Here is a 129,747-nt window from a genome sequence, read left to right as displayed (position 1 = left end):
CCAAATTTATATGTTAGAAAAAAACATTAAATAACATTTTTAAAAACAGAAAAAATCAAGAGATATACAACTTTGTTGAAATGTTGTAGTTTGTCATTTTTTGCAACATTTAGCATGAATTTAAATGTATTATCTTTCCGTTTCTAAAGATGTTCTGTGACTAAAGTCTCATTTTAATAAACATATCCGTTTAATAAATCTGTTTTGTTCAAATGCAACAATATTTATTACCCATATTCACTGAGAAATGGATAAAAAGATTAATTTTCAAAATGGGGTGTACTCAATTGTACTGAGCACTGTATATATAAATGTTATTCTTGGAAAAGTCTAGACGTATTATGATATATATATTCAATGCGTTTGTCACAGTAAATTACAGTAAACAACATAATTGTAATGTACTGACAGAAACAATTCTTCTATGTTATTTTTAATCGCAGGCATGTTCGTGCGTTTGATTTCCAGCAGAACTAGTGACATTTGTGAAACTCCAAATAAACACAGAGAAACACCTACCACCAAGACGAGTCCACACTAGGAGTAAACATGAGCAGCAGTAAAATAAAGAGCAGGTAAATCCGCTGAGTTGCGCCTCTCCGTTCACGGCGTGACAGGAATCTTTCACGCGCGCGCTGTCTGTCCCTGCGCGCCGGCGACGCGCACCCAACTCCATCAAACTCTGGCATGTTTTACGCGGTCAGTTTATTTTTTTATGTAATCCAAAAAAGTCACTGGATCTTTACAGCTCTTAAGATAGATACTTTATTTCTAATAAAGTAACTCTAAATGAAAAAACAAGCATCCATGTAATATTTGTTACTCTCCAAATGTAGTTCCTTTTGTGAGTCCAACCGCTGAAGGAATTTGAAAATGTGTGTTAAAATAGCTGTCCCGGCTTTTAATTGCGTTCGGAGCGGTCCAGTGAGTGAGGTACAGTATCTGTCCAGCAGAATCAGATCTAATGGAATATCTCTGATTGGCGGAGGTGCGCGCGCGCGCTCATTGGCTAGAGTCAGCACGATGAGACGAGATGAATGAGCGCGCGCGCCATGATGCTGTCACAGCTCCAACACGCTGTCAGAGGCACTAGAAAGAAGCACACCACCTTTTTCTGGACACCACGATGGTAATATCACGATATTATTATAGTGTCTTGAATTAACAATAATATAATTGCATGTATGTATTAGTGAGGAAATCATTCAGAAGTTACCGTTGCCACGCGTTATGTCTTATAGGTCGTCCACAAATAAAAATGACTCGCCCTCAAGTGGTTCCAAACCTTCATGTTTACTTTTTCTGTTGAACATAAAATATGTTTTGAAATATGCTGGAAACTTTTAACTATTTCCCAAAGAAGAAAAAACAAATACCCTGAAACTCAATGATTACAATTGTTCAACAGAAAAAGGAAATCTAGTTTGTGAAAAGTGAATGGTGACCAAATGATGACAGAACTTTGAGTTTTGGGTTAACTATCCTTTAACAAATTATTTAACAATATATTTTAAAGACAGATAGCACAAGCACTCTTTTTAAGCAAAACAAAAACAACAAAAAATCTATCCTTGCAGCATCAGTATATAATTTAGACTGATATGAGACCAGACATACATGCCAGACTGTCTCATGTAAGTCTATTTATAACTCAATGAATATCTTCTCAGCAAAGATAGGAGCCATTGCTCATATATTTCTGGACGTGACATTGTCAATGTATAAAACGACCCCAGCTTGCACATAAAATACACACTGGTTTTAGATGGAGGGCAAATGCTGTAATGCAGAGTAAAAAACTAAGCTGCTACATTTGAACTCAGACTCTGTCTTTTACATTCCTGCCAAGTTCATTTAAGGAGGAAACTTACACATTATGAGATACTGGAAGTGTGTGTTACATCCATTTGGTTGCATGACATACAGTATATTAGCTTAATAATATATTTATTTCTATTATATGATATGATATAATTTCTAAATAGATTGCATTTTTAGTATTTATTCATTTTTATTTGGCTTAGTCCCTCTGTTTAACAGGGGTCGCCACAGTGGAATGAACTGCCAACTTATCCCGCATAACAGCAGATGCCCTTCCAGCTGCGACCCAGTACTGGAAAATGTTCATACACATTTATTCACACACAGACTACGGCCAATTTAGTTTATTCAATTCACCTATAGCGCATATCTTTCGACTGTGGGGGAAACCGAAGCACCCGGAGGAAACGCCAACACGGGGAGAACATGCAAAATCCACACAGAAATGCAAACTGGCCCAGCCAGGACTTGAACCAGCAACCTTCTTACTGTGAGGTGACAGTGCTAACCACTGAGCCACTGTGTCGCCCAATTTATTGACCTTATTCTTTAATGCGGAAGTGTGCGCGTTTTTGCAATTGTTTTAGAACTTCCGATTCAGCTGCCTATGAAAGAAATGACTAGGAATAATAAACGGCAGAAAACGGTCAAACTACTTACTCTACAAACAAGTGTTTGCATGACTATACAGACAAAGTAGAATAATAAAAAAAGAAAATATCAGTTTGCAACACCAAGCAGCAAAACGAGCTGTTTTTAACGTTTTAAAAATGAATGGAAGTGAATGAGACCGGAAGTGTTGAGCCAAAATTATTCAAATGGCTGCGCCCACTCGTACGCTGAGAATAAGGTGAATAGTATCTAATTACTAAATTAATATGTATTTGTTACGTGTATCATATGGGGCAATTACCAAAAGGGTTTTTTAAGCATAAAAACAAAACAGTGTAGCATTGCTTTAATTATTTCACATTCATTAGCATTAGTTCTGTTTAATTGAATTCTTTTGTAATAAATAACATTATCATACAGTACATTTTTCCATGAAGACACTCACTGAAAAGTGAGTGTAACAGTAGGTATACAATAGATATCATACCAATAAATACATTTCCTAGACTTATTCAGAACAACAATCATCAACAATCAAATTAATTATTATTTAAAGACTCTGGGGATTAGTGTGCGTTTTTTTAAATAATTTAAGAACATTTTGTATGTTTATGGCGGTATGGTGGCTCAGTGGTTAGCACTGTTGCTTCACAGCAAGAAGGTCGCTGGTTCGAGCCCGGCTGGGTCAGTTGGCATTTCTGTGTGGAGTTTGCAGGTTCTCCCCTTTGTTCATGTGGGCTTCTTCCGGGTGCTCCGGTTTCCCCCACAGTCCAAAGACATGCGATATAGGTGAATTAGATTAACTAAATTGGCTGTAGTGTATGAGTGTGTGTGTGTGTTAATGTGAGAGTGTATGGGTGTTTCCCAGTTCTGGGTTGTGGCTGGAAAGGCATCCGCTGCATAAGACATGTCAGAATAAAATAAAATAAGGGACTAAGCAGAAGAAAATACGATGAATATTTAATATACTAAATACTAAAAATATTTAAATGATTTATTTACACTACAGTTTGTAAAGTAATATTTTCTGTCTTTTAGTAGATATATTACATGAGAGTCTTGATTCGTTTACCAAATAAAGTGGATCTAATTTGATTTGCATTGTAAACATTAAATACAAGTTAAAAAGGTATTACTTTTTATATTATATATTAAGGTTTTAATTATAAAACTGAAAATAATTCCGCATAAATCCGCAGATTTTTCTCAAAGTTCTGTGCAGAAATAGCTGAAAATGTCCGCAGATTCTGTCTGGCCCTACATATAACCCATTTGTAAAACAACAACATCTCCATAAGCTTTGTGTAACTAAGAGTTTTAAACATAACATTACCTGTCTAAAAGAAATCCTTCAGCCATGGTGTCAATCTTCCTCCAGCATGCAAAAATAACTCCAGTATTGATTCAGGATTTGAAAAAGTTTTGATTCAGCAATTGTTTTTAGCACTGTCACTCGTGTCCACATAACCGAATGGGTGCGCAGTTGTTGAAATCTACATTTGTTGTCGGACAGTTTGGGCTACTTATCAGAATTATGGGAAATATCGGCCCGACAATATTTAATTGGATGAACATTTTTTTATCTTATGCCTTACCCAGATTATAATAATACATATTAATACATTTAGATCATTTACTTTAATCAGTACTATTGGAATGTGAAGAGACTTTCAACCTGCCCAACAAAAAATGTTTTTGAAGACACTCACCTACTGCACCTTTAAGCTTTACGTTTAATTTATTGCACAAACGCTAAGCATAGCATCATGATTAAACACACAACTTCCTCCCAAATGCGATGACTATTGAAGCTCATACAATGGAAACTATCATCTCTAATATTTTGTTGTCTCTAAACAGTATATGACAAGCACACTTAACCCTTCGGGCCCCAGGATGTGCGCCGATAATTAGTGACGTGTGGTTTCTGTAGCGAGAGGTCAGTGCTCTCGCCTCCCCTGATTATAGCAGTGTGTGGGAGACAGATTTCAGCAGGCCAGGCATGCGTCCCTGTCGGCCTCGCAACCTCGACCTACTGTCCCAAACAGGAATGTTAATTAGCAGCATCCACCATCCCCTGACACAGAGGACATCTACAGATAAACCAGTGGAGTCAGCATATAATGGCATATAAATAGCAGCGCTGATATTTTAAAGCGCATTAAACAGAAATAGTTTGCTTATAAGCTAATATACTTTATTTATGGTGTATCTACATGATGTTATTTTTAATGCTCATAATGCAGTCTGAATCTGTATTGCATTTGGAACCGAAGTATTGTCATGAATTATATATATAATGATATTTTTAATTAAAATCATATTTTATCTGCCACCTCTCACTGATGAGAGCTAAAAATCGTTGGGTTGTTTAAACCTGACGCTGGGACAAATATGGACAAACGCAACAGTTGGGTTCAAATATGTAATTGAAATTTAATGTAAAATATTAACCCATACCTATATTTGAGACATGGTTTACCGAGTTCTGTAATGTATTACACATAAAAAAGATTAGATATGAGATTAAAGGTAAACCAAAGAAATTCTCAAAGATTTGGAAGCTTTTTTTCGAATGTCTGGAGACTGACCAATGATAGTTGAGTGGTGTGAAAGATTTAATGATGCATAGCAATGTGTACAAAGTATACATTTTCATAATTGAGTATGTATTAGTATTCAACTTTTTTCCTTTTTTTTCTCTTTCTTTCTTTTCGTATTTTCCATTTATGATGTATATATTCATGTACAGTAGAAGTTAGAATTATTAGCCCCCCTAAATAATTAGCCCCCCTATTTATTTTTTCCCCCAATTTCGCCCAGGGAAGATTTTTTTTCAGCACATTTCTAAACATAATAGTTTTAATAACTCATCTATAATAACTGATTTATTTTATCTTTGCCATGATGACAGTAAATAATATTTGACTAGATATAGATACCTCCGCCACTGAGACTGCAGCTCTGCACAAAACGTTTGGCCAGCGGAGAAATTAAAATGATCGTGCCCAACTGAGCCTGGTTTCTCTCAAGGTTTTTTTTTCTTCACTTTTGCCATTTAGTGAAGTTTTTTCCCTCTCCGCTGTCGCCACTGGCTTGCATGGTTCGGGATCTATAGAGCTGCGCATCGTTGGATTTGCTCTTCAGTGTTTGGACTCTCAGTAGTGATTATTAAACCACACTGAACTGAGCTGAACTGAACTTAAACACTACAAACTGAACTACACTGTTCCTATTTACTGTGACCTTTTATGTGAAGCTGCTTTGACACAATCTACATTGTATAAGCGCTATACAAATAAAGGTGAATTGAATTGATTATTTTTTAAGACACTTCTATACAGCTTAAAGTGACATTTAAAGGCTTAACTAGGTTAATTAGGTTAACTAGGCAGGTTAGGGTAATTAGGTAAGTTATTGTATAACGATGGTTTGTTGTGTTGACAATTGAAAAAAGTTTGCTTAAAGGTGCTAATAATTTTGACCTTAAAATGGTTCATAAAAATTTTAAAACGACTTTTATTCTAGCTGAAATAAAACAAATAAGACTATCTCCAGGAGAAAAAATATTATCAGACATACTGTGAAAATTTCCTTGCTTAGTTAAACATCATTTAGGAAATATATATATATATAAAAAGACAATTAAAACGGGGGCTAATAATTCTGACAACTTATCCAGTATATGTTTTACACAGCAGATGCCCTTCCAGCTGCAACCCATCACTGGGAAACACCCATACACACTCATTCACACACATACACCACAGACAATTTAGCTTACCCAATTCACCTATAGCGCATGTCTTTGGACTGTGGAGGGAAGCCGGAGCACCCGAAGGAAACCCACATCAAAACGGGGAGAACATGCAAACTCCACACAGAAATGTCAACTGACCTAGCCGGGGCTCGAACCAGCGACCTTCTTGCTGTGAGGCGGCAGTGCTAACCACTGAGCCACCATGTCACCCTCGTCTGTTTATATACTTTTATGAAATCTTATTAAAACATTTCATTGTATAAGATTTCTAAAACAGTATTAACCCTTTTGAAAATCCTTAAAAATGCAGTTAACCATTTCTTAAAATGTTTTTATCAAACTTACATATTTTTTAACAAAATAACATAACTTTGAGTAGTTCACAAACAACAAAAAAGACTATTTTACTTCCACAAATGTTCACTTTCAAATAAAAAAAAAGATCAATGTTTCATGTTGCGATTTGTAAACAGACGTATACTAATATTTATTAACAAAATTTAGTCCCAAAGGTATACTGTAAAAAGTGATTCATTCATTCATTTTCTTTTAGCTTAGTCTCTGATTTATCAGAGGTCGCCACAGTGGAATGAACCGACAACTATTCCTAGCATGTTTTACTAAGAGGATGCCCTTCCAGCCACAACCCGGTACTGGGAAACACCCATACACTCTCACATTCTCACACACACATGCACTACGGCCAATTTAGTTAATCAAATTCACTTACAGCGCATGTCTTTGGACTGTGGGGTTACCAGAGCAAACCCACGCCAACACGGGGAGAACATGCAAACTCCACACAGAAATGCCAACTGGCCCAGCTGGGACTCGAACCAGTGACCTTCTTCCTGTAAGGCAACCACTGAGCCACTGTGCCGCCCTAAAAAGTGATTAGTTACTTTATTTAAAAAAGTGAGTAAATCCGTTGTAACTTGGCTTGACCTTTTTTATAATTATGCACATAATTAATTTACGTAATTAAAAGTTCACTTTTTAAAGTCAACTAATCACTTTAAAAGCAAAGGGTTTACTCACTTTAAGCAAAGCAAACTAATCACTTTTTACAGTGTATATGGGGAGAAATACATTTAAATACGCAATTATTTATCCTTATATACACTGTAAAACCCAAGTCAACTTTATCAAATGAAATGAGTGTAGTTAACTCAAAATTGACTGAAAGTTAATTCTACTCATTTGAAAAGAGAACTGTGTTAAAGTATTGAGTTAATTAAACGCCTCATTACTTCAACTAAATGGAGTAAGTTCACAGTACTCATATAGATTAGTTTTTTAACTCAAATGTTTTGTAGCAATCAGTTTCCTTAAACGGTTTGAGTTGCCTTAACCTATTAGGTTTTACAGTACTAGTTGGTTTGAGTTCTCTTCATTGATTAGGTTTTACTGTGCTCAAATTGCTTCGTTTACTCAAATGGATTAAGTTCACAGTACTCATTAGGATTAGTTATTGAACTTAAATGGTTTGTTGCAGTCGGATTTCCTCAAATGGTTTGAGTTACCTTAACCTTTTGGGTTTTACAGTGTGTATTTCTTATTACATTTCAATTATATAGTTGTTTTTTTCTCCAAGTTGTTGAATAAGCAGTATGTTTGCGCTTGATTGGAAACTGGTAAGCCCATTGTGACCAGGGGGCAGAGTGGCACATACTTCATGCGTGTTTGCCTCTCTGTTTCCCGGGCCACACACACTCACACACATATACACACACATAAAGAGGGGATTTAGGATTTAGGGAGAGGCTCCTGGCTGGTTAAACTGTGATCCCCGCTCCTGTTAGTCTCACATGGATGCTTGTGATGCACACACATTTTTCACACGCTTTGTATCTGCGCTTGAGACAGCAGATGCTGGAGGATCTAGGGGTCGCTTGTCCCTCTGTTATTATAACATTTACAATGTGAATCATACAATGACTAAGGCATGTAATATTGAACTTGAAGTGAGTGTTCCATATCATGAGTTCAGCATGACGCCACACATAGGGTAACACTTTATAAACATCTTCATTATTAGACTAATGGGAGACTTGGATTTTTGCTTAATGACTGGTGACTGTTGTCACTGTTAAAATGCAGGGTTCATGCTGTCCCAACACAAAGCTAAAGTAACAAATTAATGTGGATTGAATATTAAAAAATGTAGCTATCCGAAAACAATCTGAAGTATTGTCATTTTAAATAAGCAGCATTTTTAACGTGTAATACATTTTCTAATTAGCTGAGAAATATTATTTCTTCCTTTATTTTTTTCTTTCCAGTAGATATATACACTCACCGGCCACTTTATTAGGTACACCTGTCTAACTGTTAATGTTAATGCAAATTTCTAATCAGCCAATCACATGGCAGCAAGTCAATGCATTTAGGCATGTAGGCATGGTCAAGACGATCTGCTGCAGTTCAAACTGAGTATCAGAATGGGGGAGAAAGGTGATTTAAGTGACTTTGAACATTGCATGGTTGTTGGTGCCAGACGGGCTGGTCTGAGTATTCAGAAACTGCTGATCTCCTGGGATTTTTAAGCACAATCATCTCTAGGGTTTACAGAGAATGGTCAGAAAAAGAGAAAATATCCAGTGAGCGGCAGTTCTGTGGGCGCAAATGCCTTGTTGATGCCAGAGGTCAGAGGAAAATGGCCAGACTGATTCAGCTGATAGAAATGTAACAGTAACTCAAATAACCACTCGTTACAACTGAGGTATTCAGAAGAGCATCTCTGAACGCACAACATGTCCAACCTTGAGGCAGATGGGCTACAGCAGCAGAAGACCACACCGGGTGCCACTCCTGTCAGCTAAGAACAGGAAACTGAGGCCAAAATTCAAACAGGCTCACCAAAATTAGACAACAGAAGATTGGAAAAGCGTTGCCTGGTCTGATGAGTCTAAATTTCTGCTTTGCCATTCAGATGGTAGAATCAGAATTTGGCGTCAACAACATGAAAGCATGGATCCATCCTGTCTTATATCGACGGTTCAGGCTGGTGGTGGTGGTGTAATGGTACCAATTGAGCATCGTGTCAGTGCCACAGCCTAACTGAGTATTGTTGCTGACTCTGTCCATCCCTTTATGATCGCAGTGTACCCATCTTCTGATAGCTACTTTCAGCAGGATAATGCGCCATGTTATAGCGCGCGAATCAGCCTGGTTTCTTAAACGTGACAATGAGTTCACTGTACTCAAATGGCCTCCACAGTCACCAGTACTCAGTCCAATAGAGCACCTTTGGGATGTGGTGGAACGCGAGATTGGCATCATGCCACGAAGGATTAAGGCAGTTCTGAAGGCAAAAAGGGGTCCAACCCGATACTAGTAAGGTGTACCTAATAAAGTGGCCAGTGACTGCATAGACACATACAGTTAAAGGCAAAATTATTATTACAAATGAATAGAAATGTATGTTTAAAAGACAAAGGATTTTTTTAAACTGAAAAGTTATATAGTAGTAATTGTAAATATATATTTTTAATGTTACATTGTACTCCTTAAGATATTTTTAATTGGTTATTAAACAAACCACTGTTGTCCAATGACTTGCTTAAATAACCTACCTTGTTTGGTTAACCTAATTAAGTCTTTAAATTCCACTTTAAGCTGAATACTATAGTATGTTGCAAGCTAACTAGTAAAATATTATGTACTGTCATGGCAAAAGAAACTTGTTAGAAATGAGTTATTAAAACTATTGTTTGAAAAATGTGTTGTATATGAGAAATAGAATTAAAAAGTGATTAATTTTGCCTTCAACTCTATATGTAGACATGAAACAGTATACTTATTCTTATAAAAGTGATCATACTAAATTGTGTTATATTTTACATGATAAGAAATGAGGGAGCAACGGTGGCTCAGTGGTTCACACAACAAGAAGGTTGCTCGTTAGTTGGCATTTCTATGTGGAGTTTGCATGTCCTCCCCGTTTTGGCGTAGGTTTCCTCCGGGTGCTCCGGTTTCCCCCCATTTTCATTCGGCTTAGTCCCTTAATTCATCAGTCGTCGCCACAGCGGAATGAACTGCCAACTTATCCAGCATATGTTTTACTCAGCAGATGCCCTTCCAGCTGCAATGCTGTACTAGTAAATATCCATACACACTCATTCACACACATACACTACGACCAATTTAGTTTATTTAATTCACCTATAACGGATGTCTTTGGACTGTGGGAGAAACCGGAGCAGCTGGAGGAAACCCACACCAACACGGGGAGAACATGCAAACTCCACACAGAAATGCCAACTGACCCAACTGGGACTCGAACCAGTGACCTTCTTGCTGTGAGGGCACAGTGCTAACCACTGAGCCACCATGTCACCCCGTATAATAATCAGTTACATACTAAATGAAATACACAAAAATACACACAATATTTTGAAAGCCCCTTGTCACCACTGTTCTTTGATTTTAGCCTTTAAACGAATACTTTATATGCTGCGTGCCTGACTTGACCATCCATTTCTATTATTTTGATTACAGGCAGACTCTAAATAACACACTCATACACAGAATTGGATTAAATCTCAAAATAACTTTATTTCTCATACTATGTTTAAAAAAATATAAGAGAGTATATAGTGTATGCTGTGCAGTAAGCTAAGATTATTTTCCAAATATAGCTGAGGATGGGTGATAGTGTATCTTGACCACCCAGTGCCTCCTGCTGGCTGGCTTTAGGCAGTACATATATATATATATAAATGTTCCAGCTCATCTACAAGAGTAACGAAGAATCTAAAAATGATAACGGTTATAAAAATATCAATTATATCACAAAATGGATACAAACGTACAAGATAAACATAACAGAACATTATAAAGTGATATAAACTGCTGAGTGAGATGGGAATATTCAGGCTAAATATCCAATACCTTGAGATATACAAAAACAATGGAAAAAGTAAAGGACTGTTTGCACATGCTGTATGTTAAATATACTTCAGTGTATAAACTAGATGATGGAGAAGGATACAGTTTTCAGATATAAAATTATGTGCACAATTGCATTGTTTAATAATTTCTGAACATTTCTAAGGCTTAATTTGTTAATATTATACAAACCTAAGCAATTTCTTTCCATTTTAAATTATTTTAAAATGTAATTTGTGATTGTGGACAACAAAACCAGTCTTATGTTGTACGCGTCTATTTTTGGCAATAGTTTGGTCAAGTTGTTGTAATGGTCAAAATTATTAATTAAATTAAATCATTACAATATTAAGTAAATATCATGTTACTTGAAGATATTTTGCAAATTTCCCACTGTAAATATATCAAAACCCATTTTTTGATTAGTGTGTGATTTTAATTAATGCGATTTTCTTAGTATTTAGATTTTTTTTGAACCCTCAGTTTCCAGATTTTTAAATAGATGTTATCTCAGCCAAATATTGTCCTATCATAACAATGCATCTACCCTGTAAACAATTATATGATCAATTAGTCCTGACAGCATATATTTTAAGTCATTGTAACTTAATAAACTAAAAGTTAATCATGTTCTAACTTAATTTTATTAAAATTATGCGAGCTGTTTTAAGTCAGTTTAACATAATATAAGTTCAATGGACTCTAATTTGATTCAGCTTAAAAATTTAAGACAACCAGGATTTTTTTTTTACAGTGTACCAATGGAAAGCTTAACTATGAGAAAATAAATACATCTCATTTTCCAAAACTTGGCACTTTTGATTGGTTTTGTGGTCCTGGGTCACATTTATTACTGTCATCAAAGCTGAATTTTCAGCATCATTTTTCATATATATATATATATTTTTCATATTATAATGATCTCCTTCAGAAATCATTATAATATGCCAACATGGTGCTCAAAAGATATTTGATAATATTATTATTGATGTTGAAAACAGGTGTGCTGCTTGGAAACTGTAACACTTTTTTCAGAATTATTTACATTTAATTAAAATAGAAATCAATTTTGCAGCATTATATCAGATTTTTTTTTTAAAACTTAGTAAACTAAGTGACTTAGTGAACCCAAACGCTTTATTTGTAGTGTAAATATATATAAATATCTGGCAGAATAACAATATATAAAACTATCTACAGAAGCTGGTGATTGTCAGTAATAAAATGATGATTATTCTCATAATAAATGACTAAACACAATGTAATTATGCACATAATCAACATGCCTTGAACGAAATATACTAAAAGTACAGAGTTACATAAACATATGCTTCTAAAATATTTGGTAGCACTTTAGTTTGGGTCACAATTCATGCTATTAACTACCGGCTTATTACCTGCCTATTATTAAGATATGAACTGTTCATTAGTAGTTATAAAGTATGACCTTATTCTGCATCCTCAATCCTATCCAAAACCTAATCCCAATTTCTACCCTACTAACTATTAATAAACAGCTAATTACTAGTTTATTAAGATAGTAAAGTGTTACCAAATATTATTTCAAAACCTGGAAACGTCCCTTAAAAAATCAACAGTGTTTGACAGGATCGAGTTGTTCATTTGCGCTTGCTAGCCGCTAGATGACAGCATCAGATCTGGTTCTTTGCTGCTCTCTGAGTTGCTGTTGCGTCCACAACCGACAGTCATATGAGCAACATGAGCAGCTCGTAGGGTGGCAGGAGAAGGCGGCGTTTCGGCCAGGCCTGGTTTTTTGGGTGGGATTGGAGGCGGGATCCCTCTGTCCGCTCTGGGAATAGTCGGAGACCTGATAGTAGGAGACAACATCCCAGACTGGACCACGGCACGATAATCAGTGCCGAAAGGAGAACTGTTTGAGGATGTTGATTTGCTGGGACTTTGAGGAGTGCTAAAGCGACTTAGCATGGTGCCACGGGTGGCTTGTTTTGAAGAAATGATATCTGGTGAAGTTGGACAAGGCGAAATGTCATGTGGACTGTTTATAGGAGAAGAAATGGTGTTAGGATCTTGATCACTTGTGCCTTGAAACTTGTGACGGGCTGCGTGGAAGCGCTGGTGGATGCCGGCCTGATATGCAGCTTGTATATCTGGTGATTGAGAGGCTTGTGAATTGGTCCCATTGCTTAACAAACTCTGCTTCTCAACATCTTCCACCATAGAAACGTGGTGGCCATTGACTGAATCTGTTGTCTCTTTCCTCAACGTCTCTAGTTCTTCTTGTAGTGCGTTACAGCGTGCTTCCTCTTTTCGTAATCTCAGCCCGAGCTGTTCTCTTACAGTGTCGAACTCGGCCAGCAGCTCTTCTCGTCTCGCCTCCATCTGCATCGCCCTCTTCTTTTCCTCCTCAAGCTCCGCCCTCAGAGTGTGACTGGCAGCTCGCTCACGCTCGAGTCGCTGGCTGAGTTCGGTGGCACGATGGGACTCCTCGTGAGCGCGGGTGCCGGAGCGTTTGCACTCCCGACTCAGTGCCGTCATGAGCTGTTTATGCTGGACTCGCTGCTCCTCCAGCTGATCGTGCAGCCGCTTGTTTTCCCGCTCCATCCGGGACGTCTTCGACTTTTCAAACTCCAACTATACACATGTGTACAAAAATAAACAAATTAGTTGGAAATACGTCGACAGATTTACACATTTACAAGAAAACAAAAACTTAACAGTGATGTTAAAATTTTGGGGTCGGTTTATAATGATTTAAAAAATCTCTCTGCTCAACAAGGCTGTATTTGTTTTAAAAATGGAGTAAAAATTGCGAACTTATAGGTTGTTTTCAATCAGGTGAGGGGTCTGGATGCATACCTGGTGCAGTGCAATCTGAGCTGCATCCAATGCTTTTTAATGGGCTCACCTAACCCCAACCCTACCCCTCACAGTGACGTCACTCGCTCCATTTGAGTGCATTGCCTCTGACATTGCATCGCTGTGTAATGCAATCTCAGCTTTCATCATAGAGGCTGCATCCAGATCCTATTGGGTTCTGGTGACACGTGAAATTCAGATGGAGGGCAGGAAGTACAAAACTGAATGGGAGACAGAGGAAAGTCTGTATATTTGCGATTTATACCATAGTTCAAAGGAGATATAAATAGAAAATAACTAAATATGTTGGGCATGATCCTTATATCATGAAGAGGGACGAGTTCTCTACTGAACTAAAGTATTTGTGCCTGTCATCGAGGCGGTAGATACTGTATAAGCTCTCACGTTACATGAAACAATAAATACTACAGTGTTTGAAAGCATACTACAGATAATTTCATGAATTAAACTGTTGTACCACAGCAACAATATAATTATTACAACACAACTGTAGTAATAAACAAATTATTCAATAGGCTTTAGTTTTCTACGCTATAATTATACACCATCACAACGCAGCAGTTTACACTAACATTACAGTATTGATTACAGTTTATCAGTTTACTATGCTACAGTATTCGGTAGCATTCATTAACAAAGAGTTTTACAAATTATACACTTTACTTTGTGGTTCAAAAACATGTTTATTATAAATTACTGTAGTTTTCCCCCATGCGAATATCTTCCAGACATCACGAAATAACGAAAAGCATACAATAATGAAAGCATACAAAAGCGTAGACGCATAGTCTACATTGTAAAGGGGAAAAGTGCTCCACAATAATAACCGTCTAGTTTTGTCGCAAGGGTTGCACTTCTTTTTTGTTCGGTCGATAATCTTACCATGAACAAACATTCACCGCTGCTGCACATATACTGTAGGCGTCAACGTTATGGTTGTTTATTCCACCAAAACGCCAGTAAAGACTTGGATTATTGCAAAACAAGATGGAGATTTCATTACAGCGGTCACATGGCAGAGTACATTATATTCTCCTGGATTTTGTCTAAGTGTGGTGTTTGTATCTGGTTTTTACATAACACATTAACATATTTATACACATAGCTAAGCCTGAATATAACCTTTACTGCTGCTGTCAAATTATCGCGTTCAAAAAAAAGTTTATACACATGGATGTAGCCTATGGAAAAAATGTCAGTACATGCCGCCTTTTCTTCAGTTTTTCAGCCAGTTTCTTGAACTTTCTTCCCTTTTTGAGCAAAAACTTTTGGAAGTCTATAAAAGCTGTTTGGCATTTCTTAATTTGCTGATTTAAACAATTATGAACATGAAACAGAAATATTTTGATGTTCTGATAGCGATTCCTATGTAAAAGAATCACTTCCTGCCCTCCATCTGAGTCTCACGCATCATCAATGACATCATGTGAAAACAACCTATTATTTTTGTGATGGCACAGCTGAATGACCTGCACCAATTACTCCGGTCTTGATTATCACATGATCCTTGAGATTCAAATGAACATTTATTTGAAACAGAAATGATTTGTACCATCATAAATGTTTTTTTACTGACACTTTTGTTGTATTTCTTGTATTCTTGATAAATTAATTGATTTTTTTTTTATCTTAAGCATTTTTAATGGTTTTACATCAGGTAGAATTCACTTTTGGCAAATCTTGTTAGATTAAAGTTAACTAGAAGTGGCGGCATGGTGGCTCAGTGGTTTGCACCTCACAGCAAGAAGGTCACTGGTTCGACTCACGGCTGGGCCAGTTGGCATTTCTGTGTGGAGTTTGCATGTTCTCCCCATGTTGTCGTGGATTTCCTCCGGGTTCTCCGGTTTCCCCCACATTCTAAACACGTGTGCTATAGGTGAATTGGATGAACTTAATTGGCCATTGTATATAAGTGTGTGTGTGAATGCGAAAGTGTATGGGTGTTTCCCAGTACTGGGTTGGGCATCCGCTGCATAAAACATATGCTGGAATAGTTGGCGGTTCATTCTGCTGTGATAAATAAGGGACTAAGCCGGAGGAAAATTAAAAAATTAATGAACTGGAAGTTGCAGAGACATATTTCAGTATGTTGATGTACTTCCAACTGAAACTGAATATTGAGTAGGGGGCGGGGCTTTTTTCTATCATTCCCTCATAGCAATTTAGAGGTAAAAGGGGTGACAAAACAAACAAAGCAAATTTAGTGGATTAACTTACTTGAATACTAATTGTTGAGGTCAGAATTATTAGCCCCCTGTTTATTTTTTCCCAAATTTCTGTTTAACGCAGAGAAGATTTTTTCAAAACATTTCTAAACATAATAGTTTTAATAACTCATCTCTAATAACTGATTTATTTTATCTTTGCCATGGTAAATAATATTTGACTAGATATTTTTCAAGACACTTCTATACAGCTTAAAGTGACATTTAAAGGCTTAACTAGCTTAATTAGGTTAACTAGGCAAGTTAGAGTAATTAGGCAAGTTATTGTATATTGATATATTGACGGTTTGTTCTGTAGACTATTGAAAAAAATAGCTTAAAGGGGCTAATAATATTGACCTTAAAATGGTTTTAAAAAGATTAAAAACGGCTTTTATTCTAGCTGAAATAAAACAAATAAGACTTTCTCCAGAAGAAAAAACATTATCAGACATACTGTGAAAATTTCCTTGCTCTGTTAAACATCATTTGGGAAATATTTAAAAAAGAAAAAAATATTCAAAGGGGGGCAAATAATTCGGACTTTGGATGCCCTTCCAGTTGCAACCCATCACTGGGAAACACCCATATACTTCCATTCACATACATACACTACGGACTATTTAGCTTACCCAATTCACCTACAGCACGTCTTTGGACTTATGGGGGAAACCGGAGCATTAGAAGGAAACCCACGCCAACACGAGGAGAAAGATGATTTACTATTCAAAATATTTTGATTGTTTTTAAATAAATTAATCTTACACTTCAAAATTTCTGATTTTGATAGTATATGTATTAATTCCGGTACTTTAACCATAAACTGACATTTCAACCATTTGGAAGTTGATATTTTAGAAATAAAAGGATGTGTTGGAAAAAATGCATTGGGTGCATAACTAGTGACATTAGGAGCTAAGAAATGCAGTCTAAATTTAGTTTTTCTTGGTGGGGCAGTTAGAGAGTTTAATATTTTGAAAAGGCAAAAAAATTTAAAATAAATCAGCAATAACATTTTTTTAAAATATCTGTAGTTTGATCATTTTTATATTAAACATACTTTTTTTATGCAATAAACAGAGTTTTTATGTAATAAACTAGAAAATCACCCCAAAGACGTTGACATTTTCTCAGGGCTCTATATTATTTTTCATATAGTTTGCAAAAATGTACATATTTGATAACTCAATGCTTAATTGGATTTTTTAATAAGAAAAATAATAATTAAACATTTTTTGGTAGAAATGTATGTATAAATATATGCATATAAAATATTATGCAAAATAATAATATGAAATTATAATAATTCTTAAAAATAAATACGTAAATAAATCAAAAGATACATGAAGGTAAGGGAAAAAAGGGAAACATCATACCATCTATAAGTACTCATAATAAATGTGTATTTTAACAAACCAAAAACGCTCTGCTAGATTTGGATTAAAGCCTGTTCCCTAGCAGTAACTCAAATCAAGATGACAGTTTACCTGCTGCAGGAGGCGCTCTCGCTCCTTCTCCAGAATGTAAGTGACGTCATCTCCTTCCGCTGTATCTTCAGCGTGCTTCCTCTTCTCCTCCTCCAGATCAGCAATGACCTGAACCCGCCACACAGGGGCGACAGAATGACAGAAACATGAGCTGATGATAAACCAATCCAATCTCTTCTTAACCTGATACACACTCTGCTAAATCCAATTGAAATGAGCATTATGAGTATTGAAGACAGTGGCTGTTATACAGTATAAACTAGGCTTCTGCTAGGCTTCATGATATATGGTATTATCACGATGTTGACCTAGGCTGCAAAAAAGATTACTTTAACAGGTATAATAACAAATAAAGCTTAGTGTATTGTTTTATTATATATATGTGTTTAAATATTTTAAACAAATTCAACTGCAAACTGATTATAAAGTCTAACAGGTAACACTACAGTAAAGTCTCACTGGTAAACATTAGTTAATGGATTAAAATCAACAGAGCGAAATAGCAATATTATAGATATGTGTTAAAAAAACAACAACAACTGAACTTAATTGGTTATTAACATTTAATTAAACAATTATGATTTTTGATTTATGATTTTTCATCATGTGCAAACTTTTTCTTATGAAGGGCCAAACTTTGTTGAGGGTGGTGAGCCGAAGGTAAATAAACCAAACGATTATATTAAAGTTGCCAAACTAATTTATTAATATAAAAAAAACTGAAAAAAACAATTTAATTGTATTAATTGCAATAATTATGTATATTTTTTTTACATTTTAAAATGAACTTCTTACAATAAAAACAAACAATCCCATTTATAACACAATGGAGTTCATAATGGTTTGTTCGATGATCCTTCGAGTGACAGTATTTACATTTTTTTAAAAACATATTCATGCAAAACATATATATACATAATATTATTCATGATTTATTGTTAATTTATTATCCCAAATATTTGAATGAACCTTTATTTATTTATTTATTATACATTTTACTGGATTTATTATTAATAATATTTACAAAACATTTACAAAACAAGTATGTTATTATAATTAAAAACAATATTAAATATTATAATGACTATTTATTTATTTATAGAAGTATATAACATTTATTATCAGTTTGCTTTTTTGTAGCTCAACAATTAAACAAACAAATAAAAAGTTACGTTAAAACTCTGGTGAAAGCATTCGCACCAATCTTCCCATCATTCTCACTCTCTTCTCAGATCGGATGACAGGCCAAATCAAAGGTTACCATGGGCCATTTAATTTCTTAGTCAATGCCTAATAACACATTAAAATCAAAAGTTGTAATCGTTTTATTGAGTGATAATAACTAAGATATTAACTAAGACCTAATTTTAGCATCTCTGGTTTACTTAAACTGATGTTAACAAATAGAACCTTACTATACAGAATTCAGTGTTTCCTCTAAGATTTTTTCCAGCTGTGGCAGCAGACTTTTACAGAGATCCATCAACTACCTGTGGCGTTATTTCAATGACAAATGTCGTGAGCGTAGTATTACAAGTCAAGATTGCATTTATGTAATACGAGCATGCGGATCTCTGCTTGCCCGCCGATTTCCTCTGTTCGTGCACAACTTTTCCAAATATACGCTGCTCAAGTGCAGATTTGCTTGTACGCTTAAGTGCGATTTAGCACGTTTATGTAACGAGTATGTCTCCAACATTAATTAGATTTGCTAGGAATATTTATGAATGTCTCCAATAGACCTACAAAGCGGCATTAATGCATCCTGAAGTAAAGTGAAACGGCTATAAACTCCAGCAAGATAAAGTCTTTGCAAGCAAAACCATAGATCTTTATCTATAAATAAAGTATGATTATAGAAACTGTTTATCTTATCTGAAAGCTACGTCATGTTTGCTGGCCTCACGCATCACGCACCTGTCAGTCAGTCAGTCAGTCAGTCAGGATGTCACCTTAAAGGGTTAAACAAATAACGCACAGCACTACTACGGTTACAGAAAAGTTTGCGCTGTTATAATTTTCTTACCTTTTAATACATTTTGGTGCGATTATAACCCGCTATTAAAAAACAACGACTGAATGATTTGAATGAAAAGCTGTGATGTAGCTGTGGCGGGATCAATTTTGGTGTGGCGCCCCACCATGGAAGAATGAATGTAGCAGAAACCATGAAATTCATGCACATAAGGACTATACTAGGGCTGAACAGTATATTGTTTGAGCATTGATATCACAATGTGTGTATCCACACTAGTCATATTGCAGGATTAGATTATTTATTGAGAATTAAAAGATTAAGATATTATTAAATAAAATAAAATAAATTTTATATATATATATATATATATATATATATATATATATATATATATATATATATATATATATATATATTATATATAAATATTATGTTATTTTATGTTTGATTGTTCAATTCCTGCACTTGAATATGATACACTTCCCAGAAAAGCATAAAGCACTGTTTACTTCATTTTTATTCTTGCTTTATATACTTGTAATTTATTCTAATTTAAGCAGATGCATTACATAGAAAATAACTTGATCATCCCAGTTGATATCATATGACAGCAAAACAAAACATCGCATTGTAAGATTTTTCCAACGTAGTGCAGCCCTAGCCTATACGTAGATTACTTTCAATGTCATAGGCCAGGTTAATGTGAAAATGTTAATGTTTGAAAAATATTTCAAACTCTTTTTAAAATCTTCAAGCATCCTCAAATTCAGCAATCTGAATATATAGACCCTCTAAAATTTTAAAAGTTGAATAATTATTCACATATTTTAAAGTGCCCACGATATCAGTGCATGTTTATTATCACAATGTATTAAATCTCAGAGTATGTGGAGGATAAACTCACCCTCCTGTGTCTGTTCTCTGCAGCCGCCAGCTGTTTCAGCATCTTCTCCTGCATCCGCCTGCAGTGTCCCACCACCAGCTTCAGCACCGCTAAAGGATCCGAACGAGCCTTGGTCCCACAGACCCCATCCCGTCTCTGGGATGAACTCGCTCTGTCTTCTCTTGTCTGGCTGGAGCTCTGGAGGGTCTCGCTGTCTCTCTGCAGGGCCAGAAATGGGTCGCTCAGGTTGTATTTGCCGTATCGCTCACACACATATGAATCTTTGTGCTGGGCCTGTAGCACAAGAGAGAAAAAGAGGGGTTTATTTGTTCATATTTAGGGTTTATTCGATTTATGGACATTTCTGCACATTAGTGTTTAAAGATGTGATGGGAAATTGAATTTTACATCTTTTTACATGAAAAAAAGATGATCTGAGAGCTGTTATTTTAGTATATTAAGGGGAATTTGTGGGTTATTTTCATTGCTTGCATTCAAAACAGTAACTTCTGTGGACTGAGCATCAAACATTTAGCCAAACCTGTTAATAGTTGGTAAATTATATTTATTTATATTTATTTACCGGCCAAGAAACCCTGCATTATTTCAGAAAAAAATAATAAATAAATAGCAGGTGGTAAAATAGGCAAATGCATCTAATTTGATGATAAAATGATAAAAATGTGTGCGGCGCAGTGGGAAGCTCGCTGGTTCGAGTCCCGGCTGGGTCAGTTGGCATTTCTGTGGGTTTCCTCCGGGTGCTCCAGCTTCTCCCACAGTCCAAAGACATATGCTTTAGGTGAATTGGGTAAGCTAAATTGTCAGTGTATGTGTGTGAATGGGTGTATGGGTGTTTCCCGCTGATGGGTTGCAGCTGGAAGGGCATCCGCTCTTCCGCTGCAACTAAGCCGAAAAGAAAAAGAATTAATGATAAAAATGCAACAAAACAATTAAGTTTCATTGTAAAACTATGGGTGACGCAGTGGCAGTGCTGTCGCCTCACAGAAAGAAGGTCGCTGGCTCGAGCCTCGGCTGGGTCAGTTGGCGTTTCTGTGTGGAGTTTGCATGTTCTCCGTGTTCGTGTGCAGTTTCTCCTGGTGTTCCGGTTTCCCCCACAGTCCAAAGACATGCGGTATAGGTGAATTGGGTAAGCTAAATTGTATGAGTGTGAATGGATATTTCTTAGAGATGGGTTGCAGCTGGAAGGGCACATGAATAAGTCGGCGGTTCATTCCGCTGTGGTGACCCCAGATTAATAAAGGGAGTAAGCCGAAAAGAAAATGAGTGAATGAATGTAAAACTATGTAATGTGAGATGTTTAATAATATTAACATACATTTCTTTACCGGCCAAGAAACTATAAGTGCATTATTTCAGTAAAAATAAATAAATAAATAAATAACAGGCAGAAAAATAAACAAATACATCTAATTTGTTTAATTAATTAACTAAAATGATAAAATGCAACAAAACAAAACATTTCATTGTAATACTATTTAATGTAAAGTGTTTATTATTATTATTAATAATAATAATAATAATAACAACAATCATAATAATATGAATTTAGATAATTATATTGTTTTATATAACAGAATATTACAAATCTAATATTTAAGGTTGTTTTTTAGCATTCAAACATTAAACTAGTTTTTATTTAAGCAAACGCATTACAAAGAAACTTCTATTTGCATTCTGAGTGATTAATAAGTGCTAAGTACAAATTTATGCTGCGTTCACACCAGACGCGAAAGAGACAATCGCGAGTGATTTACATGTGATTGATGCCTCATTCAGACTACGAGCGACTTTGTAGCTGCCTATCGCTCTGGGTGGTGACCTGCTACAAACACAGGTCTGTGTAGGTATATACAGCACGAATACAACCGGCCTCTGAGTGAACTGAGAGAGGATCACGTGAGCTCTACTGGTGCTCCTATTGGCTGTCGCTCAAGAAAGTCTCTCTTCATTTGCATAAAGTTGAAGGATTCTTAACTTTGTCGCATCGCTCAACACACCCACCTGGTCATCAACAGTTGCTGTCATTTGCGTAGACGGAGGTCGCCGGAAGTCGCTCACTCTCCGTTGAATGGTCGATTGTTGCTTTGCTCCTGCAAGCCGCTTGTAGTGTGAATGAGGCTTGAGGTGGCACGAATGACGCACTCGAGTTGGAAACTCTGAACTAAACTCTGTTAGCTATTTAGCAACGAAGCTAGAGTCGCCGAGCAGACAGAAGCCCCGCCTATCTGTGTCTATTGTGAAGTGAATTGGACGTGCGAAGCGAGTAAACTCAAAATGTTCACATGTCTATTAACGCGCCAATAGCACGATTTATCTGCCAGCAGCGTCTGGTGTGAACACAGCATTATAAACATTTCTCATTACTAACATAGGAAGATGTTTGCCACATGTTAGAATTTAAAAATTCAAAAGTATCTTGTAAGCAAACCAAACCAATCAGAGACAGTGAAAACACTGCGATCGTGAGCTGCTCATATAAAAACATCACAGTGCTGCACATCAAATATCATATTTAGAGATATTTAAAAAGCACCATTCCACATTCATAAACTCACTAATACTGATTGCTACTTTCATATGGCACTTGGGAAGTGTTAATTTTAGGCGCTTGCTCACAGGCCTTGTAAAGCAGCCTCCACTTTCCTCTTTTTCACAGACACGCTCTGTCCATACTTACTTTCTAAACAGGAAATGAGATGATACTGAGCATATGACCATGCCAAAAGCAACATAAACCATTCTCTAAGGCTCTGTATATATATATGTGTGTGTGTGTGTGTGTGTGTGTGTGTGTGTGTGTGCGTGTGTGTGTGTGTGTGTGTGTGTGTGTGTGTGTGTGTGTATGTGTGTGCGCGTTCAGTTCCCAGTGTTTGTTGTTTTAAGAAGAGGTCAAGCAAGGGGTCCTTATAGGGTTGAAACAATCACTTCAGTCTAGGTAGGGTCGATGCAGCAAATGGGACACCAAAAAAAGTTTCCAGCTTGAGTAATTTAATCCCTCCTGAAATGACTCTGAACTAAAAGCACTCATTTGACCCAGAAAAAAAAACACAAGGATAGGGAACGTAACTGAACTAAAAAGCGGAGAGAGAGAGTCACTGATAGCTAGGACAACAAAAAAATCATATTTAACATGGTTCAAGTAGTGTTGACAATATAAGACCAAACAGCAGAAAAAAGATTGTTAGTACACAGGTTATCAAGGGTTGCCAGGTGCTGTTAGGTTGTTACTAGGGAAATGTTAGTTACTAGATATAAAGGTTTTGCTGGGTGGTTACGAGAGTGTGTTTAATGGTTGCTAGGGAGTCCTGGATGATTGCTAAGTTGTTGTTAAGGTGTGGGGGTTATACTGGGGTGCGTTTCCCAAACAACTACAACCACACCTCATGGCTGAACTATCATAGTATGATGCATCGTTTGGGAAAAGAACGATGTAGAGACGAGTGTTTCCCAAAACAGCAGTTTCTCTGTCTCAGATCCATCATTTGAACCACGTTAGTTATTACGTAAAACTCCCATAATGACGCTCTAAATGGGGCGGAGTAAAACTTCTTTAAAGAAAACCCCTGTAATTTTTTGTGCAAATTATATTGTTTTACACGCACAAAACACATATAGGACCTATATTTATTTCCTTTACAAATATTATTGAGAATACTCTATATAAAATCACTAAGCTAACACGAATTCTAATCTCATATATAAATCATATAAATCGTTAATGGCTGTAGGCCTAGTTTACAGTATAATAATATTAATAGACAGTTTATTAGGAAATGAAAAAAATGTAATACTTATAATTTTAATTATTAATAATTAATAATTTTAATGATAATAATAATCATTATTAATATTAAGTAGGATATTGTTTATTTATTTTATTATTTTTTTAAGTTTACTTGACATTCAAACCACTAACAACTAACAGGCCAATGTCATAAACAGTGCAGATACATTTTTTAATAAATAACCCACTATAAATAATTGCATTAACGTATGCTATGCTTTTTGTTTTCTCAAGCTTTGGAGACGTAAAATAGCCTAAACTCCGCTTTTAAATAATAGGTCACCTATAGCTTTCATTATGACTAGGCCCACACGGAATCTGTGCACACATGCAGATATCCACAGATTTCTAGCCCATTGAGTCTATTTATTTACTTGTGTAAATGTGTGTACATTTATATTTATTGAGTTTTTAAATTAATTTCAGTAATATTATTATTATTATTATTATTATTATATTATTATTATTATTATTATTATTATAACCTTTATTTTACCAGGAAAGACACATTGAGATTAAAAGTCTCTTTTACAAGAGCGTCCTGGCCATGATTAGGAAGCACACATGTCACATGGGTCTAACAAACAAAAACAAATAAGAGTTAACATGAATCACACATTGACAAACAAACTATTCACAACATCTATAAGCCTGTGTTTCAATTTCTAAATCATTTAAAGTCTTTTAAAAAGCATTCAGTGAAATCAACTCTTTAAACTGCAACTTTGTTTGTTTTTTCCCATCTCAGTCCGCACTTTAGGAACAGACAGTAAATAAATATCCTGTGACCGAAGCCCATAGCTAAGGACAGGTTTTTTACAAATGTAATTCTGGAGATATGATGGGAGTAAACCCAAGATATGCCAATGCTTGAGCCCACGAATGGACAAAGCAGACAACAGCACACAATGATGAGTAAGGGATTTAAAATTAGTTATAAATCTTGAAGTGCGCCATGGTAAACAGTATCCAATGCATGCAGACTTTAAGACGAAGCATGCATATAGATAACATCACCACAGTCCAATATCGACATGAATGTTGCATCAACCAGCTTATTGTTATTGACTAATATGAAAATGTTCATTTGATTTATTTACAATACAGTTTGATCAGTGATATTTTCTCTCTGTTAGTAGAGATATTATATGAATGACTTGCTTTGTTTACTAAATAAGTGGATCTAGATGGAACCATTAAATAACATTTAAAAAGCTATTATTTTTCATTTCATATATTAAGATTTTAGTTATGATACTCCCGAAATAATATTGGCATAGATCCGTAGATTTTTGACAAAATTCTTTGCAGAAATAGCAAAAAAAATATTCGCAGATTCTGTCTGGCCCTAGTTATGAGCCACGGCCGTGTTCAAAATGGCACAAATGTCTTCAAAGTGCACTACATAGGGAACACAATTGTCAATATGAAGATCGCTAAAACTAAACTGTAAAGATACTTTGAAAGCAAATTACACCTAAGAGAGATGACTTTTAGTTTTTTTAAATCATTCCAAGTTACATTTTTCGTTAAACATAACTTTCTGAATGAATAGGGCATAGGGGGAATAACTGGGAATTGAACAAAACCAGAAACTATGCTTCTAACTACAGTTCTAGAGGTGTTGTTACAAGTTTACAAGTTTGCGATACCGATTGTGAATGTTCGTTGAAGCAATGGATTTGGGAAACGCCAAATCAACGAACTATGTTTGTAATGACGAAACTTGCAACCTTAGTTAGCTAACGATGGTTTTCTGAAACAAACCCCTGTTTTGGACTATTGCTAAGGAGAATCCAGGTGGTTACTTTGGTATTCCCAACTGTGCTAGAGAGTTGTTTCAAAATGATTCCTAGGTTTTTTTTTGTTGCAAGGGTGTGTTGAGTGGTCTTTGAGTTTTTAGGTGGTTTATAGAGTGTTTTGGGTGGTTACTAAGTAGGTGCTATGTATGTGGTTAATACATTGATATAGGTGCTAAGAAGTTGTTTGGAAAGTTACTTTAGGTTACAAACTTAATTTTGGTTGAATTGAGGTTGTAGGCAAATGTAAAGAGAAAAATGCAGAAATCCTCCAGCTCATTTAGGCTAGTTTGGAATGATATGGAAGTTTGGTGATCCCAGCTGAAAGCTTTAAGAGAGGGAGTTGTTGAAAAGGGACTGGGCGTCTACAGGGAATAGAGGTATGAAAATTGATGTGAGGGGGAGGGGTAAAGACACACAGATGGATATACATCTAAACATGCACTCAAAAGTCCAATGTTAACATTTTGCCACACCTGCAACATAAAGGAATTATGTTAACTCATTAGATTTGACAAATTTGAGTAGATTGAACATAAAACAATTAAGTTGTCTGAAAAAAAAACCTCAAGAATTGTGTTGTTTCAGCTCATTTTCAATTAGTAGTTTGAACAAACAGCCAACACCACTTTTTTGAGTGCATATTTTGTTGAAATGAAAAGGTGAAAGAGACAGAAATAGCTGGATGCTAAATTGTGGAACAAACTGCACAGAGAATGAAGGATACTGCAAGTTTTCCCCTGTGTTTTCCACAAATCTGCACATCTTGTCTGCTCTTAGAGTGACGGATTCAAGTCCCGACATGCATGCCCATCTGGTAAGTGTGCGAGTGTTTTTGTTTTAAAGATTTACTCAAGTCAGCAATATATAACCTTGTAATTTGAGGCACACTGTAAAAATGTCTGTTTATTAACAGCTTCTGTATTTCATGAATCACAAGCGTTTTCCTTTTATTTACGGTAGTGAATTGCGTTATGGGACCTCAGTCTTTGCTCTGTCGAATTTTGATGCTGAAAATTCAACTTACAGATTAACAAAGTGACTTTAATTGACATTTTAGGAGTTTTTTTAACATTTATTTAAAGATTTACAGTGACAGAACAGTGGTATAGGTGTCATGTCATCATATACAACAATATAGCCATCTATTATACAATCGTCCATCGGCTAGTAATTAAGTGATAAAGTCTTTCAAGATAAATTCTCCAAAAACTCCCATAGATGATTACAGATATGCAAGAAATGATCATAAGTCATAAATCAGTTTTTCTATGGGCAAGAAAATGGCAATCTGATTTATTTACATATTGACCGAAGGAATATTAGGAGAGGACCACAACAGAAGAATACATTTTCTTGCTACATTTGTACAAAAGTGTAACACAGATTCTAGTTCATGACTAAGGTTTCCAGAGTTCACACTTAGCTGATGATTGATTATAAAGCTTGTTTGGCATGCTGTCCCGGGAGCGAGCCCTGAGCTCATAAGATCCTCGAGCATGGGGCTCCCTCCTGTTTGCAAGGCTAGAGGGGAGTTTGAGCTTAGGTAGATCTCGAGAACTCCCCTGCTTTAGTAGCTAATGAACAGATAGTGATTGCTCTTAAGAGAAAATTACTTACTTGGAGCATGTCTATGGTGCCGATTTGGATTAGTCAATTAACTTATGTTCCATGTTTCTGGACGGTGGGAAGAAACTGGGCAACCCGGGAGAAACCCACGTGAGCATGGGGAGAACATGTAAACTCCGCACAGAAACGTCGGCTGGCTTGGTAAGGACTAGAAACAGTGACGTTCTTGCTGTGAGGCAACAGTGCTAACCACTGGGCCACCATGTTTCACCATCTAGGAAAGAAGGTGGAGTATGGGTGGAAGGGGGGATTCTTCAAAACGAAGATGGCTGTGATATAGAACTTAGAGTGTTTATAGTGGCTTAGGAATCATCTGATTGGTGAATCATAAATTGGATAATGCAGGACCAGCCGCAAGCAATCATAAGCAAGTGATCCTCTCGAAATTAGTTTATAAATAAACTTTACAGAGAGCAGTTTTACAATACAGAAGATAAATAACTGGAGATAGGGCAAAAGGTTTACCAATAATCTTCTGAACTAATTTGTGGATTTCTTTTCAGAATGTCTTAATCATGTCACAGTCCCAGAATACATGCATCGTTACAGAATACATGAGAACATTACCAACATTAGACTTGCACTTAAAACAACATTGAGAAACATTTGGAAATATCATATTGAGACCAGCTGGTGTTAAATAAGTTCTGTAAAAGAATTTACCATTTTTGCTCGTGATTTGATCATTTTAGAAGTTTTAAATGATATAATGTATAATAAATAATATATCGAGAAATAAGTTTGTGAAATAACAGAAAATGTGCTGGCAGTTTATTACAATGTTTTCACACTGTAACATACAACACCAACCCATACAATATATCACTTTACCCTATTAAAAATGTTAATAAAAGTCCCTTTTTTTGAACTTTTCAAGGTTAAAAGTTGGATCAAGGTCCCATAATGCAATTTAAAAGCATAAATAATGTCTACATCTACAAATTCTATCTTCTAGGTCTATCAGAAACACACACTGGCAATGATGAATGTGGTGCGTGAGTGTTAGTCATTACACTTTGACTCTCTGTGAACCTCTGATGCTGGAGCAGATAAGCACGTCATGCAGACGTGACACAATGAATGAGTGTTTAACACTCTCTGAAGCAGAAGGAGAGGAAAAGCTGTGTTTTTGTCTACAGCAGGGGTGGTCAACTCTGGTCCTGGAGGGCCACTGTTGTTCTACACACCTAAAAAATACAACCTCTGACTTTAAGATCGCTTGAAAATTACAGGCAAGCATGTTAGATAATAGATGGAGGTAAACTGAAGGATAATGGCCCTCTCAGATCACAGTTACTCATCAGGGGTTAAGTAAAAAGCCTGCTAGATGTGTAACAACAACAAGTCAGAGGAATGAATATACAGTTGAAGTCAAAAATTATTATTATTATTAATACATTTTTTTTTCTTGTTCAAATATTTCCCAAATGATGTTTAACAGAGCAGGGAATTTTTACAGTATTTCCTATAATATTTTTTCTTCTGGAGAAAGTCTTTTTTTGTTGTATTTCGGCTAGGATAAAAGCAGTTTTTAATTTTTTAAAATTAATTTTAAGGTCAAAATTATTAGCCCCTTTAAGCAGTATTTTTTCGATAGTCTACAAAACAAATCTGTTATACTATGACTTGCCTAATTATCCTAAATTGTCTAATTAACCTAGTTAAGCCTTTAAATGTCACTTTAAGCTGAATACTAGTATCTTGAAAAATATCTTGTAAAATATTATTTACTGTCATCATGGCAAAGAAAAAAGAAATCAGTTATTAGAAATGAGTTATTAAAACTATTATGTCCAATTATGGCTATTATTAACTTATAAACTATTATGACTAATAATTCAGACTTCAACTGTACAGTATGAGGGTGATGCTATATGAAATTATCTGAAATATTATAAATGAAAGCTTGGGGTTTTAAAAACATACACAAAGCAATTTAAAGATGGGGGGGAAACTTTTACAAGTAATTGTAATGTATTCCCTAAAGAAACACATTGGAAATAGAAAGGAAACATCCTGTAAATCATGTGGAAAAAATGAAACGGAAAATAAATCAAAGAAAGGAAAGCCGTTTCTGGAGTTGAGCATCTAGAAGATAAGCATTTATGAGCTGTTGCATAATAAGTGAAATCTTATTTAACCACTTTCAATTCAATTTAAATAAACTAACCAGGCCAGAGAAGAAAAGCAGAAGGGTTTTATAATGCTTTGTGTACTATCGTGAGTAATAACCACATTTAAAGATGTTTTTAGTTACTTTCATGTGGAGACTTTCATAGTCTAAATAAAGCAAATTAATGCAAACAATATCTTGCTAGTTTCATAATGCCATAGCTACATTTAACTGTTTTGAACTGTTTCACACTAAATGAAAAAACTGTTCTGACAAAAACATTAAATATTATTAATAATAATAATTCCTTACATTTTTATAGCACTCAAAGCACTTTTACCCATTAGGGGAATCTCCTCATGCACCACCAGTGTGCAGCATCCACCTGGATGACACGACGGCAGTGATATTGCGCCAGACTGCACACCAAACACCAGTGATGAAGCCAATTATGATATTAGGATGGTTAGGAGGTCATGATGGACAGAGACCAGTGGGCAAATTTGGCCAGGACGCCGGGGTTAATCCCCTACTCTTTTGAAGGACATCCTGGGATTTTTAATGACCACAGAGAGTCAGGACCTTGGTTTAACATCTCATCTGAAAACTGAGCAGTATACAGTCTCCTTCACTATACTGGGGCGTTGGCACCCACATAGACGGCAGGTTAATCGCCCCCTGCTGGCTTCACTAAAACTACTTCCCGCAGCAACCTAGCTTGCCCATGTGGTCTCCCTTCCAGGTATTGAACAAGCTCAGCCCTGCAGTAGGCAACCATGTGAGAGTTACAGAGAGCTAGCTGCCGGCTGATATATTACACAATATTCCAGCAACAAGCCAATTCTCTGTCTAGACTGGATGATACTGTATACAGCTACAAAATGCAACAAAATAAAAAGTCACAACTAATCAAATGAGTGTTCGGGCAGAATCTACAAAAGCTTTGCACTTTAAGAAATAGAAATAAATACCTTACAAAAGCAAATTCATAAATATTTACTGTATATTCACGATTTGAAGTAAATTACCCATTGTTAATTTATCCATTGTTGCTTACAGTATATGGCTGTAAAAGCAAACCAAACGTATAATAAAACTTATGTCAGACTGTTTTTTAAGCATGTTACATGTTATCATTTTCGGGCGAAACGGTGGCTCAGTAGCTAGCACTGTCGCCTCACAGCAAGAAGGTCCCTGATTCGACTCCCGGCTGGCTCAGTTTGCATGTTCTCCCCTTGTTGGCGTGGGTTTCCTCCGGGTGCTCTGGTGTCCCCCACAGTCCAAAGACATGTGCTATAGGTGAATTGAATAAACTAAAATTGCCGTAGTGTATTTGTGTGTGTGTGAATGAGTATGTATGGATGTTTCCCAGTACTGGGTTGCAGCTGGAAGGGCATCTGCTGTGTAAAACATATGCTCGATGTATTGGCGGTTCATTCCGCTGTGGTGACCCCTTATTAATAATGGCACTAAGCTGAAGGAAAATGAATGAATTTATGTTATCGTTTTCGGGCAGCACGGTGGCTCAGTGGTAAACACTGTCGCCTCACAGCAAGAAGGTCACTGGTTTGAGTCCCGGCTGGGCCTGTTGGCATTTCTGTGTGAAGTCTGCATGTTCTCCCCGTGTTGGCGTCGGTTTCCCCTACAGTCCAAAGACATGCGTTGTAGGTGAATTGGATGAACTAAATTGGCCGTAGTGTATGAGTGTGTGTGTGAATGCGAGAGTGTATGGATGTTTCCCAGTACTGAGCTGCTGCTGAAAGGGCATTCGCTGATAAAACATATGCTGAAATAGTTGGCGGTTCATTCCACTGTGGTGACCCCTGATATATAAGGCACTTAGCCAAGGGAAAATTAATGATTTAGTCCCTTTATTCATCAAGGGTCGCCACAGCGGAATGAACCATCAACTTATCCAGCATATGTTTTACACAGCGGATGCCCTTCCAGCTGCAACCCAGTACTGGGAAACACACACACACTCTCACATGCACACTCATACACTACGGTCAATTTTAGCATACCCAATTCACCTATAGCGCATGTCTTTGGACTTGTGGGGGTAACCGGAGCACCCGGAGGAAACCCACGCAAACTTGAGGAGAACATGAAAACTCCACACAGAAATGCCAACTGACCCAGCCAGGACTCGAACCTGTGAGGTGACAGTGCTAACCACTGAGCCACTGTGTTGCCTGTCCTAAAAACAATAACAAAAATTCTATATTTTTTATAATTTTTTTTTTTATAATAATTTTTTCTGGGTTTTCACCTTTAATGTATAGAACAGTAGAGATTATTGACAGGAAAGCATGGGGAGTAGAGAGAGGGGAAAGATCGGCATAGGACCACGAGGTGGGAATCGAGCCGTGAGCACCGGAGTGCATGTGTGACGCACTAACCACTACACCACTGGTGCCGACTTCAGTTTTATTACATTTATATATTATGTTTGTATAGTTTAAAACCTAACTACGTGCTAATTTAATTACAAGTTGACTAAAAATATTGTTCCTCTCAACAATAAAACATGTGCCACAAAATCGAAGTTAACGACTTATAGACTTAAAGAATAGGCTACTTTATTATTCAAGCTATAATTACTTAAATACAATGCAATGTAAGCTCCAAATAAACAACAGCTGTATATTGTATGTAAAGTCTATTGTTGATCAAGTTAATGGAGGTCTACATTTCATTCTATATTTATGATGCTCTAAATTGTGTGTGTGTGTGTGTGTGTGTGTGTGTGTGTGTGTTTAGGCTAAAAGCTGGAGCAATTAAGCGGGCCTTGGGAAGATTAACCTTACTAATGACTTAAGATAAGTCAGACAGTCTGGTGCCTTCAAACAACTGCTGTGTGTGTGTGAGTGTCTCTCTGATAGAGAAAGATAACATAAAGAGTATTATTAGAGAGACCAGGGGATAAAGCTAAAGCACAAATAACACAGACAATAGTACTGTAATATAGTGTTGTTTACTGTTACCTGGCCTTTTAAAACCACCCATGCTAGCTCCTCAAATGAAACCAAACATATGAAACTGTTTCAATGTTGATAAGAATCATAAAAGTTTCAGCAGGAGATCTTAAAGGCATTCTTTCGGGAAGTCTATTTACTTGTTGTTAGTCATGAAATGTTTTCAAAGACTTCCAGTCAAAAGTCAACAGCCGCTAAAGGGCATGAATAAGTATGGAAACAATTATTTGAGCAAAAAAAAAAAAATCATTTAGTTCTCAGATGAAGCACAACAGTCAAGGAAATACTGAATAGTGTTTGTATGTGCGCTTAGCATGGCTAATGAGGTTATACGGAGATTAGAGGCTGCTGTGATGTGACTTCTGCTGTCTTTTTTTGTTGTGACCAGATGCACAAGGGAAATTTGCAATGCATTTGTGCGAGAGAGAGAGAGAGAGAGAGAGAGAGAGACACATTCAGAGCAGAAGTCATGCCTTAATGACCTCATTCAAAGCCAGCAATGAGTGACAGAGATGGTAATCCCAGCATGCCAGAACATCACCCCTAAAAACCACAGAGCGTTTTAGAAGAAATATGCCGCTGGCTAACATATTAAAGGACAACTGAAATAACATCATTTCGAAGCAAATCTGACCAATACGAAGTTCTTTTTGAGTTCGTTTCGGCAGTTTGAAACAGTTTTTGTGGGAGTTCGTTTTGGTCCTTACTGTGCGTTCACACTGAAGGCATCAAAGTTCGCTCTAGCCGCCCTGGTGACACTGCAGTCTGCCTTCACAGCTTTGGCAGCGAGTGTGTCAAAATTCACTACATTGATCTTGTTTTTAAAAGGGCCGTAGCAGCATATCTGCAAATCGGTAACATTCCAGCATAAAAACATGCTTTCTGGCGTGAAAATGTTGCAGACTTTTTTATCAGATTCATTTAACAATGGAAGATTAAATTGTTGTGTTTGGTGTGGTTTTGCTCCACTAATCTAATATGTGTCCATATGTCTGAAATATTCAGAAGTCATCATAGTTAGCATGAGATTTGCGTTTTTTTAAAGGACAAAATATATATAACATTAATGCACATCAGTAACTCGCCAGTGACTTTTTTATTTACGTCCCTGTAAGAAAATATTGTAAATAACTGGAAATCGCACAATTGGTGGGTGGGTCCCTCTTAGGGGTTGATCACAGCGAATGCACTTTTCCGTTCTGGGAACGTGAGGTGCACCAAACTGCCTTTTTTTTGACAGGAAAAAAAGAAGCGTGCTGCGCATTTTATGATGCTACGCAACGACTGAATCAGCTGTGTATTGTGCACAAGCGTTACCGTTGATAAAGACCCTTTTCACATTTCCGGGTTTCTCAGTAGTGGAAGTCATTATAGTTAGCATGAGATTCCCGCTTTTTTAAAGAACAATGTATATAACATTATTGCACATTAGTAACTCGCCAGTAACTTTATGTATGTCCCTGTAAGAAAACATTGTAAATAACTGAAAATCTGCCGACCGCAATAATCAAACCATTGGGAACAACTGTGGTCGGAACCAAAGTTAACAGTACTGTGTTCTCTGAAATCCTCTCAAGCGATGGACTTCAACATTCCTATTGGTTGACGGCAAACTGCGTCACAGCTCATTACCATAAAGTCTACTTATTTCAACTATCCTCGACGCCCACAATGGCGAAGATGCGCCACGCTGCTCTTCACCGCCAGCTCCCATTAAAAATGAACGACTTCCGGCTACTTTGACGCTCTCGCTGCTTTCGGTATGAACGTGCAGTAACACCTTTGAGCTGCTACTGTCTGTGATGACTACACAATTGGTGGGTGTGTTCCTTCTTAGGGGTTCATCATACTGAATGCACTTTTCCGTTCTAGGAACGCGAGGTGCACCACAATGCTTTCTTTCTGACCAGAAAAAAAGAAGTGTACTGCGCTTTTTATGTTGCTAAGCAACCACTCAATCAGCTGCGTATTGCACGTTGATATAGACCCTTTTTACATTTGCGCATTCCTCAGTAGCTCAAGGCGTCATAGTTGGGAAAACTTTGAGCGCAGTGAATGGAAGAGTACAGCAAATAATTTTTTTACAATCGTATTTCCTCAAATAATAAAAGAAAAACTACAGGGTGATGTTATAAAACTTTCAGAAAAAGGAAAAAAATGTGTGAGACTGATAACGGCAACTTGAGGAGAGAATAACGTCAAATTTACTGTCCTGCTCCATAGACGCTGGGATTAGAAACACCTCGCACAACGGTAATTTTTGTCATTCGAAGCAAAGATGATATAATGCATACAGTACATAAATACATATAAATGTTCATCCGTTTTTTTTAAAAAGTCTTAAATATTAAAAACTTTCAAGGATTTAAGATGCTGATGACCATTAAATGTGACATAACAGGCTTGTGAAAAGGGTCCATTGTTATAAGTGTAATATTTAATAATATTTTGATATTCATGATTTGTGAAGTCATACCGCTCTGGATAACTCAAAACAGTGACCACTAGTCTCTCCTCCATCTTTATAAGTCTCCGTAGTCATCTTGACAACACAAACACTGCTGTCACCTCAGCAGAAACCCCATCTCTGCTGTAATTTGATTGGACAATAAAAGCTCAGAGTCGACTTTTTCAAAAACGTGAGGCATAGCAGGTTTTTGAAAACGTTTGCAAAATGTATACTAGCGTCACGGCCAATAGAAAATCATTCAAAAAAGATGCCTCTCAACGCAAAAAGCATTCATAGTTAAACGCCCCATTCACACGGGGTCAGCTTCAATGCTTCCCATTCACTTTGAATAGGTTACGTCAGGCATTGCTCAACTGCATAGTGGATCCGTCGGCTCCACTTCAGAGGCGTTGCTCGCTGCAGAAGTTGGGACTTGCTCAACTTTTCAAGCGCCGATGGAAGCGTCAGCCAATCAGATCGCTTTACGCAAATACACCAGCTCAGACAGTGGCCTATTGCTGACTAATTTCATTGGCTGACGCTGCTATGACGATCGCGTCAGCCCCAACTTTAGACACGCCCTCTGTCAAGCGTTGAAGCTAAAGCCCTGTGTGAATCGACAAAGATCCAACACAACAACACCAGGATGAGCAACATGAATACCCTGGAGTGTGGAGTAGCAGAGCTGATACAGATGTATCCGCACCTGTACTATCACTGCAATTACGACACAGCTGATAAAGTGTATTTGTCCATGGCATATATAAAGCAATGTGCCATGCCACAGAAACTAAAGAAACTGTTCATCTCTCTTGTTCATTTTGAACAAATCTTTAATGTGACTTCAGATTGATGAGTTCTCTCGGGGAGGGATTCGTTCATTCGTGCATGCGCACATTTGTGTAGTTAGTTAGTAGAAGATTAGTTCATTTTTCGAGTCTTCAATTGGGATTGAGTCATTCGTTTATCACGTGAAAGACAGAAGCCGATCACATGTAGTCAGAGCCGGAAAAAGATTTGATTCGTTCATTACTTGAGTCCTTGGTTTTGACTCGTCTCTTTATATGCTGTCACGTGATAAACAACCGACTTCAAAACCCAAAGACTTGAATGGTGAACTAATCATGGGTCCTTTTGGCTTAGGCTGTGTGCTTTGGTTAAGCTTATATGAGACTGTCAGTGTCAAACAGGTCAACAGTGAACAAACGACTCAAATTTGAAGACCTGTCAGAAGAGGTGAGCTGACATAATCATAGACATAATAAGGTAAACAACAAATGATTATTTTCTCCTTCTTATAGCATTCTAGTTATGACTTGTTTGTAGTGCAATCAATGTTTCTGTTACGTGTAGATGAGTTTGAAAGCAACTCGTAACATTTTAATAATATTTTGGCAAATTGAACAAAGTGGTTTGAAAAAAGATTCGTTCATCTTTCTGAACGAGACTCAAACGTCAGTGAAATGATCTGAACTTCCCATCACTAGTGTCTAGCAGCACAACACATTTCAAACCCTGCTTACTTCTGTGCGGTGGTGTTAAGAGTGTTCGAAAACTATATCTGGTCCAAATTAATCTTGCCCTCAAACAAAGACTTAACTTAACTTTCCCTTAACTTAAAGTCACTTATAAGTGATTCACAATAATGCTTAAAAACAGAAATCTGCTCTTTGTTTGTGATGCTCACATTGCCTTAGAACAATCCAAGAAGAGGAATGCAGAAGATAATATCTGTGCAGCCTTCCATAAAGCTTCACCACACACACACAAAAAAATGATCTGAGAGAACAGATGCTGAGTTTTATTACCACACTAACATGATGAGATGAACCAGCGACACGACAATAAAGTTTAAAGCTGATACTAGGCAAAGAAAATGTTCGTAATAAAGTTTGACATGTTTGTGTAGAGAACAAACAACAGAATAAAAGAAAAAAATAAGGCTCGATCGGAGACCCAGAGTGTTGGTGTTTGTACTGACGCAGATGATATGCTTAAAAAGGAAAGTTGTCTTGCTCACTGTCTGTCTGATTCGGAGTAATAATTCATAATATAATATAAAATTTTTATATTTGTCATGGTCACCAGCTATCCAGCCTGTGCAGATCGCTAACGAATCTGCTGGTATATGGACTACAAGTTCCAGTCATTCACCACACACACACACCTGCTCCAGATCACGATTGGTTACACTCACACATACCTGTGAGCTGCTCAAAGACTGATTAGATAGACTTTAAATACAGTGCACACACACACACCTCAGTGCTACATTTTGTAAACAGTTTCATGAACATTACGACGCGTTTTCCTTGCCTTGCTTTGTGTGTTTTTGACCCTCGCCTTGTTTGTTTGTTTATGTTGTCTGCTGCCTGCCTGTACTGACCTATCGCCTGTGTATTTGACTAATGTTTACGCATTTTTAAATTAACGCACATGTCCCAAGCTAACACATAAAGCTTTTTTTAATGGAATTAAATGATCAGAAATTTTCAGGGAAAAGGAAAAAGAATAAAGGTGATAGCAATATCGCCCAGCACTTGCTGAAGGAAGACTGATACCTACATGCTGAAGCCTATTTTCCCCGGATGATGTTTTTAGTTGTTTTTTTCTTTTGGCTGAAAACTGAAAATTCAGTGCATCCCAAAACATGTCTCTTATCTGGCGAAATGATCAGTCACTTTAATGCTGTGTTCACACCAGACACGGCAAGCGCGAGTAAATCACGATATTTGTGCGTAAATAGATGTATGAACACTTTGAGTTTACTCGTTTCATTCGCGCGTCAAATTCACTTCACAACAGACGCGGATTCGCGTGATGGGCAGGGCTTTTGTCTGCCCGGTGTCTCTAGCGTCTTTGCTAAATGGCTAACATGGATTTTACTGAGCGAATAACTGTGCTTTATGTGCTTTAGGAAGACTGAAAAACAGCATCGATTTGTTTGGAGCCGTGTCTGAGTCCACTAGATACATTCAGAGGTGCACCCACCTCTGTGAGCTCATAAACTCCTCCAGAAATTATACCTGGATGATGGAGACTTTCAGCGGTGCTTCTGACTGAGCTGAGCCCAGTTTGATGAACTATTGTCAGGCGCTATGTCATAATCACGCCTCCACAAGAGCAAGCTCCTGATTGGTTAACGTGGCGCAAATGTCTGCTAAAGTTCAGATTCTCAAATCGCGCAAAACACGTGATGCGCGTGTCAATCGAGCAAAACACTCAACTTGCGCCGCTTCATTCGCACAAACTGCATCATTTGTGCCACTTCATTCGCGTGTTTTGCGCTGCAGGATGTATATTCGCTTCTTTGCATTGACTTAACATGTAAATCACTCGTGCTTGATGCTTCTTCCACATCTTTTTACAGCAAAAAAAGAAATGATATACATTTTTAACCATAAACGCTTGCCTTTGTCTGGCTCTCTGAGGCAACATTTCAAAGTGCGTATATCACCAGAGAGGTGGTCCTGAACTGAACTGTTTTTTGAGCTAACTGTTCCTTTAATACGCTTTTCGAGAGATTATAATGCTACTAAAGAATTGCTACATATTTCAATAGCATGGTATTTTACATGGCACTCTGTAATGGTATTAATAAGATCATTAAATGTAGCAGATTTGATTAGGTAATTTGTTGATGTGATCTTGAAGATGATCTGTATGTCTGTGGTGCGCAAACGTTTAATTCGTCCTGCTGTGTTTGGAAACTTGGTGTCCACCAGGAGTGTGGGATGAGGCCCAGAAACACTGCTGGAATGTAGTAGGAGTCTCACAGGATAAATAAATAAATAAAAAATCAAACAGAAAAGAGTTTAATGAAAAAGCAAGGTAAAATGAGATCCAGCCCACTCTAATTATATCCTAATGAATGCTGTAGTGAAAACAATGCGAGAATGTGGCTTAACAGCAAATGGAAAACATTAAATCTCCAACAGAAAGGTTGACAAACAAGGTTTCAGTGATAGAAGTTTTACAAAGGCTTCAGATATCTTCATAAATGTACAGCCTTTGCTTGTGTTAAATAAACTGAGCTGTGCAAATGAACTGTATACAGAGGTTCCTTATGGTTTAATATATTATCAGGATGTTAGCATTAATGTGTTAGCATGCATGATTGAGCCATGAGCCAGACACACATCTGGATTTCATTGAGTGATACAGCTATAATGTCTCTCTGGGGTATCTAGTCTGCTGCGGGAAGAGTTAAAACTGTTTGACAGACCGTCAATAGACTATTATAGAGACAAATCATTACTTTATTACTGATAATACTTGAGTTTAGCCAGTCTGGCCAATATGAGAACCAGAGACCAACACAATTTTAAGAATATTATATTAAAGGGAAAGTTTACATAAACTTTTAAAAACTTTTATGAATTTCTTTTTTCTGTCAAGCACAAAGTAAGATTTCGAAGAATGTTGAACACCAGCATCTATTGACATCCATAGTAGGAACAAAAATACTATGGAAGTCAAAGGCTGTTTTCTCAAATATTCTTCAGCATATCTTCCTTTATGCTCAACAGAAGAAAGAAACTCGATTGGAACAAGTAGACGGTGAATAAATGCTGACAGAATTAATATTTTTAGGTGAACTATTCATTATGGTAGCTTGAGAAAGTTAACATACTGTTACACTACATTAACTTCTTCTTCTTCTTACGTCTTCTTCTTCTTCCTCTTAGACTATTTTAAGAACACATCTCTTCCTAGATCGTTCATACTACAACCCCCAAACTAACTCCAAACTGAATTAAGTTCCTATATCTTTTCCAACTTATCTGACTTACGGTTTTCCCAAAACTGACCTGGAAAATTCGGAAAAGACCCATTGACTTAACATTAGACCAAACTTTCTGACCTCATAACTTTGCTCCAGAGTGACATATAGACTTAAGTTTGGGTTCATTTAACTCAAACTACCAATCTGACAATCACTGATGACCTTTCAACGTACTAGCCACACCCTAGCAACCACTTACGACACCCTAGCAACTGTCCTATAGACTTCCGTCATAAAAAATTGACAATGACTTTACTTTGAACATACTAACAACATACCAATCAAGAATAACGACATACTAATCCATACTAGCAACATGCTAATTCATACTAGAACCATGCTAATTTATGCTAGCAACTGCCAAGTATTTACTCAGAACACCTAAGCAACCACCTTAGCAATGACATAGAACACCTTAGCAACCACCTATCAATACCTTAGCAACCACCTAGCAATGCCTTAGAAACCACTCAGAACACCCTAGCAACCACCTAGCAACTGCCTAGCATCGCCTTAGCAACTGTTTAGCAATCACTCAGAACACTCTAGCCACCACCTTACAACACCTTAGCAATGACCTACAACAACTTTGCTACCACCTAGCAATGCCTTAGCAACCACTCAGAACCCCCTAGCAACCACCTAGCAACACCTTAGCAATGACCTAGAACACCTTAGCAACCATCTACCAATACATTAGCAACTACCTAGCAAAGCCAGAAACCACCCAGAACACCCAAGCAACAACCTAGCAACACCTTGGCAACTGCCTAGCATTGCCTTAGCAACTGTTTAGCAACCACTCAGAACACTCTAGCCACCACCTAGCAGCACCTTAGCAACGACCTAGAACAACTTTGCTACCACCTAGCCACACCTTAGCAACCACCTAGCAATGCCTTAGCAACCACCTAGCAACCACTCAGAACCCCCTAGCAACCACCTAGCAACACCTTAGCAATGACCTAGAACACCTTAGCAACCATCTACCAACACCTTAGTAACTACCTAGCAACGCCTTAGAAACCACCCAGAACACCCAAGCAACCACATAGCAACACCTTGGCAACTGCCTAGCACTGCCTTAGCAACTGTTTAGCAACCACTCAGAACACTCTAGCCACCACCTAGCAACACCTTAGCAACTACCTAGAACCCCTTTGCAACCACCTAGCAACACACTTGCAACCGCCTAACAACCAATCAGACTAGCAACCACATAGCAACGTCTTAGCAATCACCTAGCAATGCCTTAGCAACATCTTCACAACCACATAAAACACCTTAGCAACGCCTTAGCAACTTCTCAGATTGCTACCTATCAACATCATAGCAAAACCTTAACAACTACCTGAAACACCCTAGCAACTGCCAAGCAACCACTCAGAACACCTTTGCAACCACCTAGCAACACCTTAACAACTAGTCAAAACACCCTAGCAACACCTTAGCAACCACACAGAACACGCTAGCCACCGCCTAGCAACACCTTACCAACCCCTCAGAACACTCTAGCAACCACTTAGCAGCACCTTAGCAACCACTCAGAACCCCCTATCAACAGCCTAGCAAAAAACAAGCCAATCCATACTAGAAACATGCTAACCTATATATAGTTATAACTGTTTCAAACTTCTTCAATGATTTAAACTTTAAAGCTACTTCAAACTTTTAGACTGGGCTTTCTCAAGACACTATAAAGTTAGTCTACGAACTTCATTTTTCTAGTTTAATATAAGATAATAACAGGATATTCATAAGTATAAAATATGATTAAATGTTTAATATGTTGACTATGAGATCTATCTAGGCCAGGGGCGCGAGACATTGAGGCCTGCACTCGAGTAAACTATGATGCCGATTTTTATGCGTTCACTAGAGCTCCACAGCTAACTATCAGGCACCTGTAGAGTTAATGCGTTCCAGTAAAATATATACAAATAAAATGGAGCAGGTGCTTTTTAAAATTAATGATTGTGAATGAAAAAAGTCAAACCGGAGAGCCGTCTGACAAAAAAGTGCCCTTCTGAATCAAATCAGCAGGATGCCCATCTGGATCTTTCACTTCCTTTAAAGACACTACTGACTACGTTTACATGGAAATCAGTAATAGTTATTTGCTTTAATTTGAATAAGACAATAATATAATTACGTGAAGTGCTTTTTGAATGTTGCATTACCAAGCTATTCACGTTTCCTGCAGAGTCTCATGTAATTTAGGGTGTTTCATCATCAATTTCTTGACTTTAGCTGCAGTTTGGCAGTTTAACTTTAACTCATGAACATTTCATTCATGCCCCCATGACAAACTGGGGTATTTGATGCGAATATGAAGGACTGGTGGAAAAGTGTTGCTTTATTGATATCGCATGTCGAATAGAAAGAAAAAAAAAACTTCTGCATTTCGCAATGTGTGTGTGTGCGTGTGTGTGTGTGTGTGTGTGTGTGTGCGTGTGTGTGTGTGTGCGTGGTTCTTTACTGACAGCCACATGTGTGGATCTTGTCACAAAATGCGGCGAAAAGTCCTACATGACAGTACTAGTCAGATTGCGGTGCTTACTTCAATAATGCCACTAATAAATGCATACTCCACATCTTAATTCCATTTCTGTTTAGTTCAGTTATGACTTTAGTCAGATTAAAATAATTAAAAAAAAAAATAAAATAAATAAATAAAATAAAAATATCGCTGCTTGGTAGACTCTTAATCAGAGTATTGTCTTAATCGTATTAAAGTATTGTTGCCCATGTAAACATACTCAATGTTCGACTCAACCACACTGTCAGGGCTCTGTGATCTTGGCTTTGCGAAGCAGCATTTTCTGTATGTGCGTACATCAAAAGCAAGCATGCTATGGCTCACGCTTATTGACAGTGGAAGATGATTGACAGTTAGTCATGTCAGGAATCCTCACAGAAAAAGGCTCAGCCATCCCACTGAATCAGGTGAGCTGTATATATTTATGTTTTGGTGTAATTCTACACACTTTAAATGCAGCAAGTAATATGTGAATGATGTTTGCACATGCGTTATAATTTTAGCTCGAGGGAGGGGCGCCTGGGGGGGCGCGAGTGAAATTGGACAAACTTGGAGGTGGGCGAGTGTCCTAAAAGTTTAAAAACCCCTGACCTAGGCCAGCACTAAATGTATTCAGGATAATCTGGGCTTGTTTATGTTGCTCTTTAAGATGCTCCAGGTCTCGTTCAAGTGTTTCAGTTCAGTGTGTATGATGGGAAGCATCCGAAAAATACCAAGAAAATACCACAAAACCATAAAAGCTGCCAGTCACACAGGGAGTTGCCTCCCTAATGGTGTAAACTGCGACTGATGTTTGATGTCTTGGGTCACAGCTGCTCAGAGACACATGCAGCAACAGCACTGTAAGTAGCTGAACATCTAAACATCTTGAACGGTTAAATAAGTCCAGATGCTCCGGAATAAATTGTACATGACACAGAAAAGACACAGGAATTTCTTTCTGTTATGTAGTGATGCTCACGTTAATTTTCTCTCTGCGCCTCCTCATACATAGAGGATTTTTACATGAAGTGCAAAAGTCTTCTCGACCACTTTTATGGTGTATTTACAGCTCTTTCCATCCAAATGAAGAGCAGTATAATGACTGTCCCAAAGTATAGCTGAAAAATAACAATATGTGGGATTTGGAATGACATGTGGTGGCATAAATAACAACAGAACCTTAATAGTTCCTTCCCTTAAAGCGATAGTTCACCCCAAAATGAAAATGTCCTCACCATTTACTCACACTCAAGTGTTTCTAAATTTTTTTTTATAAATGTCCTTGTTGTTGAACACAACTCAACATGTTCTGAGGAAAATAGCAGCCATCGACATTAGGGATGCCGCAATACTCTATATAATATTGAACTGTTTGGTACGACCTCCATGATTCAACATGCATACAGAAATATATGCGTACATGCAGTTTTGAATTGAAAATGCAAAAAATAGTATTTTCCAATTCCCCAGTTTCTTTAATTACTCTCTGAACTGGCTCTGTGCAAGTTAGAATGTATGTCCATGCATTGAAACACGACTCGCCATGAGTAAATGCCATATCAGTGAGCACTGAAGTAGGAGAAGCTTTCTCATAAAAATGTTCAAGAGTTCACACTTAGATATTGTTTGACAACTGTTAGCAGGTTTGGCATGCTGTCCCGGGAGAGAACCCTGAGCTCGGAGATAGGTGAGCCCAGGGCTCCCGCCTGGTCCATAGAGCATATGAGGGGAGTACGAGATCAGGTGGTTCTCGAGAGCTCCCCGTGGTAAGGGAAGAAAGGAGGAGAAGGGGTGGATGGGGGGTTTCTTCGGAAAATGAAGATAAGAGAGTAGTTCTAGCTAGGCTACTTATAGTGAGTTGGGGTTAATCTGATTGGCTAACTAGTGAATGTAGATGAGTGGCCAGCTGCAGTCAATCATATCACATGCTCCTCTCAAAATTAGTTTGTGAAACTTCACAAAGTGTCGTGAGATGTGCCTCGTCTGAACAAGTAAATATACACTACCTGACAAAAGTCTTGTCGTCGATGCCAGTTGTAAAAGCAACAAATAATAACTTGACTTCTAGTTGATCATTTGGAAAAGTGTCACAAGGTAGATTTGTCCGATTAAATATCTGTTAAACACATTCCAATCATCACAAATACTGCAGAAGACCTATTGGATACCGCATGGACCCAAGATTCTCATAGAAATCAGTCAAGTTTGGTGAAGGAAAAATCATGGTTTGGGGTTACATTCAGTATGGGGGTGTATGAGAGATCTTCAGAGTGGATGACAACATCAACAGTCTGAAGTATCAAGACATTTGTGCTGCCCATTACATTACAAACCACAGGAGAGGGCAAATTCTTCAGCAGGATAGCGCTTCTTCTCATACTTCAGCCTCCACATCAAAGCTCCTGTAAGCAAAGGAGGTCAAGGTGCGCCAGGATTGGCCAGCGCAGTCACTAGATATGTTATTGAGCATGTCTGGGGTAATATGAAGGAGAAGGCATTAAAGATGAATCCAAAAAATCTTGATGAATTCTGGGAGTCCTGCAAGAACGCTTTCTTTGCCATTCCAGATGACTTTATTAATAAGTTATTTGAGTCATTGCAGAGATGTATGGATGCAGTCCTCCAAGATCATGGAAGTCATACACAATATTAATTCTGTTTCCACTGCAGCATGACTTTATATTCTATACTGTACATTATTTCTGTTAAGTGACAAGACTTTTATCAAAACAAAGTCAGACCTTACTGTCCTAATTAAATAATTAAAAATCAAGGCATGATCATATTATATTTTGGTAAAATAAGCGTAATCTATAGGCTTTTGTCTTTCATATAAGCCACGTCTGATACCAAATGATCAACTAGAAGTCAAGTTATTATTTGTTGTTCCTTAAACTTGGATAGGCGACAAGACTTGTCAGGTAGTGTAAGTTACAACTTGCAAATGGATACTTGCTTCTTAATGGTAAGACTCAGTTATGACCAGTAATTATGCTTAGAATAATAATAAACCTGTCCGACTTGACAAGCATTTAATCAGTTATGCCCTGGAATGTAAACATTTGGAATGTAAACATTATATCATATACCGAACCGTACCGAAACCATGACCTACAACAGAAAATTTTGCCGAGCAGTGAGAAGTCTATATTGTTGCACCCCTAATTAACATCTACAATAGGAACAAAAATACTATGGAAGTCAATGACAGCATTTTGTTTGACTATAGAAACAGTTTTGGAACAAGTGCAGGATGAATAAATAATGACAGAATTTTAAACAAACTCTTTAAACAACTTCTTTTGTGCTTTTTACATATTCAGTTGGCTTTAGTGCACAATGTTGCTGTCGTGCACATCATGGTTTTGTAAAACATCCATAATAGGAGCCCTTTAATAACCAAAAGTAGCACAGTATGCCCATGCTACCATAGATGGCTGCTTACAAAGAAACTATAGAAACACTATTGTCAGCAGTGAAGAGACAGGACCAACCTTGAGTGCCTGTATGACAAAGTCTCTGGCCTCCAGCTCTCCTTCAAGAACACTGAAGAGCAGCAGCACATCTCTCTTACTCAGAGCCTCCACATTCAGCCTCGGCTCCTGGGGAAAAAAAGAGAGCAAATAATGCGGAGCAAATGAGTGGATGAAAAAATAAACTACAACACAATCAGGAATTCTAATGACCGTTTTAGCAAAGGGCGCATTAAACTGAAGCAAAGCCATTTGAAAATTTAGAATAAACTGTTTGGAAAACATGCAGTCAGAAAATAATATCCAAGTCTGTCTTTCCTTGCCATCTGCAGACCAAATGAGTGCAGTCTGCTGCATTCTCAATGTGCTACAGTGTGTTGCTTATTCAGTGCACAGTATAATTAAATCAACACTGCAAACCCACAGTAAACAGATGCGCTTAATCATATTTTGGTATACACTACTTGACAAAAATCTTGTCGCCTATCCAAGTTTTAGGAACAACACATAATAACTTGACTTCTAGTTTATCAGTTGGTATCAGAAGTGGCTTATATCAAAGATAAAGGATGAAAATATGAAATATATGAATATATGAAAATATAATATGATCATGCTTTGATTTTTAATTATTTTAATAGGACAGCAAGGTTTGACTTTGTTTAGACGAAAGTCTTATCACTTAACAGAAATAACGTACAGTACAGAATATAAAGTCATGGTGCAGTGGAAACAGAATTAATATTGTGCATGACTCCCATGAGCTTGGACGACTGCATCCATACATCTCTGCAATGACTCATAACTTCTTTGGATTCATCTTCAATGCCTCCTCCTTTATGTTACCCCAGACGAGCCCAATAATGTTCATGTGATTGGGCTGGCCAGACCTGGAGCATCTTGACCTTCTTTGTTTTCAGGAACTTTGATGTGGAGGCTGAAGTATGAGACGGAGCGCTATCCTGCAGAAGAATTTGCCCTCTCCTGTGGTTTGTAATGTAATGGGCAGCACAAATGTCTTGATACCTCAGGCTGTTGATGTTACCATCCACTCGGAAGATCTCTCACATGTCCACATACTGAATGTAACCCCAAACCATGATTTTTCCTTCACCAAACTTGACTGATTTCTGAGAGAATCTTGGGTCCATGCGGGTTTCAATAGGTCTTGCTAAGTATTTGTGATGATTGGGATGCAGTTCAATAGATGATTCATCTGAAAAATCTACCTTGTGACACTTTTTCCAAATGATCAACTAGAAGTCAAGTTATTATTTGTTGCTCTTACAACTGCGATTGACGACAAGACTTTTGTCAGGAAGTGAATCGGTATAGATGAGGCATGCAAAGGTTTTTGTTACCACCGCACCATTAAACATGAAAACCAATTCCAGGAATATTTCATACTTCTGTGTCAAGCGCACATGTATAATCTGGCACAACCTTCGCGCTGTCGCATAGCCCTCGCCGTGGCTGACGCCGACACAGACGCGCACCTCTCAAAAAATGTAGCTCAACGATGTGTAGCACAAGCTCTGTGATTGGTCGGCTTGGTAGCTGTGATGAGTGTGGGCGGTGGTGATTGCCGTGAGCTCGATGGAGCGATTGTTTACTAGTGTCGAGTCCTGAGAAGCAATTTGATTTGCGATTTAATTTTGTAGTCAAGCTTCAGCTGAATAATCTGTACGCCGTGGCAACAATTCTGCGACAGCTCTTAAAAATTACCTGTTTTTATTCGGTGTCTGTGACTTTGAAACCAAAATACTCCCATATTACCGAAGTTCTGTTTTTCGTTGATATTAATTTGTCTATTAATGCTTCTTAAGCAGCAGACGCTATTATTCCAATTGTCCGCTTGTTCCTGTATTTTTTTTTATTTTTTATTGTGGGCGTCCCCATAGTTCAGTTGCGCAGTTCTGATTGGGCAGAATGAAAGTGTGCTCACACAATTGGCTAGTAAGTCTGTCACACACAGATGGCAGTCACGCATTTGCTCTGGGCGGGGAAAGTTAAATAATACATATTTATTTCATATCACAACCTCTTGCGATTAGCTAATCGCTATGTTTCAAATTGCGATTGCAATTCGATTTCGATTTATCGCACAGCCCTAGTGTTTACCTTACGATTAAAGTTGTTGCATGGTTCCCACCTCTGAATGAATGAGTTTTAGCTAATTGTACATTTAAGGTAGCATTCAGAAAAAACAAAACTCCACACAGAGCAAAATAAAAGCCTACGGCCAGCTAGCATTTTGGAAGTGTTATTGCAGAGCAACACAAATAGCACGCAGAAGTATAATTGCACGACTACGCACAAGGCAGGTGCTTGAAATACAAACCACCTTTAATTGTGCAGTTTTGGTGACTGTCGCTTTAAATTCAAATGAGATTGTGCTCTTTTAAAAAAAAAAAGGGTGGAGCTGCAAATGTCTACGTGTCAGCATATAGTGGCAGATTCAAAAACAAGACTAACCTCCTATGATAATAAGGCAGAGATCGTCACTAATGGGCGGGGCTTTTCTCCTCTGATTTCAAGTGAGAATGTAAGTCAAACTGTTTCCGCAGCATTAATTTGTATCATAAATTAGAGGTTGGTTATATTCACACACTGTTGACACACAACTGTATTTAAAACCCTTATAAAGTGATTTTTGCATAATAGGTCCCCGTTAAAATATCACCATAGAAGATAATTACAGACAAAATGCTACATTTTAAATGCTATATTCTTTTATACGTACACAGCACTAAACAAACAGCATCAATTAAAGCCCAGCACAATGCTAGGTCTCTCTCTATCTCTGATCGGTTTGTTAACAGCCATTTACGCCTCATCAAAAGCAATTTACTTTAAGCAAGCCCTCCTGGAGCAATCAAAGGGTTAACAGGCTTGTCCGAGAACATAATGGCTATACAGTAGATCAAAGCTGCGATCTCAGAAACTCCCATTCCCATGTTGGCTTTCTTTCTGTGCAGTTCACAGCAAAAGAAAAGGTCATTTTTTTCATTTCATCCTCATGAGTCAAAGCCTCTGTCATACATCAAAGCTAAAGCAAAACTCAACCATTTTACTATTGATAGACAGTTAGAGACTTCTTGTTGGCAAAGTGAGACTGACTGAAATTCCTCTCTCAGGACTTGCTTCCAAATACTGTCACAAGGACAACCCTGAAAGCATCGGATTTCAGTTTTCCTTATCCTATAAATGCTTTGACTATGCGCTGCAAGCCTCAAATGAAGTAATCTTCTGAAACTGAATCTGGATTTCTTTTGCTCTGACCCCACTTTGCGTTTAATAGCACTGCATGTTGCGATTTTTGTGTGGTTGCTAGCCTAACTTTCCACATCATGAAGTCACGGAGGAGTCTTGGAGTGTTACATAATAAGCCCAGAGCCGGAAGACGTCCAGCTACTGTGCTGAAATCTGGAAGCTTGACTTCCACGTCAGAGCTCTCATAAATCGTATTACTGTACTATTGAGTGCACAAATTCATATTCTCTCTTTCATCTCTGTTGTGTAACCTTTAGCTAGAATTTATCCTTATTAATAGTAGTCAGGTTTCTTTTGATGTATTGTGCACCAATGGGAATTGCCTGAAAAGTGGATCTGAGGCCACGAGTATGCAAGAAAGCTTTCATGGTTTGTGGTTTACCCATTCAAACGGTGCTAATTTGAAGCGTGTTGTTGCGCAAAGCCATACTTTATAGACATGCTAATTTCACAACTTTGTTCAACTTCCAAAATCCAAATAAAATCAGTTTAAAATTGAAGTCTTGAATTCTTGAATTTATAAGTCTTGAAGATTTATAAAAGTATAAAAGAAGTGTGAAAATCAGAAATCAATCAGATTTTTTCATACTTTCAGTTCAGTTCTTTTAGGTTTAATTTGGTTTAGACCAAAATTAAAAATGATACATTGATTTGTCATTAGCTTAGCATTCATACTGCCATTTTTAAGACCAAAACAAAACAAGTATTATTGTCTTTGTGATGTACATTTTGCGACAGAACTTACTGAACATCCAAAACAATGCTATGTGTTGTGCTTGACACGTTTGTTGTATTTGCATACCTGTGAATGCATTTTTATTTAGAGCTTATGAAATTTAAAAACTCAAAACAGTGGCAGAAAAACGTTTCCAACACCTATAGTGAATTGTAATAATAACATTATGACTGTGACAAGAAAAAAACATATAGGCTGTGTCCAAAATCGCCTACTACTCATTAGGCACTAGGGCTACACAATATATCGTTCAAGCATCGATATCGCAATGTGCGCATCAGCTATAGTTACATCCCAAAGATATGCAATGTCCAGTCTGAATTAAAGTTGACCAGGATTGTATTTAATCACTGTATTCATACAGATTTTATATGATTTATGCAAAAAACATTTCTTACCTAGAATTGTTGTCTTGTTTCTAGTCCAAATATCTACATTTCAAAGTAAAAACTAGATCATTTTACTGACCCCACTGGCAGATATTCTCCTTAAAACACGCAAAATCTCTTAATTTTCTCTTATTTCTTCTAACGGTGAAAACAACCGATATTTAGATTTTTTTGGTTATTTGGACTAGAAACAAGACAAAACAAAGTAAGAAATGCATTTTTTGCATTGTAATGATTCAATTTCTGTACCCGAATACTCATCAAATAGTGCTATTCAACTATCTTCTTTTCACTGAAACTGTATTTATATCGCAACATTTATCACAGACCAATAAAATATTGCGATATCAGATTTTTCCAATATCGTGTAGCCCTAGTGGGTACTGCACTTGAATTTAGTACACGGATGTTAGTCAAGTATGTTCTATACAGTATGAATGTGAGTAGTATGAATGGAAATCAGACATACTTTATCCGCCATTTTCTCATGATCACGTGACCGACCCATGTCAATTGGGTCGCTTCACTCCCATTCATAAATTCTCTCATGGTGCATCATGGGATAACGTAGCGTCCATCCGATGCGTCCATTATTATTATAGTATTGTACCTCAATACTGTTAGATTCCACAGAAAACCATAAAATTAACTTGTATCAGTACAATTGTATTGTATTTTCTGCAGATACTACTCTACAAAATAAGCCACATCAATGTAAAATGATGAATTCATTTCAAAGAGTTATAAGCCATCTCATGAGATTATATTCATATCGCAATATATATTGCAGACAAACTAAATATCGCAATGTCAGTTTTTGCAGCCCTACTACTCGGCTCACATACTGTTTTTAGCATACTATATAGTAGGGTTGCACGGTTTACAGGTTGCAAAGCTGTAGAATTTGTGCCTTTTATGGTAGCCTATTGCACGTTTTCTAATGCTTCAATTCGATCTGAATCGGTTCATTTCTGTTAATGTTAATATGATTTATTAGTGACCGTGACAATCTTTTTAAAAGAACGACTCACAAAGTGAAATTTTGAATTACTTTGGATGGTTACCTGATAAGACTGAAGGGGAAAAAAAGGTGAAAAACCCAAAATAGCAACAGGAAACATTGAAACAATTTTTGACCACTTCATATAGCCTAATTTTGTTGGAAAAATGCTCTTTTTGTAACAAATTTTATTCTGTATATTTGTGTCTTTATTTTAATGTATTTTTGTTGGTCAGTTATCTACAAAATATACAAAAACAATGAATAAAATTTAAGTGAAGTGGGGTGCAAATAATATTTTTGGCCTTAAGGGATTTATGAATTAAATTCAAGTAGGCCTATTATAATATAAAATATAGTATTTCTGACAATTGTCTGGCAATTATAATTTTATAATTTAGTTACAGTATCGCAATTCTACTTGGTATCATGATACTTCAGCTAGTATAGTATCGTAAGATTAATGGTTTTGCGACAACCCTACTATATATTAACATATGGAAGTGCGATTTCGGACACAGCCATAGTTTTGCTTTTTGGTGACATCTTGTAACGTCATATCATGTTTTGGTTAGTTTAGATGTTTTTGGTTCGTGTTGCGTTCATATTAAAGTCAAACCACATCTTCTGAACAGTTGGTCCATTCGTTTCACACTTATTCAAAGTTAAACACGCTGACAGAGAAACAAAGTTTATTTTGATCAAACAAAAGCACATGTGTGTGTGAACTCCCCTAAAACTGTTAAAAATGAAACATTCTAAGGTGATGATAAAAAAAGGTCAAAACATTGTTAAATCTCTTTATAAATCTACAAAAGCTTTCTTTCATGTGCACATGAGGATTAGCCAATAGTGTTCTTCATGGTTGACTAATTTGGCATTTCCTCTTTAACGATGCCCATGCCTTTTTGAATTAAAGGGTGCTACAGCATTCAGCGTCAGCCCCAAATGCTTCTTAAATTACCCAGCATTTCTCCCCGGAGCTAGACTGAAGCATTCAGTGTTTGAGTCCAAGCTCAGCCGACATGTCAGAGGGTAATTAATTTAATCCTCAAGCTGCTCGCGAGCTACAAAAACAGATGGCCCAATGTCAACTGCCTGTTGATGTGATCAGCTGTACAGAGTATGAAGTGTAATATTCAACGTTTTTAAGTATATACAGTGCTCAGCATAAATAAGTACACCCCTCACAAATCTATCTTTTAAATTCATATTAAAAAAAAAATAAAAAGTGGAAAAAATCAAGAGAAGCAAAAAAAAAAAAGTAAAATTTAGTTATTGTATTTAATTACATGATTTAATCTAGTTATTTATTGTTGCAATATTCAGCTTGAATTTAATTGTATTATCTTACAATTCTAAATATGTTTGGTGACTAAAATATTATTTTAATAAATAGATCTGTTTAATCTGTTTTGTTTAAATGCACCAAAATACATTGCCTATATTCACTGAGAAATGGATAAAAATATTCATTTTCAAAATGGGGTGTACTCAGTTATGCTAGGCACTGTATATGGTGTTCATCATATGGCAGTGACAAATCTACTAATCGTTTTATTTTATGCATGCAAATATACTGTTATATACACTACTGTGACTATAATTTGTATGGAGAGTTAGTGGCGCTAAATTATGTGTATGCAGTAGTTATAATACATTTATGACCTGTAATTGTCACAGATCCTGAAGTTGTTAGATTATCTTTTAAAAGTGTACACACTTGGCAGATTGTCAAATAAATAAATAATAAAGGTTTATAATATCATTTTGATTTGAAATATATCTTAATATTACTCAATTCCTTTCAAATTCGAAATTGATATAACAAATATATATATATATATTATATTAATTATATTATTATAGTTCTTTATATATTTTTTTTTAAATTGTACATTTTTAAGATATTCCTCTCTCTCTGCTCCCCATAATTTCCTGTCTATAAATCTCCACTGTCATATTAAAGGTGAAAACCCCTAATATATATATATATATATATATATATATATATATATATATATATATATATATATATATATATATATATATGTATATATATATATGTATATATATATATATATATATATATATATATATATATATATATATATATATATATATATATGTACTCTAGTTCATATAGTTGTGGAATTCAAATATAATATAATACAACATCTATTTAATGTAATGTCAGCTCATATGTTATATTTCATAAATAGGTCGAAATATATTTGCTACTAATCTTTAAAGATCTATTATCTTTGATAAAAGAATTGTTCAATCTTTTGAATGTAGCGTCAGTGTAATATCTAGACTGCAGTTTTGGACATCATATATATTTGTGCAGCTTTTTTGGAGGCTTCATCTGACTCTGGAAGAAGACAAAGATAGACGATGCCTATATATGATGCATGTCTGTGCTGTGGACAGTTCTTTACGTTTTGAGTCTTTAACAGTTATCCACATCAACGAAAATTGCAGCTGTTTTACTTTTTATAACCGATGTCTCCACTAAGTTTTAATGTTTACATTTTTCATATACAGCTCATATAACTTAACAAACCCCGTTCAATGAGAATCTGTGTACGTTGCTTCGCGATTGATTAAGACTGGTTTAAACAGTTGCTGTCAAAACTGACGGCGATTTAAAACTATAAAAACATGAACTATTCATACAATCTGCATCTTCTCCTGTCATACTAATCTTTTCTGCTGTATATCCCAGAATATTAATGTTATAAAGATCAGATTCTCACCGTTGTGGGTGCCATGCCAGGGTTGATCAGTTTCCAATATCGCTCATCGAGCAGCTCTGTTGTTAAAAATCGGCTTCAGCGAAGTTCATCTGCTGTGCAGGAACGCAAACAGACACTTTAAACAGCCAATAAGGTGGGAGTGTTTCAGGGGAAATGACCAATGAAAAACTAGAGCCAGACTGAGGAGGCGGGACTTGAAAAGTTCAGTTTCTGTAAGATTCTTTGTGCAGCGGTGAGACCTCAGAAAACACACTTTGTTATCTTGACTTAAACATAAAGATATCATGGCGGATTTCTGAGAATACTTGTAGTATTAAAGTATCACTAACAAAACAACCACTCTAAAATTGATCGTAAATGTGGAAAAAATGCAGACGGGATGGTTTTAACTTTGATGAAATACATGTGTGCCACCTAGTGGTGTTTTTTATTTTTTATTTTTATAAAAATAACCATCAAGAGCAAACGTATAACACAATATGAAACATAAAAACTTAAATACCAATGGTTAAAAAAATGATGGTCCAATGATTTTAAGAGTTGACATGGGAATCAAAAAAAGTTTTATAATAATTTATACATATGTCAGATTTTTTGCTTTTCAACAGTTTCACAGTAGAAATAACGAAGTCAAACTCGATACAAAAAAACTGTTAATGAGGGAGATGATTTAGCAAATTTCTGTTTGTACTTGTAAAACTTTGCCAATAAAATAAAGAGATTAACAATATATTCAAGACTTTTGTTGGATTTTTTTTCATAATAAAAAAATTATATCTTTTAATGTAAAATAAGAACTAAGTTTTGTCTTTTAAAAAAATATATTTGGCTAGATCCTTCCAGAAATTGTTTACCACGTTGCATTAACATAATTGACTAAGGCTTTCTTTATCCGCATTACAGAAACCATAGATGTCCTCCATTTCCATGTACTTAAAATGACGATTTATACTGGGTAAATTGTATGTAAGTGGTGTTTTATTGTAATTCTAAGATTTGGGAACTAAGACGTCAATTTGTATGCAAAAACCCGGAAACCAGTTAGCATTTTAGCAGTTCTGGTTCCCTCGTCCCAAAACCAATGGGGTTTTTCAATGGGATTATAGTTAAATTGCTTAAATAAGGTCCGTGGCTAACACAAACTCTGGATACTTTCACGTTTTATTCTATGACAAAACACACCAGTTACATCACACTCTTGCTAAATGGGACTACAGGCGGTGTCGGAGACATTATACGCTTGTGTTGGGCATTTGGATTTGTCTGTTGTTATTTAAGTATTTTCATGAATAGTATTTTATAGTTTGTAGTGTTTTTCTAATTGGGAATTCATATTGTGTGTAGATAATGCCTTCACTTGTAAAGACTGTCAAGACAGATTAATTTGTTGATCATTTATTTTAATTAAACGATATTATGGGGATACAGCTTACCAGTGTAGCCTGTCTCTTTCCTGCTCTCAGTAATGCAAACGTGTGAATAAATATGTAAGAAATACATGCATATTAACTGTCATTTTAACATGATTAAATACATTTTTCGTCGTTTTCTTTCTTCAACTGAACATTAACCATATTTAACTCTGTCATAACTGCAGTAATTACACTCCTGCTTAAAATGTATAGCATATGTGAGTGTATGGGCTGCTTTTCGCTGTACTTCGTGACAAAAAAAGAATATTGAATGTTGTTATCTGTCCATGATGGAACTTGCATGCGTATAGACATGTCCCTCATGCCTCGTCTAAGGTAAGTGGGCTGTGTGCACGTGAGCGATCCACTTATTTAAATGTCTTATGATAATACCAAGTAGGCACATTTACAAATAAGGCAAAACAAAATGTATTTCTCACGTAAAAACTATCCAAAAGGCACGTAGGTCTATGTGTTTTTGCGTATTTATTGGTTTATAATATATAGCGTGGATTATAATATAATAAACAGAGAGGTTAAATCTTTGTCATGGACCATATTTATAAAAATATGCTTGAAAAGTTGTCGTTAGCAGGGCGGTGCTGACGTCACAGGCGAGCGCCCTGAAGGCACTGTAGTCCGTTTATAGCCTAATGTTAGCCTTTCAGTTCTTGCCTTTGCATTTAAGATCCAAAAGTGCTAAAAGTTGTATTTTCGTGTGAGGATTATCTGGCTGGACAAAACGTGTGAGTGTAATGAACAGTGTTTGAACACAGAGCTTATTATTTGCAATCTTCGAAAAGCCTATGGGAAAATTCTATGAGGATTTTATCAAGGGAACCAGTTTTATGCTAGCAGCCGATTCGCCTACTAGGTGACGTCGTGGAGGGCAGGTGTAGTGACGTCGGCGCGCAGGGGTGGGGCAGGCTGTGGATTCTGGTATAAATACGCACGTCAGCTCTCTCCCCAGTTTGCCAGTTCGCTAAGCTCTACGTTAACAGCGTCAAACAAACAAATGCCCCACACACTCGATGGGATTCATGCCATTTACCGCCAAAAAGCTTTTTGGGCTGAATTCGCATTATCCACAATTATCCACATTATCCACAAAATCACACCAGGAGTTTGAAACCCATCTGTTAAGCAGCTTACAAAAGGTATATTATGTTCGTTTGTGTTATTGATTAACGTAGCGGTGATGCTAACCTGCAGCCCGGTTTGAATCGAGCAAAGTTTTGTTTGTGAAAAAATAATAGCTTTGCATTTGCATTGAATTGTGCTTAATGTTTAGCCTAAACGAGAAACTGTTATACTACAGTTTGCTTTGTTTTAAAGCATTTTTTGTGATGCACTCAGTCGTTTTTATCGTCGTCATCCAGTCAGTGATGGTGGAGTTATTGTTGAATTAAACATTTATTTATTTGTATGCAGATGTGGCGCGTTTTGAATAAACTAGATTCAGTTTGTTTTTGTTAATATTTGGGGTGTTTTTTATGAGAGCAGGCCTCAGTTTGTTGTGCAGGTTGAGTGATGTTGAATTGAGGTAAAGTTGGTTTTATATTCGCGCATTCATTCAATTATATAGTACAGTAAATATGACTAACGCAGACTAACCATGTTCCGTACACAACGATGTTCCGTATAGATTACCTTTTAACACCAATCTCTTGAGTAAATACTTACGGGTCGTAGACAAATGATATATACCTGTGTAATCTTTGTGTCTCACTCTTATTCCTGATCACAGCAGAGACTCTCCTACCAAATGTTTCCGAAAAAAAAAACAGTAAGTTTGCTACGTCCACCTAATGCTCTTGAAAATGAACTGTGTCGCTTAGGAGGGGAGACATTTAGAGCAAGAAAAATATGCATTTGAATTTAATTTGTGCATAACACAGTATTACAGTGTTATTTTAATGAATATCATATTATCACTAATTGTTAAATACATGATCATTTGTTGAATAAATGCTTTGAAATGGGGCTATTTAAACATCAGTTGTTAGTGATAACCACGTCGCAACTCTCCGCCAGAGAGTGCCTGAGAGACAGGCTGCAAACCCTATTTGCCCGTCATCTTTGTGCACTGATGATTATATTTTATATTCATAAAAGGTCAGTTAAGTTAGCGTTAACTTGCATGAATTTAATCTTTTAATATTTTAAATTGTCACACTGTAATAAAATGAGCATGATCTAAAACTTAAATGATTGTAAGGTTCTTTCATTACAAACTTTCATAAAAATATATGAAAATTTAACATTAACCTCAAGTTAAGTCGTAATAGTATATTCTGACATATGTTTTTAATAGGACTTCAAGCTATGACCATGTTTGCCGGTGAATTAATGTTATGCGCCCTCTACAGAACTGTTAATAGAGTGGAGGAACTATGACATCAATTTGTATGCAAAAACCCGGAAGCGAGTAGCAGTTTCGGTTCCCTCATCCCAAAGTCAATGGGTTTTTTCAATGGAATTTCAGTAAAATTGCTTAAATAAGGTTCGTGGCTAACATAAACTCAAGATACTTTCATGTTTTATTCTATGACATAAAACACATCAGTTACATCTCACTCTTGATTTTTTAAAATCGCTTACGCTTCTTTAAAAAGACGGTTGCTATCAAGTTGCTAAATGGGACTACAGGCGGTGTCGGAGACATTATACGTCATCAAGCTGACCTGGTCTGGAGCGCAGCTTGCTTGCGTTGAGCATTTGGATTTGTCTGTGATTGAAGTATTTTCATGAATAGCATTTTATAGTTTGTAGTATTTTTCATTGGAAATTCATGTTGTGTGTAGATAATTCCTTCACTTGTAAAGGCTGTCGAGACAGATTAATTTGTTGATCATTTATTTTAATTAAACAATATTATGAAGATACTGCAGTGCAGCCTGTCTCTTTCTTTATTTCCAGATTCCTCCTGATTTTTCCAGGAGTCTGCATTAATAGCCTAAAAGCTTATGGCCTGAAGCCTTATTATGTCGTAGAATATACATAGACTTAAACTTTGTGTGCTGTTGGGGATGTTTTCAATCACTCTGGAGTGGTTTTTAGGATTTATTTGGCCACAACATTCTCTGTGTTTCAGCAAATGCAATGATTTTTAGTGACAAATCCTATTTTTATATATATATATATATATATATATATATATATATATATATATATATATTATTTTTTTTTATTACATTTTTTTTTGTCCCATTAACCTTCATTAGAAAAATGTTTTTGGATTGTAAAGCCATGACACCATATAATCGCGCATTCTTTATTGTTTGTGCTTTTCCCTGCTGGGAACAGGTAAAATTTGTCATTTGTGATCTGATGACAAATTTTACCTGTTCCCAGCAGGGAAAACCACCAACAATAAAGCACGAATATATGGTGTCATGGCTTTACAATCAAAAAATTTTTTTCTAATGGAGGTTAATGGGACAAGGTAAACAATAAAGTATATTTGTCACGTATATTTTAGGAAAATGCTCTTGAATTTTTCAGGAAGTCTATATAGTCTGGGCTACCCTTTCAGTATGTTGGTGTCTTTATGTTGGTGTTTTTTTTGCCCCATTGACTTCCCTTATAACAGAATGCCATGACACCATATAATCGTGCATTTTTGATTGGTTGTTTTTTAAGGTGATCTTTTAGTATTTTCTTATTGGTTTTGTCATATTCATTAATGCTCAATTTTTAAGTCTTCATTTATTGATATACTTCAGTTTTTATATTTTTTTCATATTTGTCATGCCTTTCATAACTTTACATATTTTATATTGCGTTTTTCTGATTTGTATTAGATTTACGTAATTTTTCAATTTTTTTGTATGTATGTCAACTTGTTTGCTGAAATACTGTTGCAGTTTTTGGATTTCTTTCATTTTTGTATTTTCCATTTTCCACGCTTAAGTTTCAAAACATGTTTCAAAGAATTATGGTCATACTTTCTGTGTAAACCCCCAAAGACAGAATCTTTAGAAATGGTGAAATAATAGGTATTTAGGCAGGCACAGTACTAGGGCTGCACAATATAGTATTTCAGCATCCATATCGCAATGTGATCATTTTTCATTTTCATGTGTTTTTGAGGCCTGTGATTATAATGATTTTAAATGGATTTAAGCCTAAGAAGTTGTACTGTTTGTAACTTTAATATTGATTAATTTTATTGAATTATTTTTATTATTGAATTACTGTACCCGGTGGCTCAGTGGTTAGCACTGTCGACTCACTGCAAGAATGTTGCTGGTTCGAGTCTCTGCTAGATCAGTTGGCATTTCTATGTGGAGTTTACATGTTCTCCCCGTGTTGGTGTGGGTTTCCTCCAGGGTGCTCCCGTTTCCCCCACAGTCCAAACACATGCGCTATAAGGTGAATTGAGTAAACTAAATTGATCATAGTGTATATGTGTGTGTGTGTGTGAATGGATGGGTGTTTCCCCGTTAATGGGTTGAGGCTGGAAGGGCATCTGTTGCGTAAAACATATGCTGGAATAGTTGACTGTTCATTCCTGTTACATGTCCATGTATTTGTTGATTTATTTTTGATATTTTGTCACCCTCTACAGTTTTGTACCCATTTTGTTTCAATTAAGTAGATTTCTTTGCATCTGCAGATCATTGACGCTGCAGCACTTTGAAGGTGGGGACTTGAGCAGCCCTCCAGATGTGGAGTTGTGCTCCCTATGTGTTCAGCCTTAGTTCCTTCCATACTAGGGCTGCACAATTCTGGCAAAAATGTGAATCACGATTTTTTTTGCTTAAAATCAAGATCACGATTCTTTAGATGTAAAATAAAGGTTAATATGAGTAGGCTATTATTATTGTTAATTCTCAAACAAATTGTCACCTTGGAATTATAAGGTCTATCTTTGTTCTGAATGATTTTCAGATATTGAACTTCAAATTTTTGCAATCCGTATAGCAAACAGTATGTGTGCAACATTTGTTTTTAAAAAAGTCTTAATGTAAACAATAAGTTGTCATTTAATAAGAATATGTCAATAACTCAATTTTGACAAAAATGTCAGATAGAACCTTATAATTCTAAATTGACAACATGATAAAAGAACAATAATAATATTAGGCCTGTGTGTAGGTCTACTGTTGCTTAAAATGCTAAATTTTGTACATTCATTATGGTGGACTTGAACAGACTTTCAATATGTCCTGTTTGTTATTTCACAGTAAAATTATGACATCAGAATATAACTATTCATAATTATAAACTTGAATTATTATGTAGTTTGAGATGTGCTTGTCATTTGTCATTGACAGCATTATTAGACCATTTGTTTTCACTGGTAAAATCAGACATTTCTCATTTTCAGATTTGTTCTTGCATTAAATTCAACATTATATAAGCTAGAGTAGCTATACTGACACTGTAAACATTTATTTTCATGCACAACACTGTGTTAGTTATAAAAGAAAAAACATATCAAATGCTTTCGTAATCACAACCGTAAAATGCGATATGATCATTTAAATGATGTGCGGCCAGTTTCATTTTCACTTCCTAGTGCGGCTCATGGCTGCTGTCACTGTGATAAAACGCACACACATGCAAATCATTCTTTCAGCACGGCTCTCAAACGATCGCTCTGTGCAACAAACAACGTTATTTACAACTTTATTACTTGTTATTCACAGCCTATTCAGGTTCTGTTCTCTAAAGTAGCCGTCATTGGCGTGCTGCATGCACGCACGTTCTTGGTAGCTTGTGGTCACATCACGTGTGATTTCGAGGCGCAAAAAATCATTACATGAAGACAGAAAGGACATTTCTGGGTGAATTAAACATTATAAATGCAGCATGTGACACTTTTAACGCCATTTGAAGGTGTTCATGTTTCTGTGAAAACTTGTGCGACTGCCTTTAAGCTTCTCTTCTGACCTTGAAAATATAATTGGCTGAATCGTAGAAAAGCTGAATTAAGATCGTGAGTAGGTCGAATCGAGATCGTGATCTTTTTTCAATTAATCGTGCAGCAATATTTCATACTTATTATTTTGTATGTTTATCTTAATTACCCTGGTCCGATCCATTTGTTTATTCCCTCATTTGTGTTATAGTTGTGGCTGTAACAATTCCGCTGTGGCGACCCCTTATAAATTAAGGGACAAAGCTGACAGAAAATGAATGAATATATTACTGTACCTGAATACTCTTAGACTTGGAAACCGATAAACCATTATTTCAATTGTATGTTTTTTTATTGTATTGATCTGTGCTTGTAGTTTTTTATATTTTATGCAGATGCACTTCTCCGCCTTAAAAAGGTCTTAAAGTCTTAAATTTGACACTAGGATATCTGTAAAAACCCTGCTTCAGAGCTGTCTTAGTTCTTTATGGCATACATTCAACAAGGTACTAGAAATATTCCTCAGAGATTTTGCTCCATATTAACATGATAGCGTCACGCAGTTTGTCGGCTGCACATCCATGATGCGAAACTCTGGTTCCACCACATCCTAAGGGTGCTCTATTGGATTGATGTCTGGTGACTGTGGAGGCCATTTGAGTACAGTGAACTCATTAGCCGCGTTTCCACTATCGGGCCAGTGCGAGCCAGGGCTTTAATCGGGCCAGGCCGGGCCAATAGCCCGGGAGGTTGAGAAATGAGGCCGAAATCATGTCGCGTTTCCACTGTCGGGCTAGTTGCTCGCAGCGCGTCACGCAAACACCGCCCCCAGAACGTCCCCCGAATCAAACGTCACACAACCCGTCACACAACCCGCCCACTTCAGCGGGAACAAAAAACTCAAATTATAACCACAAACACAACCTGGCATCACTACGAGAGCTGGAAGATGGAGAACACCGAAGCGATTGGTTTTTTACTGTTTTTGGTCTGTTGGTGTAAGGCCAGACAGCGATCCCTGGATAAGGACATTCGAGTTCGGCGGCATTTAACGCCGTCTATTTGCCTCTGAACATTTTCCTCGGCCCAAATGTTCAGAAGAGCCCTGGTGTCCTCAACTGACCAGTACTGTCTGCTATCCATTTTTTCTTCTTCTTGGTGAGTTGATCAAGCGCGATAGCAAAACAAATGTAAGGGAAGAAAGCATCTTGTCTCCTCTTTACCTGACAGGAAAACTCTGCCTTTGTACGTAACCCCGCCCGGAAGCCCCAGTTGGCCCTCCTTGGCCCAAGGTATTCGGCGGGCCGAAAAAGGCCGGACGCTGGCCCCAAGGAAGCCCCGCTTTGGCCCGATTACGCCCCGGAAGTGATAGTGGAAACGCGACTGGCCTTGGCTCGCCCTGGCTCGCTCGCTTTAGGCGCGATAGTGGAAACGCGGCTATTGTTATACTTAAGAAACCAGTCTGAGATGATTCAGGCTTTATGACATGGTGCGCTATCCTGCTGGAAGACGCTGTGGTCATAAAGGGATGGACATGGTCAGCAACAATACTCAGGTAGGCTGTGGCGTTGACACGATGCTCAATTGGTACTAATGGGCCCAAAGTGTGCCAAGATAATATCCCCCACAGCATTACACCACCAACACCAGCCTGAACTGTTGATCCAAGGCAAGATCCATGCTTTCATGTTGTTGATGCCAAATTCTTACCCTACCATCCCAATGTTGCTGCAGAAATCAAGACCCATCAGACCAGGCAACGTTTCTCCAATCTTCTGTTGTCTAATTTTGGTGAGCCTGTGTGAATCGTAGCCTCAGTTGTCTGTTCTTAGCTGACAGGAGTGGCACCCGGTGTGGTCTTCTGCTGCTGTAGCCTATCTGCCTCAAGGTTGGACATGTTGTGTGTTCAGAGATGCTCTTCTGCATGCCTCAGTTGTAACGAGTGCTTATTTGAGTTATTGTTGCCTTTCTATCAGCTCCAACCAGTTTGGCCATTCTCCTCTGACCTCTGGCATTAACAAGGCACTTGCGCCCACAGAACTGCCGCTCGCTGGATATTTTCTTTTTCGAACCATTCTCTGTAAACCCTTGAGATGGTTGTGCTTAATAATCCCAGTAGATCAGCAGTTTCTGAAATACTCAGAGCAGCCCGTCTGGCACCAACAACCATGCCCCATTCAAAGTCAATTAAATCCCTTTTCTTCCCCATTCTGATGCTCTGTTTGAACTGCAGCAGATCGTCTTGACCATGCCTACATGCCTAAATGCTTTCAGTTGTAGTCATGTGATTGGCTGATTAGAAATTTGCCTTAACAAGTTGGACAATAAAGTGGCTGGTGAGTGTAAATAACATAATGCTAATTAGATAGGGAAAAAAGTAAATGCATTACAAGAAAAATGAAAAAAAAAAACTAGAAAATGTATGTGTAAAAAAACAGACCAAAATCCTTCATTAAAAAAAGTTATATTACAAATTTCATTCATCTGATAAATACAGGCATTTCACAAAGCATTGTACTAAAAAAACACAATCCATCATCACAATCCTTTCTAGCAACATACAATGACAAATCCAGGCACAATTAAAACCAAACATAGCATCATTCCCAATATCCAAGACAAGTACAGTTTAATGTGCATCTCCAAATCAGAGTCACACATTCAATAAGGCGCTGTTGACAGGTTTTTTTTTAACTGGATCCCTTTCATGTATCGGTTTGCAGGTTGTCGAATGTTTTGTTACTGTGCTTCTGTTATTCAAGTCTTCTCAATGTAAATGTGACAGTGAAATAGCACCAGTTTGTTGTGAATCAATTACAAATACTCACACACAGAAGTAAGAATAATTTACTTAAACATGTTATACTGTACAAAAAGCATCTGACATGTACAATAAGATGAAATCATACCTGAAAATGACAAATGTACATTGCCAGAGATATCTGGGCCAAAACGTGTGATCGAATGTGTGATAAAATTAGTTGTTTAGACTGCGGTATACATTTATATGAAGGTTTCTTCTGAGCAGCGGTTCTACTAGGTAAATCCAGTCAGAATTTCATTTCAAATCACTGATTCATAATGCCCTCATGTCACTATTTGTGCGATTCTTCATAGGTAGTCTGATCGATTTCTTTTCCAGCTGACGACACATCAGGTCTTCTATTTATGAGGTGTGGATTTGGGCTTTAGCCCCCATATGTATAAAGTTTTTTTTGTTATTAGTTATTGAAAAACTGTTGTAGTGCAGTTGGGAGCTGTAGTCGCGACATCAGAGGACACACAAACACACACGTACTGCCTTTTCAAGGCTAGGAATCTTTCAGCATGTTTATGCGAGCGAATATCTTGAGGGCGGGTCCTAGTTTAATATTCATGGCACTCATTAGATGGTCTTCTTTCAGTAGCAGCAGCGCCTGTCCATCAATCTCCTGAGCACGAAACTCGTCTGCAATCTCCTGGCAACCTAATTGTGGAGTCACACAAATGAAATGACCATTAAATAACATAATTATTACATATTAATCCTATTTTTATCATACATTTTCCCTATATTTGTATATTTGTTATTAGGTCGCCACAGTGGAATGAACCCCCAACTTATCCAGCATATGTTTTACACAGCGGATACTGTTCCAGCTGTAACCCAGTACTGGGAAACACCCATACACACTTATTCACACACATACACACACACACACACACACACACACACACACACACACACTACGGCCAATTTAGTTGATTTAATTCACCTATAGCGCATGTCTTTGGACAGTGGGGGAAACTGGAGCACCTGGAAGAAACCCATGCCAACATGGGGAGAACAAACTCTACACAAAAATGCCAACTGGCCCAGCTGGGACTTGAACCAGCAACCTTGGTGTGAGGCAACAGCACTAACCACTGAGCCACCATGCTGTACACTATTTATAATATATTTTAAATGTAGTTTATGGGAAGATGTCTTGTCGGGAAGGGAGATCACAAGCGTTTCTACACTGTTCTAATCGTATGTATGCAAATAACGGGGGCTATGGCATCTCTTTGGGAGATCAAAACAGTTTTATAAGGGCAGACCGGGGCTGGCGGGCACGCCGTTACAAAACCGCCCAAATTTTCACTACCCGCCTATGTCATTTTTTACCCGCAAAAATAAATTCAAAACCGCCTAATCTGGCAACACTGCAAGAAGATCGCTTGTTTGAGTCCAGGCTGGGCCAGTTAGTATTTCTATGTGGAGTTTGCATGTTCTCCCCGTGTTGGCGTGGGTTTCCTCCAGGTGCTCTGGTTTCCCCCACAGTCCAAACACATGCAATTTCACAAGTTCACACTTGCAATCGTTTAAGAATAAGGCGTACTTGGCGCGCTGCCCGGAGAGAGGGCTCTGAGCTTGGGGAGACACCCCAACTCGAGTTATTCCCCTTATCAGGAAACAGAGAGGAGTTGGGATTCGAGCGAAGAATCTAGCCCGGCCCCAGAAAGCTCCCCCTGGTAATGTAATGCTTAAGAGGTGAGGTGTCGGGGTGGTGGAGGGATGCTAAAGTCGTTAGATCCTGCAGCTTTGGTATATATAGAAGTTTGGTCAAGAACTGATTGGATAATGGAATAATTGTCAATGACGTATTTGAAAACTGAAACTTCTGCGCGTGCTCCTCCCAAAATTTGTTTACAAAACATCACATAGGTAAATTGGGTAAAATTGGCCATAGTGTATTTGTGTGAATGTGAGAGTGTATGGGTGTTTCTCATTATTGGGTTGCAGCTGAAATGCCATCTGCCACATAAAACATATGCCAGAATAGTTGGCGGTTCATTCAAATAAGGGACTAAGCTGAAGGAAAATGAATAAATAATTTAGACAAATTGACAAATATAGAGTTGTGTGTACTTGATGACTTTAATTGGACTTGTGTATCATTTTTAAAAACTTAGACAAGTCAATAGAGGGAAACAATGTCTATGTCAAAAACAAAAAAAAAGACAGACATGTCCATGATGATGCACAAGAGTTAATGAGGGAAATCAATTGAATCATTGAGAATGTCACAAGTAAATTAAAGTATAAACTTATTGATTTAAAGTTGTAGGTTGCACCTATAGAAACTTAAAAACTATATATTATTATTACATTATTAATATTACATAAAAAATTCTAAATTCTTATTAAAAATCATAAATATATTTACAAACGTTTTGAGAGTGTAGGGAAACTAATGGAGTGGGATTGGTCGAATGTTCTGTACAGCATCATGGGTAATGTAGTTTTTCTGCACAAACTTTGCTTTTGAAGTATCATGCAATGCTTTAGGGAGGCTGGCGGAGCTACAGATATCTATTTTATCCTTGCTCTGATTGGTGGAATGTTCTTTACAGCATCATGGGTAATGTAGTTTTTCTGCACAAACTTAGTTTTTGAAGTATCATGCAATGCTTTAGGGAGCGGGCGGAGCTTCAGATATCTATTTTAACCTGTGCTGTGATTGGAATGTTCTGTACAGCTTCATGGGTAATGTAGTTTTTAGCTTTTGAAGTAGATTGCTTTAAAAATGTTACAAATACAACTGACTAACAACATCAGAGTGGTCTGTCTTTATCTTTTCTTTATCAGAATTTGTTAAAAATCAATTTCGCTATGTTAATTATCAAGCCATTTTTACTGCCAGATTCTGACTATTGCATTTTATATCCAAATGTTAAAGGCCAATTACCTGGCAACGAGCGGATGAACTCGAACACCTCTTGCACATTCCATTTGGTGGGGTCACAGGGCAGGAAGTGCTGACTGAGGAGAGGAAGCTCTTCTGGTTCATTAGCAGCGACCACACCTTGAGAAACCACTGGCCCAGAGCTGGCAGCAGAGAGAGGGGAAGTGGCTTCCTCATAACTGGATATATCCGAACACGGACTCGACTCTCCCTGACTAGGCTGAGACTGAAGCGGTGATGATATAGATTCTCCCTGAGATTGCTGAGATACAGAGAGCCGCTGGAAAGATAAAGAAGAAAACGCAAAAGAACAATTATTATGCAGTAACAGAAATAGGATGATTTGCTTTAAAGTCTGCATGAAATCTAAATTTACGATGTTTATTTTGCTAGCTCATATAGTTATTCTTAACGTCAGTACATTTTTTTACAAACTGACAAAGGTTTAATAAAAAAAAAAAAACAAGAATAATATAAACTCAAAATAACTTAATAAACTTTGAAACAAAAAAGAAAAATACTGTAAATATTATTACTAATTTTAAATAATACAGCAATATTTGTCTAATAGACATATTTGACTAATCTATATACTAGATTCTCCAAAAAGTCCTAGAATACTTTCCAAATAGACTAAAATATATAAATTTTTTTATTTTTTTTTAAATAGGTTATCTTTTATAAGGCAAGGCAAGAGGTCATCCCCTTTATCCACTGAGATGCACCAGGACTGAATTCTTTTTTTCCAAGAACAAGTTTAAAGTCAATAATTAATCAGTGCAAGTAAATGTCATGTCATTTTCATCCGCTTTTCCAGGGCTGGGTTGCAGGGGCAGCACTCTTAGGACAGAACACCAGACTTCCCTCTCCCTAGACACTTCCTCCAGCTCCTCCGGTGGGATCCCGAGGCGTTCCCAGGCCAGCCGAGAGACATAGTGCCTCCAGCGTGTCCTGGGTCTTCCCCAAGGCCTCTTCCCAGTTGGACATACCTGGAACACCTCCATATGTAGGCGTCCTGGAGGCATCCGAAACAGATGCCGAGCCACCTCAGCTGACTGCTCTCGATGTGGAGGAGCAGTGGCTCTACTCCGAGCTCCTGCCGGGTGACAGAGCTCCTCACCCTGTATATAAGGGTGCGCCCTGCCACCCTGCGAAGGAAACTCATTTCAGCCGCTTGTATCCGAGATCTTGTCCTTTTGGTCATTACCCAAAGCTCATGACCTTAGGTGAGAGTAGGAATGTAGATTGACCGGTAAATTGAGAGCTTCCCCTCTTGGCTCAGCTCCTTTACCAGAACGGACAAGTATATCAACCGCATTACAGCTGCCGCTGCACCAATCTGCCTGTCAATCTCACGTTCCATCCTTCCCTCACTCGTGAACAAAACCCCAAGATACTTGAACTCCTCCACCTGGGGTAAGGACTTTCCTCCAACCTGGAGATGGCAAACCACCTTTTTCCGGTGGAGCACCATGGCCTCGGACTTAGAGGTGCTGATTCTCATCCCAGCCGCGTCACACTCAGCAGCAAACCGCCCCACTGCATGCTGAAGGTTCATGTTCGATGAAGCCAACAGAACAACATCATCTGCGAATAACAGAGATGAAATCCTGTGGTCTCCGAACCGGACCCCATCCAGCCCAATGCTGTGCTTTGAAATTCTGTCCATAAGAATTATGAACAGAATTGGTGACAAAGGGCAGCCCTGCCGGAGCCCAACCTGCACTGGAAACAAGTCTGACTTATGGCCGGCGATGCGAACCAAACTCCTACTGTTCATACTGGGACGAGACAGCCCTTAACAAAGCAAGTTAATTCACTGAAAAAAAAAGTCCGCTGCTTCTGGGTTTTGAGTGGCGAGCCTTTGTTGACATCAACTTGAGGGCTTCCATAGCAACTGAATATCAACAACCTCAACCACACCCCTCTTAGTTTGCTTTAAGCAGAGCCATACAGAGAGTAAGTTGCGACAACTCCATTACAATGTAACTTTTTTTTTAACAGCAATGCCGAGTTACTGGCTGCGTCCAAAACCGCCTACTACTCGGTAGGTACTGCAATTTAATTTAAATGTACTACTCAGCCGTTAGAAAAGTACGTTCTATACAGTATGATTGTAAGTAGTATGAATGGAATTCGGACGTACTATATCCACTATTTTTGCATCGCTTCACACCCATTCATGAATTCTCTCATGGGGCATCATGGGATAGCGCGGCGTGCATTTGATGTGCACTTCAGAATCCCATAATGATTTTCGAATTCTATGAATTTGGATATACTACTCGACTCGCATACTATATTGTATTGAAGTATGCGCTTTCAGATGCAGCCACTGTTGAAGCTGGCTGTTTTGACACTTTTGAAAGTTTCTAAAAATAAGATTGTGTATGTTTTAACATTATCAAAAATGTATTTTATTAAACATGAAACACTTCCTGAAACTATTTGAGTCTACATGACAATCAAACCTTTTGGACTTGTCTCAAATCTCTTTCTATGGCTCTGGCTATGAGAGAATGATGCACAGAATTAAGCCCTACTCAATATTCCATTCTATTTCAGTTTGAAGTACATCAACACATTAAGATTAAAGTCTCAATAACTTCCAGTTCATGCAGACTTTATTAAATCTGTATAAAATGCACAACTGGACCAAAGTAGTCGCTCACCTGCTTTTTGGCCTCCCTGCCTCTGGGACTATGAGACCTCCTCCTCCTCCACTGATTTATCTGATTGGTTGATTTAGTTCTGTCCGGGCGGAACAGACCAACACGCTTCGTGCAACTGACACTGTACCTGATCAAGAGATCATATGATTAAAACAACTGAAAATCACAACAATTTACTATTGGTTAACATTTTGATGCCAACTGAATGAATTATTTTAAGCATTAGATTTAGTGTTGAATCTCTAACCTTTTAGCACAGACCATGGAACAGAAGCGTTTTGAACGTTTAAACTTGTAGGCGAAATCCACCCATCCACAGAGCTCACATGTGAGCTTGGGCTCCTCTGTTTCCTCCTCAGCTCTTGTGTCTGATGGTGAAAAATTAGAAAGGATTAAGACATACATTTGAAGTCAGAATAATTAGCCCTCCTGTTATTTATTTATTTAGTTTATTATTATTTTTTAAATATTTCTCAAATAATGTTTACGAGAGCAAGGAATTATTCACAATATTTCCTTTAATATTTTTTCTTCTTATTTGTTTTATTTTGGATAGAATAAAAGAAGTTATTAATTATTTTCAAACCAATTTAAGGTCAATATTATTAGCCCCCAATAAAATTAGCAATATTTGTTTTTCGATTGTCTACAGAACAAACCATCATTATATAATGACTTGCCTAATTACCCTAACTTGCCTAATTAACGTAGTTAAGCCTTTAAATTGCACTAAAGCTGAATACAAGTATCTTGAAAAATGTCTAGTAAAATATATCCTGTCATTACTATGAAGCAAATCTGTTATCTCCACCTTCAGGTTTCAGTCATTCACAGGCAGGAAATTCCAGCAATTTTTTATTACTTACATAATCAAAGCGCATCATTTGTTCAGGTTTCTAATCTTTAAAAACTGTACCATGACACTTAAAAACATCATGTGTCTTAAAAAAACAGACAATTCCTGCAGTATTTGCTTGAATGTACTAAATGAAATGTTCACCTTGTTGTCCAGCCTCCTCTGTGTCTGAGTTTGTGGCACTGAGGGAGTTGCTGCTGGCCGTTTTCTCTGGATCTGAAGGCAGCTGCGTGTCTGGTTTTTTGGGGCTGTCGGCTGCCACCGGAGGTCTTTCCACCTGACAATACAGTACACAGAAATAATGATATTAGGGTGATAATGATAACTCTCTGAACACCTCCCGCTTCGCGATTCTCTCACTCTTCAACAGCCACTCTGTAGGTTAAAATCAATAGGGCCTTTTCTGTTCTATACCCAGGTTATGGAATGCTCTCCCTTATTCTGTAAGAAATGCTTCCACACTAGCTAGCTTTAGGAAGATGTAAAAAACTAATCTTTTTAAGCCAGCACTTTTAGATTCTTGATCATTTTAAGGGACGACGCCGTGGCGCAGTCGGTAGCACAATCGCCTCACAGTAATAAGGTCACTGGTTCGAGCCTCTGCTGGATCAGTTGGCATTTCTGTGTGAAGTTTGCCTGTTCTCCCTGTGTTCGTGTGGGTTTTCTCCGGGTGCTCCGGTTTCCCCCACAGTCCAAAGACATGCGCTATAGGTGAATTGGGAAAGTCAAACTGGCCATAGTGTATGTGTGTGATTGAGTGTGTATGTGTGTTTCCCAGTGATGGGTTGCAGCTGGAAGGGCATCCGCTGTGTAAAACGTGCTGGATAAGTTGGCGGTTCATTCTGCTGTGGCTACCCCTGATTAATGAAGGGACTAAGCCGAAAAGAAAATGAATGAATGAATAATTCTAATGTGTTTATATTTTATAATTGTCCTATGCTGAATCCTTGTGTTTTATTGCATGTTTGATTTCTCTGTTGTTGTAGCTCTTTGGGTTTTATAACAAAAGCATTATAAATAAAATGTATTATTATTTTATTGGTTGGAATATGCAGACAATTTTTCTACAATGTTTATATTTGAAAATCATGTTTAAAATAAAATGAATTAATAATAGTTATTATAAATATTATTATTGGTGGTAGTAGTAGAAGTAGTCTCTTTATTATTATTATTATTATTATTATATTATCTTTTTTATTACTACTTTTGAACAAGTAACTAACTGAATAATAATAATAAACTGGAATTAGTATAGCTATTATTGTAATATTAATCACAACACATTATTTAACTAGTAGTGGTAGTATTATTCGTATTGTATTATTTCTACTACTATTATAACTGCTTTTGAAGAAGTAAACTATGTTGTATTAAAAAATTATAAATAGTAATACTAAACTAATCACTTTAATAACAATAAAATAGAATTGTAAAGGATTATTATTATTATTAATACTAATAATAACAATAACATCAATGTATTTAATTATGTTACTATTATTATTATTAAGCTATCATAAATAATTTTTATAGCTAATTAATTGAAGACAATCATCATTTTTATTGTTATCATTATTAGAACTTGTATAACAATATTCATTAAATAATAATAAATAATAATAATAATAATAATTACTTTATTGAATTGGAGCCGGGAACACTTCCCAAAATACATCATAATTTGGACGACATCTACACTTATGTTAGACTGTTTTTTATTATTCCCAAGGTTTCCATAATCCTAGACCAGGCTGTATCCTGAGCAGATGCTGTGATGGTCATGGAGCAGTGGAGAGCATGAGACTGATTCCTGAAAGACCCCAGTGACAGACAAGGCTTCATACTGATCCCGTGGGCCAGCCTGTACACCAGCCGGTCACCTTCTCACACCTGCAGCTTCTACACATTGGACGTCCAGAGTTACTTAGCCTCCAGCGCCTAGACTGCAGCTCTGCACAGGAAGTTTGGCCAGAGGAGAAATAGCTTAACTGAGCGTGGAGTTCTCTTAAGGTTTATTTTTCCTTCTCATTTTTGTCAATTGGTCGCCACTGGCTTGCTTGGTTTGAGACTTGTGGAGCTGCGCATCGATGGATTTGCTCTTCAGTGTTTGGACTATCAGCAGTGAAAATTAAACCGCACAGAACTGAACTGAACTTCAACATTGAACACTGGACTGACATAGTTTCAATTTACTATAATCTTCTATGTCAAGCTGCTTTGACACAATCTACATTGTAAAAGCGCTATAGAAATAAAGATGAATTGAATTGAATTTATCTAGCCTATTATAATATTAACAATAACAATATATTTTTGTTATTGATCATGTGGTCATCAACTCACAGGGAATGGCTCGGCTCCCTCCTGGATAACAAAGCCCTCAATGACATGCGTCAGGACGTGTGGTTTCACTATGGCTTGAGGGGGTTTGTTCTCTCCGTTTTGTGTGGCATTTCCCATCGCAGCTGCCGGCGGAGGCTCACTGGAGACTGCGGCGGTCATGCTGGATGTCAGCTGCGCTCCCGTGGGCTCCCGCGCCGTTTCCACTGAGCCTGAAGGAGAAGAAACAAGAGCATCACCACCGCAACCACAACAACATCAGCAGCACAAACATCACAGAGGCAAACCTGCTGCTACTGGAAATAAGCACGCAAAAACTGTGCTCAACTTTTTCTACATGTTTCGGTAGTTTGTGTTTATTTAAATGACATCTAATTTAATAATAAAATGTATTTAGGTTTTCAGTGTTTTGTGGGATAGACTACTTAGTGTATTTTGACCTGATTAGCTATTTCAGCATACTTTAGGTCAAACTATACTACCTACTGTATGCATCTAATTTAACTTTATTTTTAGGCTATATGCAGAAACAAACACTATTTATTTTATGACAATTCAGTCTAGTGAACTCTTATGGTGTCTATCGGTGCTCTAAATTTGCCGGTTTCAGACTGTTGAATGACTTTTTTCTAGCATAGTTGGATTGGTGCAATTATGGATTCACAATGGTATGAACCGTTATAGGGGTGGTCAAATGGATGTTTTATTTTGATTATTAACATTATAATTCAAAATACAGGGTGATGCGGGGGCGCAGCGTGTGGCATGATCACCTCACAGCAAGAAAGACGCTGGTTCGAGCACTTTTTTTCAGACTCCAAGGGACCACCCCCTACATCTTGTTGACATCCTTCAGGGGGGATCTATCCTTAATTAGCCACCCCCCCTGTAATTTGAAAAAAAGCCCCCTGTAATTTGCACCCTGTCTTAAAAGCTGGTTTGCAGGTTATAGCTGATTTAAGATGTCTAATAATAATGTTTTTCATTATTATTGACTCTTTCATGCTATTTTAACAATTATTATTTCTTATCATTAATGAAACGCAAAAATATTAATTAAAAATGTGTTAAAACAATAATTAATCACACAAAAGCTTTGTAATGTGAAAAGTTGGAAAAAAGAAAAGAAAAAATTGCATCGCGAAAAGTCATGTGACACTCAAGGCCCAATGGATTTTTAAGTCAATGATCGGCGCGCGCGATGTAGCGCCATTTTTATTTTAAATTAAACCGTCGTCAGAATAGATCAACACCTAAGGGGATGATTGTCAGTCAATAACGACTAAAATTTAGTTCACTTTCTCACACAAACCTATTAAATAACTTCATAATACATTAAATGTGCAGTTATGCATAACGTTTACTGTTTATTGTCACTAATACAGAGAACATTACATTATTCAAAAATAAAAATTCTCAAACGTCAATGAGGGTAAGTACATAATTCATTGTGTTTGAGTGAGAACTAACATTACAACATCTCATCACCAACTTACAGATACTCATCTTAACACTTTCTGCAAGTAAAATAGTCCATGTAACGTAACTATTTTACAGGTTTACTGTCGCTGTGAATAAGCCGTCAGAGAACATCATTCATAAAGAAAACACTCCTGAAACGTCAATGAGGGTAAGCACATAATATCATTCTGTATGTGTGTGTGTGTGTGTGTTAACTATAACACCGCATCGCCTGCTCATAAATACACCTCTTCTGTTTAACCCTTTCTGCGAGTAAAATAGCTCACGTCAGTCGCGTCACGTTTGAAAACAGTACTACTAACACAAACTACTGGCATCAAAACACACTGTAGCTTACCGACAAAGCGCAATAAGAACTCATTTCCCAGAGGGGCGCACTTCAGTTCCGCTTCAAAACACGGTGGGAGCCTCATAATGATCCACACGCCTGTTTCGCTGATATAAAGAGTGAATTTCCTGCGCGTGCTTTTCTACTACGCAACACATGCAGTGAGAGAGCTGCGCCTTTTCTAGTGCTCCACTGCACACTCTGCCAGGAAGGCGGTTCAGTCTTTCCCTGGATGGCAGCAGCAGAAACAGCCTCAAGTGGCAGGTCACATGACTCTTTAGTGGTTTACTGGCTCTTTCAGTGTCATTTAAAATGCACGCTGTATTATGCATTGTCTGAAGCAAGGATTGCAACTTAGTATATGTCTTTTTTGCAAATCCTCTGGTTGTGCTTTTGCCATTCTAGAAGGTCGTGTGACTGGTCCACTGTTAGTTCTGGCCATGTAACATTCTTGGTAAATGCACGCCCCCGTATCTGCCTCCTTCCTTGACAAATTTGGTTCAATGTGTGGGAGTTGGAAGCCTTTTGTTTTAATGCATGTGATTGTTTTAGTCTATTTTGACACTTAAGATGCAGGCTATGTAAATCGAAATGACAAAAATTGAAGTACAAGCAAATATTTTAAGCAAAACATTTGCTTAAATGAGGCTTGTTAAGTTATAAATGATGAAATATTCAGTCCAGGTCAATCATCATTTGTTTTACCATACCACTTTTGTAATATATTGGCATTTTTAATAATATATATGGCGACGCAGTGGCGCAGTAGGTAGTGCTGTCGCCTCACAGCAAGAAGGTCGCTGGTTCAAGCCTCGGCTGGGTCAGTTGGCGTTTCTGTGTGGAGTTTGCATGTTCTCCCTGCATTCGAGTGGGTTTCCTCCGGGTGCTCCGGTTTCCCCCACAGTCCAAAGACATGCAGTACAGGTGAATTGGGTAGGCTAAATTGTCCATAGTGTATGGGTGTAAATGGATGTTTCCCAGAAATGGGTTGCAGCTGGAAGGGCATCCGCTGCGCAAAACATGTGCTGGATAAGTTGGCGGTTCATTCCGCTGTGGCGACCCCGGATTAATAAAGGGACTAAGCTGAAAAGAAAATGAATGAATAATAATATATATATTTTAGAACTATTGTATTTTATATTTTACTGGTTAGTGTGCCACAGTCGTTCATTATAATCTAGAGGATAACTACTATTAAATGTTCACACAGTGAGTAAATATTTTATTGTTAAAAACAATTTTTAATAATTATCTTATTTGTTGATTTATTTTCAGACATGTGGATTGTATGTGCACATTTAGAGATGTTCAGTGTTGGCTGAACAATGTATCTTTGTTTATTATTACTATAATATTTTTTTTTTGTGTGTGCTGGCCTGGTATATTATTATTTTTTAGCCCTGACACTCAATCAAAACAACTGACTGTCTATGTATGGATCATTAAACCATTGACTCAAATGATTTGTTCAAAAACAAATACTATAAAATAACTAAAAAATAGGTCAGAAGACCTCAAAACAGGTCTTGAAATGTAAAATCCAAATGTTGTAAAACTGAACTGTTTGCTTGACTGTTGTATAAAATAAACAATATTGTTTCTGTGATATTATTGATCTTATTTAAAGGGTTAGTTCACCCAATACATACATTTTATCACTATTGTCTCACACTCAAGTAGTTTTTTTGGGGAAAAAGCAGCCATTGACTTACATATTAGGAACAAAAAATACTATGGAAGTCAATGACTGCTGCTTTCCAGCATTCTTCAATGTCTAACAAAAGAAAGAAATGGGTTCTAAACAAGTGGAGGATGAGTAAATGATGACAGATTTTCCATCTTTTTCCATCAACTATCCTTTTAAAAATGGGTCGCTACAGACATCTCACCCTTCCAAAGCTCATTTCCTAGAGGTAAATGTAACAGTTAACAATAAACTGTATATTAAAATACATAATTTACATAAGTACATAAATATATAGGTTTCTATTTCACTAATATTCCAAGCCATAATTTCCATAAACCTGTAATAACATCTGACTACACAAAACCTTTATTCCATTGTCTTAAACAAATGCAATGCCTGTTAAATGTATTTATATTACTGCTCAAAAAAATAAAGGGAACACTTAAACAGCACAATATAAGTCCAAGTGTTTTCTTTATTTTTTATATCAAAAGTATCCAAGACCAACTATGGATACCTGCACATGTTTATTTAATAATGTGTGCCGGAATGAAATGGTTTGAGTGCATATTCCTGACAAGTGATACTTGTTCATAGCCCCAGAAAGCCTCACGGCATCTCCAATAACTGCAGCGATTTGCACTACAGGTACTTTACAGTGCTATTTATGTAATTTAAGGCTTACTATGTCGCTACATGTAATATACTCGGTTGCTTTACTCTTGCCTCCATCATTTCCGGGATATTGTGCCTAATTTGCAGGCATCAAATTGGCCACTATGAATATGTGGGAGACTCCCGAAGCTTCCAGGAGAGCTAGGATGTCGGTCATTCTAATTGTATTCAAATAGGATTCATGATATAGTTGATACTTTTACTCTCTCTGAATGTGTTTTTAATAAAAAGTGAGTGACCTACTCAACAATTACATCGTTATTGTAAACGACGAATGCTAAACACTCCTAGTGCACATAAAGTCAGAATTATTAGACCCCCTATGATTTTTTTTCTTCTTTTTTAAAAAAATTTCCCTAATTATGTTGAACAGAGCAAGGAAATTTTGATAATATTTTTTCTGCTGGAGAAAGTCTTATTTGTTTTATTTCGGCTAGAATAAAAGCAGTTTTTAATTTTTTAAAAACTATTTTAAGGTCAAAATTATTAGCCCCTTTAATCTATATATATTTTTTCTCAATAGTCTACAGAACAAACCATCATTATAAAATAACTTGCCTAATTACCCTAACCTCCCTAGTTAACCTAATTAACCTAGCTAAGCCTTTAAATGTCACTTTAAGCTGTATAGAAGTGTCTTAAAAAATATCTAGTAAATGTTATTTACTGTCATCATGGCAAAGATAAAATGAATCAGTTATTAGAAATGAGATATTAAAACTATTATGTTTAGAAATGTGCTGAAAAAAATCTTCTCTCCGTTAAACAGAAATTGGGGAATAAATAAAGAGGGGGGCTAATAATGCTGACTTCAACTTTAGTTGAATATAAAACATCCAATATAAGATTAAAAACCTTTTAGTTACTCTCATTTTGGAGTAATTGGGGACTTGCGCCCAAGCACTCACCTTCTCAAATAAAACAATTTTTGATGCTGGTATTGATTATTAAATGATACTTTTATATTTTGTAAATATTGACGTTCTAGGCACTGTACCTTGTGTTTGAGACGTGGCATTAACAGTGTCAGCTTTAGATTGTTCAGGTGGGTCGGTGCCTTGGGTTGTAGTAGTTGGATGGACTTGTACTGGTGGGCAAATCTCTCTTAAGACCAAAGAGGTGGGCTTGTCCTTGTCATCCTGAGCAAGCCTTGAAGCCTAAACAATATGAAAGTGCTTACTTGCCTCTGAATTGGATGCAGTAAAAGGGATAGTTTGCCCAAAACGAATTAATTTATACGTTTCTTTATTCTGTCACAAAAGAAGATATTTTGAAAATGGATGAAAACCTGTAACCATTGACTTCCATAATAGGAAAAACAAATACTATGGAAGTCAATGGTTACAGGTTTCCAGCTTTCTTCAAAATATTTATTTTGTGTTCAACATAAGAAAGAAACAGGTAGTAAAGGGTGAGTAAATGATGACTTTTGGATGAACTATCCCTTTAATCTACTATAAGGCTGTAGTGAGAGCGTGTCTTACCTGGCTCTGTGCAGGTTGTATTTGGAGATTGATGGCTGTCAGTTGGACCGGTTGAGCTTTAGCATGGGCCAAAGCTGTGTGTGCATGGTGGCTTATGGTTGAATGGAAGATGGTGGCCTGTTGCGTTTGAGCTGATCCCTGGTTGTGAAGTGCTGGTTTGGGTAAAACTGGAATGATGCCTGTTACGGTTGAGGTCTGGGCGGAGCTCGGGATTCCCAGCGAGGCTGTCTGTTGGTGGGGCTGGATGGAGGCGGTCTGTAGTAACTGAGGTTGACTTCTGGAGGTGGGAGTGGCTTGAGGTTGAATGACAAACTGTTGAGGTTGTTGCTTAATCAGAGCCTGCGGCTGGATTTGAGCATAGGCTGGAAAGAGAAATACAGACAACACTTAATAGTACATATCGCTTTGCATGACTACACATTTAAATGACAGCTGCAAATCTAAAATGACAGGAACTTCATAAACGTTGATGGATGAACTCCTAACTTAAGCTGCACAAGATGTCATAAGATGTCATTCATTATACATATTTTTAAACACAGATTTGTTAAACATTGTATCCGAAAGGGGTGGCATGGTGGCTCAGTGGTTAGCACTGTCGCCTCACAGCAAAAAGGTCGCTGGTTCGAGTCCCGGCTGAGCCAGTTGGCAGGCATTTCTGTGTGGATTTTGCATGTTCTCCCCATGTTGGCGTGGGTTTTCTCCGTGTGCCCTGGTTTCCCCCACAGTCCAAAGAGTTGCGCTATAGGTGAATTGGGCAAGCAAAATTGCCCGTAGTGTATGAGTGTGTGTGAATGAGAGTGTATGGGTGTTTCCCAGTAATGGGTTGCGGCTGAAAGGGCATCCACTGCTTAAATCATATGCTGGATTTAGGGAGGCTCTAATCGATTGGCCAGAGATCGATATCAGCCAATAATAACATTTTATGACTCGCTCTGTAAATGGTACTCATCAATCTGGCCAATCTCATGAACCGATCGCAAGTATTTGTTCACGAGTTTACAAGCAGAGAAAGACACGTGCTCACCCATATATTACAGCAGCACACTTAAGGAGGAAAATGATGTGTGAGCAATACCTTGGCTCCCAACACAGCAGGTAAACTATATACAGGTTTATTTGTAATTTATAGGCCTACTTCCTTTTAGTAAAGAAGTATTTGATATATCGGTGAACAATTTTACTTCTTATTAATCAAATATGGACTTGAACATTTTTCTTGATTGCGATATATTGAATTCTTCTTCCATCTTTTGCAGTGTTTCCAAATTGCATTACTAGGCATTTTCTTACCTTTTTTTTGCTTATTATTATTTTCTGTAAAGCTGCATGTTCACACTAGATTGTTATAAGAGACATGTTTAGGGAATTATATGCAATATCCTTGCTTTATTCTCTTAGGTAAGGTGAGATCTGCACTTAAGTATCATACTTGTGAAAATGTATTTTATGCATTATAAAGCTTAAAGCATCAGAATTGGTACTCTGTATCGACCGATCACCATGACTAGTAATCGGTACTCGGTATCGGCTTCAAAAATCCTGATCAGAGCATCCCTACCCGGGATAGTTAGTGGTTCATTCTCTTGTGGCGACCCCTGATAAAGAAGGTACTAAGCTGAAGGAAAATGAGTGAATGAATGAATGTATCTGAAACAGAAACTAAAAACATATTGTATCTGATCTTCAACTTCCCTTTAATAAGTAAATGTGAAAAAGTTGCATGTTTTTACCATGCTTCTACTGCATTTATTCTTTTTTGATTAATTAAAAAACTAGCTGCTTCTTCTCCACGTGATCACAAGCAGAAAAATAGAAGCAGTAAACTGTGGCATAATAAAAGCTCTGCTGCTTTCGTATCATGCTAGAAATTTGAAAAGCTAGATGCCATGCTAGAAATTCGCCTCACAGCAAGAAGGTCACTGGTTCAAGTCTCGACAGGGTCAGTTGGCATTTCTGTGTGGAGTTTACATGTTCTCCCCATGTTGGAGAAGTAGTAGATCACATGAGCTCAACTGGTGCTCCTATTGGCTGTCCCTCAAGAAAGTTACTCTTCATTTGCATAAAGTTGAAGGATTCTCAACTTTGTCGCATCACTCAACATGCCAACCTGGTCGCCAATGGTCACTGTCACTCGCGTAGACGTAGGTCGCCAGAAGTAGCTTTCTCTTCATTGAAATGAACGGTCGCTTGTCGCTTTGCTGCTGTGAATCGCTTAAATTGTTGTTAAAGTTGTTGGTTCATTCCGTTGTGGCAACCCCTTATGAATAAAGGGCCTAAGCCGAAGGAAAGTTAATGAATATTATCCCTAACTGTCCAAATTAATCCATATTAATTTGTCAATTGTATAAATGTCTTTGTTTTTTATTGTTATCCCACAAAAGGTTAAGCTGTTTTAATTAGGTAGTAGAAAAATGGCATCTTATTAAACATCTCTGTAAATAAATAGTATTTTATTAATTATTTGTACAGTATTAATGTTATTTATTGTTCTCTATTTTTTCTTTAGTTGTGTTGGTTTGTTAGTCTTCAGTAATATTGTGTTTAAGTTTTCCAGTACAACCTCTGTATCTAGGACTGCAGTGGAAACTGGATGAGTTTTAAAATTATGATTAAGTGTTTGACTGGAGGACTCACAGGAAAGTGTGTTAAAATATAATATTAACTCAGCAGGAGAACACTCAAACACACAAAACCTTAAGAGTTGGGCATGGTGAGATCACAACCTCAAGTTTATGAGCGGTAAAGAAATCTGAACTGAAGAACTCCAACTGTCTGGAAAGCATATGGCTTTTATGCTTGTATATACATGTGTTCTGTCACATGAAAAATGCACAACGGATACGAGAAGCAGACGTCAGGAACAAATACAGGCCTTCTTTTTAGACTGTTAATAGCAAACAGAAAAGGTTCAGTGTGGGAATGTTCTTCCGTCTAATGTGAATGGTGTGGGATGGTGTGTTCAGATGACTCAATCCTCTGTGCTCACATTCTCTCAGTCTTTCTTTCTCCCGGATGTTCAGAATAAGGAGTCGATGAGTTATTCCCTGTAGAGCGCAACCCTGGAAAACCCCGAAATTTCCTGTTGAACGTTCAACTACATGCAAAGCCACAACACATTAGACGTTAAAACAACCACATGTACAGATGAAGACACACAATATTGGCTTTTTATCACACGTTGGCCTAAACAGATCTCTTAAATATTTAGGATGTTTCTGTTGATGGCCTTAAGTAAAGACCTGACTGCTTTTGTATTTTTGGAAGTGATTGGTTCTCAGCTTAACTTCATTGAAGTGGATAGCACAAAACAATGTGAGAGAAGTTCATATTTAGTCTCTAATAAGAAGCTTAAGGTCAGTTGAAGTGAATAGAAAAACATGGAAGATTTAGAACAAGAAGTTTAATGTCCTATTTACGTATTTGAAACTTCTAAAGTCTTTTTAAACACGTTTTTAATCCTATTTTTACGTTAATTGGCACTTGAAATGTGCTAAATAATATTAGACCCTGGAGCACTTACTCCTTTGGAAGAGATTGGTACTCAGCTTTACTCCATTAAAGTGGACCTATTATTATGTTATTTTATAGGTTTGTCAGAAACAAAAGGTTTACCTTTTCTAATCCTACATACTTTAGGGGGCAGTATTGATAGTGTTGATTTTACCAAATGTGTTTGAGCCTGATGCTGATTATGAAACATTGGAATAACTTGTTGATCAACCTCGAACACAAGCATGACTTGAGCAAGACGATTCTCATGGCATTTTTTACATTGTTGTATGGTTGTAATTCTTCTACATTAGCAAGCTAATGTACATAACCTGATCCAAGTCCATTAGGGTCAGAAGCTAATAAGGATTGTTGAAGAAATTGCATCAGAATAAGCAAAGATAGCGAACAAATTTTAGATAAGGGGCAAAATGATACTACAGAATTAAAGCCAATCTTTTACAGCTGCAACTTAATGGACATGTGAAAATGAATCAAAAATATAAATTATCGACATTACATTTAGATCACTTCCACTTTCCTGAGCCATTAAAGAGTAGTCTTTCAACAAGATTTTTGCTAATTACTTAAAAATAAATAATGACATTTTTAGTTTAGTATTTTTAGTATTAATTTTCTGACCAGCTCTATAGTGTGTGGTTGTATTCTGTAGAATATTTCCATTTATTTGATACACAAATGAGTATCAAAACTGGCACTTTAAACAAAATGTTTTTCTTATTTTGACTTGTCCTTACAAGATAAAAACAAGAGAATGAACTCTCACAATTCTTAGCATCTTATCCTCAAGAGATCACATTCTTAGTATTTAAGCAAATACTAAGAACGTAAATAGCAAATCTAGTTACCATAATTGACATGATTTAAAATCCAATATTAAGATTTGAGGACCATTAGGACGCTTCCTAAAAGCAAACAGTGCTCAACTAAGAGAATAACCCAGATCTGAGAACATCATTAACGCACAAGGGGAAAATCGTGCATCATAAGACACATCACATCAGCTCTCTGGAGCACAATGGCATGGAAACTACATCCCAACACACACATCAGGTGGCGTTTGACTGTTCATCCCCACTGAGGCTGCACTGGATCCTCTCAAACACCCTTGTTTATTGCATGCATAAACCTTACACCTGCAAAAGATCACTTCAATAACACAATACAATGTGAAAGTAATTCATGTTTTGTCTCTAATGAGAAACTAAAAGTTAGTTTAAGTGGATTGAAAAACATGGAACATTTAAGACAAGAAGTTTAATATCCTATTACATATTGTTAACTTTTTAAAACCTTTTTAAAACCTTTTTAAAATCCTATTTCTATGTTATTTGGCACTTGACTTGAATGTGCTAAATAATATTAGACCCTGGAGCACTTCCTTTTTTTGTAAAGAAATCTAAGCCCCCCCCCCCCCCAATCTTATTCCAAAGCATAACTAAACATGAAATAATCCCAGCTGGCCTCAGCATGCCCAGGTACCTGTTTCTAAATGTGCAGGATAATTGCATGCCCTATGTGAGTTGTTATGATTAGAGACCGGTGGAATGATAGATGGCATGCTTGTCAGATGTTGACGGGCACTGAAAGACTCATCTGAGTAAGTGTGTGCCCTTCAAAGGCCAACCATGCATTAATGCACTTGAGCATAAACCTTGCAGAACAAATGTAGCCTCGGGTGGATTTCTCTTTTCTTTGCTGCTTAGTTTGTGACATGATGGACTGACAAGTGAAGCTGAGTCTTATTAGAGTGGTTTTGTCAGAAAACATTTTTGTTGAAATGAATTGAACCTTTCAGTTTGCTTTAATTTTTGACTTTAGACAAAAGGTGATTCATGGCAACATTGCAACTTAAAGGCACAGCATGTTTTTTTTTTTTTGCAGCTACAGGGTGCATATTCACAACAAACAAAGGCGTAGTTTGGTGATGCTGTGGCTGAGTGTGGAATCATGGAAGTTGTGGTCTTCCTTACACACTTTGGGACTCCTACAGAAATCATGTTCATGGATGAGCTGAAGTATTCAAAACTTATTATGAGGGAAGCAGAGTAAGGCTGAAAACAGTAAAAAAAAAAGCTCTGAAGCAATTGCTAATGAGATTCGAGCATGATACAAAAGCAGCAGAGCTTTTATTATGCCACAGTTTACTGCTTGCGGTTCTGCTGCTTGTGATTACGTAGAGAAGAAGCAGCTCTGTTTTATCATAGTAAACACATTTTAGTTTTTGTTATAATGCTGCTGTGTGCAGTGTCATGAAACTCATTAAAGTGTCTTTGCTCTTTTCCTGTTTTCTAAAAAAAACTCAGAATTTGAGGGTGTATGACTTCATTAATATGGCAACACAATGACACTTTCTGTCACTATTTAAAATAGCTTATTTCTCTAAATATGAACATACTTTAAAGCATTTGTTTGACTTGAGTCAGCAAAATACAGTGGTATCATTTTATTTTGATGCAGATTTTGTTGAGTGAAGGTTTTTGCCCACTGAAGTCCAAAATTTTTGTATGCTTTTTTTTTCGTATTCATATGCCGAAAAATTTGTCACATGAACAAACCTTACACACTGAGTCCGATGTGTATTATTTAATCTATTCCGAAATAGTTCAAGAGTCAGTTCAAGGAGTAATACTCTCTTCACCAAAGTAGAAAAAGAAAGAGGAATTTGCTACATATTGTGTTCATTTAATACTATCCTACTTAGAGAGGAAGGAGAGATCTCCACCTTATCAAAGAGCTGCGCTACTACAATTTTCCCTAAGAGTTTATTTCAGGAAATCAGTGGAATTTTGATACATTGCTTGTGATACTTCACACATTTACGTATGTAAACAAATCCTGAACAGAGACTGCCAATACCTATAGACATTATAAAAGATGGTGGTTACGTTGAGGTGTTGAAGCAATGGACCGAAAGCGGACCATGCTTTCTATTATAATGTCTAAGGGCAGTACCTCAAATGTATGGACACACACACACACCAAGCAGCCGCAGTGGAGAGGTGCACCAGTCACTAAATCCAGCATATAGCTGTCCGCCACATTCTGTCATTATTTAATGCACTGTGTTTGTCTTAAAGTTATCTGTAGCTCAATTGACGGCATTCTGTATTTAGCTTTTGGCTTGTACGGTGGCTCTGAACTGTCAAAACACCTCTCAAAGCGCTTTTTACGGATGCGAAAAAGAAAGAAAAAAAAAACTAACTTGGTTCAAATTTTTTTATAACGGTTAAAAGTTTTGGAGGCAGTGTGTCAGTACAATTCACACAACGTGAGGTCAAATTTCTTTTTTAACGTGCAAAAATTACGGATGAAAATTTCGGATTCAGTGTGCAATAACCTTTACATTGCAGGCCAACTAATTCTTATTTGAATATTAGTAGACTGTAAGGTTAGGGTTAGTACATTGTCACGTACTTTCAAAGTTGAATGTCTGTTGGTGGAGCAGTATCAACAGATATTAAGCAATCTGCTAAAACTCTAATGATAATTACTTGCCGTGTAGTTGCAGTGCAACCAGGGCTGGCGCTTTCATATAGGTGACCTCACAGAATACCCCCATCAACCACACCCCCACCCCACTCCCCAGGTCTTCACTTTCATCTGCGACAGCCCCCCCCCCCCCCCTTTCACTTCGCAGACCAGTCACTTCCGTTTTCACTTTCAGGTTGAGGGCGGCGCTATCGTCGTTTGCCTAGATCTTCAGTTCAGCTTGCTCCTGGCCTGAATGCAACTTATATAAGCCTGCTTGTTAGCGCAACCCACTCCTATGCAAAGAATCCTCGGTTTGATTCCAGCTCAGAGCAAGTGGGTGGTGCAGGACTAGGGGGTTACATTGGTGCCGTGACCCATATGGTAGTGAGGTTTAGGGGGGGTGAGATGCTAGAAGCCATGGTCTTCAGCCTCCTTGTTAGAGCAACTGACTCCCATGCAAAGAATCGCTAGTTTGATCCCAGCTTGGAGGGAATTGGGTGGTGTAGAACCGGCAGGTTACAGTACATACTGTATAGTCAACTAAATGTGCAAAAGGATCATCAAAATAAAGTGATACCAATATAACTGTTGTAGTGTTGTTTTTGTGTGTGGATATTTTAATAAAAAGTCTTGTCATAAAAAAAAAAAAAATCATACTAAATAGAAACAGTCTATGATAATTTGTTGCCTATTGCAGTGACATTCAGACCTTTTGAAATGAGCTTACCTGGTGCTATTAAGGGATGTGAAGAGGACACATTACGACTCATGTTCACTGCTTTCATCTCTGTTTGTCCCTCCTCTCCCTTCTTCACTCCATCTGAGGAAGCAGGGTTCAGGTTGTTTTTCCCAGCACCAGTGCTCTGGCTGGGTGTCTTGATGAGTGGGGTGGGCTGAATGGAGACGGGGGTCTGCTTTAGACTCAGTGCCTGGAGTCCTGTGGCCTGAGGGGTGGAAGACACCCCCTGGTGGTTGCGCAGGGCAAGGTTCTGCACCTGTGAAAGTCATAATGTGTCAATAAACCATTGATTTCAAATATAATGAATTATCAGTTGAATATAACATTTTATGTGAATAAACTAGGGTCAAGTATAATTTGAATCCAATCATATCACCCTTATCCTAATGTGTTCAAATTAGAATCTTCAAAAAAAGATTGTAGGATTTTTTTTAACTTTAAAAAAAGGCCCATTCTAATAACGTACGACTATATACATTTATGGAGAGACCAAAATACATCCCAAGTGGTACGTTTTTTTGCAGTTTTTGCTTTCACGAATCCGCCAGGGGCTGCTGTGTACGCTTTTTCAGATCTCAAATTTCTCTCGCGACGTAAATCCTCCAGAGGCCGCTGTTGACTAACTTACTGACTGACTGACCAACCGATCCCCCTACACTCCCCCTTCCCTAAACCCAACCAATAGTATTTTGAAAACCACATATTGACACGTCCACCCACTTCCCTAAACCCAAAAAGCAATAAATGTTTTAAAAAGCAATCCAGGAAAAAAAAATCCCTCACCTGATTTTTACCACATTTTCAAATTTTACCACATTCTCACTGTTATTTACTTTTTTTATTTTATTTTTTGTTTATTTTTGTCTCACCCATTTTCTGGAATTGTTCTTCACCAGACTTAAACACCTTCGTCGCTGTCAACTCAGCACTGCTTCTCAAGTCTGCTGACGTACGTGTTGAGCTAACTGGACAAACTGGTAACAGTGGGAAAGCCGTTCACGTGCAGGTAAGCGCAAAAAGAAACGCCCCGTAGCGTTCGTTTTAAAGACGTAAATGCGTAGCTCTGGTTACATAATTTGCGATCTCCAGAAACGCATGTAGGGCTACGTTTTCAGAATGAGCCTATGTTGCATGTTTTGGTAAACTATAAATATTCCATTAGAGTAATTTTTGTGTTTCTTTAAAATCAGTTTTGTACACAAATGTCAGCTGAATTAATAAATGTTCAATAAATGCACCAGTTCCAAATTATATCTTAAATGCCTAGTAATGATAGTAAATATTCCTTTAGAATATTTATCAAAACATTCTTAATTGAATGCTTTAAGATCATTGAGTAAAGCAAATTAATAAATGCAAATAGGAAATGTTTGAGTACTTTTGGTTGTGCAAATATTATGGTAGTTTGCTTGTGTACCTGTGCAGAGGCAGACTGTGTGTTATTGGTTGTGTTAGTGTCAGACTGTAGAGCAGTTACTGTAGCAGTCGGGGCCAGGATCAGCTGAGAGGACAGAGGGACGGCTCGACCCAGACTTCTGGCTACATGCACAAGATTACTTTGCTGAGCCTAAAATAATCACACATAAGGATGCTCATTAACAATGTCCTTAGAAAACTGATATTCACTCACCAGCCACCTTATTAGGTTCACCTTGATAGTACTGACTCTTGATTCTTGATGGATTTGATTTCATCAGTTGTTGAAAACAATTTTCCAAAATATTTATGCCACATTGACATGAGAGCATAATATAATTGGTAAAGATTTACCACAAAGAATGATGCAGATCTCCATTTACATCACATACCAAAGGTCCTCTATTGGATTGAGGTCTGGTGAATGTGAATGCCTTTTGAGAACAGCGAACTCATTGTCATGTTCAAGAACACAGTTTAGGATGATTTAAGCTGTTACTTGACTGTTTACAAGTGTCCTGGTGGAAGTTGCCATCATAATATTAGTACACTTTGGTCATAAAGAGATGGATAGCAACAATAATTAGGCAGGCTGTGGAGTTTAAACAGTGGTTTAAATTGTTGCTTCTGATGGGTCTAAAGTTGCTTTTGATGGGTCCAAAGTGTGGCAAGAAAAAGTAACCTTGCAACCTTTGCACCAGCTTGAACCCTTCAAAAGAGGGCAGATGGATCTGTTTAAATGTTGACCCTAGCATCCAAAAATAAAGACTAAACAGACAATGCAAGCTTTCTCCAGACTTTTGTTGTTCATTTTTGGTAAGTATGCATGAATAGTTTGCTCAGTTTACGCTGTGGTCTACTTCTGCTGCTGTAGCTCGTCTGCTTCAAGGTTTGATGTGTTGTGCTTTAAGAGATGCTCTTCTGCAGACTGTGAGTGGTTATGCCAGTTACATTTGGATTTTGTCAGTTTGATCCAGTCTGGACATTCTCCTCCAAAAAGAACTGCAACTCACTGGACATTTCTTTATAAACCCTAGAGATGGTTCTGGGCCTCTGAAATATTTAGACTAGCCTGTACAGTATGTATGACACCATCAAACCCTGATCAATTTAATTAAATCATCTTTCCTCCCCATTCTGATGATCAGTTTGAAATTCAGCAAATGTTAACATTCTTTAATGCATTGAGTTGCTGTCACGTGGTCTGCCAATTTGATATTTGCATTAACAAGCAGTTAAACAGGTGTTCCTAATAATGTGGCCGGTGAGTGTACATAAAGCAGCTTCACAAACATTAGAAACTCTTGTGTTTGTAGGTAGGCAGGTGTGCTCACCATCTGTGCCCGCAGGTACATTTGAGCTTGGCTGGCTGTCAAGGGAGAGCTCGAGGCGTTGCCAAGCAACACCGCTTGTTGGGAAATCCCAGATGGGGCGGAGTTTACACTTTGGGCACGACTGATCAGCTGAGCGGCAGCAGGAGATGTGGTTAAATTAATCTGTGGGAATTAGAGAGACGTTGTGACATGAAAAGTCTATATGTTACGTCACATGCAAAAACAGAATGTCACAACCATTACAACATACTTATATGACTAGTATAGATGCATCCAAATAAATAAGCTTACTGTCGTCTGTGAAGATCCACTCTGAGTAGATGAAGTCCCATTCTGGTTTGAACTCTGCCTACCGGCTGCTAAACTAGCCTGAGTGGTGGAAACATGATAAACAGAGTAAATCTCTTGTATTTAGGTGCATTATGCATATGCGTTTCTATACGTCTACGCATGGTTAGGTTACCTGCTGGACTGCTGCGAGGCTCTGGAGCTGTGCTGTGCTGAGGTGCTGCTGCTGCAGGGCTGCTGTTTGCAACATCAGATGCTGCTGTTGAGCTGCATACATCTGCTGCAAGTACTGCGCTGCAGTGCTGGGCTGCCTATTCAGAGCCTGCTGGATCACCTACCATTTAAGAGAGGCAGAAAATTTGAACCAAGTTAATGTACCAACTGCTTTAAATACAGAGCAAGAAAGTTTAACTGAGTGCATAAGGAAACTTTAAATTAAGATTCTCATTTATATATATATATATATATATATATATATATATATATATATATATATATATATATATATATATATATATATATATATATATAGTTAAAGTCAGAATTATTATCCCCCCTGAATTATTAGCCCCCCCCATTTATTTTTTTTCCAATTTCTGTTTAACGGAGAAGATTTTTTCAACACATTTCTAAACACAATAATTTTAATAACTCATTTCTTAAAAACTGATTTATTTTATCTTTGCCATGATGACAGTAAATATTATTTGACTAGATATTTTTCAAAACACTTCTATACAGCTTAAAGTGACATTTAAAGGCTTAACTAGGTTAATTAGGTTAACGAGCCAGGTTAGCGTAATTAGGCAAGTTATTGTATAATGATGGTTTGTTCTGTAGACTAACGAAAAAAAATCATATAGCTTAAAGGGACTAATAATTTTGTCCTTTAAAATCTTTTTTAAAAAAACATTAAAAACAGCTTTCATTCTAGCTGAAATAAAACAAATAAGACTTTCTCCAGAAGAAAAAATATTATCAGACATACTGTGAAAGTTTCCTTGCTCTGGTAAGCATCATTTGGGAAATATTTAAAAAAATAAAAAGAAATTCAAAGGGGGGCTATTAATTCTGACTTCAACTGTGTGTATATATATATTTATATATATATATATATATATATATATATATATATATATATATATATATATATATATATATATATATATATATATATATATATATAAACATCTGAGATTTTGCATAAATTATTAAGTCAGTAACCTTTAAAGTGTAAGTCTGTCAACTGCAATCCTTTTCGTTTAATGATCACTGAGCAACCTTTTTGTTTTGTACTAGCATTCTCGATTCTTTGCATATGTCTCCTCCTTTTGATTAGAAAGTGAACTGCAACAAGCTTGAACGAAGCAGATCTGGACTATTCTCTTTTTTTATTGCTGATATTGCGTTCATTGTCAGCCTTAACGTATAATATATTTAATATTCTATTATCATAATATTAATTTAATATAAAACTGTTTCATTTTAACCCAAGTACTGCAAGGCATAAACTAGTCAATCAAGAAAACAGCAATACACTAAAAATACATCGAAAGATATTTACATTTTATGAAATTTCATTTAATCACATTCCAAATACATCCAGATTAAAAATTGATCATTGTGTACTTTGATAATTTAATAGTAATGTTATTTAATAATAAATAAAATGTGGATAACAAATGAACATCTACCTTGCTTAACATTTGTTCTGTGATACTGATCTTGAGCTAGCATCCCATAAAAACATTACATTCAGAAAAACATTCAAAATCAAAACAAAATGCTGAAATACCTGTACAGTTATTTAAAGCCGATGTTGAAACGGGACTTTCAGCATATGATGATAGTGTAGATATTGTAAGTGCATCATTCTCATCACTAACGGTGCTTTCCTGTCAGTTTTCTCCCGGCTATAATACAATCTCCAACATCATGCATTTCCGTTTGTCTCATCCTTTATGTCCTCACTGAACTGCCCACAACTGCACAGTTGCTAGGCAACAGGCATCCCGACCCCTGGTCTAAAGTGTAGTCTGAACTGAGTTTAAACCTGTCTGATCTCTGTTATGCAGTGCATTATGTCAACAGTGCGTTTATATTATGGATATATTATATAATGCATGTATACGGTTGCAATTTTTTAATCTATTTAATAATTAGTGTCTGCTTTAGAGTAATGTCCCAAACTGTAAATCTAGATCTCAGTATAAATACTGATCACTGTTTCTCATTATATTCTATACAATCCATAGATATGAGCTTCTATCCACTTTGTAATTGTTTAAAAAGTGTATGTTTGACAACATATAAACTGCACATGCCTGTTTGATAAATGTTTCTGTATTTTATAATAATTATAAAACATTGTTTTAATATATTATTAATAAAGTTGATTAATAAAAATTACATATTATAGTTTTATTATAATATGTAAATATGCATATTATGTATACATATTTTAATACATAAACAATCAGAGCTAAGTGAATGCTGGTGGTGAAACTGAAATTATTTGAATATTTTGGAGTGTTTTATATTATAATAATTATAAAATATGCTTTTATTATGTTATTAATTAAGTTGATTAATAAAAAAAATGCATATTCTATTTATATTGTAATATGTTTGTATCCATATTATGTATACATATTATAATACATAATTAATAATCACAACTAAGTGAACGTCAGTGGTTAAACTGAAATAATTAGAATATTTTGGATTGTTCTTTATTATTATAAGTATAAATATTTTAATATATTATTAATAAAGTAAATTAATAAAAAAGTACATATTATAATTGTATTATAGTATGCATGTATGCATATTTTGTATACATATTATAATACATGATTAATAATCACAACTAAGTGAACGCATGTGGTGAAACTGAAATAATTTGAATATTTTTAATTGTTATATATTATAATATAAAATATTGTTTTAATATATTATTAATAAAGTAGATTAATAATTATGTTATGATGTGTATATATGCATATTATGTATATGCATAGTATGTAAACATAATTAATACTCACAACTAAGTGAACGCCAGTGGTGAAACTGAAATAATTTGAATATTTTGGATTGTTATGTATTATAATAAAATATTGTTTTAATATATTATTAATAAAATAAATTAATAAAAATTACATTTTATAATAGGGTATATGTGGAGCTAGTGTTTTTACCCATACTGATAAACTTCCGGTGAACGGTTAATCTGACTTTTTTCCATTTTACAAGGTTCCTTTTACAGCATCGATGTTGTAATGTAATTACAATACAATCAGTTAAATAGACTTTGGCATTCATAATCGGCAGAATCGGCAGAATCGGCAGGCTAGCACAGAAGCTCCATTGAATATATTGGGGTAAAATAAATGTTCATATTTTAAAGACATGGCGGGGAAAAATGTCATTTTAATGCATTTCTCTGTGTACATTCTGAGACCCACTTTATATCGGATATTAATAAGCCAGTGCAGATCGCTGATTTTTAAAGAAAACAGACCTTCACCGGAAGCGCTTAACCCAGGTTACTGACAAAGTAAAAGTCCTTTAGCATACTTCAGCATATACCGTACTATATTATAATATGTACATTTGCATATTATGTATACATATGATAATACATAATTAATAATCACAACTAAGGGAATGCTGGTGGTCAATCTGAAATAATTTGATTATGGATGGTCATGTATTATAATAATAATAAAATATAGTTTTATTATGTTAGTATTAAAGTTGATTATTAAAAAAATACATAATTTAATATGTAAGAATGCATATTATGTATACATAATTAATAATCACAACTAAGTGAATGCCAGTGGTGAAACTGAAATAATTAGAATATTTTGGATCGGTATATATTATAATAATTATAAAATATGGTTTTATCATATTATTAATAAAGTAGTTTAATAAAAATTACTTATTCTAATTATATTATAATATGTATATATATATATATGTATATTATGTGCATACATATTATAATACATAATAATCACAACTAAGTGAACGCCGGTGGTAAAAACTGAAATAATTAGAATATTTTGGATTGTTATATATTTTAATAACTATAAAAAATATTGCTTTAATATATTATTAATAAAGTTGATTAATAAAAATTACATATTATAATTTTATTGAATATTTTGGATTGATTAGATTGAATTTTTCTCTCTTCAGAAGTGTTTTTCATGTATGATAGTGCTATCATATATGCCATGATCATTGTTAATATAAATTATAATTGTAATAATGAGGCATTTGACACTTAATATTGTTGTCGTCATATTAAAACAAACCTTTAAATATAAATTACAGATAATTAAATGATCAAAATCACAACGTTAAATTAATCAAGGCCTAATTGCCAGCTATTTAAATTAGAAGTACGAAGACCTGTATGATTTATAAACCTTCACATTACACATTTTTTTGACTATGGGTGACTATTATGACTATGCAGCTTGGACTTCAGCTCTTAAACACACCAGCAGAGGGCAGTATAGACTTAAATTCCATTTTTTAAACAATTAAGCAAAAAAAAGTGATGTGTGGTGCAATGCAGTGAGTGGATTGTTAGAGGAAGGTTTGACCAGGACAATGGTGGTGGTGATGATGGTATACATACACATGAATATTAGAACTGCAATTATTATGCACTTGCAAACTCTTGAAGAAATCTGAATTGATTCATTCGTAGTGTGAGTGTGATGCGTACCTGTACGGTCTGTCTGTCAGGTATGCCGCTGTATACAGATATCTGAGGGACAGCCTGTCTTGCGCTGCTCGTGCTGCTGCTGGTGGTAGTGCTGGCAGTGGGGACGCTGGTGGTGCCTGTGGAGTTTGTAGTGGATGTGGTGGTACCCGTAGTGCTGCTGGCACTGGCGGCAGGAGTGCTCTGCTCACCCTCCATTGTGCCGCCCCGATGCTTAACCTTTGAACCACGACTGCCCCGCTGCCACACTCTACGCAAACTATGAGAGAGAAACGGGAGAAGAGTTTGAAAAGTACAACTCATACTAAACTCATACTAACATACTAAAAATACTCAAAAATGTCTCTGTCAGTGGTTTCAAACAATTATATTTGATTTAACAAAGTCACACAAGTGCCAATTTTACATCTGTCACATCCATAGCAGACAGGTGTCACATTTATGATGAAGATTTTTCCTGATAAATGCAGCAATGCAAAATAAAATAAAATATTTTTTATTTAGTTTTAAACTCTTCTCTTTTTGATTAGTATTATTTATTTTGGGGTTGTTCAGTTTAAAGGTGCATACAGCAGTAAGTTTTTGACTCTCTTCTAAAGCATAAAAATATCATAATATGTTTGAAGATATTTAAAAAACATGCCAAGTGAACATTCTTGTTTATCTGAAAAGCAATGCTAAAGTTCTGCTTTGACAATGTGCGTTAAGTGCAGGCACGTCTGTCTTTGTTTTGGTATTTTTAATCTGCCCAATGCCAGTTTAGCCAATTATATTTCAGCACCCAGGGTTGCCTTGCTGGAAAACAGTGTATTTCAGTCAAAGCATGCGTCTGTGACCGAAATGCGACCCACGATGGACAGTTGCAGACTTCGAAATGAGATGCAGATTCAGAGTTCCACATGAGGTTCTTAGCAAATAATATAAAGATTATGAGTGCAACCATTAGGTGAGCATGTTATATTGCAACCCCGTGTCCTAACAACAGGCTACATGAGGAGAATTGCAGTGATAAGCACTTTGGCTGTTTGCACCAGATGAACCACGACAGAAATGTAAATACAGCCATTCAGAAGCACAGAATATGTACTCACTCACGAAAGGGTAGGGTTTATAATCTAATTAATACATATTTTAACATTATTAAATCACTGATATGAGCTGGTTTTGAGTCACAATTCTAAAGTTCAATTTCAAACAGTTTATTTTATTTTCAAGATCTGCTGCTGCTTTCAGTAGTATGGCAATAAATGTCACGTAAAATGGCATTCAAACTCACGCTATTAGCATTTAACACTGAATAAAGCACATGAGGTGTACCTGCGGTGATTATTGTCACTTTTCTGCTGTTCAGCTGTGAGAAATAGAAGCCGTTTCTAAAATATAAATTCGAGAAGTCTGTTAGAACAAAAACTCCTTTTAATGTGGAGAATATTCCTTCTATCGCATGCCGTCGCTTTTATTAAGAACACTATGTAATCAGCCTTTAGGCTCGATAGTCAGTCTCGCTCCTGTTGGTCCTCAATCTGTCAACCTGCGCTCGCATTTGTTTTGATCCAGGAATGCAATACCTAGATCCACCACTGGGTGTCAAACTTACATACTGCACCTTTAATTCGCAGAATTTCTACAAAGCATGTTGTATATTGGAAACTTGCAGACTTTTTTGTCACATCCATTATGCGTGTTTACTTGCCTATTTTCAAATATATAAAATGTTTACAGATTTATATAGTTTTTGATCCTATAACTCTGTGGTTAGTTGTTTTGGAAATTATTAACAGATGTTTCAATATAATGTTAACATATACTTACTCTGAATTTATGTTTTACATTTTAACTGTAAATTTCACATCCATGATGCTGGAATTGCTCTTATAGCAATTTGTTTTTTTTAAAAGTTGGTCACACTTTATTTTAAGGTACAATTCTAGCTAATAATATACCATCAATGTCTCATTCACACTAGCAGCGACTTTGTAGCTGTCTGTCGCTGTGGGTGGTGACCTGCTACAAACGCAAGTCTGTGTAGGTCTACAGCACGGAGAAAACAACCGGCCTTAGAGAGGCCTTAGAGCAAGCTGAGAGAGGATCACGTGAGCTCTACTGGTGCTCATATTGGCTGTTGCTCAAGAAAGTCGCTCTTCATTTACATGGATCAAAGTTGAAGGATTCTCAACTTAGCGTCATGATGGCGCAGTGGGTAGCACAATCGCCTCACAGCAAGAAGGTCGCAGGTTTAAACCTCGGCTTGGTTAGTTGGCATTTCTGTGTGGAGTTTGCATGTTCTCCCTGTGTTTACGTGGGTTTCCTCCGGGTGCTCCGGGTTCCCCCACAAGTCCAAAGACATGTGCTATAGGTGAATTGGTTAAGCTAAATTGTCTTTAGTGTATGTGTGTGAGAGAGTGTGTACGGATGTTTCCAAGTGATGGGTTGCAACAATAAGCTATGCGTAAAATCTATGCTGGATAAGTTGGTGGTTCATTTCGCTGTGGCGACCCCAGATTAATAAAAGGACTAAGCCAAAAAGAAAATGGATGGATGAATGGATTTTCAACTTTTTCCGCATCGCTTAACACGCCCACCTGGTCGCCAACGGTCGCTCGCGTAGATGGACTCTCTGTTTCAGGACTCTCTGTTTCAGGACTTAGTTCACTTAGTTGTAGACTCTGTTGAAATAAAAGGTCACTTGTCGCTTTGCCGCTGCGAGTCGCTTGTAGTGTGAATGAGGCTTATATATGACTTTTGCCTCAGCAAACTCATAATTTGCTGCTTATTAGTTATTAAGGTAGTAGTTACACAGTAAAAAAAAGCTGACTCAACTTAAAATTGTAACTTTCTGCAGAGCTTTTTTAGTTGATTCAACTTAAATCGAATCAAGTGTAGTACTTGGGTTAAAAGCTGAGTCTACTCAAAAAAAAGCTGTGCAGCAAGCTGCCTTAATTTTAAGTTGAGTCAACTTAAAAAAAATTTTTACAGTGTAGGTTTAGGTATAAGGGTGCAAGAATACATATTTAGACCATTAGTACTAATAAACAGCCAAAATCTTGATAATAGGCACTATCATTTTAAAAATAAGCCACTAGTCAATAGTGAGAATTGTTACTTAAACTAAAGTGCTACCAAAGAAAAAAATGCTTGACCAAGTGCACATCAGGTAACCTAAAGGTGCTTCAAAAAAGGAAAAAATAATAAGTGGTTACAGATGTAAAACACACACACACACTGGATGCAGATTTTTAACATTTATTATTTATTTATTTAGTGTGTGTGTGTGTATGTGTGTGTGTGTGTGTGTGTGTGTGTGCGTGTGTGTGTGTGTGTGTGTGTTTTCCAACTGGCTCCACTTATAATTTCTTTTTCAACAATTTCTAACTGTGAATGATGTAAATGTAATGCACTGACAAAAACAATAATACCATAGTATTCTATAAAAACATTTTGAGGTAAACTTGCTACATGACTTGTCCTCATATATAAAAATGGTCTGTAAAAATGGCTATTTTATATAGATACAAAAATTGAAAGCTCTGATAGTCATCAATGTTAACATCACTTCATTCACATTCTGTGCTTTGCTGGAAACAACATTATAATTGCATTCACGTTCATCCCGGATACTGAGTTTGAGTGTAACATTTCAGCAATCCTTTTTTTCTGCAGTTTCTGGTTACCACCCCATGAACGGCCACGGATGATGGATTAGCCACTGAGTCAGAAGAGTTGCCCATGTCAATATGTGATACAGTATCATGTTAAAGGTTGTCAAACAATACTTGCATCAAGAGAACTTAAGGATTGTCTGGGATTGGGTTCAATACAAGTAAAGATTTGCCAAAATGCTGTTGATTAGCACAGACAGTCATTTCACATTTATTAAAGCTTCATTTACTGTAATGCACTTATAATGGAGGTATTTCTTCAAAACTTTCTTCAGTTAAACAAAGAGAAAACTGAAGTCATTGCTTCTGGGAACAGAGATGAGGTTCTCAAGGTGAATGCGTAACTTGGCTCTAAGGGTTAAACAACAAAAAGCTCAAGAATCTTGGTGTGACTCTGGAGTCAGATATGAGTTTCAGTAGTCATGTCAAAACAGTAACTAAATTAGCATACTAACATCTCAAAAACATTGCAAGAATTAGATGCTTTGTTTCCAGTGAGGACTTAGTGAAACTTCAACATCAGAGTGGATTACTGTAATGGACTCCTCACTGGCCTTCCCAAAAAGACAGCGGCAGCTCATCCAGGTCAACTCTGCGGCCAGAATTCTGACCAGAATCAGAAAGTCAGAGCACATCACACCTTCCTTGAGGTCTTTACCCTGGCTCCCAGTTACGTTCAGAATAGATTTTTAAGTATTATGACTTGTCTATAAATCATTAAATGGCCCAGGATCTCAATACATTACAGATACGCTCACTGAATACAAACCTAACAGATCTCTCAGATCATTAGGATCAAGTAAATTTAGAACAATATGAATTACCATTGTGTATGAAATGTGCTATTTACATAAACCTGCCTTGCCTATTTCTGGTGAGAAAATAGCAATAAACTACATTTTTATATACTTACATGATTTACATGATTAATTTAACAAAACAACGTACTAAGCTTGTCTGTGGATCTTTACATTCAGTTTTGATCCTCTGTTACTTCTACATTTTAATAATGGTTCATATTACTACTGTTTGTAATGTATTAATAGCAAATAGATGCAGCCTTGGTGAGCATAACAGACTTTCGGAAACATTTTTAGCATACCCAGTCTTTAAAACAGTTTATACTGTATATTGTCGCATCAGTTTCCATCATGCCATTAGTGCACTACAATAAAGATCATGTTTTTAGACTTTCACTAAATCTAATTTTCTGCGGTAATCAGAAGCAAGGGCTATTGATAGCACTTGTTATGTACCTAAAACATTTTTTAACATTAGACACAACCCAGCAAACAATTTTGTTTACCAGATGTCTAATAGACATCTAAATGTAGACAGCTAAAACTAGAATAGACCAAAACTAGATTAGTCATTAAATAAACAGAAATGAATGGCTAGACATTTACAGTCTGTCTAATCTGTCTATTTGACGACTAGTCTAGTTCTGGGCTATTCTTAGATGTCTATTCGATTTTTACTGACAGCCCAAATTTAGCCTTGTTTTAGCCAAGATGACTATGTTTAGACATCTATTAGATGTCTATTAGACATCTTTAAAAACAAAAAACGCTTGCTGGGAAATATCCAGTATCACAAGGGAGTCATACAGTATGTGCCACCATACTACAAACATTAAGCATGTAATCAGGGCTAATGAATGAAAAATAGGTGCTTGAGCTGAAGGTTCACCCATCTAAATCTGATCACTGGAGTAGCCATAGGCACTGCTGTTAAATGACTTTTTCTCCATTTCCCCTCTGTCTCTGTCTTTTGGGGTTTGTTATGCAGGGATAGAGAGGGGTAATGGGATTGAGATAGGGGACAGAAAGAGAATGAGTGTTGGGACAAAAAGTAGGGGGGGTGGTTTTAGAGGGGAAGTGTGGCATGGTTTCAATTATACTCATTTAATTACTCACACACACGTGGTTGAAAGCCACTAACCCCACACTCTTCACCCCCTCCTCAGCTACCCCAAATCGCCCCCTCTTTACCCACAACAAACCATTATGCCTCCCCCCTTTCTAGGTCTGTTATTACGCCAAGAGATGGTGTAATATCAATGAGCCCTCCCCCTAAGCCATTTCCTGCGCTCCAAAGAACTAATGGAGTTGGGCATTGTAATTAGATAATCTAAATATAAGTCCTGGGCTTCATTAATATGCATTAATGGAAGGGCCATAGGGACATCTGAGAACACGGTTACAGAATTAGAATATTATAAAAAGTTGTTCAAAATCTAAGAGACAAAGTTTACTTTGCTGTGTTTGCAATGGTATACTGGCATGCTTCTTACTGCTTGCTAAATTGTTTAACACTGCTCTTATAATTGTGCATATTTACATACTTTTTTAACCATTTTAATCCATGCTGTTTTAAAAAAATGCTTGGCAGTTTCATTCAAACGATGAGATATTTGTGTTAGGCTATAAATGCTCTAGAAATTTGCATTTAGGAAAATATGTAGTAGGTTATCTGAACATTTCATACATTCAGAAACTTACTGAAGACATTTTAGTAGTCACAGCATTTTCAGATGCTATCAGCTCTATTTCTTAGTACAAATCAGAACGAGCTACAATGGAAATGCATCCTTGCATGCCATACATTCATGATTAAAGCCTGCCTAGTTCATATTTAGCACTTGATTGGGTCTGCTAATGAGAGGGAAGCTGTAATGTTGAGTTCACGTCCCGGGCCCCTCAGAGGTTTCTGCACCATCCAACCATATGCATCCAGCCAATGAGAGGCTCTCCTCCTTGTACACAACTATTAAATGTGCTGTCACCTTTTATCAGAGCAAAAATTGAAGCCTGCTTGCAATTCCAAAACACAGAACAAACTAGCAGACCCTGCTAGGATTGAGAAAAGTTAAAGGGTAGGATGGAAGGATGAGAATGGTGATGGATGACACAGAAAACAGATGTGCATCAATATGCATGAATTTCAGAGACATCCAGGTTAGCCAAGGGCCCACCTCTCATACAAAAACCCAGCTCCTACCTTTTCTGTGGGGCAGCACGAGCTCCATTTGGCCCCGTGGTGAGCCCCATGCCTCAGGACCCTAATGCTTCTTTGTCTAGTGTGCGTTCTGCACCCCAATCCTGCCAGATCACTGCTAGCATCCACCGTCCCAGTCGCCAGGCACAGACACACACTCTCTCTCTCTCCTGTTTCTCTCCATCTAACACACGCATACGAGCCCCCCCGTTTCTGTGGTTTCCTAGCGACAGCCAACTGGGGGTGTCTTTCAGAGCCCTATTGCAGAGCTGTGCTCTGATTGGACAATTGGTTCTTCTCTAATGAGAATGATGGTAATGATTTTTTTATCCCCCTCTATAAGCACCAGCATGCCCCCCCGCTTCAGAATATTCACCGGTGATGGCTCGCACTGCCAAAACAGAGGGAAAGACATGTCCCAGAAAAATAGACCTGGAAGGAAATGTTATATTTATAGGAATATTTAAATTTGTGTAGAATAATCTTTGTCATTATAATTTCTGCTAATAATATTGTATGTAAGAATTGTATTTTATTACCAGTAGGAAATGGCAATGTGTAAAAAAATGTTTTAAAAACCTACCCTGACTGCTTAGATTGTCTACAAAAGCCTGTTAGACTGATCTTGACTTTCTTGCTTGGAAAAAAATCTAATGGATGTGATAGACTCATGCTCTGAAGAGCAAAGAGCAAAGAAAAGATTCAATCAAATTATTTTAAGTTTCACAAAGGCAGATCTAAATGGATTATAGTCTCATATACTAAATAATTCTAACAGCGTGATATGAATCACCTCATCTGTTAGTGTGATGCAGAGTTTGTGCAAATATATTAATAATATTGATCAGTGAGTGATTTCTTAACTGCTGTTTTCACGCTGCTGTCATTTTTTTATGTGTGTGTTTATTTTGTTATGCATAAGTATATTTACATATTCATATAAACTGTGCTCTCAGTTGTGTAAACAGTGGCTAAATCTTAGTTATCAAAAATAAAAATCATCACCAAAAGTTTATTCATTTATTTTCCTTCGGCTTAGTCCCTTTATTCATCAGGGGTCATCACAGTGGAATGATTCGTCAACTTATCCAGCATATGTTTTACACAGCAGATGCCCTTCCAGCTGCAACCCAGTACTGGGAAACATCCAAACACCCTCATTTACACACATAAACCACGGCCAATTTAGTTTATTCAATTCGCCTACACTTACTGGCCACTTTATTAGGTACACCTTACTAGTACCGCGTTGGACCCTCTTTTGCTTTCAGAACTGCCTTAATCCTTCAAGGTATAGATTCAATAAAGTACTGGAAATATTCCTCAGAGATTTTGGTCCATACTGACTTGATAGCATCATATGGATGCAGCAGATTTGTCGACTGCACATCCATGAAGTTTATTCCCGTTCCTGTTGGTGAGCCTGTGTGAATTGTAGCCTCAGTTTCCTGATCTTAGATGAGAGAAGGGGTACCCGGTGTGGTCTATACTGTAGCCCATCTGCCTCAAGGTTGGACGTGTTGTGTGTTCAGAAATGCTTTTCTGCATACCTCGGTTGTAACGAGTGGTTATTTGATTTACTGTTGCCTTTCTATCAGCTCCAACCAGTCTGGCCATTCTCCTCTGAGCTCTGCCATCAATAAGCCATTTACGCCCACAGAACTGCCGCTCATTGGATATTTTCTCTTATCTCTTTCTCTGTAGACCCTAGAGATGGTTATGCATGAAAATCTTAGTAGATCAGCAGTTTCTGAAATACTCAGACCAGCCCATCGGAAATACCCCCCCAAAAAACACATGACGAACTCTAAAGAGCCTAAAAGAGCAACAACATCTTTGACCTAGAATATTTTAGATGACTTCCATAGCATTTAGATTAGCTTCACAACCAGTAACACCACATACGTCCTCACAAGTAGTTATTAAATTGTTACTATGGTATTTGTTATGAAAAACACAAACAGTAGCCTGCCGACTCATCTTTAGTATGTAAGAATGTAATGTGTATATTTATATAGCACATTTATCGTGTATGGTCATACACCCAAAGCGCTTCACAATCATGAGGAGGGTCTCTCCACACCACCACCAGTGTGCAGCATCCACTTGGATGATGCAACGGCAGCCACTGGACAACAGCGCCAGTGTGCTCACCACACCCCAGCTATTGGTGGTGTGGAGAGACAGTGATAGAGCCAATTCGGTGGATGGGGATGATTGGGAAGCCATGATGGGTTAGGGTCGATGGAGGGAATGTGGCTAGGACACACAAATATAAGTATCACACAAATTGTTATGATTCAATTACACAAAACTTAAGCTTGATTACAAAAATACTGTATACATTTATGATAGAAATAATTGATTAAAATTGATGTGTGCACTCATAATATAACACAATTTTATATAATATGAATTCATATGAGTTAACACAGTGGGTCAGTGGTTAGCACTGTCGCCTCACAGCAAGAAGGTCGCTAGTTCATGTCCCAGCTGGGTCAGTTGGCATTTTTGTGTGGAGTTTGCATGTTCTCCCCGTGTTGGTGTGAGTTTCCTGTGGTTTCCCCCACAGTCCAAAGACATTCACTATAGGTGAATTGAATAAACTAAATTAGCCATAGTGTATGTTTGTGAATGAGTGTATATGGATGATTCCCAGTACTTGGTTGCAGCTGGAAGGGCATCCGCTGCGTAAAACATGTGCTGGATAAGTTGGCGGTTCATTCCGCTGTGGCGACCCCTGATTAATAACGGGACTAAGCCGAAAAGAAAATGAATGAATGAATGAATGAAATTGGCCATATGTGTGTGAATGAGTGCAAATGGAAAATGAATGAATGAATTCATATGAACACCTTGATTACAGTTAGTACTACAATAAATATATAGCTGCTGATTTGTGATTGGAGATTCTAACTCATTATTCTTCCATGCAATAGAGATTTTTCTAGCAACAACCCACTGACACAGTCTAAACCGCATAGCAACATCCTAGTAGCCACTCAGAACACCCTAGCAACCACTCAGAATGCCCCAACAACCACATAGAAATGACTTGCCAACTACTTCCTACAACAATGTGGCAGTAGAGAATCAATATTGCACTAAAATTCTAGATAAAGGTAATTATTTAAATTGAATGCAGCGCCAAAGACAAAGAAGAGACACCAAGCGCAGACGCGGTGGAGTAGGAAATACTGCAGTTTGCGGTCTTTGTTGATTAAGCGATGTGTGCTGATGAAGCTGCCTCTTAATAATCAGTGATTAGAGCATCATTTAGCAAAGGGTAAATACCCCCAACTGCTGGGGCAATCACAATCAAACCGCACACTTATGAACAACACACCGCATGCTGCTCATGTGTTATTCAGATTTGAGCTGAGTGTGTGTGTGTGCTACAAAAAGTGGAAAGCATTTTGGTTCCAGCTTAAATCGGGGCACAACAAAAGACGATTCCGGTCGTGGTGAAGAGGCCCTCGCTAAATTGAAAATATACGTACAAGGGGGCCTTTCTGACCTTGGAGTTGGAGATAAAAAGCCCATTGTCGTGAAAAGTAAATCGAGGCACTTATTGTGTAATACCTCCAGGCCGAAATGTATTCCTTCATCTGTACTCTCTCATATAATATCATATTGATTGCACACAGGCGGGCATGAACGTCATTGATTGCCATCTTCTTATTAGCATATAGATTAGCTTCTGGTGGGGACGGGTAAATTAAGGCCGAAGAAGGAAGGGATGAGGAGGATGAAACGAGGTATAGGCAAGGTGAAAATGCCATGAAGAGAAGGAACGGACTGCACAACATCATTTGGGAAGAATCGTTGTTTGTTTATTTGGGTCATCAAAACAATACAAGTGTAATACAGCTTTAATTGTTGCTCTACCTGTATAAATTACAATGCATCCTGTTTGATTTAATTTAGAAGAAATATATATAATTATCGTAGATTTTACCTCAATTTACTGATTTCTACCATCATTAAATGTAGCGATTTACTAAATATCTTGTTAGGTTTATTTAGAACATATATAATTTGATGATATGTTTAAAGAATATATTTAACAAATATATGTGTATATGCAGCTTTAATTGTTTCTCGATACATTACAATGCATCCTGTTTCGTTTATCTAAAAGAATTTACAAGAAATATAAATATTTAACATACATTTGACCTCAATTTACTGATTTCTAGCATCAAGTGTAGCAATTTACTAAAATCTTGTCAGGTATATCTAGAACGAATATAATGTAATGATATATTTAAAGACTATATTTAATAAATAAATAGCTTTAATTGTTTCTTTATACATTACAATGCATCCTGTTTCATTTGATTTAGAAATTTAGAAGAAATATACATGATTATCATACATTTTACCTCAATTTACTGAATTCTACCATCATTAGCGATTTACCAAAACTCTTCACATATATTTAGAACGAATATATTTTGATGATATATGTAAAGACTATATTTAAAAGATAAATATATATATATATATATATATATATATATATATGTATATACAGCTTTAATTGTTTCTTTATACGTTACAATGCATCCTGTTTCATTTAATTTAAAAGAAATATAAATGATTATCGTTCATTTTACTGAATTCTACTATCGTTAAGTGTAGCAATTTACCAAAAATATAGTCAGGTGTATCTAGAACAAATATAATTTGATGATATGTTTAAAGACTATTTAATAAGTAAATATATGTGTAAACAGCTTGAATTGTTTCTCTATAAGTTACAATGCATCCAGTTTGATTTAATTTAGAAATCTAGAAGAAATATAGGGGATCATCATCCATTTTACCTCGATTTACTAAATTCTACCATCATTAGGTGTAGCGATTTACCAAAATCTTGTCAGGTATTTAGAACGAATATAATTTGATGATATATTTAAAGACTAAATAAATATATGTATATGCAGCTTTAATTATTTCTCTATACATCACAATGCATCCTGTTTAATTTAATTTAGAAATCTAGAAGAAATGTAAATGATTATCATACATTTTACCTCAATTTACTGAATTCTACCATCATTAAGTGTATATATGTATGTATATATATATATATATATATATATATATATATATGTATATGTATATGTATATGTATGTGTGTGTGTGTATATATATGTATATGTGTGTGTGTGTGTATACAGCTTTAATTATTTATTATTTCTCTATACGTTACAATGCATCCTGTTTCATTTAATTTAGAAGAAATATAATTAATTATCATAGATTTTACCTTAATTTACTGAATTCTACAATCATTAAGTGTAGCATTTTACCAAACTCTTGTCAGGGATGTTTAGAACGAATATAATTTGATGATATATTTAAAGACTATATTTAATAAATATATATGTATATACAGCTTTAGTTGTTTCTTTATACTTTACAATGCATCCTGTTTCGTTTAATTTAGAAATTTCAAGAAATATAAATGATTAACATACATTTTTCCTCAATTTATGGAATTCTACCATCATTTAAGTGTAGCGATTTACCAAAAATCTAGTTAGATATATTTAGAATGAATATAACTTGATGACAGGTTTAAAGACTATATATAGTATTTATACTTTGCCATAGTTCAAACCACTAGGTTTTTTATTCATTTTAATCTTCATTTCAAGTAAAAATAATTTACTTTTCAAATAAAAAAAATACTCATTCAATCATTAAATCACTTATTTCTTTATACATTTTAATAACTGCAGGTCATTTATTTTCATTATTCTGAATGGCACTGGAACCTCGGTTCACCATATTTTAAGATTTTATTTTGGCATGCTTATTTTTTGCTTTCAACGTGTGTAAAATTGTTTTTATAAAAAATATTGAAATAAGTACTTGCATTTAATGTGCTTTCAATGTGTATAAAATTGGTTCTGTACATTTATTTTGGCACATTCAAATGGGTTGTCTAGTCTTTAAGTATTCATTTCTTCCTCTAAATGTTTCTTCTTTCCATTCTGGCATCACTGTGGACTCCATTCCTTCTCTCTATATATTGTTTATCATCTTCCCTCCCTTGTTTCATCGTCATTTTTACATGTGTTTTATCCATTCTGTAGACAGAATGAATGAGAGGGAATGGAGGAAAAAAACTGGGTATATAGGATGAGAGAGGAAAAGATATAGACAGGAAAATGAAGACAGACAGATGAGGCTGAAGCAGTAAACTGGGATGGGAAAGGATGGGATGGGGGTGCTGCTGTCTGGTCTGGGTCTGATCCACATTAGTTCTTCACTCATCCAGGCCGCTTGAAATGAGCGGGGGGCAGGGAATGAGGCGGGGGTGAGCAGCCGGCGGGGCGAGCACTGAGAGATGGAGGAATGCTGATTTCATGCTGTCTCTCACATTTAGCACATTTAATTGACTGCAGTAAAAGTCGCTGTAAACCTCAGTCTGTCAGTGATAGCTAGGTTTTTTTATGTTGGTAATAACACTGGTGAATATATGACAGTGGTTGATACTCATTAGTGAGGTTCTGTTATGCACTTTTATCCCACAAATGTTTTTATTAGCTTGCATGGTGATTCGTGGCTCCACTGACAAATGCAGAGTATTAGATATGGGTTTTGGGAAAGTGTTAATATTTGTAAATATTTATCATATAAATATGTGATATAACATTTAATCCGAATTTCAAATTATTTTAGAGCATTTTGTTCTTCAAAGAAATAAGACATTTGGTCAGAAAATGAATGTTTTCATTTGTTGTGACTGAAAATTCGGGTTATTTTACCAAATATAGATTTTTTTTAACTCTTCTGAAGTTAAAATATTGTATTGTGTAAAAATATGAATTCGGACATCTTAAAGCATACCATCTTTTTGTAATTTTATGTAAAATATATTTATTTTTTTACTTAAACACAATTATAAATTGTAAATTAGGAGAAACTGAGCATTTTCAAGATATCTCCTAAATAATATAGGACATATTAGGGCTGCACAATATATCATTTCAGCACCGATATCACAATGTAATCCTTTGCAATAACCACATCGCAGGATATGCAGTGTTGAGTGATTTAGCATTTGCATGTGTTTTTGATGCTACATTCAGGTATAAGAAATTGTACCGTTTGTCATTTTATCAACGATTAATATTATTGTATTATTTTTACCATTCAGTTACTGTACTTTAATACTGTTAGACTTGGGAAACGATTTCAACTTTATTTCAATTGTACCTTTTTTTTTATTGTATTTATAGATTATTATGCATTAGAATTCTCACTATGTGCAAACACAGAAATGCACTGCAAATAGCACAGACCACAATAAAAATGTGTTGGGGAAATTTATAGACTGTCTATTAGATTTTATGGAGATACTTCCACTGCAGAATCATCTCAATTAGTCTAACATTATAAATTCTTTCCAGAGATATTAAGTCACTTGAAATTGTATTCATATTGCAATATATATCGGGGAAAAAAAAATCACAATGCAAGATTTTTTTAATATTGTGCAGCCCTAGTACATATAGTAAAGTAATATAGTAAATAGCACACACACATACACACAGAGCCTGTATAGGCTAAACTTAATTTAATTTTACTTTATAATACCTTGTAACTTGTTGTATGCTCATTAAATTATTTAAAATTACAAGTTTTAGTTAACATTCTTTATATATATATATATATATATATATATATATATATATATATATATATATATATATATATATATATATATATATATATATATATATATATATATATTTAAATTTTAGATCTTAATATTTTACAAATATTTTTATTTATAATTAACTTACAATTTTTTATTTATTTTACTTTAGATAAATTCAGCATTGAATAACTTCACGTTTTATTATTTCTATATTTATTTTATTTAAATATTTTAATTATTAATGTGTTAAATTATTAATGTGTTAATAAATATTTAAACTTTTTTTCTTCTTTGTTTTATTTTTTTCTTGTATTTTTAACATTTTAATTTTCATTATATTTTCACCTTTGAATATCTCAACCCATATATCTCAAGCTCATTCTGACAACGTACCGCTATATACATTTCTGAAGAGCGCCAAATACCTCCCAGGAGCTAAGTTTTTTGCAGTTTTTGTTTTTGCGAATCCACCAAAAGCCGATGTGTATGCTGTTTCAGATCTCAAATTTCTCTCGCGAGTGCCATTTGCACCTGCTCTTCTCACGTAAATCCACCAGAGGCCACTGTCGACTGACTGACTGACCGATTGACTGACTGACTGATCGACTGGCCCGCCCACTCACTTCCCTAAACCCAACCAACAGTGTTTTAAAAAGCAATCCAGAAAAAGAAAAGCCCTCGCCTTTTTTTTACCATGTTTTCAGATTTTACCACATTCTCACCCAGTTATTTATTTGTTTATTTTATTTTTTGGCTTCTGTTTTTGTCTTACCCGCTTTCTGAACAGTTCTTCACCAGACTCAAACCCCATCATTGTGGTCAACTTTGCGTCTCAAGTCCGCCGACATACTGCACATGACAAGCTACTGGACAAACAGTGGGAAAGCCATCGACACGGAGGTAAGTGGTCAGCTGTTAAAAGCATGAAAAAGAACGGCATCATACCACCCCGTAGCATTTCGTTTTAAAGATGAAATGCAGCCATACATACTTCTGGCTACATAATTTGTGATCTCCAGAAATGTATATAGGGCTATGTTTTCAGAATAAGCCCATGTTAGAATATCTAGTATTGCAAAATGTTTGTATTGAAAACCAAAAAAGAGCCTTAATCTGTTTATAACTTACGCCTAATCAGACTCAAGCCAATAAATAAATATAACAAACACATATGGTCCAAGTAAACTGTTCATCCTTATACTAAATACAACCCATCACACTGTCCCGTGATTAAACTAAAACCAAACCTCATTCTGTGCCTTATGTATGCATACACTCAAATTCAATTAAAATGCTATTTGCATAGAGTTTGTAAACAACACACATTGTTTCTAAACCACTTTATGGAAAACCAGTATCCTAATGTTTAAAATATGTTAATATCTTAAAGCCTTATGGTAGCAATCAGCATCTTGGCGATAATATGGTTTACATTTAGTGACAATACTATCAATCAAGCAGTTTAGATATGCAGACCTTACTATACGGTCACAGAACGCTGGCCTGTGGGCTTTCCTTGACTAATGGCCTCGCACAACAGTGAAAAGTCTCACCGTAACCCTCTTTCACCTTCTCTCCATCTTGTTCTCTTTTCTTTCTCCTCTGAGACTCTGTTAATTGGTGTCCCATTGGTCCCCCTATTCTGTGGCAATAGAGCCGCCGTGGCCCCAGACAGACATTCCCAAATGACTCAGTTTCTCTGAGCATCAATGCAGCGGAGATGGATTAACTCTCCCTAAGAAGGCTGTGAATATAGTACACTGATGATGACCACTAAGATGGGTTACAGAGGGGGGCTCCTCATAATTATTAATGGCCAGGAGGATATGAATGTCGGTAATGAGCACCTCTGGAACCACAAACCTCACTGTGATTGCAAAAAAAAAAAAATGATAATGATGTTGGCATTGGTTGTAAGGGGGTTCATTGATTTATGCTTTTGAATGGCTAGCATGCATTTGTTTATTTATCATCTCCTTCAATAGTGCATCTATTTTAAAATGGATTGAATTGCTCATATTTAATACGGAGTATTTCTTGTTCTCTGTATAATGTCATGAGATGAACAGTCCTTTCATGTTAACCCATCATGTATTGTACTGTTCAGAGTCAAATAATAAGTAATATAATAATAAATGACCAGCCTAATACTAGTATATGATACTATATTATACTATAATTTTTTTGACAGTCGACTTTTTAAATTGCAATATACGACCTTGATTTTTTTTCATTGTTGCTCTGAAAACTTGTGACTTGATGTTGTAAATAAAATTTTGGGATTTTTTTGTGATATTTTTAGTAGTTTCAAACATGTTCGCTGGGTTGTTTATCTATAATAATGGTGCAAAATTATGGCAACGAGGTCTGTGCGATTTATCAAAAAAAAGATTGCGATCTCGATTTAACCCTAGACACGATCTTAATTCAGCTTTTCTACGATTCAGCTAATTATTATTATAGTCTTCACAATGTTTTATACACCTTGATTAGCAACATGGACACCTCCAAATGGTGTTAAAAGTGTCAAATACTGTATTTAAAAGGTATAATTCACCAATAAATGTAATCGCTGTCGGAATGTAATGTTGTATTTGCAGTTGCGAAATCACCCATCGTGCCAGCTCGTGCCAGCCAATGATGTCTACTTTAATAAACAGAACCTGTATAGGCTGTGAATAACAGGTAATAAAGTTGGAAATAACGTTTAGTTTGTTGCAAAATGAACTCAAAGTGTCGGCAGCTATGACATGAGCCGCACTCGGCAGTGAAAGTGAAACCGAAAGCGCGCACATCCATTAAATTATCATATTGCACTTTAGAGTTATGATTACGGCAAGCATTTGATATGTTTTTTCCTTCATAGTGTTGTGCATAAAAATAAATGTTTTACAGTGTCAGTATAACTACTCTAGCCTATATAATGTTGAATATAATGCAAGAGGGAATCTGATCATTAAAAATATCTGATTTTACCAGTGGAAAAAAAAAAGGTCTAATCATGTTCTCAGTGACAAATGACAAGCATATGTCTCAAACATATTAAATCAACTTTATAAATATGAATAATTATATTCTGATGTCGTCTCATTACTGTGAATTAACAAACAGGACGTACTGTATTTAAAGTCTGTTCAAGTCCACCATTCAAAGTCTATATAAAATTGAGCATTTTAACCAACAGTAGACCTACACATAGGCCTATATTATTATTGTTGTTTTACCATATGTTTGAGAAATAACAATAATAATAGCCTACTCATATTAACCTTTATTTTACATCTACAATATCGTGAGAAAAATCACTATCTTTATTTTAAGCAAAAAAAAAAATAATAAATCATGACTCTTATTTTAGCCAGAATCGTGCAGCTCTATGAGATACCAGTATTTTTTTCACATGATTATTATTATGATTTTAGATATATAGATTCAAAAGCATAATAAATAAATAAATAAAATAGTTTTTTTTTTACTGTGTACATGCATGTTTAATTTTTAATTCTTCTGAAATGTCAAGGCCTGATCTCAGATTTTATATATCTTAATTTAAATAAATGAGTTTTTTTTCACACTTCAGTCTTGCTTCATTCTAAACCCTGGGTAAAAAAATGAAAACTGCATCCTAGGTTATCATTTGCCATTATACACTGCTTGTGATTTAACACAGGTTAACAATAAATCCAGAGCATAATCTGCTGACATTTCACTTTGTATATTGCTAACTATGAGTTTATGTATTTATTTGTGTATTTGCAGTTTCAGTGTCATAATGAATGCGTATTGACAACTTCTATCAAGTGTTCACACTATAAAGGTAAGAATAAACTTGTTAACTCTCATTAACACTCTTTTCAGCAGAGATTCAAATATTGAAATGGTAAAACTCAATTTTTTAGCTCTAGAAGAGTTGTAAAATGAGCCTGTTTTTTAAGCGGAGTGTTCCTTTAAATTCACATTTGGTGTGAACCCAGCATTAGAGGTAGTATTACATGGATATATGGAGAATATGGCATTTAAAATGATTTATTACCCATAGCCCATTATCAAGTGTGTGTTTAAGCTGGGGAATCGTTTCCCCAATCGTTTTCATGATGCTTTCTGATGCTGATGTGAAGAATTTTACATTCACAAACAATAAAGTATACAGTATTCTTATTCTAAAGTAAATTACTCTTATTATATATACAATCTTTTAAATACTATTCAACATATCTTTTATCAAACTCTTAAATGACTGTTTATAGTCAGCATGCTGTGACAGAGCGTAACATGTGAATATGAAGCATGCGATTGGCTGTCGGTTGCAAAGCATCTAGCCACAACATTCAAACACTCCATCGTTTCACACTGCACATTTGGCACTGCAAAACAGCGTTAACACAGCATGATACCCCTGCTTTGATGCAATGCTGGCTAAAAGGCAGTACTAACCTGTTTCTGTATTTCAAGTTTGAAAACATTACTTTACATGGGTTAAAATTTAGGGGATAAAATAACCAGTGTTAAGGTCAGGGTCAAAAAGACTTATTATTCATTCATTCATTTTCCTTCAGCTTAGTCCTTTTATTCATCAGGGGTCACCATAGTAGAAGGAACTGCCAACTTATCTAGCATATGTTTTACACAGCTGATGCCCTTCCAGCTGCAACCCAGTACTGGGAAACATTCATACACACTCATCCACACACATAAACTACAGCCAATTTAGTTGATTTAATTCACCTATATTGTATGTATTTGAACTGTGGTGGAAACCAGAAAAAATCCATGTGAACACAGGGAGAACATGCAAACACATCCACACAGAAATGCCAACTAACATTAAACTTTTAAATTAAGGCGAGGGCCATAAACTTGCCATCATCTTGAGACCCCTGCTTTAAATAAAAAAATAAAAATAAATTTAAAAAAAACGTTGCTTTCCGCAGGTTCTTATAAAGTCCAAAATGTCAAAGTTACATTTTCAGGCCTAAAAATCACTGTGTCTGTTCTTCTATAGGTATTAAATCCCTTTAAACACATTTATTTTATATGTGTCCATGTCATACCACCTCTAATGCTTGTAGTACCTCTAATACTACCTCTAAGGGACTTGTAGCAGGCGCAACGATATTACTTCGTATGACCAGCACAGACTCCCTTTGCAAGCATGTGGTCATGTCGGAGGTTAGCTAGCTAGGGGACTACTTTTTGGCAAATAATATGATGCTAGTTATAATATCAATACGCCTTCTGCACAAGTTAAATAGAAATCACTCAAGCGAAAAACTTCCCAAAAGTAGTCTAGAGCAAGTGACATGATCCACATGTTCTCTTCATGTTTGATGGTGTTATCAAAACTTTCAGAAAAAGGAAAAAAGTTGTTTAAGGCTGATAACGGCAGCCAGAAGAGAGAACAACATCAAATATACTGTCCTGTTCATAGACCGGGTTAGAAACAACTTGTACAAGCAGTAATAAGTTTTTTTTGTAATTTGTTGCAAAGATGATATAATACAAATTAGGGATGCAGCTGATACAGAGTACCAGTTCCCTGTCATGGTGATCAGCATACCAAGCACCGATTCTGATGCTTCAAGCTTTATAATGCATAAAGTGCAATTTCCCTCTAAGTATGATACTTAAGTGGAGATCTTGCCTTGCCTAAGAGAATAAATTAAAGATGTTGCAAATAATTCCTTAAACATGTCTCTTATAACCATTTAGTGTGGACATGTCATGGTCAGAAGTAGCTTTACAGAAAATAATTGATAAACTTGGTAAGAAAAATGACTAACAAAGCTATTTAGAAACATTGCAAATGATGGAAGAAGAATTCAACATGTCTCAATGAAGTTTGGAGTGCATATTTGATGTATAAGAAGTTAAAATGCACACCTATAAATCCATTACTTCTTTACTAAAAGGAAATAGGTCCATAAACTAATATTTATTATAATAAGTTATATTATTAAATATTCAGTAAAAAAAAAATAATAATAATTTCACTAATTTTTCCAGCTAGGTTTTAATGAACTTGCAATATTGTTGATAACACAGAACTTTCAGTTCTTATATGTGAAAAGATTTCAGTACTTATAGGTACTCCGTTTTTAAACTCATAAACAAACAATCTGTTCATAAGATTGGCCAGATTAGCGAGTACCGATCGAGCGATGAAATGTGATTATCGGCCGATACTGATCTCTGGCCGATCGATCAGAGCATCCCTAATACAAATATAACTACGTATAAATGTTCATGTTTTTAAAAAAATCTAAATATGAAAACTTTCAAGGATTTAAGATGCTGATGACCGTTTAACACATCATCACAGTCTTGTGAAAAAGGTCCATACTTATTGAAATGCTCCAAATGTTTGATACCATGACATTGTTTCTTTCACTACTTCAAATACATTTTTTGGTTTGTTACAAATACGATTGAGAACAACATTGTGATTCAAGTCTTAAATTTTATTCATAATGATCTTAAAATCTTTTAAATTTGATGTCTGACCTTTGACTATTGACGAATTTGACTTTTGAATCCTGCCGAAAGACCAAGCCAATGATTGTAGGCAAGTGTCTGAAAAATCTCAGTGTGTTTTTTGAGTATGACATTTCTTGTCTTAAATGCCAGCGTGCTAGAAAGCAGAAGTCCTCTGCGACTAGCCTGGAGAGTGTGTAGATCAACACAGGAACTCACCGCTGTCAGTAAATCAGCCTACAGACAGCATCATGCGGACACCTGGACCTGCCAGTGAATCGTTGAGCACGTAAGTTACATTGCAGTTTCTTTAATTAAGCTGTGATATTGTATCTACGGGGACAATATGGACAGAGCGAACCCACAATTTAGCCAGGTAAACACATGGTTATATACACACTGAGGGATCTGTATTTGACTCAGGGTTAAAACTGAGACACTCCAAGTCCTAATTCCTTGAAGTAAATCGACGTGTTAGCGTAAGCGCATACAAGCAGTCTCCCAGTGCAATTAACCTTCAGTCCCACTCACAAGAATTCTGGGTCACTGCACAAAGGAGGGAAGATGGTTTATTTAATAAAAGCATTTTAACACAGCTTCAGAAAAAGCTTCTGGATTAAAGTATGGGTGGATGGGCTGGCAGACAGATTCTTCCACACAGACTATATTTGCTAAGACAAGCATCGGTATTATTATTATTATTATTACGATTACTTCTGCCATGGACACAATTGATACCTTGAATTATGTGTATTGTTGGAGAGCGTTGTGCTATTATATTTCTAAAAACTTGGGATAATGATTTTTAACCTGGCAGGCAATAAAACAATTTTTACAAAGCACTAAGAGAGGCACTTGAGCCACATGTAGAGACCTGAATGTCATAGAAATTCCACTGAAACGCCCAATCCACTTCTTTTAGGACTAAATGAGCCTATTGTGCTTTTAATTATGGGTGGTTTAGGGAACATCTACTTAAAACAACTCAAAAAGGTTTAATTATCAAGACTTTTTACCTGAGCTGTGTGTTCCGTCGTGCTTTTTTATGGTTTAGTAAAGTAATAGAGATTGTGTTTAATATTTTTGTGATACCAATGTCACTAAAATACAAGTCATAAAGTACAATTTTTAGTTTGCTAGCTGTGTTCTGTTCCTACTGACTGTCCTCTTTTTTTATTTATTAGAGTATTGAAAGAAAGACACTGCACAATTGTGCTATTTTCTTCTGTTTTAATCTCCAAATTACTCTCTCAAATCACATCTCTTTCCAGGTGTTACACACACCATTTTAGAACAAAACTTTCAATCATTTATTTTCCTTCAGCTTAGTTCCTTTATTTATCAGGGGTCACCACAACGGAATGAACCACCAACTTATCCAGCATATGTTTTACACAGCGGATGCCCTTCCAGCTGCAGCCCAGTACTTGGAAACCTCCATACACACTCATTCACACACATACACAACGGACAATTTAGCCTAAACAATTCACTTATAGCGTATGTCTTTGGACTGTGGGGAAAACCAGAACAAAACTTTCTCTCTCTTTTTTACATCTTATCTGCACAGGATGTTCACGGAGTCTTAAAAAGCCTTAAAATGTCTGAAATTTCAAAACCAAATTTTTTAGGCCTTAAAAAGTCTTAAATTTATTGAAATATTGTCTTGTAGATCTTAAATCATTTTAAACAGGTATTCATTTTTCGATGTCCATGTAAAGCTATCTAATAAGGCCAGCACCCATCCAATCCCCTGCAATCCATCTCTATAAAACTTTTAACAAAACTTTATTTATAACTCTATTTACCAATTTGGTTTAATTATCTTCCTTACAATAATATTTGTTTAAAAGTTCTCCATATATTTATTCACCTTATTCTTTGCATACAAGCAGGCTTAGCCACTTGAATCTTTTTGGCTGGAGACTTCCAATCTCTTCTATTCATTTTTAGACGTTAAAAAGAGCTCATTATGCTGCTTGATGTTGCAAACTGACAATTTCTTATTATATGATTCTGCTTTGTTTGTATAATCATGCAAACACTTGTTACTAGAGCAAGTGGTTTGACCATTTTCTGCGATTTATTATTTCTAGTCATTTCTACCATTGGCAACTGAATAGGAAGTTCTAAAACAATCGCAAAAACAAGCGCACTTCCACACCGAAGAATAAGGTCAGTAGTCTATATGATGAGGACACTAACCTGGACAGACTGTTGTACATTTATTCATTCATTTTCCTTCGGCTTAGTACCTTATTTATCAAGGGTCACCACAGCGGATTGAATTCCAGCTATTCCGGTTTTGCACAGCGAAGGCCACCAAACCCAGTACTGGGAACTGTTGTACATTAAGTTTATCATATTTTCTAAAGCAAAATAACTAGGGTTTGCTCATTTTGACACATGATTTAAAATAGATGGCTAAGAAATGACTAATTTAGCCAACTAGGCCATTAAAAAAAATCCTTAGCGTTTAGCCCTGTATAAGTCTGACATTTTATTCATAATGGTCTTATAAAGGTTCTAAAATCTTAAATTTAGGGTAAATTCCTAAATTCTGGTTAATGTTTACGAAAACAAAACAGAAATAAAAAATATTTAACACACCTATAATATGACAACTGAAAGTCTCATTTTAGCTTTTGGAGTTTTTCATGACCTGCTGATGAAATGCTTTGGTAATATTACACTTAAGTTTGAGGTTTAGAGAATAATGTTGCCGCATTGTATTGTTTTTACAGATTATTATTACTGCTTTCACTGAGTGAACCGTTAAATTTATTGCCAGTTGCTGATTGTTCAGCGTTTAACGGAAGTTACAGCTATAATTCACTCAAAAGATCTTGGGGTGTAGAAAAACGGTCAATAAAGCCAATAGAAGTCCACCTACTCACACGATCATAATGATGGTAAGCTTTAAATGCTTAAGCAGCACTTTTTTTCAGAAAAGTGAATCAGATTATTTGCTTTGGATCTAAATATAAATGCAAGTTTATAGTCTTGCTCACTGAGCATCAGATTGGGTCTTAAAACTGTCCAATCAAAGTAGGATAGGAATGCTGAGGCAAGTGAAGTCAATATCTAAGTGGGACTAAATGCTTTGCTTAGCACTATGTGAAACTGGTTGATTTACAGTGACAACAAAAGACCCGAAAACACCTAGCACAAATCATCAACACACTCAGAAACTAATTAAAGTGTCTGACTTGTTTTTAGAGCAAGTGGGACCTCAGCAGTTCTATGAGGCAGAATGGAATTCTGCATGTTTGTGAATCTGCAAAATCAAAACATTCTGGGTTTAATGCGATGCAGACGTTTTTAGTGACAGGATCTGGTTTGGAGTGATTTGCGTCTCGTTTTAATCCAGCTGTGTTGTTATTTGGCTGAATCACCAACTTGGAAGTACTAAAGACGAGAGCAGTTTGAGCATACGCACATGCACGCAATCATCCAATTGCACTGTGGTCTAGTGCACTCATTCACATGGTATCCATTCTATATAATCTGGCCTAATGTGGGTCACACGGAATGCCAAGGGCACAATGACCTGGCCCTGACCTCACACTCTACTTGGGCGTTTCAGATGCTCATACATATTCTTGGCGTAAGGTAAAACTGACCTTTAAAGGAATGTCTTTCCTGTTTTTTTAATTCTTTATCCTGTAGAATAAAATCCCGACCATCCCTCAGAATTGGGGTTCAGCAACTTAGTTATGTTTTACGCATTCAAAAATTCCCAAGCCATCTTTTTACACCACAATAGCAGGCTTTGTGTGGCAAAACAGCAATTCTCTCTTGATAAAAGTGTATTTTGTTGATTCTTCCAACAGCAGGCCAGTGTCCTCGCATCCACATTATCATTCCTCGAGCTGTCAGATATATGGGCTGGCTTCTTTGAAACACGTCTGGAAGCATGCAGTAAGAAAACAAACACATTCACTCTTCCCCAATTCCTTCCCACCTTGTTTAAGAACCACAAAGGGGAAGGAATTTCACAACATGGACATTTAATAAAGCCTACCTTACGTTCTGGCTTTGCCTTGGTTTCCTAGGATTGGATTACGTCCTGCTTTCCTGCTATCCTACACCATTTCTGGGTTGTGTTTGTGCTGTAAGCTTTACCGCAGAGCTGAGAGAGAGAAAGTAGGGGGGGAATCTAGGCATTAGCATTCCAAAGGTCACATGTGACACGGCCTCAGCCAATCACAAGACGTCATGCTTTCACAACCCTCCCCCTTCTTCCTAAGTCCCTCCCCTGCTCCTTGTTCTGTCAGTCTACCAGCACCATGGCAACACAAAGGGCTTTAATTCCTTTCCTGGTTTTCATGGCGGCTCGCTTGAAACGCATGCTGAAAAGTTTGCTGAAAAAATAAGAGTCACAAGTGAAAAGTATATCACCCGTGGCATCAATAATAGTCTTTTTGTTTACAATAATGTTCAATAATATATGTTAGTCACATGGAAGCATATGCATTTGTCAAATATCTAATATAAAAGTAAGGGTAGCGCTTAGCTTTCAGGTTAATTTTTTTCTAGTAGTAAGAATCAATATAAATATCAGTATAAATAAGTATTTAGGCATTATGAAGCCGCATGTTAATTAGCTTTAGTTTCTCAAATTAGCATTAGCCAGTGTGCTATGAACATGCATGATTTACCAATAAATGATTTGCTTAGAAAAACTAGAATATATTTTTTAAATAGAATTAAATTCATTTATTTTCTTTTCGGCTTAGTCCCTTTATTAATCTGGGGTCGCCACAGCGGAATGAACCGCCAACTTATCCAGTATATGTTTTACACAGCGCATGCCCTTCCAGCTGCAACCCATCACTGGGAAACATCCATACACACTCATTCACACACATACACTACGGACAATATAGCTTACCCAATTCACCTATAGTGCATGTCTTTGGACTTATGGGGGAAACCGGAGCACTCAGAGGAAACCCACGCCAACACGAGGAAAACATGCAAACTCCGCACAGAAATGCCAACTGACCCAGCTGAGGCTCGAACCAGCGACCTTTTTACTGTGATGCGATCGTGCTACCCACTGCACCACTGTTATGCCCTATATATAGCATTATTTATATTATATTATATTATATTATATTATATTATATTATATTATATTATATTATATTATATTATTAATTTTACTTTGGTTTAGTCTCTTTATTCATCAGGGGTTACCACAGTGGAATGAATCGCTAACTTATGCATTGGATGTTTTACACAACAGATGCCCTTCCAGCCGCAACCTAGCACTGGCGACAGTGCTAACCACTGACTAAGCCACCGGTTCACCTATATTATATTATATTATATTATATTATATTATATTATATTATATTATATTATATTATATTATATTATATTATATTATATTATATTATATTATATCATTTCAGCTTAGTCCCTTTATTAATCAAGGGGCGCCACAGCGGAATGAATCGCCAGCTTATCCAGCATATGTTTTACACAGAGGATGCCCTTCCAGCTGCAACCCATCACTGGGAAACATCCATACACACTCATTCACACACATACTCTACGGACAATTTAGCTTACTCAATTATTCAGGTCCATTAATTAATGTTAATTATTGTATTTACTAACATAAACTAAGTATGAATAATGAATAAAAGCGTTTATTAGTCATAGTTCAACATCAACTAATGCATTTTTAAAATCCAAAGTCGTGCTTGGTAACCTTTGTTAATGCATGGTAAGCATGAACTATCATTATTTAACTTAAAAATCATTAACTAACATTAACGAGGATAAATAAATTAAGAAATACATGTATTATTAATTGTTTATTCCTGTTAGTAAACACATTAATAACTAACTTTAACTAATGGACCATTATTTAAAGTGTTACCAATATTCCAAGTTAATCGTATGTTATCAATCACTACTATTGACTATAACCTTTATCCCATATTTACAATAAGAATGTTGTCTTTTATAGAATTTTATTTCCATGAAGGAATGATAAAGTGCCATGTTTTCATGTTTATATTCATTTTTAGACACTTTTATTTGGAATTTGGAAAATCAGACCTTTATTGAATGAAACCTATTCACTCAAACCCATATTTAAAATGAAGCTCTAATAATATAGAACAATTATGCAGATGTAAATACTTATAATTTATTAATTCACTCCACTCCGTACTTTATGATCTTACTCAAGCTCTATTTCAGTCCTTTTATGAATAAAAGTCAATTCTAGCATCCTATGGGCCACTGGGTTCTCTCTGTGCAATGGGGTTGCAATATATGCAAATGTATTCAAATAATGGGGCATGAAGATCAGTCCTCAGGGCCCTGGGGTTAAGCTGATTGGTTGAAAGGCTAATTCCAAGTGCGTTGATTGGTCCAGAGGGTGATTGGCCCTCGTGTCAGTGGTCATATGTTTATTGGGGGAGGTGGAAGCCACTGGAATAAATCTAGCATGTCCGTATGCTCGTGCATGCAAAGCTGCAATCAATTATTAACAAGAAATAGTGGAATTTCATACATTATGTAACCATATATGATTACGTTTCCCCGATTTCAGGTGGTACTAAGATGAACATCACTAATTTGAATTGAGCAAATAAGCAACCACCTAGCAAAGCCATAGAACACCCTAGCAACCGCATTAAAGTGGCTTTGAAGACCATAGCAGCTGCTTTATGAACATTTTGAACTGGAAGCGTATTACTATATAACTTTTTATGTACGTCAATTTTTATATTTTGGGTTTGTTGGATTTTGATAAAAGGTTTTCTTAGTCTAATTAAAAGAGAACATAAAAAAAATCACCTTTAAACTGTATCTTTTGCACTTTTGCAATTTTTTTTTTTGTCTGTTGACTTCAGTTAATTTTTTTAAGTCCATTTTTTTCTCTCAGAAAAATTCTGAATTTTATTTATATCTAAATTATAAATGTTTTTTACAGAGGGATGTGTACTAGGGGTGCACAATATATTGTTTCAGCATTGCAATGTCAATATCAATAACGCAATGTGATCATTTACAGTAGTCACATCGCGAGTATACGCAGTGTTGAGTCTGAATTATAGTTTATCATTTGCATGCGTTTTTGAGGCCTGTGACTGTGTGAGGATTTTAAAAGCATTTAGGCATATGAAATTGTACTGCTTGTAAACTTTAATAACGTTTCATTTTTAAAATGGAAACAACACAGTATTATTTTACATTTTATTATTTAATTATTGTATACCTGGATACTGTTAGACTCCTTTAAAAGCAATAAAACACTGTTTATTTCGTTTGTATCTTTTTCTATATTTTTTTTATCTATGCTTGTAGATCATTTATTACATTTTGTGGAGATGCACTCCCATACAGAATCGTCCTAATTGATCTAAATGTATAAATTCTTTCCAAATAGAGATATTCAAGGGGCAGTATGGTGGCGCAGTGGGTAGCACAATCGCCTCACAGTAAGAAGGTCGCTGGTTTGAGCCCCAGCTAGGTCAGTTGGCATTTCTGTGTGGAGTTTGCATGTTCTTCCTGTGTTGGCGTGGGTTTCCTCCGGTTTCCCCCACAAGTCCAAAGACATGCTATAGCTGAATTGTGTAAGCTAAATTTACCGTAGTGCATGTGTGTGAATGAGTGTGTATGGATGTTGCAGCTGGAAGGGCATCTGCTGCGTAAAACATATGCTGGATAAGTTGGCGGTTCATTCCACTGTGGTGACCCCTGATGAATAAAGGGACTAAGCCAAAGGAAAATGAATATAATATAATATAATGTAATATAATTGATATAGGCGACAACGCAGTGGCACAGTAGGTAGTGCTGTCATCTCACAGCAAGAAGGTCGCTTGTTCAAGCCTCAGCTGGGTCAGTTGGCGTTTCTGTGTGGAGTTTGCATGTTCTCCCTGCGCTCGCGTGGGTTTCCTCCGGGCGCTCCGATTTCCCCCACAGTTCAAAGACATGTGGTACAGGTGAATTGGGTAGGCTAAATTGTCTGTAGTGTATGAGTGTGAATGAGTGTGTATGAATGTTTGCCAGAGATGAGTTGCAGCTGGAAGGGCATCCACTGTGTAAAACATATGCTGGATAAGTTGGTGGTTCATTCCGCTGTGGTGACCCCAGATTAATAAAGGGACTAAGCCAAAAAGAAAATGAATAAATAATATAATATAAATAATGTAAAACAAATTGCAACTGGAAAAAGAAGTGTAATAAATCAAATGAAGAACATTGTAAAAATGCTAATTGATTAATTTAACTAAAAAAAATTAAGAATTGTGATGTTTCGGCTCATTTTAAATAAGTAGTTTGAACAAGCAGCAAAAAGTATTAGTTATAAATATTAGTATTATAAGTCTAGTGATAAATACTAGTTTTTTCTCACTATTCCCCCACAGTTTTGGGAAAATCGATGCAAGAAAGAAATGTATTCCACTGAAAATGAAACAGTGTGTAACTAGTAATGTGAAGAGTTTGTGTACTACATGCCATCTTTTCATCTTGCCTTCAAAAGCCAATATAATGTCTCTGTACAATTCATCTCATAAACTATTTCCATCTCCCTATATATCTAGCATCAGATGACTGCTATTCATTTATCTATCCGTGCATCATAAGGATTACTCTAAATAATTAATCTACAATATGACTAATCTGGTTTGACCGGCACTTAATTATCTGTCCCCCCCAACAGCTCCCCTGATACTGTGCTTCCAGACACAGTGACCCGCTGCCCTAACCTGTTTTCCAGTAAAACAGTAATTCCCATAAGCCTCGCTGTGGAGAATCGGAGGCATCCGGCGGTATATCACATTTCACCTGCGAGGTGGATTTCATAGCCGTCACCCTGTAGAGCAATGGACCTCCAAATTGACATGAGCATCATATTATGTGGGCGTGTAATAGAATATGCATAATTCATGGGAGAGAAGATGAAAAATTGATGCGGAGTCCCTCTGTGCTGCTGATGTCCCGTTGTAGAGCTGAGAAATACCTGCAATGGTTTCTCTCACGTCCCTTGAGTATTTTACGCTGGGTGATCTCGTATAATAGGCTTTTAATTCAGGACAACTCAATGTGTTCATTTGTAGCCCATTTTGCAGATATATATTTTTATCATTTAAAAATAAACATGCAGGTCAGGTATATTTTCGCCTCAGTTGACCTCAAAGCTAAGAGAAAACCAAAAATGAGATCACGGCTGTTTAATAACATTTCTCATTCATTTGCATGGAAGTAGAGTGTATTTAGCTGAGCTTTTCCTCACTGCAGCTAATTGACATTTTTAGAAATTTTCTGTATGTTGAATGAGGATGGTGGAGTAGTATGTGTGGATTGATGTGAAATCAAAAGTAGGTCAGACTAGAAAGGCGTCAACAATGTTATGGCTGCCATCTAGTGGTCATAATTAGATACACACTTTGGATCTTTAGTTATCGTCGATCCAGAATATTGATATCCATATTTTTTTTAAACAAGAACTATTATAATTATAAAGCTTACATTTTAACAATTGGCTATTAAAAAATAAACAAAACAAAAAAACAACAATTATTAAAAATAATAATTAAACAAAAAATGAAAAAAAAAAAAATGCATTCTCCCAACGAGCCACCCACCAGTGCTTTCCAATGGTAAAAGTAGGTACTAAAGGCATAGTAAACATATTAATCACAAGTTTGTAGAAAGGAAATAAAAGGGGACCAATTTTTTTCAAAAAACAACCTTGTTTATTAGGGTATACCAGATTTTTTTCCAGATGTAATTTACCCATTAACTCCGTCAGCCATAATTTAAGAGTTGGAACTTCTTTTTTCTTCCAAAACAAAAGGATAAGTTTTTTTTTGGCGGAGATCAACCCTTAAGATACAAACTGTTGTTGTACTCATGTAAATCTCAAAAATTCTTTGTAAACTCCAAATGTAATTAATATAGGATCTGGTTCAATCGGAATGTCTAATGTATCTGAAAAAACCTGAAATATTTTGTTGGAGAAACTCTGTAATTTGGGACACATAACATAGGAATGAGACAGGTTGGAATCTAAAAACTGTGGTCACACAACAGCAAAACTTCTGGAAATATTTTATTTAATTTACACTTGGAATAATGAAGCCTATGAAGCACTTTAAACTGAATGAGACGATGTCTTGCATTAATGGAACATCTGTGAACCAGTTCAAGACTTTGTTCCCAAATTTCACTTGGATTTTTTACTGCAAGTTCTTCTTCCCAAGCAGATTTAATGCTCTCCATAGATGGACTTTTCACCTGTTCTAAACCATTGTAAAGCAAGGAAATGGTACTACCATCTCTAGGACATCTTTCCTGAAATGTGTCCACATGGGTGACGTCGTGGCATAATTAGAAATGTTAGACTTCACAAAGTCTCTTATTTGAAGGTATCTGAAGTGATTAGAAGGAATACTGTATTTCTCACACAGCTGCTGAAATGAAGAATGATTATAATTATAACAACACATAATTGATATTTATATTATATAATAATATTATTTATACATATAGTTTAAAGACAAGACATCTTATTATTGTGTCTGCATAAAATTAAATTTATGAAAGGATTTTATATACACATATAGCATTTTAAAGGGATAGTTCACACCAAAATTTTCATTTTCTCACAATTCACTGAACCAAAATTGGTTCCAAGCCTTTATAAGTCTCTTATCTCTACTGAAGTTTAAAACAAAATATTTTGGCTACCGGTTTGTCTGTATATCTTCTTTTGTGTTCAACAGAAGCAAGAAACTCAAACAAGTTTGTGATAAGTGAAGGGTGAGTAAATGATTAGAGAATTGTCCTTTTTGAGTGAATTATCCCTTTAAATACTAATAAAGTGTCTCCATTATTGTTTCTTAAAACTTTTATTAAGATAAGATGTCAAAGTATGGCTAAAAGAGTAATTGTCATTTAGTTTAATAGATATATTCTTGTAAAAGTCAAACAATTATTCCGACATGTACTTTTAAAAATGTATACCAGAATAAGTATCCATAAAAAGCTGTATTATATTATGAATCACTGAAAATGTCTTTGCTTAAAGATTAAACAAATATTTGACATTTACTTTTGAAAATATATACAAGAATAAGTGTTCATACTGAATATTTATTATATTATGAATAACTGAAAATGTATTGCTGACAAATCAGTAAAAGGAGTCTGTATAAAGATTTTCATTGACAATGAGAATTCAGAGATACATTGTGATCTACAAATTGAGTTTTTTTCTATTATACAATTATTTTATTTTTTGTAAGCATGCATGACAAGATCTATATTTTGGTATATAAACTATTATGATACTGAAGTGAATTGATACTGAATCCTCTATATCATAATATAATGATAGTTATTTTTGGGTTGGAATAATAAAATGTAACACATTTTAAATAAAACATTTTAAAACTTAAAATGTAAACCCTTTGCTCTTACATATATACTGTGTGTGTGTGTATATATATATGTATGTATATATATATATATATATATATATATACATATATATATATATATATATATATATATATATATATATATATATATATATATATATATATATATATATATATATACATTCATTAATTCATTTTCTTTTCGGCTTAGTCCCTTTATTAATCAAGGGTCGCCACAGAGGAATGAACCACCAACTTATTTAGCATATGTTTTACGCAGCGGATGCCCTTCCAGCTGCAACCCATCACTGGGGAGCATCCATACACACTCACATTCACACTATATATATATATATATAGTATATGTGTATATATATACAGTATATGTGTGTAAACATAAATTATGTAAACTAAATATAAAATAGATTTGTCAAAAGGGAAAGAACTAAAGAAACCATTATTTTTGTGATTCACCTATGTTGTCATCACTCACTATAAAATTAATCTGCAGCCAATATTTTTATCCCTTTATTAATCCACCTACTGTTTTGCATACTTAAGAGGGAACAGTTTATTTTTTTTATTTATAATACAGTCTCAATCATAAAGGAATGCACATGACAGGTCTTTAATAGTGCCATCATTTATAGTTTATGTGTCACGTGTTCTGTAAAGCAGAGCTGAAGTGTAATCTATAATTGTGTTTCATCATAGCAGGCTGTAGTCTGGCAGTGACTGGTAAGCTCCTCCTCTGCAGACTGTGGCATTGTGGGCTGGTTGTGGTATTGCTGTGCCCTCTAATGGCCTAGTGCGAAATACCGGACCAACAGAAGAAAGACATGAGGTTAGTGAGGACACGGAACACAAGTGAAAAGCAGGCCTCAGGAGATCACTGCGTGATGAGATTGTGGGAATCTGAAGATCTTAATCTTTTGTACATTTATCAGAAAGAGGCTTTGTTTAAAAACAAACATATAATGGCTTCTTCCACAAGAGGGCATAAATACGTCTTTGCTGTTTCTACATTGCACCAAAACTACATACAGAAACTGAAATCGCAACTATATATATATATATATATTTTGATTGTCTGCAGAACAACCTATTGTGTTTAGAAATTTGTTAAGCAAATTTAAGCTGTTTGAACTATTTAAAAAACATCCAGGCTCGACCTTCTCAAGCCAGATCTGCTCAAATGTGTCTGCAAACTTTAGGTTTATTTTATAATATGTGTTAATTACATTATTATATATTAGCAATCATTCAAACTGAATTTATACTGCAATGTTAAACAATACAGAAACAAAACATGCAATTAGCAAAACATAATACTTTTCTTTTTCTTTTCTTGTGTAATTCTGTTTACATGTGTTTCTTTCTAGCTTACTAGGTGACACTGAGCCATAAATGGAGAAATGTTTTCAGTGTCTTTTTATCTAATGTCAGGAGCGAAACCACTTCCTGCCTAACTGCAGGTTTAGAAGAGATGCTTTTGTTAACTAGCATTAGCAGTGTAGTATATAGACTATACCTTTGAATAATGCAGAATTTGATTGCTGTGTTGAAACAGCACTTGCAGTATAAATGAAAAACTGAATTATCGATTACTTATTCTGTATAGTTTATTACTGTTACACTTATAGTATATAGTATACTAAAGGTGGGCAGTTTTTGTCCCATGCAGTATTCAAGTTTTACACTTATAAATATACTACTAGTAAATAGATGTCAGTATACTTATTACATGAAATATACTTAAATATATCCAGTTGTTTATATGTGAATTGTTTTTCTTTTCCCATAATTTCCAAGTACTGTTTAATAGACCAAGGAAATTTTCACAGTATTTCCTATAATTTTTTTCCACATTTCTTTTTGTGTTTGTATATAATATTGGTGGAAACAAATAATTTTTTTTATTAACTATTTTAAATTAAAGGTCAATATTATTAACCCACTTAAGAAACATTTATTTTCCAGATTGTCTACAGAACAAACCATTGTTACAATGACTTGCCTAATTATCCTAACTTCCCTACTTAACCTAATTAACCTACTGTAGTTAAGGCTTTAAATTGCAGTTTAACTTTTGTGTATTGTTTAAATTGACTACCCTTTTGTTACATAAGTGGTTGTTTTTGCCCCATTGACATCCATTATAACAACATTTGTTTTTGATTGCAAAGCTTTGACACTATATAATCATGCTTTTTTTTCAAATTTGTCATTTTTACTGTTGATCAGTTAGCCCCAATTGATTCTTTAGATACTCCCGTGCGAAGAAGTTTCTGGCTTTTATATGGAGTTTCTATGGAGTACAGCAGATTATAGTGTGTGTGTGTGTGTGTGTGTGTGTGTGTGTGTACGTGTGCGCATAAAAACCACCAACAATCAAGAATACATAATAATATGGTGTCATGGCTATGCCCTTTAAAATTGTCATCAATGGAAGTCAAATGGACAAAAATTGCCCTAAAAATAACGAAAGGGTAATACATTTGCCAAGAGAGTATTGTTGAATTTTCAAAGCATTTTCCCAAAATATGTGTCGAAATAAGATTTGTCACTAAAAATCCTTCCATTTGCTAAAACACAGAGAAAGTTGTGGCCAAATTAAGACCCAGGGCCCTGACATTTACCCAGCGCAAAATGGCGCAAGACATGTTTGGCGTGATTTGTTGCTATTTTCAGAACAGTGCAACCCTAATTTTCCCGCTTTGCACCACGTTGTTTAAATAGTAAATCAATTTGCGCCATTTTGTGGACTCATGGGTGTGCTGGTCTAGATAGGAGGTTTGTTACAGGTGTTAAGGCGCATTGTTGGCGCTTTGCTATTTTGAGGAACTAAAATAAACTGCACAATTGACCAGACGAAAGCTGATCTAAAGTCCAGCGTGTTAGTTGTGCGCCTTGCTTACACATTGCTTAATACACACAGGAAGTACTGCAATACGCAAATATCTTTACAAATAAAAAAAATTAATTAATTCATTCATTCATTCATTTTCTTTTCTCCTTAGTCCCTTTATTAATCTGAGGTCGCCAAAGTGGAATGAACCGCAAACTTTGAACCACAAATGGTTTACGCAGCGGATGCCCTTCCAGCTGCAACCCATCACTGTGAAACATCCATACACACTCATTCAAACACATACACTGTGGACAATTTAGCTTACCCAATTCACCTGTACCACATGCCTTTGGACTTTTGGGGGGAAACCGGAGCACCCGGAGGAAACCCACGTGAACGCTGGGAGAACATGCAAACTCCACACAGAAATGCCAACTGCCAACTACCTACTG

At 36.3% G+C, this 129,747-nt stretch overlaps 3 protein-coding genes across 6 annotated transcripts in view; all 3 read right to left on the bottom strand.

The window, feature by feature from the left end:
* wnt2ba (wingless-type MMTV integration site family, member 2Ba) overlaps positions 1-882 on the bottom strand; it is a 19,672-nt gene extending 18,790 nt beyond the window's left edge. The window contains exon 1 of the mRNA XM_056460457.1: positions 520-882. Coding sequence (XP_056316432.1) covers positions 520-689 — 170 coding nt within the window. The 5' untranslated portion in view covers positions 690-882. The remainder of the gene's footprint in view (positions 1-519) is intronic.
* Positions 883-10,725: 9,843 nt separating this feature from the next.
* On the bottom strand, positions 10,726-54,291 carry cttnbp2nla (CTTNBP2 N-terminal like a). Its single transcript, XM_056460456.1, has 5 exons — positions 54,205-54,291; positions 46,069-46,176; positions 20,516-20,788; positions 17,634-17,741; positions 10,726-13,696 (listed from the first exon to the last, which is right to left on the bottom strand). The coding sequence occupies exons 1-5, from the start codon at positions 54,217-54,219 to the stop codon at positions 12,716-12,718; spliced, it is 1,485 nt and encodes a 494-aa protein (XP_056316431.1). The 5' UTR covers positions 54,220-54,291; the 3' UTR covers positions 10,726-12,715.
* A 9,643-nt stretch (positions 54,292-63,934) lies between these two features.
* phc2b (polyhomeotic homolog 2b (Drosophila)) lies at positions 63,935-119,151 on the bottom strand. 4 transcript variants are annotated; one of them, XM_056460454.1, is made up of 15 exons: positions 119,052-119,151; positions 94,226-94,481; positions 89,657-89,815; positions 89,485-89,562; positions 89,194-89,355; positions 87,861-88,010; positions 86,432-86,699; positions 78,718-79,079; positions 78,231-78,390; positions 73,065-73,273; positions 70,863-70,995; positions 70,110-70,230; positions 69,863-69,989; positions 67,194-67,470; positions 63,935-64,948 (listed from the first exon to the last, which is right to left on the bottom strand). In XM_056460454.1, the coding sequence occupies exons 2-15, from the start codon at positions 94,418-94,420 to the stop codon at positions 64,794-64,796; spliced, it is 2,556 nt and encodes an 851-aa protein (XP_056316429.1). In that variant the 5' UTR covers positions 94,421-94,481; positions 119,052-119,151; the 3' UTR covers positions 63,935-64,793. The 4 variants fall into 4 exon arrangements, with proteins under 4 accessions (XP_056316429.1, XP_056316430.1, XP_056316427.1 ...); XM_056460455.1 differs by having other exon boundaries at positions 119,057-119,151; XM_056460452.1 differs by lacking the exon at positions 119,052-119,151 and adding an exon at positions 100,882-100,960.
* Between the last annotated feature and the right edge of the window lie 10,596 nt (positions 119,152-129,747).

This window comes from Danio aesculapii, chromosome 6 (assembly GCF_903798145.1).
Source record: "Danio aesculapii chromosome 6, fDanAes4.1, whole genome shotgun sequence".
NCBI classification, from domain to species: domain Eukaryota; kingdom Metazoa; phylum Chordata; class Actinopteri; order Cypriniformes; family Danionidae; genus Danio; species Danio aesculapii.
This window is presented reverse-complemented; position numbering and strand designations above follow the sequence as displayed.

Coding starts and splice junctions, on each gene's coding strand:
- cttnbp2nla (XM_056460456.1), bottom strand. Junction 17,742..20,515: donor CAGAGAACAGACACAGGAGG/GTGAGTTTATCC, acceptor TGGCGGGTTCAG/GTCATTGCTGATCTGGAGGA. Junction 13,697..17,633: donor GAGAGCGCCTCCTGCAGCAG/GTAAACTGTCAT, acceptor ACATGTGTATAG/TTGGAGTTTGAAAAGTCGAA.
- phc2b (XM_056460452.1), bottom strand. CDS start 100,931: ATGGGGCTCACCACGGGGCCAAATGGAGCTCGTGCTGCCCCACAGAAA. Junction 89,816..94,225: donor CTGACAGACAGACCGTACAG/GTACGCATCACA, acceptor CTTAAATGGTAG/GTGATCCAGCAGGCTCTGAA. Junction 70,231..70,862: donor AGAGGAGGCTGGACAACAAG/GTGAACATTTCA, acceptor TTTCACCATCAG/ACACAAGAGCTGAGGAGGAA.